A 144179-nucleotide genomic window follows, 5' to 3' on the forward strand; every position below is an offset into this window, starting at 1 on the left:
GCCTCTTGTAGTAATCAGTACTTATCCCTAACATAGGAATGGACTTTGGGATCCCATTTCACATAGAGGGATACTCCCTCAGCCTAGACACACGGGGGAGGATCTAGGCCCTATCCCAAAGAATATGACATACTCTGAAGATCCGCCATGGAAGACCTGGCTCTCCCTGGGGAGCAGAAAGGGTATTGGATAGGTAGGATGTTAGTGGGGTTAGGGGAGGAGGGGAAGGAGAGGGAAAGGGGATTGACATGTAAAACAATCTTGTTTCTAATTTAGATAAAACAAATTTTTAAATCCCATAATTGTATTAAAATATTTCAACATATTGGATGGGAAAATGAAAGTATTATGGTGGATGCTAATTAGTAGTTTTACTATAAAAAGGAAAATGAAATTAAAGTATATGTCTAACTAAGACATATAATAAGCTAAAATAGTGATGCAAAGCTCATTACATGGAAAGATAGTCTAAGTGTAACTCACTAATATGGTTTAAAAAGATATATCAAAGACCTGTACCTTAAGAATTTTGAGTCTTTAAAGAAAGAAATTAAAGAAGATACCCAAAAATGGAAAGATCTCCCATGCTCTTGGTTAGGCAGGATCAACGTAGTAAAAATGGCAATCTTGCCAAAAGCAATCTACAGATTCAATGCAATCCCATCAAAACCCCAACACATTTCTTCACTGACATTGAAAGAACAATTATCAACTTTATATGGAAAAACAAAAGACCCAGGATAGCCAAAACAACCCTGTACAATAGAGGAACTTCTGGAGGCATCACCATCCCTAACTTTAAGCTCTATTACAGAGCTGTAGTCCTGAAAACAGCTTGGTATTGGCACAAAAATAAACAGGTAGACCAATGGAATAGAGTTGAAAACCCTGAAATTAACCCACACACCTACGAACACCTAATTTTTGACAAATAACCCAAATATATACGCTGGAACAAAGAGAACATCTTCAACAAATGGTGCTGGCATAACTGGATGCAAACACATAGAAGTCTACAGATAGACCCAAGCCTTTTGCCCTACACAAAAATTAAGTCAAAATGGATCAAAGACCTCAACATAAACCCAGCCACACTGAACCTACTAGAAGATAAAGTGGGAAATACCCTTGAATTAATTGGTACAGGAGACCACTTCCTGAACATAACACTAGTAGCACAGACACTGAGATCCACTATTAATAAATGGGACCTCCTGAAACTGAGAAGCTTCTGTAAGGCAAAGGACATAGTCAGCAAGACAAAATGACAGCCCACGACTGGGAAAAGATATTCACCAACCCTACATCTGACAGAGGGCTGATCTCCAAAATATACAAAGAACTCAAGAAGCCATTCTCGAAAACACCAAACAATCCAATTAAAAATTGGAGTACAGAACTAAGTAGACAATTCTCAATAGAGGAATCTAAAATGGCCAAAAGACACATAAGTGTTCAACATCCTTAGCCATGGGGGAAATGCAAATCAAAACAACTCTGAGATACCATCTTACTCCTGTCAGAATGGCCAAAATCAAAAATACCAATGACAGTTTATGCTGGAGAGGATGCAGAGAAAGAGGAACACTCCTCCACTGCTGGTGGGAGTGCCAACTTTTACAGCCACTTTGGAAATCAGTATAGTGACTCCTCGAGAAAATGGGAATGAGTCTACCACAAGATCCAGCAATTCCACTCCTAGGCATATACCCAAAAGAAGCACATTCATATAACAAGGACATCTGTTCAAGCATGTTCATAGCAGCATTATTTGTAATAGCCAGAAACTGGAAGCAGCCTAGATGCCCCTCAGCTGAATAATGGATACAGAAAATGTGGTACATTTACACAATGGAGTACTACTCAGCAGAAAAAAACAATGGAATCTTGAAATTTGCAGGAAATTGGTTGGAACTCGAAAAACCATTCTGAGCAGGTAACCCAATCATAAAAAGACAAACATGATATGTACTCACTCATATGTGGACCTGCTTTATGATACATAGTAGTGACTGTGCTTTATCAGACCTGTTTTTAATGATGTTGCTCAGAATGGTTTCCTTCCAGATGATTGAGAAGCTAATTTAAAAAAATAATGGTGCCAGGTACCACAAAAAAAAAGATATATCAAAATGCTAGGAGTAACTTGTAGCCATCCAATATGTATATTTCATATATCCTGTTTAAATTTTAATTAATTTTTCTGTTAATAACATGTATGCTTTACATATTTCCTCATGTTTTGTTTTCCTATTAATATTTGAAAAATGATTTTATAGTAAAAATTTTCCTTTTGAAAATTATTTACATGGTCAATGGACAGTAGATATTAGATATTGGCATTATTACTTCTGTCCATAAATTTACTTCCACTTACTGTGCCAATATCAGCTTCAGATAGCAGAGTCACATGTCTAGACCAAAACTGGCATGTTCCATCACCCAATTCTTCCATGCTTGTCTGAAAGCCAGGTGGGTTCAGTGTGTGAGGCCATGTGCTATGCACTTGATAAATGACAAACTGCATCATTTCCCAAAATGTAGGGGGTGTGGCCCACTGGAGCCACTCCATTTCATCCAGATGTGCTTTGATTTCAGGTCCTGTGCAGCCTGAACTGTATAAAGTGGTAATGTGGTTGAAAGACTAGGAATATAATAACACGGGGAATTCTACGTTCACCTGCCCAACAGAAAGTGAGACTTACTGGGAGAACAAAGCTGAGAAATGTATGCTAAGTAGTGGGACATAGAAAGTCAAGTAAATGGGCAGTAACTGGGATATATTTTTAAATAATCAATTATCCTTCTTTCCATGTGTTCTGATCTGTTTAAGAAATGCAGACAGGAGCAAGTTCGGGAGGTGGATGACTCCATGGAAACAGCTGTCTTCCAAATATAACAATATCAATGCACATATGAACTCACACAACACAGAGAGAGAGAGAGAGAGAGAGAGAGAGAGAGAGAGAGAGAGAGAGAGAGAGAGAGAGGAGAGGAGAATGGTGGCATGCACAAGACCTGCACAGGTTCAAACCAGACAAAATGCCTAGACTGAAAAGGGAAGTGAGCACAATGCCCACCCCTAAACAAGAATCTATTTGCAAATTAATACCTACTGGGAGGGAAAAATCACTTTTCTCCAATGGAGTACATTTTTACATTATACATACTGTTTGACATTCTATGTACACATTTGGGAAAACATGAAATTCAAGTCAGTCAGTTACAAATCTGCAGAATTATCTTCAAACAAACTTGAGCAAGGGTCATTTGCTGTTATCACCACTGACTCACAGGATATTGCTGAGTACATTCAAGTGGTTTGTATGGTTCAAGGGTTAATATCTCAAGGGAATGGTCTGCAGTACAGGGAAATTCCTTTAGGATTGCATGGAACACTTTAACTATGCTGTGGCGTGGACATAAGTAGCACTGATCTTAGATCACCTCTGATTTTCACTCTCTGAACACAATGCTGAGACTTCCACTGCAAAGCCAATGCTTTACTATGAAAAACTCCTTGGTAAACTAAAGGTAAAGGAGTTATTCTAACACTTATTACTGAGTGGATAGTTTGGGGGTTTTGTCATAAAACAGATTTACTTCTTTGAAATCTTACTACTTTTATATTATAGATTTAAGCTTCTTCATTGTATTCTTAGCTCTTCTCATACCTGAATGGCATCTGAAAGAAGAATAAGGCATAGAACAGTAATTAATGTGACTTTCCAGTAGGATAAATTCAGCCTATATAGGAAAGATCATAAATATTCATTCATACATACATTGAAACTTATTTCTGCTTCACTTAACTATATGAATTGCATTTAGTTATTACAGCAATGAAATTTCTACTTAATACCTCTTAATGATTTGTTTATGGAAAATCAAACCCATTTTGACCATCAAGTTAGCTTGATTAGTCAGTATATTCTAGTGAAATATTAAACACCTGAACAGACTTTTAAAGCAAAACAAAATTTATTTTCCTAAATTCTCTTAGAATTTATTTTTTCTAGCTAAGTATTAAAAACTGAAGTTTAATGATAAGTTTGTATTACTAGCTTATTTTCTAGAAAAAATGCATAATTTTATGAGGAACAAGGAAGAAATATAAAGGAAGATACCTCTATCTTATGAAGGCAGTTTTGCAATTTTCCTTATAGACTCTTCTTAAGGCAATGATCATATTTACAAAGCAGAATTCACTCCAGATCATGATGAGGATACAGAAGCAAGGTCTGATCCTAGGCTATGGATCCAGGATTGGAATTAGTTCTCCTTGTTCCCACTGCCAATTATATTTCCTTTCACAGAAACATGTAACAAATAACCCCCAGAATGTTTGAAGTGGAGTCAGAAAAAAAAAACATATTTACAAAAATAAAGCAGTGAAAATTATGCACCAGATTTGGAGAAATTTGTTGCACTATGGTGATATGTAGCATAATACAGAAAATAAGATCACTTAGGTCTTTTAAACTAAATCAAACTTTTATTGAGCAGTGTTCCTTGTAAAATGTCCCTTACAAGAAGGAAGAAGAGGAGAAAGAGGAAGAGGAAACACATATCTTGGAATAATACCATAGGCAGGTTTATTGTTTGAAAGAAAATCAGACTGATAATTTAGGAACAGATATTTCTTCATTCTGAGCTGATTTTATTCCCACAAAGCCCTCTGTCTCTTGTGATATTACTAATTGATAGATATTTTATTATTTACTTATTCTGACACATGATCTCATGTATTCCAGACCATCATTCACTCACTGTGTGGCTAAGGATGACCTCGAACTTCTGATTCCCTGCCTCCATCTCATGAGTGCTGCAATGAGAAGCACACAACAACATTCCTTGCTTGTGAGGCACTGAAGGTGGTATCCACAGCTTCATGCATGGTAAGCACTCAATTCTATTAAGTGAACTTTATCTCATGCTTCTACAACCCTTTTTTAAACTTCCCTCTTCTAAAACAACATACAATAACAAATTTCTCATATTGCATGAAAATTGATTTAAATGTGTTTTAAGGAACTCAAAAAATGAACAATGGAATTATTTGAGGGCAATGAAACAAATCTGGGTATACTGACTTTCCATGATATCTTTATACACAAGGAGAAATGGAATACTATTCCACTTTAAGTATCATCAAAGATTATTAAAAACATTCCTATAAATTTCAAAGACATTGACTCCTTTTTTATCTTTAGTTTTTGGTATTAGTTACTATTACTGGAGTCCTGTGGCTAATCAATGACTTCATTTGCATTTTGCTGTGATTAATGTTCAACATCTTTGGCATTAATTTGACAAATATCTATTTTCTATTTCTTTTTTTTGCTGAACTCAAATTTATTTATCTGGAAGAATCTAATTTTTATTTTTACAATTGTAACTAGACCAATTTTAAATTAGAAACAAGCTTCTTTTACATGTCAATCCTAGTTCCCTCTCCCTTCCCTATTCCCCTGCCCTCCACTGACCCCTAACACAACCCCTTTCTGCTCCCCAGGGAGGGGGTGAGGCCTTCCATGGGGGATCTTTAAAGTCTGTCATATCATTTGGTGATGTTGACTCTAAGAATAAAAGAAACACCAAAGTACAGGAGCTATATTCAAGGTACAGCAGATGATGGTTGTATAAGAAATTACTCTGCTGTAAAATTAATAATGATAATGTGGAAAATGATTGGCTCACAGTTGCACTCTTCCATCTTTCTCACTTGTCAACAGAGAAGCTGAAGATGACTGAGGACAACTACTCCTTGACAACAGAGTTCATCCTGGTGGGATTCTCAGATCACCCAGACCTGAAGACCCTCCTGTTCGTGGTGTTCTTTGTTATCTATCTGGTCACCATGGTGGGGAATCTCGGGCTGGTGGCCTTGATCTACATGGAGCGCCGTCTCCACACACCCATGTACATCTTTCTGGGCAACCTGGCTCTCATGGATTCCTGCTGCTCCTGCGCCATCACTCCCAAGATGCTACAGAACTTCTTTTCTGTGGACAGAAGGATTTCTCTCTATGAATGCATGGCACAGTTCTATTTTCTCTGTCTTGCTGAAACTGCAGACTGCTTCCTCCTGGCAGCAATGGCCTATGACCGCTATGTGGCCATATGCAACCCACTGCAGTACCACACCATGATGTCCAAGAAGCTCTGCCTTCAGATGACCGCAGGAGCCTACACAGGAGGAAACCTGCATTCCATGATTCACATAGGGTTCTTGTTCAGGTTAACTTTCTGCAGGTCTAATGTAATCAAGCACTTTTTTTGTGATGTCCTTCCATTATATAGACTCTCCTGTGTTGACCCTTATCTCAATGAATTGATGATACTCATCTTTTCAGGATCAGTTCAAATCTTTTCCATTACTATAGTCCTGATATCTTATTTCTATATCCTTTTCACTATATTCACAATGAAATCTAACGAGGGAAGAATCAAAGCCTTATCTACTTGTGCTTCCCACTTTCTGTCTGTGTCAATATTCTATGGGTCTCTTCTCTACATGTATATTCGACCAAGTTCATTCAACAAAGGGGATGAAGACATACCTGTTGCTATTTTTTATACTCTAGTAATTCCTTTATTAAACCCTTTTATTTATAGTTTGAGAAATAAGGAAGTAATAAATGTGATTAAAAGAACCATGAAGAAGAGATGATTCTGTAATGTTGTGAGACAATCTTCTCCCCTGGACAATTTATTTCCACTGGATATTACAATTCTCCAAAACTAAGGGTACAGAGAAAGTAGAAAAATGACAGAAATAAACAATGTTACTGAATTAGGCCATTTGAATCAAATTATTTTGAAAAGAAATATTCTGATAAAATTTACTTCTACTATCTAATGAACTGGGACCAATTTGAACTTTTAAGATTGTTCATGAATGTGACAGTTTTTGAAATATCCAGTAAATTTAAAGGATAAAATTTAGTATATATAAGGTCATCTTCACTTTACTGTTGTCAAATTTCTTGATCCCAAGGCACAATCAGCATGAATCTCAGGAAGTTCCCAGATATGAATCCTGTTTTCAATAACACTGTTATTGGGTAGTTTAACTTTACATTGGTAGGTGGTGTTTTTTATCTGACTTTAGATATTTAAGATAGTATTCATGAACAGTCATTCACACAGAGTGGATGGTCTAATTGTATTTCATATTTGGTATGTACAGTTTTACTCTCATTCTATGAAGTAGACTATTTGTATTCTGGGGGCTTGCTAGCATCTAGTTTAAAATGATGTTCTTTGTGGTGAAATTCCTATGGTCTTTATTTTTTGGTAATTCCTTATTTGTTCACCAATATTGTATTCCAATTATTAAATATAATCATTAACAAAAGTTTTCTGCTATGATCACTGTTTTTTGTGTGATTAAAACAACAAAAGCTGGCACTACATATTGATACGTTCATAGCATATGTAAAAGATAGTGATGCTGTGTTCAAGTAATTCATGAGGTAGGAAATCAATGGACTGATTTAAACCACAATATTTAGTCACCAAACATGTTTGCAAAATAAAACAAATATAATTAAACATTGTATCTGCCAGGCAGTATTTGAGGCTTTTCATATATACTACAAACAAAGTAATTGGTTATATTTTAGTGCTTTTCTTGAATAAAAAAAACACCTCATGCTTTAAAATATTGAATAGCATTTGTCCAAGCTCATCCCATCAAGCACAATACATCTGGAATTAGAGTCAATGCTGCCCTTTCCCCATGTGTTTGTGCATATGGGGAGCACTCACACAATGATAGTAAATAATCGCTGTGGTCTTCTGCCCTTGGAGGTGCAGGGTCTTCAATCCAGGACACTGAGACCACAACCTGTTGCGATAAATCTTTCTGCCAAAAGCCCCCTGAGCCCTACCGCCATGTGGGCACACTTTCCACCAGCCTCCCAAGTTCTGCCTGCCGAATTAGGACCCCAAATAACACATAGAGACTTCTACAGGTACAAAGAAAGATAACTTATCCTTTATAATAACTGAAGAAAACTATAACCATAACTATCTGTCTTCAACTCTATCAAAGACCACAGAAGGATAATATAAACTCTAGAATTGACGGAGACATCTCGCTACCTGGACAGTCACCCAAAGTTCCTCTGTAACATTGGGGCATCCATCTTCAGCCCATAGGCCATAGTGTGTCTGGCACACTTCTCCATTTCAACAGGAACCCTTCAGTACTGTCTTGTTTTGCAAGCTCAGCAGTCACTTTCTTGTGGGTCCTGCATGTCCAGTTTATATGGCAACAAACAGTCCAGGCAAGAGCAGTTTCTTGCCCAAATGGCTAATCTTGCCAAGTTGAATGCAAACTCCATAATGAGTTTCTTTGATGCCCATCCTCCTTTTTGGCCTAATTGGTGTGCCAGGAGCAGTTGTGTCTCACTGCCAAGAAAAACCCTAAACCATTTAAATGCCATATATTCTGTAGGCCTTTGAAAAGTTTGAAGAATACCTATCCATCTCAAATACAACTCTGTATATCTAGAAAACCTAACTAACCTAATTATAAGTTCTGACTATTATAGGTGACTAAATAACCTGTGTTTAATTATATATATCATTTTAAAAGATCTGTATAAACACAATACCTAAACAAGAGGAGACATGTACATATAACAAAATTGACCTTAAAGTTGTATCAATAAATGAAAATCCATATCGATGCAAAGTATTCATTCCTATATCCTATTCCCCGTTTTTTCCTTTAAAAAGAGATTGACTATGCTTATTATTATTTATAACTAACCCCATTTAAATGAAAGCAAACATTTATAAACAATAGTTGGGAATTTGGGTGTCGTTCATTCCAAACTTCTTCCTGCTGATTGGGGGCGAAGTCCATACCATGGGGATCATGATAAAACACAGAAATCTGACCAAGTTCTTGTTTTTGTTGTCTGTAAGGTTGTATCATCTCAGCTGTTTTGGCTGTAGGAGATCAGTTGGGTCACTGCTTCAGGGAGTCTTGCTTGATCAAACCATATTAGTCTGGAAGGAATCCACAGCTTTTTGTTTTCTGTGGAAAAACCAGCAAAAACTTTTTCCCAAGTAGCCTGTCCTTAGACTTAAATTTTGAAGTCAAAGCATTTTTAAAATATATAAATTGGATTAATTTAGCAGCACTTATAATCAAATGTATTTTAGCAGCAGTAACTCATTCCTTAGCATCAAACAATTTAAAGATAACAATATTACATATAGTATCCAGACTGTCTGTATTTTTCATTTTTAGGTTGTTTTTCTATTATTCTACTTTTACTTCCTTTTTTCTGAAACTGTTTCTCTGTGGAAAGCCGACTGCCTCTGCTTTTGGAGTGCTGGGATTAAAGGTGTGTGCCACCACACCCAGCTACTCTATTTCCTCCTGTTACTTTTTCTCTCACAAGCCTACATATATTTTTAAACACAGTGTAAATCTTTAGAGGTTTTACTTCATCTGGATCTGTCTTTATTGTAAATCTTTACCTTTTTCTGGCCACCAGTCTTTTAACTGTTAAACAACACCGCCAAAATCAAAGTGGCGGCTTTCTTTTTTTTCAAGGAGCATGGCATCAGCTTGGAGATGTGGTCATTGTCATTGCCAGCCGCATCAGGCATGAACCCACATCAAAAGTCTCATGCTCTGTTGACTGAGCTAGCAGGGCCTCTTAAAAAGAGTCTTTCGGTTTTTTCCAATTTTGCTGAGTCAGGAAATCTCTCTTAAAGGAACCACTCAGGTCTTTGCTTGTCTCCAGCAAAACAGAGACCACCCAAGAAAATGCTGCTAACAAGAAGTCGTGCTTGTCTCCGATCTTTTGCTGCTAAAATCCCTTTTTAAGCTTTTGTGAAGTTCAGATGGAAGTTCGGAACACTACCTCCAGTTGCCCAGGTTCTGCCACTGTTTGACTAGTCGCAGGAAGGTAGCTTGTGGCAGAGAGAGCTCAGAATCCTAACCCTAGAACCCACAAGGGCTGCAGGCCATCTCGGGAGTGCTGAGTCCAAAAGGAGTAAATGGAACCTGCTCGATGTCTTTCAGTAGCCCAACAGGGCTAGCTGCAGTGGCAGGTTTCCCTCTGCCTCTGGGAACCTTGGGGCATAGGGTCATCCAAGAGAGAGACTCAGTGAGCCTCTCCTCTACCTTATAAGGGGCTATGTCTACACACCAAAACCACACCCTAAGGACATGTCTATTGGCGGAACAAGATGGCATTAGATTAGTGTTTCAACAAATGAAGGTTATATTACCTCTAATGCTTAGTTGTTAAATAGCATCAGAATTAAACTGTACCTTAAAGAGGAAAAGGATCATATTTGCAATGAAACAGAAGCTAGTAGAGTCTATATTTATGGAAAGTGTACAAGTAGGAGGAAGATTGAAACAGTGGGATAATGCTAACAAAGTGTCACACATTGGAGAGATTTGGGACTCGGTGGAAGTGGATCAGGTTATGGAGAACCTTAAGTGGCATCCTCTGGATTTAAACTTGATTAGAAGCATCAGTTATTGAGAAGGGTAGGATGATTGTGTCTCTCAGGAAGTTGTTCAAACAATGGATTTAACTGGAAAGAAATTGGAATGAGACAAACTTCAAGAACATATTGGGTGATGAGAGCAGAACCTGACAGTCTAAGAAAGGAGATGAGTACCTACAGATAAAGTGAATCAAATGTTGCCATTGTAGAATAATAAACTGAAGTCTCCTGACTATTCCTGCATAAGCCTGCCAAAACTGTCTACCCAGAAAACTGCTGTGCATATTTGAGCATTCAGTAATCCAAAGTGCTTTCAATATAGGTAGCTACATTAATATACAATAGATTTATTATTTTTGCTTTTCAATTATTTTTGTTTTTTAGTTTTAAACTCTTACATGGGGAATAGTGATAGGAACAAGTACATGCACAAAAGCTTGTGTTTAGGGGAGGGCCTAGTCCCTGCTCCAAATGATGTGACAGACTTTTCAGATCCCCTGTGGAAGGCCTCACCCTGGGGAGCAGAAAGGGGATGAGATAGGGGGTTAGTAGGGAGCAAGGGAGGGTGGGAGGGAGAGTGAACTAGAATTGACATATAAAACAAGATATTTTCTAATTTAAATTTTAAAAAATAAAAAAAAAGCTTGTGTTTAAAGGCATCACCAAGAAGAGGAAGATTAGATCATCTTTGGATTAGATCTGTAGTTCACTCTTTTTTTTTCTTTTATTTTCAAGACTATAATGTAATCACTTCATTCCCCCTTCTCTTTCCTCCCTCCAAATCTTCCCATATATTCCTCCCTGAACTCTTTTGAATTCATGTTATCTTTTTAAATTATTATATGCACACACACATGTATATATATATATATATATATATATATATATATACATGTGTGTGTGTGTGTGTGTGTGTGTGTGTGCATGCATGCATGCATTCCTGTATATAACCAGCTTGATCTGTATAATATTACTTGTGTTTTCAGGACTGTCCACTGATATTGGATAACTTTAGTGTGCTCTTCTTAGTCAGAATTATATCCACTGATTTTCCTTCCATTTCTCAGTATTTCCAGGATGTTTGTTATGCGTTTCTGCATCACACAGATGTTGTAATGCAAATCACAAACACCTGTTGATTTAAAAAAAAAAAGTATTGTGATGAAGAAAGGGAATGGCAACCAATGAAAGAATTTACCCTTCTGACCATGAAACAGTAAGCATAGTTTAATCAGTATACCAACCACATGGGTCAACTGGCTGGGAGGTAGCAGAAGAATCCTAACAGCATAAAACAATGGTCTGTGAGAAGATGGTTGACTCCAACTGAAAAAAAAACACTTGCATGGTTAGGGTTAGGCCACTTTGCATGGAGTTTATGTTATGCTACTCTCTCATGTAAATAAATGAAGTTCAAAGTGATCAGAGTCCAGTCCTTGGAGGATGACATGATCTGCTGTGCATGCAATTTCTGTTTCTGCCATCTCTCCCATCCAAGTAAGGACAGCCCTAACTGACCTGTGTTTGGTTCGGAGAAGAGGCTCCAATCACCTTTTGTGTCAGAGGTGGGGCATTTCTGTTTGGAGATTTGAGGAGCAAGGTTTTTGGAAATTTACTAATGAGAGTGAATTCACTTTCTCATCTCTTAGTAGTTTTTGCCTCCCAAGTATGTCACTTACTCAGGGCCAGTGATCCATGAGGTGATTTCAGAAGTTTCTCTGAAATGGGCTTATTCCATTTTAAATGAGATCCATGGGAAATAAATCTTAAGGGCTAAGGTCATGACTCCATAGCTAAGAACACTTACTGCTCTATCAGTTCAGATTCCAGAACCCATACAAGCAGCAGACATCTTATGGCCCCTTCTGTGTGTATCTGCACACACATAGACACAGACATGCACAATTATTATTTTTTTTAATTTTAAAGACGAAATCTCACTTTTTTGGGCATTGTCAAAGGTTAGGAGTGAGAATCTACCACAGTTTATTTCCACTTTGTCATCAAAATTGACAAGGACATAGGCCCAGTTATGGTCTTGAAAATCACGTTCTTGTTTAGTTAGCATAAAATGTAATAGACTTTCTTATGGCATTTCACATCATACTTTACTTTGGTAGATCCCTGCCATCCACGCTCTTCGTTGACTGTCTCCCTGGTCCTCATTCCCATTTATGTCCTTCAGTTTCCAGAATTCCTCTTTCCACTTCCATAACACCTGTATTATATTACCTTCCCTACACACTTTTCTTATAAGATGCTTTTCCCTTTCGTGGTCTCTAGTTTCATAACCTATGCTTACATTTACTTCCACAGAAATACATGCATACATGTACATATATGAGTATATAAATTAGGATCTAGGATCCATATAAGAGAGAGAATGTGGACTGGGGGATGCCTCCATGAGTAAGAATGCTTGCTGTCTGCATAAATCCAAGGGCTGAGTTGAAATCTCCACACTCACATAAAGAGCTGAGCATGGGTACATGTGCCTATAACACAGTGCTTTTAGGCAACTGGCAGGAACAAGTGGGACTCCAAGGCTTGTTGGCTGCCAGCCTAGTTCCAGTTGCAGTGAAAGACCCCCTCTTAAGGGAATATGGGTGAAGAGTGATGATCAGGACACCTGATGTTCTCCAATGGCTTCTGCACACATGTACATATTCCATATACACACAAGCCCATATATGCCCAGAGTCACACAGAGAGAGAGACAGAGAGAGGGACAGATGGACAGACAGACAGACATAGAGATAGCAATAGAAACAGAAAGAGAAAGAAAGGAGCAGAAAGACAGAGGGAAGGTCAGAACATTTGGTATTTGTCTTCTGAGACTAAGTTACAGCTTAAGATATTTTCCAGAGTCATTACTTTTCTGAAAGTTTCTTAATTTTGGTTTTCTTTAGCTCACCAAAAGTCTACTGGGTGTATGTAAGACAGTGCTGTGGTACTCTCCTCTGCTGATGATCATCTAGGCTGATTCAATTTCCTTGACACTACGAGTACAGCAGCAAATGAACATGCGTGTGCAAGTATCTGTGTGGCAACATATGCAGTCACCTAGGCAAATGCCCAGGAGTGTTGTAGCAGGGTCACGTGGTAGTTCTATGACCAGTACTGGCAAAAAGCTTCAAAACTTCAGATTAGTTTTCATGGTGGCTGCACCAGTTTATTCTACCGCAGTGAAAACAGCTTCTCTTACTACTTAATAAGACTTGTCACTTGAATTCTTTGTTGTTGTTGTTTTGTTTTGTTTTGTCTTGTGTTGGGGAGTTTGGGGGGGTTGGGGTTTTTTTTCTTTTAGTTTTTCAAGACACTCACAAAGATCTGCCTTCCTCTGCCTGCCAAGTGAAGTGCTGGAATTAAAGAAGTGTGCTACTATTGCCCGTCTGTACATCTTCTTTTGATGACTATCTGTTCAGTTCATTAGCTAACTTATTGCTTGGCCATTTTGTTTTCTTGGTTTTTTAATGTTTGCAGCTATGATCCAGCTATTAACCTCCTCCATGTGAAGACTTTCTCCCATTGTGGATAATTATCACCATACCAATGTTTCCTATGGCTGTGAAGAAAATGTTTAATTTCACAAGGCCCAATTTGCAAATGCTTGGGAATATTTCTTATAGTATGGGGCTCCAATCAGAAAGATCATTATTCCCTTTTAATAACATTTGAATTGGCATACATTTATTGTATATAATGTAGGGTTGCATATGGACATTTTCATACAAGTGTAAAAGATACAGTGGAATTATTCTACTCCATTTCTCCTATCCCTTTTTCTGCCTGTGTCCCTGTGATTAGTTCTCTGTTTCCTAGACAGTTTAACTTCTACCTTTATGCCATGTACACATACATGGTAGTGTTAACTAAGTCCTTCAGGTGCATACTACGAATAGGATAGAGGAGCCAGATGATAAATCTATTTTTAAGTTTTTTAAGGAAGCTTGTAACTGATTTCCACTGTGCCTGGACTAGTTTTCATTCCCATCTTTAGTATGTAAGTGTTTCCCCCCTTTGTCCATATTCTCACCAGGATTTGTTATGTATTTCTTAGTGAGGGCCATTCTGGCTCAGGAGAAATGAAATCCCAATTTGCATTTTTCTGATGACTAGTAAGGTTGAGTTTTGTTTTTTGTTTTTTTTTTTGCTTATTTTTTTACGATTGATGTAGGATGGGTGGGCATGTGTCTGCCACATTGTGAGATCAGAGAACAACTTTCCAGAGCAGGTTCTCCCCTTCCACAGTGTGATCTGGAGATTAAACTGAAGCATGCATCTGAAGAAATTTTACCCACTGAGCCAATCCAAACATCATTTCTTATACTCAATGGACATCTCTGTAAGCATTGCCGCTCTGATGGAAAAGGGATCCTGACAGCCGGGAGCCAAGGAATACCACAAGGGCACACCGCACAGCAAACCTCACACACCAGATTTATTGGGAGGGAAAAAAACCAGAAGGTGGCTGCCTCTGGTTGGGTGAGAAACAGTGCAAACTGAACAGGATACAGGGCTTATATAGAGTTTCTTGGGAAGGGGTTGAACTTTTCAGGTTGGAGCTTTCCAGGGAGGGGATTGGTGAGATTTCATGTCCAGAGATTGGACTTTTTACTCTGTAGAATGGGGACAGGGTATGGCAGTTAGGGCAGTTAGAGGTCCTTGGGGGAGGGGCCTGGGCACTTATATGTTCGAGGGACTTACAACTCATATTTAATTTTTAAGACTTATTTCATTACCGAATTTGTTGGATGGCCCAGTGTTTAGGTTTTATTTTTTGCATATTCTGTCCCATGCACAGCTAACAAAGTGTTTTTTTCCCATACTATGAGCTGTCCATTCACTCAATTGTTTCTTTTGCTGTGCAGAAGGGTTTTTTGTTTTGTTTTAATTTCATGAAGTCCCACTTGTCATATGTGGCATTATTTCTTAGTGGCTAGAGTCCAAGGCAAAAGTCCTTATCCAGGCCTATATCTTAAAGTGTTTCCCCTAATTTTCTTCTAACAGTTTCAGAATTTCATGTCTTATATTAAGGCCTTTGGCCATTTGGAGTTGATTTTTCTACAATGTAAGATATGAGCATCAAGTTTCATCATTCTATTCATGGTTATTCAATTTTCTCATCATCATTTGTTGAAGAGGCCATCTTCAATGCATAACTCTTAATATCATTGTCAAAACTCATATGGCTGCAACTATCTGTTTATATCTAGGTTCACTATTCTATTCCTCTGATTCATATATAGATTTTTATGTTAATACCACCATGTTTTGATGGTCCTACTAAAACTATAAATTAGATATGGTAATACTGATAGCCCGACTGCCTGCTCAGGACTATTTGGGCATCCAGGATATTTTGTACTTCCATATGAATTTTTGAGAATCTTTTTTTTTATTTCTGGGAAGAATGATATTAGAAATTTGATGGGGAATGTTGTATTGAATCTGTAAATTGATTTTGACAATATAGCCATTTTCACAATATCAATTCTTTAACGCAGAAGCACAAGGTCTTTCCATATTCTAGTGTCTTCATTCTCTTTCTTTAGTATTTTAGAATTTTCACTCTGGAAATCTGTCATCTTTTTTTTCTAGTTAAATTTATTCCTAGAAATTGTATTTTTGAGGCACTCACGAATGAGTTGTTTCACTGTTCTCTTTGTCAAGTTTTCCAACAGTTTATAAGAAAGCTATTGTCTTTGGTCCATTAGTTTTGCATCCTGCCATTTTGCTAAAAATGCTCATCAGTTCTAAGAGTTTATTGGTTAAGTCTTTAGAGTCTTTTCTGCCTATAATCATATCATGTGCAAAACAAAAATAGAGGATATTCTGCCTTCTTCCTTACTATTTGTGTCCTTTGTTTTATTCTGTCTCATTGTAGAAATTCCAAGAATTATACTCAAAATAGTAAGGATTTTAGACTCTTGTTGCTAATTTTTTTCCATTTTTTATTTAAATTCTTTAATTGCTACTCATATTTACATATCCATACCCCCATTCCCTCACCCTCCCATCCTCCCATGTTCCCCACCAAGCCCCACCAACCCATCCTCCAACTCCTTCCCAGGGACAATGAGGCCCTCCAGCAGAGACCTTCAAAGTCTGTCATGTCATTTGGGGGAGGGCCTAGGCCCTCCTTGCTGTATCTGGGCTGCAACAGTATCCCTCCATAGGGAATGGGCTCCCAAAGTCCATTTGTGCTCTAGGGTTAAAGACTGGCTCCACTGTTAGATATCCCATAGACTGTCTTGGCCTCCTAGCTGACACCCACATTTAGATGGCTTGGTTTGGTCCAATGCTGTTTCCCCAGCTTTAAGACTAGGGTCTCCATGTTCTCACTAGGTCATCTGTTTCTGCGGGTTTCTGAATAACATTCTTGGCTCCTTTGCTCATCCCTCCTCCCTCTCTACAATTGGTTTCCAGGAATATGATTCAGTGCTTAGCTGTGGGTGCCTGTTTCTGCTTCAAACAGCTACTGGATGAAGGCTCTAGGAACAGTAACCAGACATCAATCTCTCTACCACTACTTGGATTCTTATTTGGGGTCATCCCTGTGGATCTCCTAACATTTACCCTGTGCCAGACCTCTCTCCATCCTTGTGCTGTCTCCCTCTATCAAGGTATCTCCTATCTTGCCCTGGTGTTGGCATAACTGGATTCGGAAATGTAGAAGATGTCCGAATAGATAGATCCATGTCTATCATCATGCACAAAACTTAAGTCCAAATGGTTCAAAGACCTCAACATAAATTCAGCCACACTGAACCTCCTAGAAGAGAAGATAGGGGGTACCTCAAACAAATTGGTACAGGAGACTGCTTTCTGAACATAACACCAGTAACACAAACATTGAAATTGACAATAAATAGGACCTCCTGAAACTGAGAAGCTTCTGTAAAGCAAAGGACATAGTCAGCAAGACAAAATACCAGCCCATAAAATGTAAAAAGATATTCACCAACACCACATCTGACAGAGGGCTGATCACCAAAATATACAATGAACTTAAGAAACTAGCCACCAAAACACAAAACAATGCAATTAAAAAGTGGAGTGCTGAACTAAATAGAGAATTTGCAACAGAGGAATCTAAAATGGCTGAAAGACACTTGAGAAAGTGTTCAACATCCTTAGCCATCAGGGAATGAAGCTCAAAACAACTCTGAGACACCATCTCACTCCTATCAGAATGGCTAAAATCAAAAACACCAATGACAGTCTATGCTGGAGAGGATGTGGAGAAAGAGGAACACTCCTCCACTGCTGGTGGGAGTGCCAACTTCTACAGCCATTTTGGAAATCAGGATGGTGGTTCCTTAGGAAAATAGAAATCAGTCTACCACCAGATCCAGCAATTCCACTCTTAGGCATATAACCAAAGAATGCACATTCGTACAACAGGAACATATGTTCAACTATGTTCATTGCAGTGTTGTTTATAACAGCCAAAATCTGAAAGCAATCTAGATTCCCCTCAACCAAAGAATGGATGGAGAAAATGTGGTACATATACACCATGGAATATTATTCAGCAGGAAAAAACAATGGAATCTTGAAATTCAAAGGCAAATGGATAGAACAGGAAGAAACCATCCTGAGGGAGGTAACTCAGTCACAGAAAGACAAACATGGTATGTGTTCAGAAATATATGGATATCAGACATAGAGCAAAGGATTACCAGACTACAATCCACACCTCAAGAAAAGCAAGGAAACAATGAAGACTATAAGAGAAACATACAAGGTCCCCTAGTGAAGCAGAAAAGACAAGAGCCCCTGAATAAATTGGTAGCATGGGGGTTAGGGGATGGAGATAGGAGAAAGAGAAGGGGAGAAGAGGAGCGGGGAGGAGAACATGAGGGATCAGGAAGATTGAGTGGGGAAAGTAATAGAGGAGAACAAGCAAAGCAACACATCAATAGAGGGAGCCACTATAGGTTTAATGAGAAATCTGGCACTAGGGAATTGTACAGAGATTCACAAGGATGACCCCAACTTGGAGCCTAAGCAATAGTGGAGAGGTTACCTTAAATGCCCTTCCCCTGTAATGAGAATGATGACTACTTTAAGTGCCATCCTAGAGCCTTCATCCAGTAGCTGATGGAAGCAGAAGCAGAGATCCACAGCTAAGCACTGAGCCAAATTCCTTCTTTAATTTTCATTTGTTTTTATTTTCTCAAAGTAGAAAATTGGTTACTTCTTTCAACTTGGTTTTATTCTGCATAATTTAAATGTTTACAGTAAAAGATTCCAATAAGCACAGCTTTACCTGAATCTCAGATGTCTGGCTATGATATACCTTCACCTATACTTATGTAGTGTAGTTGTCCCGACCTGCAGGACAGCAACCTAGAGCAAGTCCAATGAGGGGAATGGGGACAAGAGAAGCTAGAGAATGGCCACAAGACAAGATTCTGATCAAGCGGCAATTTTTTTTTCCAGGCTAGCTTATATAGTCAGTAGTATGGGGTAAAGGGGAGGGGGAGAAGAGGCCAAGAGCCAGGTTCAAGCAGGATGTTAGAAAACTATAGAAGGAGGATGTTGGCAGGGTAAAAAGTTCATGGGTGGTGGGGAGAGGAAGGGTTACCTAGGTAAGTGGTGGGATGAGGGACGGTTGCTTAGGTAAGTGGGCCCATGTTTGGAACAAAGGATTGACGTCTGGGTCATATTGTTCCTTCTGGGTGCTCATCTTCCATTCTCCCCAGATCCATTCCCCTCCATTTCCCTTCAGAATGGAGTAGCTCTCCAAGACACAACAACAACAAAAACAGGTACAATCAGACAAGACAAAAGCCCTCATATCAAGGCTGAACAAGGCAACCCAATAGGAGGCAAAGACTTCCAAGAGCAGGCAAAAGAGTCAGAGACACACCCATAATTAGAGCCACTGATTAAGAAGCATACACTTTGAATCCCATGCATTTGTAAGTTTTCCAACTTACTTCCCTTTATTTCTAATTTCAGTATAGCATAAAGTGTAAATAATATTTTTATGCTTTCAGCCTTACTGTGATTTTTTTCAGTGCTAAGTGTATGGACTACAGTAGAGAATGTTCCATAAGAATGTCAGAACAATATACGTTCTGTTGTTGTTAGAAGTTTTTCATGGATATCTGGTTTGTCTAGTTTGGTTGTGTTACTTTGCAAGTCATATGTCTTGCTTATCTAGTTCTGTTATGGAATGAAGGGTGTTGAAATTTCAAGTTCCACTTACCAGTTTCTGTTTCTATCAGCTTGTCATAACCTTTTGCTTCTGTGTGACTGAATGAGTATGTATTTATATGCTAATATTTTCCTGATGGACTGAGCTTATATTATTGGGAGATGTTCCATTTGATCTCTAATAACATTTTTGTTTCAGAGTCTAAATTGTCTGGTATCAGTATTGGCATTCCAATTATGGTTGCTATTTGCTTATTTTTTCCCTATGATTTTCCTCTAATCTACTTGCATAGGTGTGTTTCCTACACCTGGGATATATCTGAATCATTTGTTGCCCAATATAACAATCTTTAACTTTTGATTAAACTTGTTCAGTATGTACACATTTATACAATTAATAGACATAGATTTATCTGCCCTTTCGACTTTTTGTTTTCTATGTTACACATATTTTTATTTTTCATTTCTTCCTTTTATGTTACCATTTGTGTTAGGTAATTATTTTCTAGTATTATCTTAATAACTCTTTATATTCTTATGATTACAGCTTATCGTTGACATATCAATAAAATCAGCTTCAGATTTATGCTAATGTAATTGGTATGATAGCAATTTTCTGCCTTTTGTGTTATATTTACTTTTCCTCCTGTGACATTGTATTATAATCAATATTACATTACACATATTGCAAACACATACATGGGGATCATCAAAGTCTGTCACATCATTTGGGGCAGGGACTAGGTTGACAGAGTATCCCTTCATAGGGAATGGGCTCCCAAAGTCCATTTGTGCACTAGGGATAAATTCTGGTTCCACTGCCAGAGGTCCCATAGACTGCCAAGGCCCCACAACTGACACCCATGTTCAGGGGGCCTAGTTCAGTCCTGTGCTGGTTCCCCAACTGTTAGACTTGGGTCCATGCACTCCCCACTTGTTCAGGTCAGCTGCTTCTTTGGGTTTCCCGAGCATGGTCTTGGCTCCTTTGCTTATCACTTCTCCCTCTCTACAACTGGATTCCAGGAGTTCAGCTCAGTGTTTAGTTGTGGATCTCTGCTTCTGCTTCCATCAGCTACTGAGTGAAGCCTCTAGGATGGCATTTAAGGTAATCATCAAAATCATTATAGAGGAAGGGCAATTAAAGTAGCCTCTCCACTGTTGCTTAGATTCTTTTTTTTTTTTATGCAAACAGCATCTTTATAGATACATCAAAATAAGTATAAGTAAATATTCCATTATAGTACACAAGACCACTAAAAATATAATTTTTTATCTTTTCTTTTTAAAAAACATCATACTAGATCCACTTAGAACAGAAGGCATTTATAATTTTTAAAACTTTTTTAGAGAAGGTAAAAATTAGCTTTCTGCTTAATTGGCAAGTAGAGTCTTCCAGTGGGAGTCTATTTGTGTTGATATGGGTTACATTGTATGCACATGTCTATGTACCCTCAACTTTACTGAGTTTATACATGCTTCAGAAAAAAAAGTTGGTAAAATCTTGATTATTTCTTTTTGTTAATTTGTCTCAATAAATTTTTAAATTTAAAAAAAAAACTTCATAGTGGATAATATTGAAAAGTTCCTTGTGTACTGTTATTGAAAAATATATTATACATACATTAATTCTTACAGTTAAGCCATCATATCTGTGCATGACTTGATTATTTCAAACTAGCTAGCTAGCTCAGAAAATTTGCCAAAATTAATAATACCCAATGAAATTTCAGTAGAACTGAATGTCCTCACTGGAGACTTTATTAGAAATGTGGCTATTGGAGACTGGGAATTGGGTAAGTTCTGAAACAGCAAATGACTTTCCTTTCTGTGCAAATGAAGCACAAATGGCCCCGTAAAAAAAGTAGGTAAGTACTTATGGAAGCTGCTCAGGACAGATGACAGGAGCGTTGGTACCAGGTAACTGACTTGGAACAGATACACTGTTGTAGGAAGGAGCAGAATGTAACCCTCACGAAGCTTGTCCACTTATAACTCTCCATATACACTAATATCACCATAATCCAGAACTTTTCTAAGATCTTAGAAGCTGGATTCCCCATTTCCACTTAACCATTTTTTGTGTTGAGGGGATGTAGAATGTTTGATCATAATATGTAAACCTGACAGGGAAAAAAATGAGAGATTTAAAAAAAACTAATCCATGGAGGATGTAGATATATTATATCATGTGAGATGAATAAATGAAAGTTGTAGATGCTTTTAAGGTGGTTTATCAACTGACGTTAAGATGGGGAAATTACCTACATGCATTCAGTGTACTACATTAAATTTTAAACACGGACAATTTTAAACCCTGATAGAGCAATATGGTATCTAAATGATGTTTGCTGACAAACTTTGAAGACAGAGAGGAACCATGAGCCATGGAAAATCAGATTCTGAAACTGAAAAGGTCAAGGAAATTAATTTTCCCCTCCAGCTTCCACCAGAAATGATCCTGTCACTGCCTTTATTTTTGCCTATTGGGACCCATTTTAGATTCTAAATTCTAGGAATGCAGTATAATAGATTTCTGTTGTTTCAAGCACCCAGGTTTTTGGTGATTTGTTTCAGGAAACTAATACATCCTCCAAATACTTCTCTTTGGTTGAAAATAAAATGTTCATATTTTATGTTGCAAACCCTTTGATGCCAAGTCTTCAGGAACTTTCCCTACTCTTGATAGGTTTCTCAAACATTGGTAGCTTATTCTATATTAAGGGAATTTTGTAACCTTCTATGACTGATTTCTTGCAAGTCATACTTCAGCTTGGCTATTCAACTTTTTCACGGACTTTTTTCCATTTATCTCTTCTAAAATAAAACAAATCCTAGTTATTCTTATCATATGATCTTCGGTATAGCACTTACTTATATTATTCTTTTTCTCAATTTTATACTTATCTCTATCTACTTCCTATCTCCCATAACAGAAGATGAATTCCATAAGAATAATGTATAATTTTGATAGTATATGGTAATCACTAAAAGAAATTATTGGGGCTGGAGAGATGGCTCAGAGGTTAAGAGCACTGACTGCTCTTCCAGAGGTCCTGAGTTCAATTCCCAGTAACCACAGGGTGGCTCACAATCATCTAAAAGAAATTATTGTGTAATTGCATACATAAACAGTAAAATATGTGTGAGCTGATTTGTAGTTCTAAATATGAAGACTATTCAAGTTTTTTTAGGTCAGCAAAAACAAATTCTCAGATTTGTAAGAAAATTAGGAACATGTTTCCTGAGTTTCCTTTTTTGATTGGCTCTCATTTTCTATAGATAAGAGGAGAATAAGGAGCAAACAACAGTCTGCTTCTGTGATCTACCCTGCAAAGGAGAATTCATTTCAATCAATTCTGACAAGTTGTCACCTGGGGTTAGAGTTAGATGAAACCACATATAACATCATTGTAAATGTAAAATACCCAAAGCATTTCCATTAATATCAAAAATGATAATCATCCATTATTGCCATTACTTTAAATGTGGTGATTGAAGCACTAGTTACAGCAATAAGTCAAGAGAAAGAAATTAGTAGTACCAAATGGGAAAAGAAGTCAAACTATCCCTATTTGTGGATAATATTGTATTGTACATTAGATCAGTATCTTAGGGTTTCTATTGCTATGAAGAGACACCATGACCATGACAACTCTTATAAGGAAAACATTGAAATCATTTAATTGGGGTGGCTTGGTAACAGTTTCATAGGTTCAGTCTATTACCATCATGATGGGATCATGGTGGCATTCAGGTAGACATCTGGATCAGAAGACAAAAAGTAGACCTACTGTCACACTGAGGGGAGTTTGAGCAGAAAAGACCTCAAAGCCCACCCCCACAGTGACACACTACCTCCAAGAAGGTCACACTTACTTCAACAATGCCATACCTACTCCAACAAAGCAATACCTCCTAATAGTGTCACTCTCTATGAGCTTACGAGGGACAATTACATTCAAACTAACCACATTCCATTCCCTGACCCCATATGCTTATATCATAATGCAAAATGAATTTAATCCAACTTCAAAAGTCCCCATGGTCTATCACAGTCTCAACGATGTTCTAAAGTCCAATTCAAAGTCTCTTCTGAGATTCATGTGATCTCTTGACTGTAATCACCTGTAAAAATCAAATGCAAGAAGCAGATCACATACTTCCAACATACAATAGCACAGGACATACATTACCATTCCAAAGCACAGAGAACAGAGCATAGCAAGGAAATACTAGACCAAAGCAAGACCAAAAACCAGCTGGGCAAACTGCAAACCGTGCATCTCTGATGTTAAAACTCTCTTCAAATCTTCAACTCCTTTCAGTTTTATTGACTACATACTTCTTTTTCTTGGGCTGGTTCTACTCCCTGTTAGCAACTCTCTTGGAAAGTTATCCCGTGACTCTGGCATCTCTAACTTCTTGGGTTCTCTAAAGTATCCAGGCTTCAACTTCACAGCTTCACACAATGTGAAGGCCTTCATTAAGGGACAGTCTTGACACATACCTGATCTCAGCAACTATCCTTAGTCTAGGCGGCAAATTACATAGCCCATTTCTTCTATCATCAGAGGTCACAATCCTAACTCAGTTACAACTTTCACTGTAAAACTTTTTCTGACCAAGTAGGAATTTTTCCGTTTCACTTGCCAGTTATATATAACACAAATTGGTAAATATTATAAACTTAATTTCCTTTCTGAAATTTGTAAATTTGCATTAAAAACAAGTATGCGTCCCCAGGTAGTGGTAGCACACATATTTAGTCCCTGCACTTGGGAGGCAGAGACAGGCAGATCTCTGTGAGTTTGAGGCCACCCTGGTCTACAGAGCTAGTTCCAGCACAACCAGGGTTACACAGAGAAAACCTGTTTTGAAAAAAAAAAGTTATATGTCTTGCTGATTCTCAAAGGATATATGTAATTATTTCAATTTAGTTTGGATACAGAGTTCAGAAGATTGGGTCTCTCAGGCCATGCTCTGATGTCAATGCCAAGTAAATCTCCTTAGAATTATTTTGAATAGTTGAATAATTCTCTACCAACAGCATGCAGACATAAATAACTGCTGGACCGTCTTTAAAGGCACAGAAGGCAAATAACAGGATACATTTCTCGTCAAAAACCCAGGTGAGAAAGAATTTTCAATGTAGTTTTCTTGCGAATTGAATTTCTCAATTTTAAAATATTGAAATTCCATTTCCCAAAAATCTTTTGTCCAAATACTACATAATCATTCATTTGTATCAGTTCAGAATCCAAGAGAAGCCCAAATTTACCAAAATGAATGTTATTTTCATGGTAATATGGAAATACATTAGTAATGTTTTGAGATTATTTTAAAATAATAATATCATTGTACTTCCAGCTTCCTGAAAGCATTTAATTTTTTGTTCAGGACATTCTGTTTGTGTACTAAGCAAGTTGTATGAGAAAGGACTAATTTTACAACAGACTTTTTTAATTCTTAGTGAAATTTGAGAGGGATTTCTACTTTATCTTATGATTCTTAGACAGACAAGTGCCAATATAAATTTTATTTTATCAATATAATCAATTTGGAACTTGGAGAAAATCGTATTTTGTGAATTCTAGTTGGCACAAAAATATGATTAGTGGAAAATATTGAAATTATAAATATAAATGTCTACATTTCCTTTCAATATACCCATACATTCTTTCCAATAATGTTCCTGAGGGCTTCAACTTCAAGAAAACTAAAATTTAAAGATCAGAAATAATTTCAATAAACCAGAAACCAAGTGACTTTCCTCTGCCACTCAGAAATCTTCCTCTGTCCCTGAACTTAAGAGTAGTGCTACGGTCAGTAATTGTCCAAATCACTGCTCCTATGGAAATGCCTCACAGGGCCAACTACCCATCTAAAGGAAATACACAGCCCAGAGTAAATGCCCAGCACATCAAACCAGTGTAATGTTCAAGGAAGCTACACAATGCTGTGAATTTGTAATAAGTATAAGAAATACACAACCAAGAAATACTGTATGTGGTAACATTAACCACTGGAAAGACTAACAGTCGACCTCAAAGAGATAGTTTCCACAGAGGAAAGTGTTCTGGAAAATGAATGACTAGCTTGTGTGAGTGCATTCCTCAATGCTTAAGAAGCATTCCATGGTGTCTGTAGTTATTTCTTCTGCCAATGCCACTGTCACAGAAGACACTTGCTCACTGACTCTGCTGTGAGCTCATCCCCCATAAAACTGGTATGCAGGAAAATTAGTGGTCCGCAAAGATGACTGTAGACTTATCAAAGTTACAGAACACTGCAGAACTTTACTTGTTAACAAAAGCTTTGTTTCCTGAATTTTAGAGCAATGGTTACTGTAGAGAATTTGAAAAGGGGGAGAAATGTAAAAAAGAAAATAATGAATTCTAATTCTCATTGCATAAGAAAACTAGTATTAACAGTTTGATATTTTCCATGCTTTCTATCATAGTTATATATTTATTTGGAGATTATGATAAAATATAAATATTGTTTGTACATAAAACACTGTTTTGATCTTCCCCTATTGTATCTATTATGTCACTGAAATAAATATTTTAGCAGTGATTTACAATATGCCATCATAGGAGTGAACGACGTTTCCTAATCATGCATACCACTTAGTTGAAATGCTGTTCTCACTAATAAAATCACAGTGGAAGTCATTACATGTAATTCTTTGCTTGTGTTTTTTGCTTTCTTTCAGATAGCATCTTCACTAATAGTCAAAGGGTGTAAACATTTAAGTGTTTCATCCTAAATAATTTTCCAGGGATTTCACCACTTTGCAGAAATGCCACATTGTACAGATCAAACGTTATCATGTTTTTAAAATCTTGCTGTTTCAATGGGGAAAATAAATAACTCATGTCACTATTTCAAGTAATATGTTTCTGGTAAGGAAGTCAATCATTTTTTATTCATTAAAACTCTATTAGTGTTTATGCCGTTTATCTATTTTCCAACAATCCTGATAATTTGTATGTTTTACATAGAAAAGAACTCCAAAAGAACATTCATTTCTTTTAACATTTGACTTGTTTATGACATTTTACATCTACATGGGAATTTATCAATTGTAACCCTTAAAATTTCTCAAAATTCTTCTAGTAACATTTACACTCATTTATATACATAAAACTTCAATATTAATGATATTACAAGCATAAGTTATATTACAAATAAGCTGGAAGTCCTAAAACAGTCCTTATCCTTCGCTCCTCCCTCACAGCTTCTCTCTTCCTGTGAGTCTGTCTTCTCTCACTGTCTCTTGCTATCTCTTTTCTTTGGGTCTCACTGCTCATTCTTCGTCTCTTGATCTCCTCCCTGCATCAGCCATCTGCTTGTGCATCCCAATCCTCAGAAGAAAATCATTTGTAAATACCCCTGTCCCCTGAAGCATTTTACCTTTAGTGTATACTCCAAGAACATTATAAACAGGGACAGAGTTATGAAAGATAAAATTACTGAGAACATACATGTTAATATGTTTTGTGGTAGATTACATATAACATTTGATTTACCATTTTAGGCTGCATCACTGTGTAGTTCCACAGTGTAAAGTGCACTTGCTTTATGCAGCTGTCACCACCACCCATCTGCAGAATTATTCCATCTTTCCAAACAGAAAATGGATGTTCATGAAACCAGATCTCCCTGTTCCTAGTTCCCTCAACAATCACCAGTTATATTTGTCTACTATAGGTACCTCACTTAAGTACAATTACACAATGCAGCCTTCCTTCATTTAGCATTAAATGTTGTAACATGTCAATATTCTATCCCTGTATATGAATAGCTAATATTCCACTTTATGTATACACATATCATATCCATTCATCTGCCCATGCACGTCTGAATTCTTGCCACCTTTTGGATACAGCTGCTATCGGGACTGTAGCAATGATAGTCCTCTGCACATTATCCTTATTTACTACAAATACAGTCACTGAATTTGTTTGGGAATGACGATATTAGTTTCATTATAAAATTATAATGCAATTTTTCCAAGAAGTGTTTTGTCCTACTTATAAATAAGTAAAATATAACCTATATAATTCAATATGAAGGTCTTTTGAAAATGTGATGGAATAATGTTTAATAAATGTGTTTGAAAGGAATAACTTAGGCAGAGAGTATAGCTTAGTGAAACCACTTGCATAGCATATACAATGTACTGGGTTCAAACTCCAGTCCTGAAAACAAAGAATAGGGATGCTAATAGTTATACAGGCAGCTCAAGTCCACCTGACTGGCAAAGGCACTATCCAAGATGCATCTCCTCCTTTGAAACAAAAGGAGCATGATGATGTTTTGGGTACATGGGAAACTAGCACTTTATTTTCCAACTTTTTCTTTTCAGAGAATCAGGAATGGTCGAAGCAAATCACACGATGACACGTGAGTTTATCCTCACAGGATTTACAGACTCTCTAGAAATGAAGGCCCTTCTGTTTGTGGTATTCTTTGTCATCTATCTGATCACCATGGTAGGGAATATAGGCCTGATAATTCTGATTTCCAAAGAACATTCTCTTCACACGCCAATGTACATCTTTCTGGGCCACCTGGCTTTCGTGGATTCTTGCTGTGCCTGTGCTATTACTCCCAAAATGTTGGGGAACTTTTTTTCAGAGGACAGAATAATCTCTCTGTATGAATGCATGGCACAGTTTTATTTTCTTTGCGCTGTTGAAACTGCAGACTGCTTCCTTCTGGCAGCAATGGCCTATGACCGCTATGTGGCCATATGCAACCCACTGCAGTACCACACCATGATGTCCAAGAAGCTCTGCCTTCAGATGACTGCAGGAGCCTTCGTAGCTGGAAACCTGCACTCCATGATTCACACGGGGCTGCTATTTAGACTGGCATTCTGTGGTTCTAATCACATCAACCACTTTTATTGTGACATTCTTCCTTTGTACAGACTCTCCTGTGTTGACCCCTATGTCAATGAGCTTGTGCTGTTTGTCTTTTCAGGCTCAATTCAAGTCTTCACAATAGGCTGTGTCCTTATATCTTACCTGTACATTGTTTGTACAATTTTCCAAATGAAATCCAAAGAAGGGAGGATCAAAGCCTTCTCCACCTGTGCGTCCCACTTTCTGTCTGTGTCACTATACTATGGTTCTATTTTCTTCATGTACATTAGGCCAAATTTGCTAGAAGAAGGAGATAAGGATATACCAGCTGCTATTTTGTTTACAATAGTGGTTCCCTTGCTGAACCCTTTCATCTATAGCTTGAGAAATAAAGAAGTAAAGAATGTCTTGCAAAAAATCCTAGTGAGAAAAAAAATAATTGCAAGAAATTTTAAACAGGCATCTGCTGTAGCTTAAAGGCCTGATTCAGCAGAAACTTCACCTGGAATTACACAGGGTCATGCTTGTAAACTGTATGAACAATGTTAAAGTATCATAATGCTTCCAAGTTAAGCAGCAGTGTGCCAGGTGGAAAGAGAGTTAAAGGAGCAAAATAGGATGGATCAGAACAGGAAATGGGGGCGGGGAGAATGAAAAGTAAACTTTGAAATTCAAATACCCAAATAGTCTGCTGTCAGACTCGTGGCTTTTATCAATGTTGGGGATGGTTCCCATCCAAAAGACAACAAGAAGATTTATGACTAAAATATAAACTGCCATCATATAAGCATTTTAATAATTTGCTTTAATAATAAGCTTTAATAATAGCCTGAGCACAAAGATAGGTAAGCTTAGGTGAAATATCACCAAATACAGGCATTTAAAAGCAAGAGCAACAAAATTGTGGTGGGTCAACACTGAGGAACTGTTCTGACAGCATTTGGAGAACACTATTCTGATGGAGATGGAATCAGTGAAGAAATGCATGCACTCTATAAAAGTAAAGACTAAATGTGTGTATCAGACTTGTTATCAGAATACATGACTCATCCAGATTGTTCGGTTTTTAAGAGAGGCTGCCTTTAAAATGTTGTTTTTTTTTTAATTCCCAAGTATATATACATAGATTCAATAAAACAAAATTCTAGACAATTAAACCTCATGTAGAATTTGAGAAGTTCTGTGGTCAAGTAATTAGGCTAAAATTTTCTAACAATAGAATGGTACTTGGTGTATATTATATGAACACAAAAGGAAGTATTGGAGTGATGAAATGTGGACACGAATTATCTATTTTTTTATTTAAATTAGAAACATGATTGTTTTACATGTCAATCCCAGTTCCCTCTCCCTTCCCTCCTCTTCTGGCTCCCCCAACTAACACCCTACCTATCCCATAACCTTTCTGCTCCCCAGGGAGGATGAGGCCTTCCATGGGGGGTCTTCAGTGTCTGTCATCGCCTTTGGGATAGGGCCTAGGCCAACCCCCTTGTGTCTAGGCTGATAGAGTATCCATCTATGTGGAATGGGCTCCCAAAGTCCATTCCTATGCTAGGGATAAGTACTGCTCTACTACAAGGGGCCCCATAGATTTCTGAGTTGTCCTCACTGACACCCACGCTCATGAAATCTGGATCAGTCCCATGCTGGGTTCCCAGCTATCAGTCTGGGAAACAAGAGCTCTCCCTTGTTCAGGTCAGCTGTTTCTGTGGGTTTCACCAACCTGGTCTGGACCCCTTTGTTCATCACTCCTCCTTCTCTGCTACTGGATTCCAATTCAGTTCAGTGTTTAGCTGTGGGTGTCTGCTTCTACTTCCACCAGCTGCTGTATGAAGGCTATAGGATGGCATATAAGTTAGTCATCAGTCTCAGGGATTATCTTTTAAAAATCTTTCTTTTGTTAAAAATAGAAAATTGTAGAGTAGAAATGGAATCTAATTATCTTAATGCGCCATCACAAAATAATCACTTTCCTACTTCTCACAACACACATTTGTTGAGATCTTCCCATGTGGATACATCAGTGATTAAACCCATAAGTCAATCTTGTTAACAGAACAATTGTGACTAATTTTGTTACTAATACTCTATCAAAGATGATACATATCAAGTAACACAAAAATTCTTTCTTCTGCCTGCTCTCTTGATGCTCTGAGGTCACAGATAATTTCCAAGAAGCAAGTGTCAGAGTCTAGCAGTCACTGCCTCGGACTACCCAGCCACCAGAAGCTGACTTCACAGTAAAAGATAAACATGTTGATTCTATTGAGAAAATGTAGTCAGAAAATGATAAAAACATTTATAATACTCTAATCTCATGAATAAAAACTATCATCCTGTCTCTCTTTTCAAGTTCTAGAAAACCTAATAATGTAGTTCATCACAATTATACTCCGATATCTCAGGATTTCCTGGTCATTTAAAATTAAACACATCAGTTTAAGATGTATCCAACTCTACTTGCAGCAATGTGTACTACTGATTTTCATAATTTATAACAAAGCTACAGCGATCAAAGTAGAATGATGCTAGAATAAAAATAGACACATACCAAAAGCAAAAAGTGTTCATAAATAAACCCAGGCACTAGTGAGCAATTTATTTTAAATAAAGATTCAACAACATGCAATAAGGATGCAGTAGTCTTTCAGGAAATGCTTTAGGAATGGCTGGGTATCCATATAAATTCAATTTCAATTGGATCATCATCTTATACCATGTACAAAAATGCTAAATACAAATGAGTAAGATGTAAGACCAAAAACCTGGCAAAGACACAGAGAGAAAGCACCATGGCATTACTTCAGGCAATGATTTTCATATGACACCAAAAGCAAAGATGTTAAAGGAATGGATAAAGATTGGAATAGCATTAAATGAAAAGGCTTATGAAAGTAAAATTCTAGTTAGCAGAGTGAAGAGGAACATGAGCAATTAAACAGTGAGAGAATGAATGCCTGGTGAGAAGTCTGGCAATGGACTTGAATAAATACAGCTTGAAAGGAGGCATGCAAGTGTCCAGTAGACAGATTAAAGATGCTTTGCATTGACAGACATCAATTGAGATGCTAAAAAGATGACAGGCAGGACTTAAGATGTAGCACCTGTGGGAATGGCTATCATCAAAAGAAAAGAGAAAGCAAACAGGCAAGAATGTAGGGGGGAAGCATTTCGTGTTGACAAGAAAATAAATTAATATAGGCATTTAAGAAATTATTTTTGGAGTACTCCAAAAATGCAATGTAGAGGAACAGGTTCCCTGGGAACCCAAAGGCCACTCCAGCCAGGGAAGCAGGTGAACTCCCTGCAGATCTCACCTTTCTCTCCTCTCTTCCAAATCAAATCCCTAATCTCATCCCCAGCTCTGGAGCAGAGTAGCTGCTGCAGCCTCCTTACTCCCTCATCTCCATTGGATCACACAGAGCTTCCTCCCCTAACATCCCCTAGAGCTTTATCCCAGCCCCCAACTCCAGCAGGGACTTCCTGGGAACACACAGACCACTCTGACTAGGGAAGTGGGTAGGCTAACTACATAGTTCCACCTCTCCCTCATCTCCTCCAAGTCCAATCCCTCAGTCTCCTCAGCATCTCTGCAGCAGACCTCCAGCTGTGGCAATCTTCCCACCCTGTCCCCATCTCCAGTGGATCACAAGATCTCTCCCTCCTCACTTCCCTCCTCCCACACATTGCTTTAGCCCAGCCTCCAACTCCAGCAGACATTCCATAGCAACCCAAAGGCCACTTGGGCAGGAAAAGAGGTAGTCTATCTGCAGCTCTTTGCTGGTCCCACTCTTCCTCCAAATCCCATCCCTCAGTCTCCCCCTCATATCGATAGCAGACCACCTGCTGTGGCCTCCCCTCCTTTCTTACCCATCTCCAGCAGATCACATGGATCTTCTCCTCCAACTTTCCTCCCTAGTCATCCTGTTATCCAGCCCCCAACTCCAGTCCCCCACCCCAGAAACCACCAGCAAAGTCTGCTAGAGAAGCAAGTAGGCCAGCAAAGCAGGTAGATGAGCTTCTTATCGATCTTCACTGTCCCTCCTCTCCTCCATATACAATCCACCATAGTCATCCCCAGCTCTCCAGAAGACCACCTGTTGTGGCTTCTCACTCTCTGCCCCCATTCCCAGGGGGCTAAACAGACCCTGATAGAACACCCTGCTTTCCTTCCTCCTGCTGACCCTGTCAGTCCTGCCCCCACTCTTAACACATCCTCACTCCTAAGTGTTCATTCCCAATACCTAAAAACACATTTACAGTGGCCACACCTAGCAAGATCCCAGAAGAAAACCCAAAATGAGGAAGATCTGAATGAAAAATTTAGGAGCTTGAACAGGAACTTCAGGGGCATGCCAGACCATCTAGAGCCTGCTCTCATCTCAAGCATTGAAGAACAATAAAAGAAATGGATACCTCAGTCAAAGAAAATGTTATATCTTAAAAAAAAAAATGGCATGAAACATTCAGGTAGCAACACACAGCCACCATACTCTCCTAAGAACCAGAGAAAACAAATGAAACCGTGGATCAAACCACTGCCCATGAAGACAAGGCCATATCATCACTAGAATTAAAATATTCCCAAACACAAATGCCTATATCAATCATGGCCAAGACAAAGTATCTCCCTTAGAACCCAGCAGCCCAAGGTATTGCAACAGAGCTGAAGCATAATAACTTAAAATAGCCTTTATGAATATGATAGAGGTTCTTAAAGAGGAAATGAATGTCTTTAAAAATCTATGAAAACACAAAGAGTAGAAGGAAATAAATTATTCAAGGCCTGAAAGTAGAAATAGAATCAATACAGAAAACCAAAACTAAGGGAAATGTGGAAATAAAATATTTCAGATCTTGAAAAGGATCCTCAGAGGCAATACCAACAGATTATAAGACAAGGAAGAGATAAAATCAGGCATTGAAGACAAGATACAAGAAATGGATACATCTGTGGTGATATTTTTGTTTGCACTCTAACAAATAAAGCTTGCCTGGAGATCAGAGTGCGGAGCAAGCCACACTAATTAGCCATAGAGGTCAGGCTGTGGTGGCACATACCTTTAAACCCAGCACTTGGGATCAAAGGCCCCCCTATGCCTCTGCTTGAGAACTCCAAGACAGCTCAGAACATCCAGAGTTGCTGACATCGAAGTCTTGGCCCACCTACACCCAGCCGGAGACAAGAGGAGAGACAGAGACTGCACCTACACCCACTGGAAAAAGGAATGGAAGACAGCAGTATAAATGCTTTTGGTCCCAGTACTTGGGAGGAGGAAACAAGAAGTAATATGGCTGGGGCAAGAGAGAACTACAAAGCCAGCAGAAAGAGGAGCTCTGCACCTTTCAGGCTGAGGAGCTAGCTGGTCAGGTAAGAAGTGGCAGTGACTTGCTCCTTTGTTTCTCTGATCTTTCAGCATTTACTCTGATATCTGACTCTAGGTTTTTATTATTAAGACCAATTAGAATTCATGCTACAAAATAAGCATTCATGCTACATACCTCAGTCAAAGAAAATGTTATTCTAAAAACATAACCTAAAAAAGGAGATGCCTATCAAGGTACAAGAAGCATACAGAGACCCGCTCCAGCATGCATGCCATCCAGAGCCTACCCTCATTGCATTCTTGCCTCCCAATGCCCTCTGCTTGAGGTGAGTGTGGGACCTGCTCTGGCCCAACTAAACCCATCCTCTCCTTAGAACTTCCTGGAATGATTCCCTGTAGAGAGGACCCACCCTAGCACTCTGAACCACGTGGAGCCTGCCCTCATCACCATCTTGGCAATCCTACTCTCTCTCTGAGTCTTGGCCCCCCTACACCTTTGATTGAGGATTCCAAGAGAGCTCAGACCATCCAGAGTTGCTGACATGAAGTCTTGACCCACCTACACCCATCAGGAGACAAGAGGAGATGCAGAGACCTCACCTGCACCCACTGGAAGAAGTGATGGGAAGACAATAGTATAAGAATGCATTCAACAATAGAAAGACCAATATGACACCACCAGAATCTAGGGACTCTATACCAGAAAGATCTGAACATCCCAACACAGATAAAACAGAAGAGAAGGACCTTAAAAACAACTTTACAAAGATGATAGAGACCCTAAAAGAGGAAATGAGAAAATCCCTTAAAGACATGGAAGAAAAAAATATATAGGAAGTGGAGAAAAAGACAAACCAAAAAATCCAAGAGATAAAACAATAAACTCTTAAAGAAAGCAAGGAAAGCCAAGGAAAAAACAACCAAATGAGTGAAGGAAACAATTCAAACAGTACCAGGCTTGAAAGCTGAAATAGAAACAATAAAGAAAATGAAGAATGAGGGGACGCTGGAAATAGAAAAGCAGGGTAAATGATCAGGAAATACAGATGTAAGTATAACCAATATAATACAAGAGATGGAAGAGAGAATCTCAGGTGTATAAGATGCACTAGAGGAAACAGAGTCATTGATCAAAGAAAATCTCAAGTCCAACAAAATATCCAGGAAATATGGGACACTGTGAAAAGGCCAAACCTAAGAATAATAGGTATAGAAGATGAAAAAACACAGCTCAAGGGTACAGAAAACATATTCAACAAAATCATAGAAGAAAACTTTCCTAGCCTAAACAAGGACATGCCTATGAAAGTACAAGACACTTACAGAACACCAAATAGACAGAACCACAAAAAAAAAAAAAAATCCCTCGCTGCATAATAATCTAAACACCAAACTTAGAGAATAAAGAAAAAATATTAAGAGCATCAAAGGAAAAAGGACAATTAAAATATAAAGGCAGACCTATCAGAATTACACCCAACTTCTCAATAAAAAACCTAAAAACCAGACGGTCCTGAATAGATGTTCTACAACCAATAAGAGACCATGGATATCAACCCAGACTACTATACCCAGCAAAGTTTTCATTCACTATAGGTAAAAACAAAATATTCCATGACAAGAACAGATTTAAACAATACATAGCCACAAATCCAGTCCTGCAGAAAGTTCTAGAAGGAAAATTCCAACCTATCAAAGTTAACTACACTCACATAAACAGGCAATAGATAATCTCACTATGCCAAAAGCCAAAAAATAAAAAACGTGGGGGGAATCCACACACAATATCACCACCAAAAACAAACAAAAACTAACAACCAATGGTCATTAATATCCTTCAATATCAATGGTCTTAACTTGCCTATAAAAAGACACAGGCTGCTCTTCCTTCCCTTTCGGCCGACTGATCTGTAACTAGGTGAGTGAGCCCCTGCTCTTACCCAACTCCAGTCCAAAGCGTCATTCACCCAGACCTCCCCAGGCTTGTGTCTGCTTGGAGTAGACACACCCAGGCAGGGTGGAGCTCCCTGAATCTGGGAACAGGCCACCCTACCTTCCCTTTCTGCAGACTGATCCGCAACGAGGTGAGTGATACACTACTCTTACCCAACTCGCTTCCAAAGCCACATCCACCCCAATCTCCCCTGGCCTGCTCCTGCTTGGGGTAGACCTGCCCAGGCAGTGAGGAACTCCCTGAGCCTGGAAATACCTCACTCTTACTTCCTGTCCCACACACACACACACACACACACACACACACACACACACACACACCTGAACTGTATGGAGGCCTAACTCAATCAGAGTGAGGAGACTACCAGGAGAGGCAAGACCATCCAGAGCTGCGCACATTGAATTCCTGGCCCACACACACCACTATGTAACAAGAGGAGATAGAGAGACCCCTCCTGCATTCACTGGAAAAAGATATGGGAAGAAGACAGAATAAGAACTCGCTCAACAACAGAAAGACCAATATGACACCACCAGAATCTAGGGACTCCACTCCAGCAAGATCTGAAAAGCCCAACACGGTGTATGAAGACGAGATGGACCTCAAAAATTATCTCAGCAAGATGATAGAGACCTTTAAAGAGGAAACAAGAAAATCCCTTAAAGAAATAGAAGAAAAAGCAAGCAAAAAATTACACGAGATGGAGGAAAAGACAAACCAAAAAACTCAAGAAATAAACAAATTTCTTAAAGAATCTAAAGAAACACAAGAAAAAACAACCAAACAAGTGAAGGAAGCTATTGAAACAGTTCAAAGCATGAAAGCTGAAATAGACACGATAAAGAAACAACAGAATGAGGTGATGCTGGAAATGGAAAGACTGGATAAGCTATCAGGACCTAAAGACGTGAGTATAACTAGTAGAATTCAAGAGACGGAAGAGAGAATCTCAGCTATTGAAGACTCGCTAGAGGATATACATTCATCAACCAAAGAAAACCTCAAGCCCAACAAATCCCTAACACAAAATATCCAGGAAATATGGGACACCGTGAAAAGACCAAACCTAAGAATAATAGGTATAGAAGAAGGTGAAGAAACACTGCTCAAAGGTACAGAAAACATATTCAACAAAATCATAGAAGAAAACTTCCCCAACCTACAGAAGGATATGCCTATGAAAGTACAAGAAGCTTACAGGACACCAAACAGACTGGACCACAAAAAGAAGTCCCCCCACACATAATAATCAAAACACCAAATCTACAGAATAAAGAAAAAATATTAAGAGCAGCAAAGGAAAAAGGCCAAGTAACATATAAAGGCAAACCAATTAGAATCACACCCGACTTCTCAATGGAAACTCTGAAAGCCAGAAGGTCTTGAATAGATACCATACAAGCACTAAGGGAGCATGGGTGTCAACCCAGACTACTGTACCCAGCAAAACTTTCAATCACTATAGATGGAGAAAACAAGATATTCCATGACAAAAACAGATTTAAATAATACATATCCACAAATCCAGCATTACAGAAGGTTCTGGAAGGAAAACTCCAACCCAACGAGCACAACTACACTCACAAAAACACAGGCAATAGATAATCTAATTTTACCAAACATAAAAAGAAGCAGGAGGGTGAAATCCACACACAATGACACCACCAACAATAAATCCAAAACAAACAAGAACCAACGAACAATGGACATTAACATCCCTAAATGTCAATGGTCTTAACTTACCCATAAAAAGTTATAGGCTAACAGAATGAATACGAAGACAGAATCCATCCTTCTGCTGTTTACAAGAAACACAACTCAACTTCAAAGACAGGCGATACCTCAGAGTAAAAGGATGGGAAAAGATTTTCCAATCAAATGGGCTCAAGAAACAAGCTGGGTGTAGCAATCCTAATATCTAACAAATTAGACTTTAAACTAAAATCAATCAAAAGAGATGAAGAAGGGCATTTCATACTCATCACAGGAAAAGTCCATCAAGATGAAGTCTCAATCCTGAACATCTATGCCCCAAATACGAAGGCACCCACATTTGTAAAGAAACATTACTAAAGCTCAAACCACACATAAAACCACACACACTTATAGTAGGAGACTTCAACACCCCCCTTATGCCACTAGACAGGACCACCAGACAGAAACTTAAAAAAAGAAACAAAGGATCTGAAAGAAGTTCTGACCCATCTGGGGTTAACGGATATCTATAGAGCATTCCATCCAAACTCAAAAGAATATACCTTCTTCTCAGCGCCACATGGCACCTTCTCTAAAATTGACCACATAGTAGGCAGCAAAGCAAACCTCCATAGTTAAAAAAGAATTGAAATAACGACCTGTATCATATCAGATCACCATGCATTAAAGCTAGAATTCAACAGCAATACGAATGGAAGAAAACCTACATATTCTTGGAAAATGAAAAACACCCAATTGCACCATTCCTGGGTTGAGGAAGAAATAAAAAAAGAAATTAAAGACTTCCTAGAATTTAATGAGAATGCAGATACAACATACCCAAATTTATGGAACACTCTGAAAGCAGTGATAAGAGGGAAGTTCATAGAACTAAGTGCCCACATGAAGAAACTGGAGAAAAGTCACATTAGAGAATTGACAGAACAACTGAAAGCATTAGAGCAAAAAGAAGCAACCTCACCAAGGAGGAGTAGAGGCCAGGAAATAATCAACCTGAGAACTGAAATTAATAAAGCAGAAACTAGGAAAACATTACATAGAATCACGAAACAAACAGTTGGTTCTTTGAGAAGATCAACAAGATAGACAAACCTCTAGCCAAACTAACCAAAAGGCAGAGAGAGAGCATGCTAATTAACAAAATCAGAAATGATATGGGGGATATAACAATGGACACTGAGGAAATCCAGAGAATCTTCAGGTCATACTTTGAAAACCTGTACTCTACAAAATTCGAAAATCTAAAGGAAATGGACACTTTTCTGGATAAATATCACTTACCAAAATTAAACCAAGATCAGATAAACAGTTTAAATCGACACATAACCCCTAATGAAATAGAAGCAGTCATCAAAAGCCTCCCAACCAAAAAAAAAAAGGCCCAGGGCCGGATGGTTTCTTGCAGAATTCTACCAGAAATGCAAACAAGAGCTGATACCAGTACTCCTCAAACTGTTCCGCACAATAGAAGCAGATGGGATATTGCCAAACTCTTTCTACGAGGCTACAATCACTTTGATACACAAGCCACACAAAGACATGACTAAGAAAGAGAACTACAGACTGATATCCCTCATTAACATCGATGTTACAATACTCAATAAAATATTGGTGAATCGAATCCAAGAACACATCAGAAAAATCATCCACCATGATCAAGTAGGCTTCATTCCAGGGATGCAAGGATGGTTCAACATACGAAAATCCATCAATGTAATTCACCATATAAACAAACTGAAAAAGAAAAACCACATGATCATCTAACTAGATGCTGAAAAAGCCTTTGACAAAATCCAGCATCCCTTCATGATAAAGATCTTGGAGAGAACAGGAATAAAGGAACATATCTAAACATGACAAACGCAATATACAACAAACCAATAGCCAACATCAAACTTAATAGAGAGAAACTCAAAGCGTTTCCTCTAAAATCAGGAACAAGACAAGGCTGTCCACTCTCTCCATACCTCTTCAATATTGTACTTGAAGTTCTAGCTAGAGCAATAAGACAAGAAAAGGGGCTCAAAGGGATACAAATTGAAAAGGAAGAAGTCAAACTTTCACTATTTGCAGATGACAAATTCTATCAGGAAACTCCTACAGCTGATAAACACCTTCAGCAAGGTAGCAGCATACAAAATTAACTCAAAAAAATCTGTAGCCCTACTGTATACAGATGATAAGCCCAATGAGAAAGAAATCATGGAAACATCACCTTTCACAATATCCACAAGCAACATAAAATATCTGGGGGTAACACTAACCAAAAAAGTGAAAGACCTGTACAATAAGAACTTTGAGACTTTAAAGAAAGAAATTAAAGAAGATACCAGAAAATGGAAAGATCTCCCATGCTCTTGGATAGGTAGAATTAACATAGTAAAAATGGCAATCCTACCAAAAGCAATCTACAGATTCAACACAATCCCCATCAAAATCCCAACACAGTTTTTCACAGACATTGAAAGAACAATACTCAACTTTATATGGAAAAATAAAAAACCCAGGATAGCCAAAACAACTCTTTACAATAAAGGATCTTATGGAGGCATCACCATCCCTGAATTCAAGCTCTACTATAGAGCCATAGTTCTGAAAACAGCTTGATATTGGCACAAGAATAGACAGATAGACCAATGGAATTGAATTGAAAATCCTGATATTAGCACACACACCTACGAACACCTTATTTTTGACAAAGGTGCTAAATCTATACAATGGAAAAAAGATAACATCTTCAACAAATGGTGCTGGAACAATTGGATTCAGACATGCAGAAGATTGCAGATAGATCCATACCTGTCACCATGCACGAAACTTAAGTGCAAATGGATCAAAGATCTCTCCATAAATCCAGCCACACTGAATGTTCTAGAAGAGAAAGTGGGAATTATCCTTGAACAAATTGGCGCAGGAGTCCGATTCCTGAACATCACACCAGTAGCACAGACACTGAGGTCTGCAATTAATAAATGGGACCTCCTGAAACTGAGAAGCTTCTGTAAGGCAAAGGACACACTCAGTAGGACAAAACGACCACCCACAGAATGGGAAAAGATCTTCACCGACCCCACATCTGACAGAGGGCTGATTTCCAAAATATACAAGGAGCTCAAGAAGCTAGCCACCAAAACACCAAACAATGAAATTAAAAAGTGGGGTGCAGAACTAAACAGAGAATTTTCAACAGAAGAATCTGAAATGGCTGAAAGACACTTAAGAAAGTGCTCAAAATCCTTGGCCATCAGAGAAATGCAACTCAAAACAACTCTGAGATACCACCTCACACCTGTCAGAATGGCTAAAATCAAAAATACCAATGACAACCTATGCTGGAGAAGATGTGGAGAAGAAGGAACACTCCTCCATTGCTGGTGGGAGTGTGAACTTGGAAGACCACTCTGGAAATCAGTATGGCGGTTGCTCAGAAAAATGGGAATCAATCTACCTCAAGATCCAACCATTCCTCTCTTGGATATATACCCAAATAGTGCACATTCATACAAAAAGGACATATGTTGAACCATGTTCATAGCAGCATTGTTTGTAATAGCCAGAACATGAAAGCAACCTAGATGCCCCTCAACTGAAGAATGGATAGAGAAAATGTGGTTGGTACATTTATACAATGGAGTACTACTCAGCAGAAAAAAAGCAATGGAATCTTGAAATTAGCAGGCAAATGGATGGAAATAGAAGAATCCATCCTGAGTGAGGTAACCCAGTCACAAAAAGACAAACTCCCTTATATATGAATTTTAGACATAGAGCAAAGGTTTACCAGCCTATAATCCTCTTCACCAAAGAAACTAGGAAATAAAAAGGACTCTAAGGGATAAATAGACCCCAGGAATGGGAAGTGGCATGAACTCCTGAGCTAATTGGGAGCATGAGGGTAGGGGAGAGGGTGCTGCCACAATAAGAGCACAAGAAGAGGAGTAGAAGAGGGGAAATGGAGGAGCAGAGATATTGAGTAGGGGGAATATTAGAGGAGAGAGAGCAGGATGAGAGATACAATATTAGAGGGAGCCACTATAGGTCCAAGAAGAGATCATATCTGTGCATGACTTGATTAATTCTAACTAGCTAGCTAGCTCAGAAAATTTGCCAAAATTAATAATACCCAATGAAATTTCAGTAGAACTGAATGTCCTCACTGGAGACTTTATTAGAAATGTGGCCCTTGGAGACTGGGAATCGGGTAAGTTCTGTAACAGCAAATGACTTTCCTTTCTGTGCAAATGAAGCACAAATGGCCCCGTAAAAAAAGTAGGTAAGTACTTATGGAAACTCCTCAGGACAGATGACAGGAGCATTAGTACCAGGTAACTGACTTGGGACAGATACACTGTTGTAGGAAGGAGTAGAATATAACCCTCAGGAAGCTTGTCCACTTATAACTCTCCATATACACTAATATCACCATAATCCAGAACTTTTCTAAGATCTTAGTAGCTGGACTCCCCATTTCCACTTAACCATTTTTTGTGTTGGGGGGAGGTAGAATGTTTGATCATGATGTGCAAATCTGACAGGGAAAAAATGAGAGATTTAAAAAAAATAACTAATCCATGGAGGATGTGGATATATTATATCATGTGAGATGAATAAATGAAAGTTGTAGGTGCTTTTAAGGTGGTTTATCAAATGACCTTAAGATGGGGAAATTACCTACATGCATTCAATGTACTACATTAAATATTAAACACGGACAATTTTAAACCCTGATAGAGCAATATGGTATCTAAATGATGTTTGCTGACAAGCTTTGAAGACAGAGAGGAACCATGAGCCATAGAAAATCAGATTCTGAAACTGAAAAGGTCAAGGAAATTAATTTTCCCCTCCAGCTTCCACCAGAAATGATCCTGTCACTGCCTTTATTTTTGCCTATTGGGACCCATTTTAGATTCTAAATTCTAGGAACGCGGTATAATAGATTTCTGTTGTTTCAAGCACCCAGGTTTGTGGTGATTTGTTTCAGGAAACTAATACATCCTCCAAATACTTCTCTTTGGTTGAAAATAAAATGTTCATATTTTATGTTGCAAACCCTTTGATGCCAAGTCTTCAGGAACTTTCCCTACTCTTGATAGGTTTCTCAAACATTGGTAGCTTATTCTATATTAAGGGAATTTTGTAAACTTCTATGACTGATTTCCTGTAAGTCATACATCAGCTTGGCTATTCAACTTTTTCACGGACTTTTTTCCATTTATTTCTTCTAAAATAAAACAAATCCTAGTTATTCTTATCATATGATCTTCAGTATAGCACTTACTTATGTTATTCTTTTTCTCAATTTTATATTTATCTCTATCTACTTCCTATCTCCCCTAACAGAAGATGAATTCCATAAGAATAATGTATAATTTTGATAGTATATGGTAATCACAAAAAGAAAATATTGGGGCTGGAGAGATGGCTCAGAGGTTAAGAGCACTGACTGCTCTTCCAGAGGTCCTGAGTTCAATTCCCAGCAACCACAGGGTGGCTCACAATCATCTAAAAGAAATTATTGTGTAATTGCATACATAAACAGTAAAATATGTGGGAGCTGATTTGTAGTTCTAAATGTGAAGACTATTCAAGTTTTTTTTTTAGGTCAGCAAAAACAAATTCTCAAATTTGTAAGAAAATTAGGAACATGTTTCCTGAGTTGCCTTTTTTGATTGGCTCACATTTTCTATAGATAAGAGGAGAATAAGGAGCAAACAACAGTCTGCTTCTGTGATCTACCCTACAAAGGAGACTTCATTTCAGTCAATTCTGACAAGTTGTCACCTAGGGTTAGAGTTAGATGAAACCACATATGACATCATTGTAAATGTAAAATACCCAAAGCATTTCCTTTAATATCAGAAATGATACAGAGTCGTCCGTTATTGCCATTACTTTAAATGTGGTGCTTGAAGCACTAGCTACAGCAATAAGTCAAGAGAAAGAAATTAGTAGTACCAAATGGGAAAAGAAGTCAAACTATCTCTATTTGTGGATAATATTGTATTGTACATTAGATCAGTATCTTAGGGTTTCTATTGCTATGAAGAGACACCATGACCATGACAACTCTTATAAGGAAAACACTGAAATCATTTAATTGGGGTGGCTTGGTAACACTTTCATAGGTTCAGTCTATTACCATCATGATGGGATCATGGTGGCATTCAGGTAGACATCTGGATCAGAAGACAAAAAGTAGACCTACTGTCACACTGAGGGGAGTTTGAGCAGAAAAGACCTCAAAGCCCACCCCCACAGTGACACACTACCTCCAAGAAGGTCACACTTACTTCAACAATGCCATACCTACTCCAACAAAGCAATACCTCCTAATAGTGTCACTCTCTATGAGCTTATGAGGGTCAATTACATTCAAACTAACCACATTCCATTCCCTGGCCCCCATATGCTTATAACAATTTCATAATGCAAAATGAATTTAATCCAACTTCAAAAGTCCCCATGGTCTATCACAGTCTCAACGATGTTCTAAAGTCCAATTCAAAGTCTCTTCTGAGATTCATGTGATCTCTTGACTGTAATCACCTGTAAAAATCAAAATCAAGAAGCAGATCACATACTTCCAACATACAATAGCACAGGACATACATTACCATTCCAAAACACAGAGAACAGAGCATAGCAAGGAAATACTAGACCAAAGCAAGTCCAAAAACCAGCTGGGCAAACTGCAAACCGTGCATCTCTGATGTTAAAACTATCTTCAAATCTTCAACTCCTTTCAGTTTTATTGACTACACACTTCTTTTTCTTGGGCTGGTTCTACTCCCTGTTAGCAACTCTCTTGGAAAGGTATCCCGTGACTCTGGCATCTCTAACTTCTTGGGTTCTCTAAAGTAATCCAGGCTTCAACTTCACAGCTTCACACAATGTGAAGGCCTCCATAAAGGGACAGTCTTGACACACACCTGATCTCAGCAACTATCCTTAGTCTCAGCCGCAATATGACCAATCAAGTAGGAATTTTTCCGTCTCGCTTGCCAGTTATATATAACACAAATTCGTAATTATTATAAACTTAATTTCCTTTCTGAATCTTGTAAATTTGCATTAAAAACAAGTATGTGTCGCCAGGTAGTGGTAGCACACAAATTTAGTCCCTGCACTTGGGAGGCAGAGACAGGCAGATCTCTGTGAGTTTGAGGCCAGCCTGGTCTACAGAGCTAGTTCCAGCACAACCAGGGTTACACAGAGAAAACCTGTTTTGAAAAAAAAAAAAAAGTTATATGTCTTGCTGATTCTCAAAGGATCTATGTAATTACTTCAATTAAGTTTGTATACAGAGTTCAGAAGATTGGGTCTCTCAGGCCATGCTCTGATATCAATGCCAAGTAAATCTCCTTAGAATTATTTTGAATAGTTGAATAATTCTCTACCAACAGCATGCAGACATAAATAACTGCTGGACCGTCTTTAAAGGCACAGAAGGCAAATAACAAGATACATTTCTCGTCAAAAACCCAGGTGAGAAAGAATTTTCAATGTAGTTTTCTTGTGAATTGAATTTCTCAATTTTAAAATATTGAAATTTCCTTTCCCAAAAATCTTTTGTCCAAATACTACATAATCATTCATTTGTATCAGTTCAGAATCCAAGAGAAGCCCAAATTTACCAAAATGAATGTTATTTTCATGGTAATATGGAAATACATTAGTAATGTTTTGAGATTATTTTAAAATAATAATATCATTGTACTTCCAGCTTCCTGAAAGCATTTAATTTTTTGTTCAGGACATTCTGTTTGTGTACTAAGCAAGTTGTATGAGAAAGGATTAATTTTACAACAGACTTTTTTAATTCTTAGTGAAATTTGAGAGGGATTTCTACTTTATCTTATGATTCTTAGACAGACAAGTGCCAATATAAATTTTATTTTATCAATTTAATCAATTTGGAACTTGGGGAAATCGTATTTTGTGAATTCTAGTTGGCACAAAAATATAATTAGTGGAAAATATTGAAATTATAAATATAAATGTCTACATTCCCTTTCAGTATACCCTTACATTCCTTCCAATAATGTTCCTGGGGGCTTCAACTTCAAGAAAACTAAAATTTAAAGATGAGAAATAATTTCAGTAAACCAGAAACCAAGTGACTTTCCTCTGCTGCTCAGAAATTTTCCTCTGTCCCTGAGCTTAAGAGTAGTGCTATGGTCAGTAATTGTCCAAATCACTGCTCCTATGGAAATGCCTCACAGGGCCAACTACCCATCTAAAGGAAATACACAGCCCAGAGTAAATGCCCAGCACATCAAACCAGTGTAATGTTCAAGGAAGCTACACAATGCTGTGAATTTGTAATAAGTATAAGAAATACACAACCAAGAAATACTGTATGTGGTAACATTAATCACTGGAAAGACTGACAGTCGACCTCAAAGAGATAGTTTCCACAGAGGAAAGTGTTCTGGAAAATGAATGACTAGCTTGTGTGAGTGCATTCCTCAATGCTTAAGAAGCATTCCAGGGTGTCTGTAGTTATTTCTTCTAACTGCCAATGCCACTATCACAGAAGACACTTGCTCACTGACTCTGCTGTGAGCTCATCCCCCATAAAACTGTGGTATGCAGGAAGCATTAGTGGTCCGCAAAGATGACTGTAGACTTATCAAAGTTACAGAACACTGCAGAACTTTACTTGATAACAAAAGCTTTGTTTCCTGATTTTTAGAGCAATGGTTACTGTAGAGAATTTGAAAAGGGGGAGAAATGCAAAAAAGAAAATAATGAATTCTAATTCTCATTGCATAAAAAACTAGTATTAACAGTTTGATATTTTCCATGCTATCTTTCTATCATAGTTATATATTTATTTGAGATTATGATAAAATATAAATATTGTTTGTACATAAAACACTGTTTTGATCTTCCCCTATTGTATCTATTATATCACTAAAAACATTTTAGCAGTGATTGTACAATATGCCATCATAGGAGTGAATGACGTTTCCTAATCATGCATACCACTTAGTTGAAATGCTGTTCTCACTAATAAAATCACAGTGGAAGTCATTACACGTAATTCTTTGCTTGTGTTTTTTGCTTTCTTCCAGATAGCTTCTTCACTAATAGTCAAAGGGTATAAACATTTAAGTGTTTCATCCTTTAATACTAAAGAATTTCCCAGGGATTCCACCAATTTGCAACTCAGTTTCCATTCCACATTATACAGATCAAACATTATCATGTTTTTAAAATCTTGCTGTTTCAATGGGCAAAATAAATAACTCATGTCACTATTTCAAGTAATATGTTTCTGGTAAAGAAGTCAATCATTTTTGATTCATTAAACCTCTATTAGTGTTTATGCAGTTTATCTATTTTCCAACAATCCTGATATTTTGTATGTTTTACATAGAAAAGAACTCCAAAAGAACATTCATTTTTTTTGACATTTGACTTTGTTTATGACTTTTTACATCTACATGGGAATTTATCAAGTGTAACCCTTAAAATTTCTCAAAATTCTTCTAGTAACATTTACACTCATTTATATACATAAAACTTCAATATTAATGATATTACAAGCATAAGTTATATTACAAATAAGCTGGAAGTCCTAAAACGGTCCTTATCCTTCGCTCCTCCCTCACAGCTTCTCTCTTCCTGTGTGTCTGTCTTTCTCTCACTGTCTCTTGCTATCTCTTTTCTTTGTGTCTCACTGCTCATTCTTCGTCTCTTGATCTCCTCCCTGCATCAGCCATCTGCTTGTGCATCCCAATCCTCAGAAGAAAATCATTTGTAAATACCCCTGTTCCCTGAAGCATTTTACCTTTAGTGTATACTCCAATAACATTATAAACAGGGAAAGAGTTATGAAAGATAAAATTACTGAGAACATACATGTTAATATGTTTTGTGGTAGATTACATATACCATTTGATTTACCATTTTAGGCTGCATCACTGTGTAGTTCCACAGTGTAAAGTGCACTTGCTTTATGCAGCTGTCACCACCACATTCCATCTTCCCAAACAGAAAATGGATGTTCATTAAACCAGATCTCCCTGTTCCTAGTTCCCTCAACAATCACCAGTTACATTTGTCTACTATAGGTACCTCACTTAAGTACAATTACATAATGCAGCCTTCCTTCATTTAGCATTAAATGTTATTACATGTCAATATTCTATCCCTGTATACGAATAGCTAATATTCCACTTTATGAACACACAAAACATATCTATTCATCTGCCCATGCACGTCTGCATTCTTGCCACCTTTTGGATACCACTGCAATCAGTACTGTAGCAATGATAGTCCTCTGAACATTATCCATATCTACTACAAATACAGTCACTGAATTTGTTTGGGAATGACGATATTAGTTTCATTATAAAATTATAATGCAATTTTTTCAAGAAGTGTTTTGTCCTACTTATAAATAAGTAAAACACAACCTATGTAATCAAATATGAAGGTTTTTGAAAATGTGATGGAATAATGTATAATAAATGTGTTTGAAAGGAATAACTTAGGCAGAGAGTATAGCTTAGTGAAGCCACTTGAATAGCACATACAATGCACTGGGTTCAATCTCCAGTCCTGAAAACAAAGAATGGGGATGCTAATAGTTATACAGGCAGCTCAAGTCCACCTGACTGGCAAAGGCACTATCCAAGATGCATCTCCTTCTTTGAAACAAAAAGAGCTTAATGATGTTTGGGTACATGGGAAACTAGCACTTTATTTCCCAACTTTTTCTTTTCAGAGAATCAGGAATGGTTGAAGAAAATCACACGATGACACGTGAGTTTATCCTCACAGGATTTACAGACTCTCTAGAAATGAAGGCCCTTCTGTTTGTGGTATTCTTTGTCATCTATCTGATCACCATGGTAGGGAATATGGGCCTGATGATTCTGATTTCCAAAGAACATTCTCTTCACACGCCAATGTACATCTTTCTGGGAAACCTGGCTTTCGTGGATTCTTGCTGTGCCTGTGCTATTACTCCCAAAATGTTGGGGAACTTTTTTTCAGAGGACAGAATAATCTCTCTGTATGAATGCATGGCACAGTTTTATTTTCTTTGCACTGTTGAAACTGCAGACTGCTTCCTTCTGGCAGCAATGGCCTATGACCGCTATGTGGCCATATGCAACCCACTGCACTACCACACCATGATGTCCAAGAAGCTCTGCCTTCAGATGACTGCAGGAGCCTTCGTAGCTGGAAACCTGCACTCCATGATTCACGTGGGGCTGCTATTTAGACTGGCATTCTGTGGGTCTAATCACATCAACCACTTTTATTGTGACATTCTTCCTTTGTACAGACTCTCCTGTGTTGACCCCTATGTCAATGAGCTTGTGCTGTTTGTCTTTTCAGGCTCAATTCAAGTCTTCACAATAGGCAGTGTCCTTATATCTTACCTGTACATTGTTTTTACAATTTTCCAAATGAAATCCAAAGAGGGGAGGATCAAAGCCTTCTCCACCTGTGCGTCCCACTTTCTGTCTGTGTCACTATTCTATGGTTCTCTTTTCTTCATGTACATAAGGCCAAATTTGCTAGAAGAAGGAGATAAGGATATACCAGCTGCTATTTTGTTTACAATAGTGGTTCCCTTGCTGAACCCTTTCATCTATAGCTTGAGAAATAAAGAAGTAAAGAATGTCTTGCAAAAAATCCTAGTGAGAAAAAAAATAATTGCAAGAAATTTTAAACAGGCATCTGCTGTAGCTTAAAGGCCTGATTCAGCAGAAACTTCACCTGGAATTACACAGGGTCATGCTTGTAAACTGTATGAACAATGTTAAAGTATCATAATGCTTCCAAGTTAAGCAGCAGTGCCAGGTGGAAAGAGAGTTAAAGGAGTAAAATAGGATGGATCAGAACAGGAAATGGGGGCGGGGAGAATGAAAAGTAAACTTTGAAATTCAAATACCCAAATAGTCTGCTGTCAGACTCGTGGCTTTTATCAATGTTGGGGATGGTTCCCATCCAAAAGACAACAAGAAGATTTATGACTAAAATATAAACTGCCATCATATAAGCATTTTAATAATTTGCTTTAATAATAAGCTTTAATAATAGCCTGAGCACAAAGATAGGTAAGCTTAGGTGAAATATCACCAAATACAGGCATTTAAAAGCAAGAGCAACAAAATTGTGGTGGGTCAACACTGAGGAACTGTTCTGACAGCATTTGGAGAACACTATTCTGATGGAGATGGAATCAGTGAAGAAATGCATGCACTCTATAAAAGTAAAGACTAAATGTGTGTATCAGACTTGTTATCAGAATACATGACTCATCCAGATTGTTCGTTTTTAAGAGAGGCTGCCTTTAAAATGTTGTTTTTTTTTTAATTCCCAAGTATATATACATAGATTCAATAAAACAAAATTCTAGACAATTAAACCTCATGTAGAATTTGAGAAGTTCTGTGGTCAAGTAATTAGGCTAAAATTTTCTAACAATAGAATGGTACTTGGTGTATATTATATGAACACAAAAGGAAGTATTGGAGTGATGAAATGTGGACACGAATTATCTATTTTTTATTTAAATTAGAAACATGATTGTTTTACATGTCAATCCCAGTTCCCTCTCCCTTCCCTCCTCTTCTGGCTCCCCCAACTAACACCCTACCTATCCCATAACCTTTCTGCTCCCCAGGGAGGATGAGGCCTTCCATGGGGGGTCTTCAGTGTCTGTCATCGCCTTTGGGATAGGGCCTAGGCCAACCCCCTTGTGTCTAGGCTGATAGAGTATCCATCTATGTGGAATGGGCTCCCAAAGTCCATTCCTATGCTAGGGATAAGTACTGCTCTACTACAAGGGGCCCCATAGATTTCTGAGATCTCCTCACTGACACCCATGTTCATGAAGTCTGGATCAGTCCCATGCTGGGTTCCCAGCTATCAGTCTGGGAACCAAGAGCTCTCCCTTGTTCAGGTCAGCTGTTTCTGTGTGTTTCACCAACCTGGTCTGGACCCCTTTGTTCATCACTCCTCCTTCTCTGCTACTGGATTCCAATTCAGTTCAGTGTTTAGCTGTGGGTGTCTGCTTCTACTTCCATCAGCTGCTGTATGAAGGCTATAGGATGGCATATAAATTAGTCATCAATTTCAGGGATTATCTTTTAAAAATCTTTCTTTTGCTAAAAATAGAAAATTGTAGAGTAGAAATGGAATCTAATTATCTTAATGCGCCATCACAAAATAATCATTTTCCTACTTCTCACAACACACATTTGTTGAGATCTTCCCATGTGGAATACATCAGTGATTAAACCCATAAGTCAATCTTGTTAACAGAACAATTGTGACTAATTTTGTTACTAATACTCTATCAAAGATGATACATATCAAGTAACACAAAAATTCTTTCTTCTGCCTGCTCTCTTGATGCTCTGAGTTCACAGATAATTTCCAAGAAGCAAGTGTCAGAGTCTAGCAGTCACTGCCTCAGACTACCCAGCCACCAGAAGCTGACTTCACAGTAAAAGATAAACATGTTGATTCTATTGAGAAAATGTAGTCAGAAAACAGATAAAAACGTTTATAATACTCTAATCTCATGAATAAAAACTATCATCCTGTCTCTCTTTTCAAGTTCTAGAAAAACTAATAATGTAGTTCATCACAATTATACTCCGATATCTCAGGATTTCCTGGTCATTTAAAATTAAGCACATCAGTTTAAGATGTATCCAACTCTACTTGCAGCAATGTGTAATGCTGATTTTCATATTTTATAACAAAGCTACAGCGATCAAAGTAGAATGATGCTAGAATATAATAGACACATACCAAAAGCAAAAAGTGTTCATAAATAAACCCAGGCACTAGTGAGCAATTTATTTTAAATAAAGATTCAACAACATGCAATAAGGATGCAGTAGTCTTTCAGGAAATGCTTTAGGAATGGCTGGGTATCCATATAAATTCAATTTCAATTGGATCATCATCTTATACCATGTACAAAAAAAAATCCTAAATACAAATGAATTAGATATAAGACCTAAAACCTGGCAAAGACACTGAGAGAATGCACCATGGGATTCCTTCAGGCAATAATTTTCATATGTCACCAAAAGCACAGATGTTAAAGGAATGGATAAAGATTGGAATAGCATTAAATGAAAAGGCTTAAGAAAGTAAAATTCTAGTTAGCAGAGTGAAGAGGAACATGAGCAATTAAACAGTGAGAGAATGAATGCCTGGTGAGAAGTCTGGCAATGGACTTGAATAAATACAGCTTGAAAGGAGGCATGCAAGTGACCAGTAGACGGATTAAAGATGCTTTGCACTGACAGACATCAATTGAGATGCTGAAAAGATGACAGGCAGGACTTAAGATGTAACACCTGTGGGAATGGCTATCATCAAAAGAAAAGAGAAAGCAAACAGGCAAGAATGTAGGGGGGGAAGCATTTCGTGTTGACAAGAATATAAATTAATATAGGCATTTAAGAAATTATTTTTGGAGTACTCCAAAAATGCAATGTAGAGGAACAGGTTCCCTGGGAACCCAAAGGCCACTCCAGCCAGGGAAGCAGGTGAACTCCCTGCAGATCTCACCTTTCTCTCCTCTCTTCCAAATCAAATCCCTAATCTCATCCCCAGCTCTGGAGCAGATTAGCTGCTGCAGCCTCCTTACTCCCTAATCTCCATTGATCATACAGAGCTTCCTCCCCTAACATCCCCTAGAGCTTTATCCCAGCCCCCAACTCCAGCAGGGACTTCCTGGGAACACACAGACCACTCTGACTAGGGAAGTGGGTAGGCTGACTACATGGTTCCACCTCTCCCTCATCTCCTCCAAGTCCAATCCCTCAGTCTCCTCAGCATCTCTGCAGCAGACCTCCAGCTGTGGCAATCTTCCCACCCTGTCCCCATCTCCAGTGGATCACAAGATCTCTCCCTCCTCACTTCCCTCCTCCCACACATTGCTTTAGCCCAGCCTCCAACTCCAGCAGACATTCCATAGCAACCCAAAGGCCACTTGGGCCAGGAAAAGAGGTAGTCTATCTGCAGCTCTTTGCTGGTCCCACTCTTCCTCCAAATCCCATCCCTCAGTCTCCCCCTCATATCGATAGCAGACCACCTGCTGTGGCCTCCCCTCCTTTCTTACCCATCTCCAGCAGATCACATGGATCTTCTCCTCCAACTTTCCTCCCTAGTCATCCTGTTATCCAGCCCCCAACTCCAGTCCCCCACCCCAGAAACCACCAGCAAAGTCTGCCAGAGAAGCAAGTAGGCCAGGAAAGCAGGTAGGTGAGCTTTTTATCAATCTTCACTGTCCCTCCTCTCCTCCATATACAATCCACCATAGTCATCCCCAGCTCTCCAGAAGACCACCTGTTGTGGCTTCTCACTCTCTGCCCCCATTCCCAGGGGGCTAAACAGACCCTGGTAGAACACCCTGCTTTCCTTCCTCCTGCTGACCCTGTCAGTCCTGCCCCGACTCTTAACACATCCTCACTCCTAAGTTTCATTCCCAATACCTAAAAACACATTTACCCAAAGCTCCCAGTGGCCACACCTAGCAAGATCCCAGAAGAAAACCCAAACTGAGGGAGATCTGAATGAAAAATTTAGGAGCTTGAACAGGAACTTCAGGGGCATACCAGACCATCTAGAGCCTGTCCTCATCTCAGGCACTGTAGAACAATAAAAGAAATGGATACCTCCGTCAAAGAAAATGTTGTATCTTAAAAAAAAATAACCAGGCATGAAACATTCAGGTAGCAACACACAGCCACCATACTCTCCTAAGAAGCAGAGAAAGCAACTGAAACCATGGATCAAACCACTGCCCATGAAGACAAGGCCATATCATCACTAGAATTAAAATATTCCCTAATTCAGATGTCTATATCATTCATAGCCAAGACAAAGTGTCTCCCCTAGTGCCCAGCAGCCCAAGGTATTGCAATAGAGATGAAGCATAATAACTTAAAATAGCCTTTATGAATATAATAGAGGTTCTTAAAGAGGAAATGAATGTCTTTAAAAATCTATGAAAACACAAACAGTAGAAGGAAATAAATTGTTCAAGGCCTGAAAGTAGAAATAGAATCAATACAGAAAACCAAAACTAAGGGAAATCTGGAAATAAAATATTTCAGATCTTGAAAAGGATCCTCAGAGGAAATACCAGCAAATTATAAGACAAGGAAGAGATAAAATCAGGCATTGAAGACAAGATACAAGAAATGGATACATCTGTGGTGATATTTTTTTTGCACTCTAACAAACAAAGCTTGCCTGGAGATCAGAGTGCGGAGCAAGCCACACTAATTAGTCATAGAGGTCAGGCTGTGGTGGCACATACCTTTAAACCCAGCCCCCCTATGCCTCTGCTTAAGAACTCCAAGACAGCTCAGAACATCCAGAGTTGCTGACATCGAATTCTTGGCCCACCTACACCCAGCCAGAGACAAGAGGAGAGACAGAGACTGCACCTACACCCACTGGAAGAAGGAATGGGAAGACAGCAGTATAAATGCTTTTGATCCCAGTACTTGGGAGGAGGAAACAAGAAGTAATATGGCTGGGTCAAGAGAGAACTATAAAGCCAGCAGAAAGGGGAGCTCTGCACCTTTCAGACTGAGGAGCTAGCTGGTCAGGTAAGAAAGTGGCAGTGACTTGCTCCTTTGTCCCTCTGATCTTTCAGCATTTACTCTTATATCTGACTCCAGGTTTTTGTTATTAAGACCAATTAGAATTCATGCTACAAAATAAGCATTCATGCTACATACCTCAGTCAAAGAAAATGTTATTCTAAAAACATAACCTAAAAAAGGAGATGCCTATTAAGGTACAAGAAGCATACAGAGACCTGCCCCAGTATGGCATACCATCCAGAGCCTACCCTCATCGCATTCTTGCCCCCCATGCCCTCTGCTTGAGGTGAGTGTGGGACCTGCTCAGGCCCAACTAAACCCATCCTCTCCTTGGAACTTCCTGGGATGACTCCCTGTATAGTGGACTGATGGAAAATGTACTGTGTATGTTTATCTTATTGATTGTTAAATAAAATATTGTTTGGCCAAAGAGACAGGAAGTTAGACAGACTAGGAGTCAAAGAGGATTCTGGGAAATGTAGTAGAGAAGTGCTGATCCAGGCAGGAAGTGACATAGCAAGGAGACTCTTATTTAAGCGAAGGAGAAACAGGAAGGGCCCCCTTTTTCCCGTTTGCCTCCTCCAGCGGCAGGATAGAGGCACTGGCAAGAAGGGACGCCAATAAGGTGTCCAATAAGATAAGTCTTATAACATATATAGATTTATGATAATTAAGACTGAGATAACAGATGAGAAGCCCTAATCATTGGCCAAGCAGCTTTGAACCCAATACAGGTTTCTGTGTTTTCATTTGGGCCTAACATTTGGACCCTAACTCAGGTGGGTGGCTGGCATAAAGCTCACATGTGGCGGTGGGGCTCAGGTGGCTTTTGGTGAAAAGGTTTATCATAACAGTGGACCCGCCCCAGAACTCTGAACCACATGGAGCCTGCCCTCATCACCATCTTTTCAATCCTACTCTCTCTCCTTGAATCTTGGCCCCCCTACACCTTTGATTGAAAACTCCAAGAGAGCCCAGACCATCCAGAGTTGCTGACATGAAGTCTTGACCCACCTACACCCATCAGGAGACAAGAGGAGATGCAGAGACCTCACCTGCACCCACTGGAAGAAGTGATGGGAAGACAATAGTATAAGAATGCATTCAACAATAGAAAGACCAATATGACACCACCAGAATCTAGGGACTCTATACCAGCAAGATCTGAACATCCCAACACAGATAAAGCAGAAGAGAAGGACCTTAAAAACAACTTTACAAAGATGATAGAGACCCTAAAAGAGGAAATGAGAAAATCCCTTAAAGACATGGAAGAAAAAAATATATAGGAAGTGGAGAAAAAGACAAACCAAAAAATCCAAAAGATAAAAAAAATAAACTCTTAAAGAAAGCAAGGAAAGCCAAGGAAAAAACAACCAAATGAGTGAAGGAAACAATTCAAACAGTACCAGGCTTGAAAGCTGAAATAGAAACAATAAAGAAAATGCAGAATGAGGGGATGCTGGAAATATAAAAGCTGGGTAAATGATCAGGAACTACAGATGTAAGTATAACCAATATACAAGAGATGGAAGAGAGAATCTCGGGTGTATAAGATGCACTAGAGGAAACAGTCATTGATCAAAGAAAATCTCAAGTCCAACAAATCCCTAACACAAAATATCCAGGAAATATGGGACACTGTGAAAAGACCAAACCTAAGAATAATAGGTATAAAAGAAGACGAAGAAACACAGCTCAAGGGTACAGAAAACATATTCAACAAAATCATAGAAGAAAACTTTCCCAGCTTAAACAAGGACATGCCTATGAAAGTACAAGACACAGAACACCAAATAGACTGAAACACAAAAAACAAATCCCCTCGCTGCATAATAATCTAAACACCAAACTTAGAGAATAAAGAAAAAATATTAAGAGCATCAAAGGAAAAAGGACAAGTAAAATATAAAGGCAGACCTATCAGAATTACACCCAACTTCTCAATAGAAACCCTAAAAGCCAGACGGTCCAGGATAGATTTTCTACAAATAATAAGAGACCATGGATATCAACCCAGACTACTATACCCAGCAAAGTTTTCATTCACTATTGATGGTAAAAACAAAATATTCCATGACAAGAACAGATTTAAACAATACATAGCCACAAATCCAGCCCTACAGAAAGTTCTGGAAGGAAAATTCCAACCTAGTGAAGTTAACTACACTCACAAAAACAAGCAATAGATAATCTCAGTATGCCAAAAGCCAAAAGCCAAAAAATAAAAAAACGTGGGGGGGAATCCACACACAATACCACCACCAAAAACAAACAAGAATTAACAACCGATGGTCATTAATATTGTTCAATATCAATGGTCTTAACTTGCCTATAAAAAGACACAGGCTAACAGAGTGGATAAGAAGACAGAATCCATCCTTCTGCTGCATACAAAAAAACATACCTAAACTTCAAAGACAGACACTACCTTACTGAGTAAAGGGTTGGAAAAAGATTTTCCATTCAAATGGACCCAAGAAACAAGCTGGTGTAGCAATCCTACTATCTAACAAGTTAGACTTCAATCAATCAAAAAAAAATGAAGAAGGTCATTTCATATTCATCACAGGAAAAGCACACCAAGATGAAGTCTCAATTCTGAACATCTATGCCCCAAATACAAAGGCATCCACATTCATAATAAAACATTACTAAAGCTCAAATCACGCATAAAACCTCATACACTTATAGTAGGATACTTCAACCCGCTCTCACCACCCCACTCTCACCACTAGACAGGACCAACAGACAGAAACTTAACAAAGAAACAAAAGAATTAACAAGTTACGACCCAATTGAGATTAACAGACATCTATAGAACATTCCATGCAAACACAAAAGAATAGATCTTCTTTTAAGCACCATATGGAACCTTCTCTAAAATCGACCACATACTCAGCAACATAGCAAACCTCCACAGATACGAAAAAATTTGGAATAACCCCCTGTATCTTATCAGACCACCATGCTTTAAAGTTAGAATTCAACAACAACACAAACTGCAGAAACCCTACAAACTCATGGAAATTGAATAATGCACAATCACACCATTCCTGGGTCCAGGAAGAAATAAAGAAAGAAATTAAAGACTTCCTAGAATTCAATGAAAATGAAGACACAACATACCCAAACTTATGGAACACCTGGAAAGCAGTGCTAAGAGGAAAGTTCACAGCACTAAGGGCCCACATGAAGAAACTGGAGAATATTCACACTAGAGAATTAACAGCACAACTGAAAGCACATGAACAAAAAGAAGCAAACTCACCCCAGGGGAGTAGATGCCAGGAAATAATCAGATTGAGGGCTGAAATCAATAAAGTAGAACCAAAGGAAACAATACAAAGAATTAATGAAAGAAAGAGTTGGTTGTTCAAGAAAATCAACAAGTTAAACAAACCTTTAGCCAAACTACCCAAAAGACAGAGAGAGATTGCATGCAGATTAACAAAATCAGAAATGAAAAGGGGGATATAACAACTGGCACTGAGGAAATCCAGAGAGTCATCAGGTCATACTTTTAAACTTGCACTCCCCGAAATTCAAAATTTAAAGGAAACGACCAATTTTCTGGATAGATATAAGTTACTACAATTAAATCAAGAACAGATAAGCAATTTAAATAGACCTATAACCCCTAATGGAATAGAAATAGTCATCAAAAATCTCCCAACCAAAAAAAAAATCCCAGGGCCAGACAGTTTCACTGCAGAATTCTACCAGAAATTCAAAGAAGAGCTAATACCACTACTCAAAGTGTTCCACACAATAGAAGCAGAAGGTTCATTGCCAAACTCTTTTTACAAGGCTACAATTACCTTGGTACCCAAGCCACACAAAGACATAACTAAAATACAGAACTACAGACCCATCTCCCTCATGAACATTGATGCAAAAATACTCAATAAAATACTAGCAGATCAAATCCAAGAACACATCAGAAAAATCATCCACCATGATCAAGTAGGCTTCATCGCAGGGATGGTACAACATATGAAAATCCATCAATGTGATCCACCATATAAACAGACTAAGAAAGAAAAATCACATGATCATCTCACTAGATGCAGAAAAAGCTTTTGACAAAATCCAGTATCCCTTCATGATGAAGGTCTTAGAGAGATTAGGAATAACAGGAACATACCTAAGTATAATAAAAGCAATATACAGCAAACCAACAGCCAACATCAAACTAAATCAGGAACAAGACAAGGCTGTCCACTCTCTCCATATCTCTTCAATATTGCCCTTGAAGTTCTAGCTGGAGCAGTAAGACAACAAAAGGAAATCAAGGGGATAAAAATTGGAAAGGAAGAAGTCAAACTTTCATTATTTTCAGGTGATGTGATAGTTTACATAAGTAACCCGAAAAACTCTACCAGGGAACTCATACAGCTGATAAATGCTTTCAGCAAAGTGGCAGGATGCAAGATTAGCTCAAAAAAATTGTAACCTGACTATAAGGAGACAATAAATGGGCTGAGAAAGAAATCAGAGAAACATCACCCTTTACAGTAGCTGCAAACAACATAAAATATCTTGGGGTAATGCTAACTAAACAGATGAAAGACCTGTACAACAAGACCTTTGAGTCTTTAAAGAAATAATAAAGAAGATACCAGAAAATGGAAAGATCTCCCATAATCTTGGATAGGTAAGATCAACATAGTAAAAATGGCAATCTTGCCAAAAGCAATCTACAGATTCAATGCAATCCCTATCAAAATACTGGCACAATTCTTCACAGACCTTGAAAAACAATACTCAACTTTACATGGAAAAACAAAACACCCAGGATAGCCAAAACAACCCTGTGTAATAAAGTAACTTCTGGAGGCATCACTCTCCCTGACTTCAAGCTCTATTATAGAGCTGTAGTTCTGAAAATAGCTTGGTATTGGCACAAAAATAGGCAGGTAGACCAATGAAATTGAATTGAAGATCCAGATATGAACCCATACACCTATGAACACCTGATTTTTTACAAAGAAGCTAAAGTTATCCAATGAAAAAAAAAGAAAACATCTTCAACAAATGGTGCTGGCATAACTGGATTCGGACATGTAGAAGACTGCAGATAGATCCTTATCTATCACCATGCACAAAACTTAAGTCCTACTGGATCAAAGACTACAACATAAATCCAGCCACATGGAGCCTTTTTTAATTTACATTTTTCATAAAGTTTATTTATTGATTTTTTTCCATTTTTATTTGAATTAGAAACAAGATTGTTTTACATGTCAATCCCCATTCCCTCTCCCTCCCCTCCCCCCTTATTACCCCTCCCAACTAAAACCCTACCTATCACATATCCTTTCTGCTCCCCAGGGAGGGTGAGGCCTTCCATAGGGGGTCTTCAGGGTCTGTCATATTCTTTGGGATATGGCCTAGGCCCACCCCCCGTGTGTCTTGGCCCAGGGAGTATCTATCCCTCTATGTGAAATGGGCTCCCAAAGTCCACACCTATGCTAGGGATACGTACTGATACTACAGGAGGCCCCATGGATTTCCGAGGTCACACTGAGCCTCTTATAAGAGAAAGTGGGTATTACCCTTGAACAAATTGGTACAGAAGATCACTTCATGAACTCCGGGAGCACAGACACTGAGATCGACTATTAATAAATGGGACCTCCTGAAGCAGAGAAGCTTCTTTAAGCCAAAGGACACGGTCAACAAGATAAAACAGCAGCCCACAGAATGAGAAAAGATCTTCACCAATCCCACATCTGACAGAGGACTGATTTCCAAAATATACAAAGAACTCAAGAAGCTACTCACCAAAACACCAAACAATCCAATTTAAAAGTGGGGGTCATAGATAAATAGAGAATTCTCAATAGAGGAATCTATAATGGCTGAAAGACATTTGAGAAAGTGCTCACCATCCTTACCATTAGGGAAATGCAAATCAAAACAACTCTGAGATACCATCTTGCTCCTGTCAGAATGGCTAAAATCAAAAACACCAATGACAGTCTATGCTGGAGAGGATGTGGAGAAAGGGGAAGACTTCTCCATTGGTGATGGGAGTGCAAACTTGTGTGGTCACTTTAGAAATCAGTATGGCAGTTTCTCAGGAAAATGGGAATCAGTCTACCTCAAGATCCAGTGATTCCATTCTTGGGCATATACCCAAAGGATGCACATTCATACAAGAAGGGCATATGTTCAACTATGTTCGTAGCAGCATTGTTTGTAATACCCAAAACCTGGAAGCAACCTAGATGCCCCTCAACAGAAGAATGGATGGAGAAAATGTGGTAGATTTACACAGAGGGAAAAAAACAATGGAATCTTGAAATTCGCAGCCAAATGGTTGGAACTGGAAGAAAACATCCTGAGTGAGGTAACCCAGTCACAGAAAGACAAGCATGGTATGTACTCACTCATATATGGATATTAGACATAGAGCAAAGGAGTACCAGCCTACAGGAAACAAGGAGAACCCTAAGAGAGACATATATGGTCCCCCAGAGTAGGGAAAAGGGACAAGATCTCCTGAGATAATTGGGACCATAGGGAGAGGGGAGAGGGAGCTAAAAGAATTAGAAGGGGAGAAGAGGAGTGGAAAAGGGGACATGAGAGAGCAGGAAGATTTAGTCACTGGAAAGAATAGAGGAAATCATGAAAAGAGATACTATAATAGAGGGAGCCATTATAGGTTTAAAGAGAATTCTGGCACTAGGGAAATGTCCAGAGATCTACGAGTTTGAAACCAACTAACAACCTAAGCAATAGTGGAGAGGTTACCTTAAATGCCCTTCTCCGATAATGGGATTGATGACTACCTTATATGACATCCTAGAGCCTTCATCCAGGAGCTAATGGAAGCAGAAGCAAACACCCATAGCTAAACACTGAGCTGAACTCTGGATTCCAGTTACAGAGAGGGAGGAGTTATGAGCAAAGGGGTCAAGACCAGTCTGGAGAAATGCACAGAAACTGCTGACCTGAACAAGGAGTTGCTCATGGATCCTAGACAGATAGCTGGGAAACCAGCATAGGATTGTTTAGAACCCCTGAATGTGGAAGTCAGTGAGGAGGCCTAGGCAATCTATGGGGCCTCTGGTAGTAGATCAGTATTTATCCCTAGCAAAAGAATAGACTTTGGGAGCCCATTCAACGTAGAGGGTTACTCTCTCAGCCTAGACACACAGGGGAGGGTCTAGGCCCTGCTCCAAATGATATTACAGACTTTGAAGATCTCCCATGGTAGTCCTCATCCTCCCTGGGGGGCAGAAAGGGATTGAGATAGGAGGTGGGGAAAGGGGGGAGGGAGAGGGAACTAGGATTGACATGTAAAAGAGGCTTATTTCTAATTTTAAATTGGTCTAATTACAATTATAAAAATAAAAAACTCTAAAAAAAAGAAATCTTAATATCAAATAAAATAGACTTCAAGTCAAAACTCATCAGAAGAGAAAGGGAAGGACACACACTTACTCATCAAAGGAAAATTCCACCAAGAGGGAATTGCAACTCTTAACATCTATGCAACAAATACAAGGGCACTCAAGATCATAAAAGAAACACTACTATAATTTAAATTAGACACTGATAATGGGAGACTTCAATACCCTATTCTCAGCGATATACAGGTCATCTACACAAAAACTAAATAGAATTGCTGGAGCTAACAGATGTTACAAACCAAATGAACCTAGCAAATACTTACAGAACATTTCACCCAAACACAAAAGAATATACCTTCTCAACACCTCCAAAATTCACCAAAGCAATCTACAGATTCAAAGCAATCCTCATCAAAATTCCAGCACAGTTCTTCACAGATCTTAAAAGGAAAACTTTCATCTTCATATGGAAACTAAAATCTCAGGATAACTAAGACAATCCTGAATAATAAAGACCTGCTGGCAGTATCACCAGCCCCAATTTCAAGTTGAACTACAGAGCTACAGTAATAAAAGCAGCACAAAAATAGACACATTGATCAGTGGGATCTAATTGAAGACCCAGACATAAATTTGCATACCTATGGATGCCTGAATTTTGATAAAGAGGCCAGAAATATACAGTGAAAAAAGAAAGCATCTTCAACAAATGGTGCTGGTCAACCTGGATGTCAGCATGTAGAAGAATGCAAATAAATCCGTATCTGTCATCCTGCACAAAACTCAACTCCAAAGAGATCAAAGACCTCAACATAAAACCAGATACACTAAGCCTGATAGAAGACAAAGTGGGGAATAGCCTTGGACTCATTGGCACAGGAAAAGACATTTTAAACAGAATATTGTTAGCACAGGCATTAAAACCAACAATTAATAATGGGACCTCATGAAACTGAAAAGCTCTGTATGGCAAAGGACACTGTTGTTCCAACACAGCAGCAACCTATAGAATGGGGAAATATTTTTACCAACTACACATCTCATAGAAAGATAATATCCAATATAAACAAAGAACTCAAAAAGTAGATATCAAGAAAATAACCCAATTTAAAAATGGGGTATAGATCTACACAGAGAATTCTCAAAAAAATAAAAATAAATAAATGCTGAGAAACACTTAAAGACATGTTAAACATCATAGTCATCAGGGAAATAGAAATCAAAACTCTTTGAAATTGTATCTTACACCCACCAAAATGCCTAAGATCAATAAAACAAATAACAGTTTATGGTGGCAAGGATATGGTATAAGGGGAACACTCACACATTGCTGGTGGCAATTCCTCAGGAAAATGGTAATTGATCTACCTCAAGATCCAGCTATATCACTCCTGTGTATATAACCAAACAATGATTCATCCTACCACAAGGACACCTGCCCATCCATGGTCATTGCTGCTCTATTCCTAATAGTCAGAAACTGGAAACAACCTAGATGTCCCTCAACAGAAGAATGGATAAAGAAAAATATGGTGCATTTAAACAATGGAGTAACAGAAAAAAAATTACCTTGCGTAACCTCTAGCAACCCAACCTGTTACCAAGACAATAGGTTCCTTTCCACAAACCGATGGAAAGGCCCCATTGCTGAAAACAATGCCTACCCAACTCACTGAACATGGAGAAGTCAAGCTGGTGTCTTTTCCTTCTCTTTGTTTTGTCCTATTCTGATGTGTATGTTTTTGTTTTTATCTTGTTTTCTTGCTGTCCCTTAGATGTCTGGGGTTTTGGTTTTGTTGTTATTGTTGCTTTGAGACAGGGTCTCTCTGCTGTCTTGGGATTCACTATGTAGACCACACTGTTCTCAAACACACAGAGATATGTCGGACTCTGCTAGGAACAAAGGCTTGCACCACATGACAGCACCAGTTTTCTAATGAGAGACAGATAGAGTGTGGACCCAGATCAGAGAGGAAGGGGAGTAATTGGATGGAGTGGTAGAACTGGAAAGTATAATCAAGAAATATTATTTGAGTAAAACATCTATTTCAACAGAAAGGAAAACTTTTAAATTAAAAAAAGAAAACCAGAAAACAGACGATTTAGCAATTCCACTATGAAAGTGGAATATACAAGTCTGTACATGAAATGAGATGGGCAATTTACAAGATAAGTGCACACCCATTACATTATGTGCAACTGCCAAGATATGGACTCAGCCTATCCACAAATGTTTGAACCAGCAAAGAAAGCATGGTATGTAAAACCAAAGCAGTATTATTCGGTCTTTAAAAGAATACAGTCATTTGCCACATTCTCTATGAAGTATACTATGTTGTGGACAGTGAGCAAAGTGAAGAAAAACCACTATTATGTGATTTATATGCAGAATTCAAAAGAATCCAACTCAATGGCTAGAAAGACTAGTAATTACCAGGAACTGAAATCTAGAAGAAGTAGGGGAGGAATTGGCCTAATGACAAATTCTCGGGTCCACAGAAATCATATTGTTTATTTCATTGTGCATCATGGTGAACATATAACAATGTAACATATATTTGGGAGTTACTAAGAGTTGCACATTACTCTTTTTTTACTCTTCCCCATAAAAAAATCATTGTAAATGCATGAGGCAATAAGTATAATCATAAACTTGATTGAGTCATTCCAAATGACACATATATGATGACATTATAGAGCATACATATATTCAATTCTGTCAATTAAAAGGCAAATAGATAAAATTATGATAATCCAGATAGTAATAATTATCCACATCCAATATAATACACATTGAAAATAAAGCATTGGTGATATGAACAATAATGAGAAAGGTGATCTCCTCCAACCTCTGACCCCGCTGCTTCTCCCCTCTCTTGGGCTGTAGCTCTCAGCTCCTCCCTGAGCTTTTACTAGCCAGTAGTGTACCATTGTTTCTCATCACTCCGTACCTATGTGCAGACTAGTGATAAGGCTAACAGTACACGTGAGTTTACGATTGCTTCTCATCACTTCATACCTATTTAGATAAGGGTAAATGAGATAAAAATCAGATACATGGAAACCAACACAGAGATCCTCAAATTTTTAAGTATTGAGCATTTGCTTTAATCTCCTGGTCTAAAAGAATACATTATTCCAATTCACTGTCAGGACTGTTGAGAACACTGGGTTCCCAGACAGCAATCTGGTTATCAGTAACAAGTAAATCCCCTTAGAAATAGTTGAAATATTTAAACCATTTTCTACCTGTGGGATGGGGATTGCCACTGATCTCTTTATAGAAATGTTCTCCTAAATGAATAAGAGGAACAGAATTTATTTCTGGGTCTCATTTCAAAGCCGAACTTCATCAGGCAAACCACTGGTCTCTCCAGGAAAATCCAAGTAAGAAATAAGTTAACACTTTCTGCTCAGATATTAACGTTTTAAAGCATGCCTTCTCTGCATTCTTTGTAAGTTTTGCTCTTATTCTAATTTGGTGGTGGGTAGGACCTTTGAAGTCCTCCCTTTCCACAGCTTGAGTCAAATGAGCAGCCCTCTGAATATGAAAAGGCTGGATGTACCAAAGACTAGATGAGCACACTTGTAGTAATAATGGAATACATTAGTAAGGCTTTTGAATTTTTTAATTATGTCATTTGTCTTACTACAAATTAAATAAAGTGGCTTAGTATCCTCTCCAATGATAATGGATTAAAAATTATGTGCTAAACATTCCCTATGAGTTAAATAAATTATATTAACAAGGGATATAATTTCAAAAAAACATGGTCTTATAGACTTCTAATACCATGTTAGGGAGATTTCTCTTATCAAATGAGAATCAAAAATAAAATAAAACATCAGTATAAAACTTGGGAGTAATCGTCACATGGGAAGACTAATAAGGGATTAATACCATAAGACTGGAAGGTGGCAGGAGGAAGTTGCTGAAACAAACACAAGTTCAATTATAAATCTCACGTGTTCATTCAGTCTTAATATTGTTCCTGGAGATAGCAACTTGCAATAAGATTATAAAGGCAGCAGTATTTTCAGGAAAATGAAAAAGAGGTTTGCCTGTATCTTTCCCAAGTACTTGTAGCCTAGTCTCTGAAATTTGGAATTCTAAGCAAGCAATGCTCATGTAAATTTTCTGAAAGTTCCTTGGCAGCAAGAGAGGCTGAACTTGTCTGTGCAGCTTCCTGAGAGGTGAGACATGGGATGCTATTTAAAGGACATGATGAAACTGGTGCATGTTGAACTGTGGGTAGGACTTATCTAAAATAATGTTGTTTTTTCCCTTCCCATCACTATAAAGCCTGAAGTTGTGTAATGTGAGTAGAACTCGGTGATTGTAATGCGACATCACAAATGGAGGCAAATACTTAGCTAAACCAGGGACCAAGATGTTATGGTGGTTCCAGCGGCAGTAGTAGCTATGGCCATGGCAAAGGCTCTAATTACTGCAAGCCAACAAAACTTAGCAGGAGAGGCGAACCAGAGAAGTAACAGAAAAGCTACATGTTACAACAGGTTTGTGAGCTCAGGCAAGCATAGTGCCAGCAGGGCCTAACTGCAACAAAGAAGGCCTGTTTTAGGTAAGGCTCATGTATGTGGGTTTAAAAAAACAACAACAACAACAACTTGAGAGTATTGGTCTCTGCTTGTTTGTTTTGATTTTTGCTTTTCTGTTTTTATGGGTTTCTTTCCTGTTTCTTGTTTTTGTTTTTGCTTCCTGTTTGCTTTTTGAAAGTGAGGGAAGGAGAAGAAGAGTTGGGTGAGGAAGATCTGGGAGGATTTGGGTAAGGGGAAACATGCTCAAAATATGGGAAATATTTCTTCAATAAAAAATTTTAAGATATTTTTCAATTTTTAAATATGTTTTTTATGTACATGTCAGTGCTTGTCACACATGTGCATGTGCTTACAGAAGCCAGAAAGAAGGCACTGTATCCCCTGGAGCTTGAGTCACAGGTAGTCTTGAATTGCCTGACATGACTGCTGGAAATTAACTCCTGCTGTTTGGAAAAGTTGCAAATACTCTTGCAAGCCACATCTCCAGTCCCCCAACAAGAAGGTTTTTATATGCTTTTTTTTAACCTATGATTGCTAAGTATAGATCATCATGCTGAATAAATTGTGTCTTAAAAAAAAAAAAAACAGTTGAGAGTGAATGAGGAATTGGGAAGACAGAACCGTTTTTGCTAAGAGTGTAGTTTGTTATTTTTCACTGAATCCACGTAAAATTATCTAACTTCTAAAACTGTTTATATGTTTTATTTTGGCAAAAATAAAACGCTTTTGAAAACATTGCTAATATCATACTCTATTGTCTATAATCTATTATATATATAATCAATTAAATTTAAACATTTTGTTCATTTGTGTCCCCAATATTATGCAAGAAAAGTAAGTAGCATGTCTTAGAAAGGGAATGTGAGTTTCAAATATTTGAAATTTCAAGCTTCTTTTCAACAATACTGAAACTCCTTGAGGAAAATGTACTATTTTAAGTAGAGAGAGAAAAAAATCAGCACATACGTATGGAGGCAGGCTTAAAGGAAAGATATATTAATTAGAGGACAGGCCCATCAAAGATGGCATGTAAGCAAGGAGAGATACTGGTAAGAGTTGGGAAAAAGAAAGCTTCCATCAAGGCAAGGACTTCATGGCCAACCTGGGAAATGTTGGAACACAGGAAGACAAGGGCAGTGGCAGAGTGCTCGAGTAGCTTGGCATCCTATGTTCAATCACAAGCATCAGCAAAAGCAAACAAGCAAACACACAAACAAACAAAAAGGTGGAATGTAGGGAGAAATCCTGATTAGAAGTACCACTGACCACACCCTCTTGGGCATGGTCAGCGTTATATAACGAGGGTTTAAGGAGGGAGGCACGAATGTGGCTCTCTTTTGCCTGGCTGAGCTGACTAGGAAGCATTTCGGGGTCTATCCTGCTCCAGTGCAAACCTGGTCACTGGCTCCCTTGTGTGAGTACTTTTCCCTAATAAACTACTTGTTTTCAATCTGTTTCTGACTCCACTTTGTAATCGTGTATAGTGGAATAGACTGTAGTGAGAGTCACGGGATCAGACTACAGAGTGAACTGAGCCTATGGGGAAGATTTTCTTACCAATATCACATGCTTTCGTTACTTATTACTGTATCTCAAAACTTAACTTAAGCAACAGCAATCATCTCATTATTGTTGCTTGTGCCTCTTATTGTTGGCTGTGCTCATCTAGGAGAGCCTTGGTACTATGTACTTCAGTAGTTGCAGTCAGATGAAGACTCTAATGACAATCCTCCCAAAAGGTTTCTCCTTTTCCATAGGTGGCAGTGGAGGCTGTCTGTCAGATGTAATCTTACTCAATAGAGGCCCAAGTCTCTCATTGTAGCTTGGCATGATTGGCTGATTTGCCTCCCCACCCCAAAATACATGATATATTTATGTCCCCTTCCCTAGTAGTAGCTTGGAATATGACCTCATTTGGAGAAAGGTCTTTACAGAAGTAGTCAAATTAAAATTGCTTCATTAATGAGGTTCTTAATCCAGTATGATTGATCTCCTTTATTTAGAAAGAGGGAGGGGGCTGCAGAGATGGCTCACCGATTAAGAACACTGACTGCTCTTCCAGAGGTCCTGAGTTCAATTCGCAGCAACCACATGGTGTTTCACAACCATGTATAGTGAGAGCTGGTGTCCTCTTCTGGCCAGTAAGCCCTCTTACACATTAGATAGACAGACAGACAGACAGACAGACAGACAGACAGACAGACAGACACTGAATGGAGACATATTCAAAAGTAAAAATGACACAGAGTCATAGGTAGACTATGATATAAAGATGGAGGGCCGGAAAAAAAAAAAAGATGGAGGATTAGGATTAGAAGGATTAGAAACTAGGAGAAAACAGAGGATTTATCTCAGCATGAAAGGGAGCATGACCCCACCTATACCTTCAGTTCAGACTTTAGCTTCCAGAATTATAAAATAATATTCTTCCAGTATAAAGCATCTCTTGCCATGTTGGTCCTAGGAAATGAATAAACCTGGATTTCCTTACACCGTGGCTACTTAGCTCCAAGAAAGAATGGACTAAGGAGATCAAAGTGAGGTCCGAGGTATTTGGAAGACCTTGTGGAAGCTTCTGTCTCACTTGTTGTGTTGAGGCACTCACGTACCTGCCTACAACCAAGGAGAGGAGCAGAAGGCTGATTACTGAGGGAAAAGGGAAAGTCCACATTATCACACTGTAAGAATAGCACGTGGGACTGGGAAGGTGGCCTAGGGGTTAATAGTGCTTGCTGCTCTACCGGGGGACTGTGCTTTAGTTTCTCAGGACCCAAGCCAAGCAGCTGACAACTACCTGTAACTCCACCGCCATTGGGTCGTTCATCCTCTTCTAGCCATTGTGAGCATCTGCACATGAATGGCATATCCCACAAAGACATGGCGACAGAGAGACGGGCATACATGCATACACACACACACACACACACACACACACACACACAGAGAGAGAGAGAGAGAGAGAGAGAGAGAGAGAGAGAGAGAGACTTTCAAAGAAGAAACAAACAACAAAAAAGCCAGCATGTGGATGACACTATGGTGACCAGCTTTGGCTAAAATCAACTGCTACAGAACACAAGGAGTTAAGAAAGATAACAGGGCATGGCAAGGGGATGATAAAGGATATTTTGGAAAGGAATTATGGTACTGCTCAACTCATTTTTGTATTTGTAAAGTTTTGCTTTTCTCCGAATAAATGAAAATTAAGCAATGAATTCCAAGTGTGTCTCTCAAACATCCAAATTCCTCATATGTTCTCTGACTCAATTCTAATAAACCCATGAGTCAACTTAGTTGGCACGTTAAGTCCATAAAGTCCCCCAAAACTTCACCTTCCTCATCAACATCACCAGACTTACGCAGAAGCTATGTCACTTATACTAACTGTACATGAGGATTATTTCATTTTTCGCTCACTAAAACCTGAGACAGCTAAGAAAACAATGATCAGTATGTTTGAGTCACTTGCTCATATTTTCCTGTAACTTCAGGCTGCTGACTGTAATACCCATATCCTCAGCTGTCAGAAACCAGCATAGGACTGTTCCAGACCCCCTGAACGTGGGTGTCAGTTAGGAGGCCTAGGCAAGCTATGGGGCTTCTGGTAGTGGAACGGTATTTATCCCTGGTATATGAATGGACTTTGGGAGCCCATTCCACATGGAGGGATATTCTTTCAGCCTAGACACATGGGAGAGAGCCTAGGCCCTGCTCCAAATGACTTGACAGACTTTGAAGATCTCCCATGGAAGGACTCACCCTCCCTGGAAAGCAGAAAAAGGATGAGATGGGGAGTTGGTGGGGGACAGGGGAGGAGGGGAGTGACAGGGAACTGGGATTCAGATGTAAAACAAGCTTGTTTCTAATTTCAATTTAAAAAGAAAAAGAAAAAAACTTGCAGAAGTCCCAAGGTTGTTCTGCAATGCAGAACAACACATTGTTTTTTAAAAATCAATTTCGGACCCTGGAGAGATGGCTCAGCTGTTAACAGCATTGACTGCTCTCCCACAGGTCCTGAGTTCAATTTCCAGTAACCACATGATGATTCACAACCACCTCTAGTGGGATCTGATGCCCTCTTCTGGCATAAAGATGTACATATAGACAGAGCACTCATACATAAAACAAACACATAAATCTTTTTAAAAATCAACTTCAAACATTCAAAAATCAGGGGAATTTTTTAATAGACAATGCAATGATGGTTTAATCTCATTTCACATAAAGACAATTAATGAGTATTATGAAATGGAGGCATTGCTGTGTAGCCACATCTTTCAACCACACACTCAGAAAAAGAAAAAATCAGACATTGCAATACTTTTTCAACATACTGAATGAAAATGTCCTGTCAATTAAAATGTTCAAGCTACACTAATCACAGTTTCCTTTCTCCATCAGATGTGGATCAGTGTGTGAAGTCCAGAGGACCAGCATACCAATGTGGAGCAGACCCAGTGCATTGACAAAGCTGTGATCTTTCTGACCTATGAAGACCCCTTGGGGATAGCTCTGACCTTAATGGCCTTGTGCTTCTCTGCATTCACACCTGTGGTTCTTGGGGTCTTTGTGAAGCACCATGACACTCCACTTGTGAAAGCCAATAACCGGAATCTCAGCTACACCTTGCTTCTCTTACTCATCTTATGTTTCCTTTGTGCCTTGCCATCCCAACACAGCTGCATGCATTCTGCAGCAAATCACATTTGGAGTAGTATTCATTGTGGCTCTTTCCACTGTGTTGGCCAAAACAGTGACTGTGCTTCCGGCTTTCAAAGTCACAGACCCTGGAAAAAGGATGAGGTACTAAATCAGGGGAATTTTTATAAAGAAAAATTTAACTTCTGAAAAGTAGAGGAAGCTGACAACATTTAGTTCTTATTCCTCCTGCACAGCACAGCCTCACTAAATATTTGAATGTATAACTTTGCATTATAAACTACTTTCTGACCCACTAAAACAGCAGACCTAAGCAAGTGGGAGTTCACAGACCCCAGTCTGACAGTTGGGGAACCAGCATAGGAATGAACCAGACCCCCTGAACTCGGGTATCACTTAGGAGGCCTAGGAAGTCTATGGGGCCTCTGGCAGTGGAACCAGTATTTATCCCTAGTGCACAAATGGACTTTGGGAGCCCATTCCCCAGGGAGGGATACTCTCTCCACCTAGATACACCGGGTGGGCCTAGGCCCTGCCCTAATTGATATGACAGATTTTTGATGATCCCCATGGAAGGCCTCACCCTCCCTGGGGAGTGGATGGAGGCTGGAATGGGGGGTCTGTGAGGGGCAGGGGGGATTGGAGAGGAAACTAGGACTGATATGTAAAACAAGATTATTTCTAATTTAAATAAAAATGTATATAAAAATAAAAACTACTTTCTGTCATCATGCTTCAAATTTTAGCACCTATTTTCAGTTAAAATAGCAAGTTCAAATTTGCCAGTTACAAATTACAAAGTATACTCATTTGAACAAATCCTCACTGTGTCAGTCCACCTTTTACAATAAAAATGACCAAAAGAGCTTACTTAGAAGGGATACTTTCATTAATTTATGACATGGGTAAATACATGGCTATAATATAATTAAGACAATAACAAGTAAACTGAATATATCAATTCGCTTTAAAGAGAAAATAATATAAATTACAGAGATAACTATTGAGTTGTATTCTATTTCTATAAAGACATGATAGAGATATTCGACAGAATTCACTTCAATTTTATTGACCATTTAGTTTAATTTACCTTCCTCTTTGTGTTAGAATTTTATGCTGTGTTCTGGCTGCTGAATTGATTTCAGGAATCAAAAACTAGTTGATCCTGTTTAAGGAATTCCGAGAAAGGCGGCTCTAAGTAAGGAAATACAAGTGTGGGAAAGCACGTATTTTCAAAGTAGCATGATGTGTTGGGAGCAATGAGTCATATGCTGTGATTGCTTACAGGTACATTCTGTTTCATGTGCTATCAGATGAGGAAGGAAAACAATTCCATGTGAAATAAAGGAAAATAGACTGAGATTAAAAAAAAAAACCCACAATATTCCACAGGCTAAAAAAACTATTGAGCATTGTAAAAACATGCTTTTATATAGAGAGGTGGGTCTATGTGGAGCTAGTTGTTTGTAAATTTATGGAATTAACATGAAGAAAATAAAAATAGCCTTTTGCATCACTAGGATGTAGCATATACAGTAAGTTTTTGTGCTGCTCTGACCTGACAAAAAATTTACTGAATATTCTTTTTTAATTTGGCTCACACTTTGGGTGTTCAGTATATGGTGACTTGGATCCATGTTTGGTAGGGCATTTCGTCACACGTTCCATAGGATAAAGATGACTTTTTACTTCATTATAGACAAGCAGAATGAACTTACATCTAATCCATATGTCACAGCACAGAGAAGAGAGAGAGAGAGAGAGAGAGAGAGAGAGAGAGAGAGAGAGAGAGAGAGAGAGAGAGAGAACTGTAATGGTATGGGCTTCTGAAACCTCAAAGCTCAATCCCAATGATTCGACACCTCCAAAAAGGCCACACTCCCTAATCCTTACCAAACAGTGCCACCAATTGGGTACCAAACATTCAAACATATGAGCCTTTGAGGAGGGCATGTCATTCAATACACCATACAACATTATGAGTAAAATCAGTTAAAATGTATGATTTCATAGAGTTTATAACAATTCTAGAAGGGACAGAGTATTAGACAAAAATTACTACAATTTAGTAAATGGTGACTGCATTTAAGCACACTTTCTAATTGTGTTACCATACTTTAATTAGAAGCTCTATGTTCTAATGGAGGTATTAGAAGCCATGCCAGATTTGAAGAAAGTGGTCCAAAAGTTTAAAACATGACTGTTAGCTCACCACCATCCTAGAAGATCTGTGTGGTGAATAACCAGCTTGGATAATTGGGACACAGACATTCTCTGAAGATGTCTGGGGACTTACAGTCCCATCCTCTGGGGCGAGGGGGACAGAATTGACCTCTCTTCACTCTATTAATCCCATTAAGAGAGGGATTACTCAGATATATGGCACATGCCCATTGGAATTGGGGAGCCCGTAAAAGAAAACACACAACTCAGTCTAGGGGAGGCCAAAGATGAAAATTTGGGGGAGATGGGCCTGAAGCTATAAACTTTGTACTTCTATCAGAGAAGAAACCTCTGCGTGTACAGTAAGATGTCTGCAATTTATAGCAGGTATTTTGGAAAGCATCCGCTTGTTTGCATTGCCTTTGTTAGCAATGGAAAGTATGCATTGGTGTTTAAAACCAAAGACACAATGAAATATAAGATGCAGCAAACAATACCTGGGGTCCATTACACATTCAAAATGTTTTTGACTGTTGACCATTCAAAAACCTTTCACTGTTGCAAAGCTTTTCTCAATAGCCACATGGAATTATGCAGCCCTCAGATGGAATTGTATTATTTCAGAAGCTGGGCTCTAGGGGACCACCCACTGGAGTGCCATCTTGTGACCAGAGGACAGGCCCTTAGCAAACACTGAATTTGCTGGGGTTTTGGTCTTAAACACCTAACCTCCAAACCTGAAAGAATAAATAAATTATTTACTCACTGCATGAGTTCTGTTCTGACAGACTTTTTTAGCTGCTAGGCTTTAATTACAAACCGGTGAGTACAAGCATTGAAAGGCCACAAGTCTCACCCTAAGGCAGTCTTGTTTGAGCATAAGGATGAAAACGTAAGCTAGAAAGCAAAAATTCTTCTACTGTGAGTCATGTGAATGGCTAAAATGCCTGTGTACTGTAGCCCTGCTCGTTTTGAAGTAAACCTTTATTAGAAACTGAAGACTCTTCTCAACCTCTGTGCTGGTGCACAGCCATAGTGTACACAGAAACTTGGAAATTGCATGCATTGTGGTCTGAGTTGAAAGGCTGCTTCGTGTGTGTGTGTGTGTGTGTGTGTGTGTGTGTGTGTGTGTGTGTGTGTGTGTGTGTGTGTGTGTGTGTGCGTGTGTGTGCGCGCGCGCGCGCCTCCAATTAGCAGTTAGCCTTTATCGGCTCTTATACTTCAGGATCTGTCCTAAGCCCTCTGCAAGTCATAACATCTAACATGCACAATTGTGCGACAGAAGTGAACTATTTTCTTTTACAGCTAATCCATCCTCAGTCTCTGGCTTGTGGAGAGACTGATGTCAGTCACTCATGCTCGTTTCTTGCTAGTTCTAGGGAAGAGAAATTTTGGTAAAACCAAACATTCATCTTGACAGAGGTCTAATCACCCCCACCTACAGCTGCCATGAAAGCACTAGAGAAATTGATGTCCCTTGTTTTCAATGGTTTCTTTCTTTCCTGTTATCAGTAAAAAGAGGGGGGGCAGGAACACTCTCATTTCTTATAAATAGGTACAATTTAATATCTCACTTTGCCTAGTTTTTAAAGCAAACTTTACCACAGGTGTGTATTAGGGCACAATATAGTATATGTAGCATTGGTGCACACATTTCAGGAATCAACACTGGAGGGGGCTTGGAGCGCCCCTCCTGGGGAGGCTTTACTTTGGAACTGAAGTCAAAACAAGCAGGACTTCCTTCTACATCGCGGTACATCTCAGTCTTGAGACCTACCACTGAAAACCACTGGGTTACAGACATCCCCCACCCTTGTCCCCAAGCGAAGTGGTGTTGCTGTGGTTCTTCAAGAGCAACAAAGGCATTTCTCAGCCCAGAGCTACTCAACACTGACTGGTAAATGTAGGTCAACCTGAGCCAATGGTCCTTGAGTTCACTGTCCCATCAGTAATCAAGGACACACAGACATGGGAGTAAGCAAAGAAAAAGCAAGCATTATCAAGGAGAATCAAAGAAGGGAGAGAAACTCCTAGAGTTGTGAAGGGCCCCTGAGTGGGAAAACTGCAGTGCTCCTCCAAGAGGGCACTGAACTGGCACTGGCCAGGCTATCCATCCAGGGTCTTTTTTTTTATGTCTATGCAAGAAATGAGACAGCAACGGAGGCCATTTCTATAAATTGGTTAGTTCTCTGTGCTTTTCTTAGGCCAAGAAAATTAGGTCACGAACTCCATGCTTTTTTTTTTTTTTTTTTTTTCCTGACAAGAGGGAGATGATTATGGGCTCTTAGCACATTGCTCACCCAGCGGGGTGTAGCTGAAGGCCCTCTCCTGTCTCTCTGACTTCTGCTTTACCATCCGATGACCAGGATGGACTGGTATGCACCAGCTCGGACTGGTGTCACTGCCAGTATTGCTGGTGTCTTGCTGTTTAGCAAATGATGTTCTTTGTTCTCAGACTCAGACTCACGTGGCCAGTTTAGTTTCCCCACTACAGGGAACGAAGCCCTGTCACAGCTACTCAGAATGAGCTGCAGTTTCCTGAATTGCCTCTCACTTGGCTCCTTCATGGGGTACTCTGGGATGCTGGACTAGGAAGACTTTTTAGAAACTCCTTATAATTTAGCCCATTACAAATTACACAATTTAGTTGGCTGCATTAGAATCAAGGACACCACAAGAAAACTCAATACCTGGGCTCATAGGGGCTCAAGGACTGAATCCACACCCAACGAGCCTGCATGGAGCTGACCTAGGCACTCTGCCTCTATGTGACAGTTGTGTAGCTGGGTCTATTTGTGAGACTCCTAACAGTGGGAGCAGGGGCTGTCTCTGACTCTTTCACAGGCTATGGGGACCCTACTCCTCATACTGAGTCACCTTGCCCAGCCTTAATACATTGGGAGGGGCTTAATCTTACTGCAACTTGTTTTCTTGATGCTCATGGAAGACCTGTCCTTTCCTAAACAGAAATGGAGGAGGAATGGATTGGGGGGTGGGAACAGAGGAGGGCAGGCTGGGAGTCGGGCCGAGGGGGGAATTGTGTTCAGGATGTAAAATAGATGTACACATATTTTCAAAAAAGAATCTGTGAAAAGACAACAGAGCTTTGCCTATGTTCCTCAGGTGGGCTGGGGGCAGCGAAGGCAGCTGGAACTGCTTCTCCAGAGCACTTCCCTTATCATTTGCTCAACTTGGTGTTCTCACACCCAAGGGCAAGCCCTTTTATTTCTAAGGGATACTGTTCCTGGCCAGACCTCACAGTTTTAATACTAACATCCATTTAACTCTAATGCTTGACCTCATCACTTTGGTGTGGTGGATTGAAGCTGCCTCAAAGGGTCAAGCCAGCAACTTAAGACAATTCTGGAAACAGAGGGGTAGCATCCAGGAAAGCAGGGACTATGTATTTTGTTTTTGTTTACTTCACTGCCTCTAAGAACTTGTCACCAAAAAATAAATAAATAATTGTTTCTTACTTTTTAAATGCTATTTTAATTTTTGTAATTTTAATTATGTTTGTGCACGGTGGGTGCAGTACCTGCAAAAGCCAGAAGAGGGTGTTCTGAAAGAGTAGTACATGCTCTTAGCTATGGACCCTCCCCAGCACTCTATTTCTTACTTTTAAATACTTTCCTAACATAGTTGCCTACTGAATACACTTTTAAAAGTTTAAAAAGTCACAATAAACTAAACACTCCAAGATCAACTAAATGGGATTGTCTGGAGTAAAAGCATTTTTTGTAAAATTTTGTGCATGCATGTGTGTCTGTGTGGGAGTATATGCCTGTGAGTGCAGGTGCCTGTGGGGGCCAGAAGTGACTGTTGGATCCCCTGGAGGTAGAGTTAGAGTTGTTCCTGTAAAATGCATTCTTTCTTGTGAGCCTCACAGCAAATGTGTGCTGTGAACCAAGCTTAGGTCCTCTTAACTGCTGAGCCATCTATCTCTCCAGCCCACCACTCCACCCCCCCCCAAGTTGTCTAGGAAATTACAATGTGCAATCTAGGCAGAGAACAACTTTGTAAGCTCAGTTACCTCATAATGCAACCAGTCATAATTAGCATTTTGAGTGACTACTTTATGCTGGGCAATTTACATAATCACCACTAGCACCCTGCAGTAGATATGTTAGTCATAGAATATCATAGGTGTGAAAAGTAGGGCTTGGAGAGGCTGAGGCAGACCAAGGGCTTCAAATTTACCATGCTGTCTCCTGAGCTGGAAACTTCATATGCACCATGCTGCTCCAGGGGATGCCCTGACCCAGCAATTATTCCTGTAAAGTACATTCTTTCTTCCATGGGGTCAAAAAGGGCCATAGATACTCAGAGTTCAACCCAGCATTCCTAAAGAATCACATAAATTCCTTCCATGGAAGTTGAGAAGAATAAATTTTTAAGAACTTTTTTAAAGAGTTTGGGAAATGAGCATTACAGAGTAATAAGACAGTATTGTGAGATGACTATATTGTCAAGCCATTAAAGTCAGTCTAACTTCTTTGACTAAATAAGCTTTAAGTTTTGAGCAGGCATCTTGGGTATTTTGAGAAGGAATCAGAAAAGGCAGACTCAAGAAAACAATCAATGGATAGTAAAGGCCGACAGCATGGGGATCACTGGTGTTTACAAACAAGACAAGCTAAAATAAATGAGAACAGACGGCTGTTCGGTTGGGAAGAATCCAAAAGCTGCAAGACAGGTGGGGTGAAGTCCACACCCTGAGCCACTAACCCTGAGTCAGTAGATAAAAGGTGACAGATTATTCAGTAATGCAAACAACTTAAAAGGGAACACAAAGCAAATAGTCTCTATTTCCTATTTCTAAACCTCTTCAACGATAAAGTAATGTAAATGGGATCTTGCTTTCTAAAAGTTGGCTGGAAGTATGTAAATGTTTACATGTCAGAAAAACCTATTAATTCCCTGAAGAGCAAAAAATCTGATTACTGGGGTTAATGACTATGGAAACCTCTCCTCTAAGGTAAATAAGCATTGTTATTATTTTTGGAATGTAAGATTTTCATCATTCATCATTACATAATGAACATACAGGACACTGGCACTTAACTGTAATTTGACCTAAGAGAAAATCATCTCATTAGAACATGTGAACAAAGGAAAAAGAATTTCTCCACATAAATATAACCCCCCCCCCAATGCTTCACTCATTTTCTGAGTCATTATTCCCTTAGGAGAGCGGAAAGGAGGACAAAAGGCACCGCCCATTTGTCAGGACAGAGCTGTACCCTGCCTATCAAATACCAGTTTGCACCTTCAGGGCTAAGTAGCTAGGAGGCTCCAAAGAGAAGTTTTGCAACCTGAAAACTTAAAGAAGTTCACACCTGAATTGTAAGTTTACATGACGATTTAGCATTGAAACGCCCTCATGTTATCTTTTAGTCCGTTGCATGTGTAAGTTTTAAGATTGAATTTATATGTATGCGGTACATGTGTGATAGATTGAGTGTGTGAGTTCATGTGCCATGACACTCTGGGGGAGACAGAGGACAATTTTGGGGAGTGGGATCTTTTCTTACATCATGGGTTCCGGGGATTGAACCCAGGTCATGAGACTTGTGCAAGCAGCAAGAGCTTTAACCCATTGAGTGTTTTGGCTGGCCCCAGACAGATACAAATTGTAACAGTAATAGTATGAAATTTGGTGTTGGTAAGATGAAAACACTGCAACTTGGTGTACAGTCAGGTCACTCTTCTGTCACGTGACTTAAATGAGTTCACGTGTGACTAGTTCCTAACCACACATATACCATTATTGAGACTAATGTGCTGTCATATGAACAGAGAGCACACAGGATTAACCTGAACAAGTAAATTCTAGAATTATTCTCCTATTACAGGAAGTTTTAGTGTTTTCATGGCTATCCTTAAATTTGGCTTAAAAAATACAGAAGACATTTACCCGTATCATTTAATTATTAGAGATGTAAAATTAGTTTTAAAATGCACTTCCAAGTTGCCATAGAACATGTTCTAGAAAACTGGAAATGAATATTACCTTGAAGGTTGCTTTGAAAAGACCACATGGAAAGATTATTAGGATTTATTGTAGACTGCTATCAGCAATTCCATATGGTTCATTGGGAAAAGAAAAACTGCTATCATAGCCTATGACCTGGCAGGGCCCTTTTGCAGACAAAAAGCTGCTGCAGAAGAGGATGTCCTCCTCTCTGCTATGTGAGTCACATAGTCAACATACAGACTAATGGCACTGGCTTTCCATGTTCAAAGGTACTGCTGGTGAAGCAGGAAATGAGTGCAGTTCTGACTACAGCTCCACGATGCATGCAACTGATTGAGGTTAGCAGGTACAGAGAACCGGGGAGGGAGGGGGGAAGAAGCAGGAAGAGTTTGAAATTTCATCTTCATATAAAAAAGTCATGCGGCCAATGATTTACAAATTGTACTTCCAAACGGTCTTTGTACACTTAACTGTTATCATATCCGCCTCAGAAGTTGTTGAAAAGTTAATATCAAGACTAGTTTGGTACCAGGGACAGCAAAACTGGAACCCCAGCTACCCAGGTGGCTGAAGCGAAAAGGACTGCAAGTTCAGGGCCAGAATGGACAACTTAATGACACTATTTTAAAAACAAAAATAGGAATGGATGATGTTGAACACATGTTTATAATACAAGGCAGAGGCAGCAGGAACAGGAGTTCAAAGTCAGGTTTGGCTAAATAATGGATTCAAGGCCAGGCTGGCCTACATAAGACTCCCCCCTCCCCCCCCACTCTCCCCCTTCCCCTCCCCCGCAAAAAAAATCAGAAAAATAAACAGGGCTATGGGTGTAGTTCAATGCTGGCTCACCTAGGATACACAAGGCCTTAATGCCCAGCACCAAAATTTTTTTTAAAAGTGGGTAGAAACTCCAGTAACCAGCTACACCAGAAGCAACTATCCAAAATAATAAATGCTGGCTTTAAGACAGAAGTTGACATTTCATTAATGCAGAACACAAATATGAGGGGAGCAATGGTAGTTCAGTAGCTAAATTCTGTCCTCCTGGAACACAAATATCCAGTCATTAAATGACTTCTTAGGAAAAGCCAGCCAAATTAAGCATAATATGAAGAGATTATAGGCCTAGTTCACAACATGTTTCATTGAAGACACTTTGTTTTCTAATGAGGAAAGGGCTTTCTAGTTTCCTTGACAGACTGCAGCGCCTGAAGGTGCAGCATCCCCTATAGGCTCACTATCTGGCCACTTGGTCCTCACTGTTATTTGGGGAGGTAATGGAACCTTTGGGAGCTGGTGCCTGCTGGAGGAGGTGCTATGACTGGGATGGGCTTTGAGAGTATAGCTTTGCCTCACTTGGATTTTATTCTCCCTCTGTGGTTGCTGTTTGCAGCTGAAGATGTGATTTCTCAGCCTCCTGCTCCGGTTGCCTTCTACCATTATGGACTCTGCCTCTAACTGTAAGTCAAAATAAACTTTCTTCCCTAAGATGCTTTATCACCATGACAAAGAATAGCTAATATACAGATCCAAACACATGAATAACTCATTTCCCACAGGGGTCCACAAAGATCCCGTTTTTTAGGTCAACATGTTGAGACCTAAAACAATTTACACACTCTACATGATTCTCTTTTTTTATTTTTTAAAAAAAGACAGATTTAGGATTTGGTAAGAAATTACTGAGTTACATTTTTTTTTTTAAATCTGTGAAGTTCTACAGTAATGGAGTAAATAAATAAGATTTTTAAAGTTCAATGTTTACAGACATATTATAAAAAATGATTGCATTAGAAGACATTAAATAATGTTGATACACACCAGGAAGGGATTTGGGCACGGAAAGGCACATCATTTCACCACAAGAAATAAAGACCACAGTTGGAAGTTAGTGGGTAGCCACAGCTTTATATCTTGTGGTGGTGGAACCCCCAGGTCTGGGGGTCACTGTTGGTAGGACCTCCCACTTAGTACTTAGCTGGAACAAAGCAGTTGGGAAATGGACTGTGATTCTTCTAATGCTCTGTTAAAAAGAAAGCACTTTTTTAATAAGCCTGGTGTGTGGAGGGGGAAATTCACAGCAGAAATTCACAATGGTTTGGTGGCACTGAAAATCCTAATGAGTTTCAGTTTTTTTTTTTTTTAAAAAAAAAAAAAAACTTAATATAATGTAGTATGATTAATCAGCTTTTCTCATTGAATTGAAACTTTGCAGTTAAAAGCTACAATTTCAAGTAAACATCATTTTTCACTTTTTTTTTCTTGTAGACAATCACAGTATAAACAGCTGCCATATTTTATGTCAGATGAATGAAGCAATGTACCAAAGTTTAGGGACAAGGATGCTAAAAATAATTTCCCAATTTTATGTGCACACATCTTTAGGAACACTGGTACTGCTAGCTGACTGGTATCAACAACAGGAAATTAAACATGAAGTTTTGACAGTGATAACAGATCTCATATGGAATTAGTTTCTAGTTCAGCACATGTTACTACACTACTGCGTTTAGCAGACATCAGCAGGCCCTGTTCTGGGTCAATTTTCCACTGCCAATGTTCTATCACAAAGTAGGTTCACATCTCTACAGTTCTTCTTGTCTGAATTCTGAACCTAGATCAATCTGGTAAAAGACTGAGCCACTCAAAGTGAGCCACATCCATTTTAAGTGGTATTTAGTGGCACTGTATATAAATTAAAGGGACTTTTAGGATAAAATGGCATATCCACAAAAATATGAAAGACAACTGGGCGATAGACAAGGGAAAACTTCAATAGAAAAAAAAATTAAAAACGGCCATTGTCAAGCAGGCAGCTGCCCATTCACGCCACTCGATAGGCCTTCATTAAGGTGTACTCTTTCCGGTTGGTGTGGGCAGCCCAGATGAAGAGAGCAGACGCCATGAACTGTAAGGGAGCCGAGACGCAGGCCAGGCAGAAGGACCATCCAAATTCTCCGGACACATTCTCAGGCAGCCCTAGTTTCTGGTGTAGTAGTTCAATGCCGGCAACATAGCAACTTACAGAGCCCAGTGTGCACAGACCTTCGGAAGAAAGTTAGAAATCAAAGTGTGACTGCGCGAGAGCACAGAGAAAGCTTCTCTAACAGTGTGACAGTATAATGGTATGTGAAGTCACATTGTGGTCCACAGGAGGACAGAGGAATCAAAAGAACTGAGTGACCCACCTGCCAGGAGATGGAGGATGCCCGTGGCAATGGTGGGATACAGGCTTCGGCAGATACAGGCACAGAGTCCAATCAAAGCCCCAAAACACACCAAACCCAAGCTAACGAAAGGTAAAAGGAACTGGCAACGCCAAAGATCTAGTTTTTAAAAGAAGAAAAAAATTATTTCAGACCATTTTCTACAATAGCAATTTCTTTCACATTCTAAAGGATTAACTAGAGCTTTCCTCAGAAAGTGAGAAACAAGTATTTTATTTCCAAAGCCTTGTTTTTCAAAAGGATGGCAACTTTACCCTGAAACAAATAAAAGGCTAACAGTTAAGTTACCAAAGGCTTAGCTTGTGCCATGCAATGTTTGCTACGAGTGTGCTTGCATTACCCCTCCCAGCATCTTACACTATTGAGTGCTACTACTAGTTGTCTTTCGGTAACTGGAGGAACTGAGACAAGAGACATTAGTAACTTATACAAATTAAGAAACGTGAATAACCAAGACTTGAAGTAAAACACAGTTTCCTTCTATAGAGACACAAAGTGAAAATCTCTGCATGATCGAAGGCAGGAGACAGAGTAAGCAAGGGATGATTACAAATGAGGACATAGTGGACGTGGAGTGTACTGGACACTCGGTGGCAGCTATAAATCTCTTAAATTCCCCTTTGTACTTATTTTGTTTTCTAGAACAGCACACAAAGTCTTTATTTCCAAATATTATGCCTTCCCTAATATTCTGCTCCCAATACACTTCTTCCTCTCATTCTCACTGCAAAGGTGAGTAACGGCAACTACTTCACTGATTCCTTTAATACTAGTATCCTAAAAACTGTAACTCAAATCTGAAGATGGTATTTCATTGGCAGTCTAACCATCGAGGAACAGAATACTCAGTACTGTTTGGTTTTGGCATTTACTCTTTGGCTACTACTACCTAGGATTGGAAGGGTACTCCAACAGGCCTGACATGGAGCCCTTGAGAGCTTGTAGAACTTCTACAGGTATGCTTATGTAAGCTCAGGCAATGGGAGTGGGCATCTCACCGTTAGCCTACTAAGTTTTCCCTTATTGGGGCCCACTAATAACATCTTTTGGAGATGTGGACTCCACCCTCCACTGTTTTAGCTACCTCAACTGCAAATTATCTGAGGTTTGGTAAGCATGTTTCTGACCTCCAAATAATATTAGCCATGGAACAGAGCTTACTGGAATGCTGCTGGGGAAGTTACTTAATGTTGACACCGTGCACTAACATTCCAAAAGCAGAGTTCAACCAAACAGATTCTTCTCCCAACTGTCCTGCTGACAGCCAAGTACTCACAGGTCCGAAGCAGATCAATTCCACTATTGTGGTTTCCTGGATCAACATATTTCTCCATGAACTGTTCATTTAGTGAGAAACTCATGCATTTTGTAACCACATCAAAGGACTCTGGAACAAGAACAATCACTGCCTGTTATTTTCATGAAAAACATGCCATAATAATTTCTTTCAGGAACTGTCTTTTGAAATAAAAGGTAATGCAGAAAGACATTCCCCAAGACATACATAATCTGTGTTCCCCAGGGACACACAGGTCACACTGTTGCCACCTCTGAGTCTCATTGACAGTCTCAGGATTTAGACACAAGGAAGAAAACAAGAGGAACAGTAACCTGAGAGGTATGTTAGAAGATTTGTTAGTAACAAAGTAGATATATTAGAGACTAGGAAATATGGACAGGAACACAAAATCTGAAGAATTCTAATCTTCTACCCTAAACTTAATATACCAGCCTCAGTCCTCAAGAGGTGACATACATCATCCTTTCTAGGTTCTTGAACAAGAAATTTCAGTCTTTTTTTTCCCTAAATCTCAATCATTCTTGTCCATATAAATTACAGCAAAAAATCCTAACAGCTTCCTTCAAGAGATTTGCAAGCTCTAGCTATGACCCAGTGCTGCTGTGCTGGTCTGATTCACAATGACCTCGCCCCTGAATTACAACAGCCTCCTAACTGCCGATCCCGAGCTGACACCCCTGCATCCTACCCATGTAAACAGACATCAACCAGAGTGACCGGGTCAGGTCTTTCCTCTTCCGCTCGATAGCTCTCTACAGTCTGTAAGGTGTCCAGGAAACCCAGTGTCCTACACGAACTGTCCCATTCTCGCCTGGTATTCCGATAGTATCTTTTAGTTTATTAACTCTTTATAGTTGTGCAAGTCTCAAATACATTCAGATTTAAAGGCAGAGTTGGTCAAATTATGTCCTCTAAAATATAAGGCAAATATAGGATCCTATTATATAACATAGCTAATTGTTTGTTTTTGGTTTTGTGAGACAGGGTTTCTCTGCATAGCCCTGGCTGTCTCTGATCTCGTTTTATAGATTAAGATGGTCTCAAACTCAGAGATCTGCCTGCCTCTGCCTCCAGAGTGCTGGGATTAAAGGTGTGCACCATCACCACCTGGCTAACATAGCTAACTGTAAGAGGACAATCAACTCACATTTGTTGGCTTGATTTTGAATACCACTTCTTTCACAAATTATCAAATATTTAAAATCTTCAAACTAATTCCTCATGACAGGTGAAATGAATAAAAAATATTCTAATTAGTAAATAAGTATGAGGAGCCAAATGGCTTTCCCAAGATTAGGAAATTACTGAGCCAACTGATGTCAGTGAGGACAACATAACTGCACAGTCGTTGAAGGAAAATTGTAGGAAAAACCAAACAAACACAGAAAATTTCTTATGGCGTGCACAAACCTGCCTATGCATCACTGAGTAGTCATTATTAAGTGGTAAAGGAAAGATAATCGGAAATAAAGACTACCTGTCCTTTCTGGTGGAGTATACCAGTATGTGTTTTTGGGGATGGTGATACACCGTCTCCACAATCCCATTGTGCCATTGTATCGGAACAGTGCATCATTGTAAGTCTTTTCATCTGCCTCATCACCGAGGAAGTCATCCCAGGCCACTTTATTCGAATCACTTGAATTCTCTTGAACAGGACTTCGATATTCATACCAGAAGTCTGTGCCTATTGAGGCAGCCATGTAGATGGTGGAAATGAGGCTAAGTACACAAGCAATCACAAATGCTGTAGCAAAACGGTTATCCATTCTGGCATTCAGACTGCTCTGTTTAAGTCGAAGAGAGAAGAAAAGTTAGATCTCAAGAAAATATATATATTTTTTATCTCAAAACAACCATTTTTCCTATTACCCATCCCATCTTTTTGTAATGCATTTATTATTTTAAAAAATTTACAAACAAAAAAAAAGGCAAACAATAAGTTTAAAACAAAACTCATTCTCATCAAAGTACTTATTGAATGCTCACATACCCAGGACGCTACGGAGACAGAAGTCTTGGTCTCTAGTCTATCACCTGCATACTAAAACAGACAACACTGAAATGGACATACACATTTCCGATACAAACAACAGACATGCCCATGATCAGCAGTGTAGCATGCACACATTAACTGAAGGTTGTATTTTTACAGATGCTACAAAATGTTAAGTGTTTAGGGTTTGAGTGAGAAAAAGACTTAAGAAAGGGAAGCTAGGAACCATCTGCTCTTGGTGGGAAGGCTTCCAAAATGAGGGCAGGAGTGAGGAGTTATTTGAAAATCAGAGCTGAAGGTGTTAACCCAAAGGGAAAGTTTGTTTTAAGCGTATGTCATAGCAAAGAGACCAATAACATCACTAGGTATCAATCTCCCCCAATCCAATTAAAGCTAAGCCAAGCTTCCTCACACAGCCAGCTTCTTCACTCTCTCCATCCCTTACATTTCTCAACCTCCCGAACTGCAACCCTGCTCCCTAACCCTCAAGTATAGCATGCAACCATAAAAACTAAATGCTCGCTACTCGCAAACAGAAACGTGAGTTAGGCAAAATCTGAACACACCCTAGGCGTGGACAGGGCTCTACGGCAGTAGTAAATGGCCGCGGCAAAATGACTCAAGGCGGATCACGCTGAGTCAAACCCTGCCAAGTGTATGGACACCGTGACCGCCTCGAACCCCTCACTATACAGGCACCCGACAACAGGCTCACAAACTGGGGAGCAGAGTTTGGAAAAAGGAAGTGGCTCCGGAAAGACCGGGGCGATTGCAACAATGAACAATAACTCAGTAACTGCGGTTTGTGTTTTGATTTTCAAAAATCTCGCCCATCCTGGTGCTCTCGGGTGACCTTAAAGGCCGGGCTCTGGAAGCTGCGCCTACGCGGTCACCCTGGGCCTGTGGCACAGCGGGGCCTGGCATGGGCAGGCTGGGCTGGGCGGGTGCCCCGGGTACCCGAACCCAGCCAGCCCCAGCCCCCTTGGCCCAGAGCCCCGCCCCTCCCTCCCCGCCCCGCCCGTCACTCCAGCTTCCCCGCCGGGCCGCGCCCCCGAGGGACCCTCTCCCCGCGCCGCGCCGCGCCCCGTGCCGGCCCGCGACCCCGCGCACTCACCGCCCATCCTCTCACTCCACCGGCTTCGCCCTCCAGCTCCGACCACAGCACCCTACTCTCCCCGCGCCTCCTCTGACGCACTTCCCTGCAGAGCCCGCCCCCTCCATAACTCCCGCGCCTCCGCCTCCGCCTCCACCCTAAGCTGGGCCAAGGCGAGCCTGAGCCGAGGGGTCTTGTGGGAGTTGTAGGAACACCGGAGGAAAAGCTGCTAGAGGCTGCGGAGAGCATGCCTGATGCGGCGCGGGGCATTGTGGGGAATGTAGTTCTCTCCGAAGGCGGAGCGGTGCGCATAGCAGAGGTCTTGGGTGAGGGATTATTACACCTCAGAAAAGGAGGGACCAAGCTACAGCAAGGGATGGGGGAGGGTCTTCGGTTACCCACAGCCAAAGGCTGTGATTTGTGTAAGTCACGTCTAACTCTCAGTCTTGTGCTTTCCCTACCATAACACCCTACCTCTAAGTATTAGTTCTACTGAGTAGATGAACGTTAAGGGGACCCTACTGTTCAAATATGGACACCACTCCTTCCCCATTTCCTATATCCTCCCTCCCATTTGAGCAAAGAATTCTGTTTTGTTTAAATCTAACTAAGGATATATACCCCCGCATACGGTAACTAAACTAAACTAACGATATAACCTATTGGAATGTTATTCTCATTTGAAGAAATCCGTCATTTGCGCCCTATCACAGGAAATTTTTCTTTTTAAATAAGTTTCAACTGGTTTATTTGAAACTTGTAAATCCTAAGGATACTAGATGTCAAAAATGCGGCTTTAAAGTGTGACTGTAATATGAAATCGAGTTTAGAGAACTTCATTTCGGACAGAAAAGGCCATGAGCAGCCTCGGAAACAGTAGACTGCACGACATGAAAGTAATGGAATGACTCTAAGCCCTCAAATATTTCTCAGGAATTTCTGAACAGGTAACAGGAACTTTTTTTAGTTATAAAGAAAAGCATTTGGCTTTGGCTCGTGGTTCTGCTTCGTCGTGGGCTGTGTCTGGAAATGGACTTCTGGTGAAGCATGACATCACATGGCCAGCAACAAGGAGGTGACAGTATGATACCTGCTTCTATGTTTGTAGAGTAGATAAACTGATGCTTTTACCCAGAACCTACCTAAAAGAGGCACGATGCTAGCCAAATACCCCATAACATCCAAATAATAGCAGGACTAGATTTTCATGTATAACATTAAATCAATTTACCAGGTGGTAGTGATGCACACGTTTAAGACCAGCACTTGGGTGGCAAAGACGGGCAGACCTCTGTGAGTTTGAGGCCAGCCTGGTCTATAGAGTGAGTTCCAGGACAGTCATGGCTGTTACACCAAGAAACCCTCTTTTGAAAATAAAAAAAAAAAAATTTAAAGCAAATTTGCCACAGGCATCAGTTTGAGAGCTCGATGGGTGTGTGTGAATAGTGAATGATGTATAGTCAGATTTGCCAATGCATTTATGTGCCAGACATCTTCATCCACTGGCCTTCATTAGAAGTCTACTTACTGGAGTAATTTGCTCAACCAGTGCAGGTAAAAGGGACATTTCAAGAAGAACAGAAGAAACAGCCTATGTTTATAGATGGAGAAACTGAAGCCCACTAGGCAAACGTGAGCACTTAAGTGAGTAAACTAATTTTATGACTTTAGACAATTAATAATCTTTAAGATAGAATTGTGTTTTTTTTCCAGTATATGTATATTTGAAAATGGCATCTATCCTATGTGATCATTGGAAGGAACAGATGAGAAAATGTATAAAACATCAGGCAGGGACCTGGTGATTATTAAAGAGCTGTTAAAGCATTATTTACAAATGAATGTCTACAGTGTTTGAATATGATTAGCATAAACAGCTTTTTTAAAACTCCTGATTCTCCCAGCGAAGAAGAAAAGCCTGTCTTGAATAGAGGTACAGGTGTCCTTACTCACTTCAGATGACTTCTGGACCTGTCTACTAACTAACTACCAAGTGACTAGGAACAACTAGCCAGGAAAATATTTCTGAAGTGCTTGGTTAGTCCTCTGCTCCTGGGGTCACAGTACACTAATAATGACACAGGGATAAATGTTTAAGGTAAGGGCTCTATGAAGGAGAATGTTGCTTTCATCCTCCAAACTCTGCAGAATGCCTGGACTCACTTGACACCTTTTAATCACAAACTTAGTGTCAACATGGAAGTGTGTGTTTGAGGTTTTGGCCACTCAGAATGGCTTGACACAGAAGACCTGAACTTCCTTCTGACACACAGTCCCACCAACCACACATTCACATTTCTGTTTTATCTCTGAATCTTTGGTGTTTTCCAATTTTTATTTATACTATGTTTTGTGGGTTGGCAAAACAGACCTATCATCAATTATTAGAGATAAATTTTTGCTCCTATTTCTTGCTGAGCTATTTGGGAACACCAGCTGCTCATATGCATTATTGACCAAGTACAGCCTAGCAACCATTCAGGATAATGGGTTATAGGCTTCAAACTAGGCATCTAGTGAAATTTGCTGAATTTGATGTTTCTAGTTTTCAGGAGGAAGGTGTTATAGATAAGTGCACTATAAATGAGCCCAGTAACAGAAGATCTATGTATTTAGATAATATCCTTTGTACAACTCTCTTCCATCCTGGGTTCTCTAATATTCTTAAATACAACTCTTCTTTTTTATTGTTTGCTGTTAGAAACCAAAACTTATGTTAATCAAAACGTAGCTATGTTGTATTAATCTCAAATACTTGTCCTGTTTTTTTCTTATAAACTTTGGAGCTCAGAAAGGAAACTAGAAATAGTTTCTGAGTCCTAGCCAAACCCCAAAGTCTTGATCAGAATTGCTTTGTATCTGTTCACTCTAGATCAATGACAAGACTTGATTCAGAAAAATAAAAAGCAAATAAAAATGTATCTTAAAATTCTTGTGTCTATTCACCAGAGAACACAACTTAGACATGGGTGTAAGCCAATAAAAAATCTTAATTAGCTGGTCAGCGACTACACTGGGTGTTCAGGATCCCAGTGCAGCCCTGAGCCTTTCTGAGAGTGAGCCACTTCTAAGCACAAAAATTATGTTCTGGTTGAGTTCATTAGCAAGAGCAGTTAGCAAGAAGCAGAACTGCAGAAGCTAAAAAGCAAAGTTAGTACATTTAGAGACTTTTACAGAACTATGGACTTTGATGGATTGAGTCTTTGTTTTACTCTTGGCCAGTGTATATGTATGTGCTCAGTTTTGTGGCCTGAATGGTACTTCCATTTTGTGCTACTATCTGGGGGCTTACTAAGGTCTGGGGTCCTATTGCAAAATATTAAACTCCATTCTTTTCATTTAGCAAATCCTATTAAGTGCCTCAAGGTGCAACAAATTATAGTTGTTTGATTCCTATTGCTTGTGCTAGACAATAGTAAATAAGCATTTGGAAATGAGAAAGTTAGTTAAAATTGTACTTTATTTTAAAAGACCATGGGTCCTTCTGCACCCCAGTCCCCATTAGTTAAACCACTACTTAAGCCTTAAATTTTATGACTCATTAGTCAACTGAAAGGATAGGAATGTAACTTCAAAAAACAGTTATCATAGATTTGTCAGCAGAGGCAGAGATTGAGTATACATAATATATTCAGATCTATTTGTTTGTGGGTTGCTTCTGATTTAACATGATGCACTGAATTAAAACATTTGTATAAAGCAAACAAAAGTGTGCTATGTTAACTACAAACATCTCTCCGTGTTAGTTTAATATGTGATGAAATGGTAAGGCTAGTGTAGAATGGAAGCTATTCCGGGGGATTTTGAAATGTTCTCGTTCTTTGGAAATGGCTCTCCAAATCCAAGCATAATTTAATCCTGGCTTATAAGCCTTTATGGGCCACATACTGCAGCCAGGAGTGTCTGACTCGTCTACTGTGTTGTATTGGCAAGGATATTAACATAAATAATTTGTTATGTAGAACATAAATCCGGTTTTATTTGCGTGCATATGGTGTATATGCATATGGGAATGCATCTGCTATCAGTACACAGATGGAAGTCAGAGGACACTTTGTGATAGTGGAATGTCTCCTCCCATCATGTGGTTTCAGGAAATCAAAACCTGGTCAGCAGGCTTGGCAGCAGGCGTTTTTTTACCCAGTGAGCCATCTTGCCATCTGAAAATCTACTATGACAAAGAGGCCTAAAGCATATTCTTCTGGAATAATAGCATAATTGTTATCCATGTAAACATGAGTCAACAAGGGAAATAATAAGCTAAATGGGATTCACTGATTACAGCAAATATATCACTCCTTGTTTGCTATGCTATTTTACTAAATTCTAATATCCCCAAGTAACTTTAGAAATAAAAAAAAAACCTCTTAGAGTGTGAACTGTTTCCTTAAAGTTCACTATTTAAATGATTGCATACTTTATTGCATTCATATAAGAAGTGAAGAAGAGCTTTTTCCTGCTGTTCCCCTGGGGCAGACAGGACTTTTCCTGTCTCCCTCTTCTCTCTGTCTCTCTGTCTCTCTGTCTCTTTACCTCTTTTCTGTTTCCTTCCCCCATCTTATCCTTTCCAATAAAACTTCTCACTTAAAAAAAAAGAAGTGAAGAAGAGAGTATTTTTAAATATAGATAATTGCATGTCTGTAAGAAAAGAAATAGTTTGCTTCAAGCTCCTTGCCATTTATCCTGGGACCTGTAAGCAGAACACACGTGAACATAAGACTTACATCTGAAATGACTTTGTGCCTCACTTTTTGTATTTAATCTGATGACATATCAACCAGCTTTTGGGGGGGGTCAGATCTGATAGGTGGAACGAAGCCAAAGTAATTTAATCACAATGGCAGAGGTTACAAATTAATTGGATTGCCTCTATTCTTATATAATGTTTAACCAATTCTTGTAAGTTGGAGCCTGCAAACTGCAGTTACAGCCATATAATGGGATAGTAGACTCACCTGAGCAAATGTCTCAATGGAGTAAACCTACCTCTTCTTGTTCAACTTCTTATCCAGTTCTGAACATATCTTAGGGATTGAACCAAAGTAGAGACTAGAAATTAAAAATAAAAATCCTAAAATGTTGCAAACTCCAGGTTAAAATCCTTATACAGGTTTCAGCTTTTGACATATCTTTAAGCTTTGGGGGAAAAATGGCCAAAGTAATTACAAAGCACAGCATATTGTGGTGTTTATTTTATGCTTCTAAACTTTCATGTGTTAAATACAGCATCCTAGGCTGCATCCCCAGTGACTGAGTTTATAAACCTAAATAGGTTTTAAGAATCCATAATTAGAGCCAGGCAGTAGTGACACATGCCTTTAATGCCAGCACTCAGGAGGCAGAGGCAGGCAGATCTCTGGGACATTGAGGTCAGGTTGGTGTACATAGTAAGAGCCTGTCTCAAAAAGAATAACATAAATAACACAAACAAGAATCCAATGGAACCATTTCTGGCAGGGATGGGGAAGAAAATTTGAGTGTTTTGCTGTTGTTGTTCAGTGAAAATCTGTCCTCAAGAGGTGCATGCAAACTTCAATTAAATTACTAATACTTTCGTCCTGGTTTTCTTCTTGAAGGAAGTTTGTCTATATTACCTTTTCACATGCTTATAGGCTCACTGATGCTTTTGACTTTTTAACTGGCTACTTTATCATTAGTATCTGCATGTGTATTTTAAAGGATGTTCAAAGTGCTAAAAATGACCCTTGCACTCAGGTTTCTTGGAACTTCCCTTATTTTACAGCCAGCCTTTATTGTGGGTTTTCTTCTATGCCAGCATGTTATTCTATGTTACTAAAAGCCAAGAATCATGCTACTTTCTCCCCACCTTTAGCATGAAACAGCCCATGTGTTTCCTAATGTAGGTCTGGAGGAGATAATATGGATCCATGGTGGATATTCTCATTATGAAGAATGCTCATTCTCATGTTTCACCACATGTCATATTCAGAGTTGCCACCTATGATAAAGCTAATCACCTTATCTATATCTGCTTCAAGGCTTTGATAAATGTCAGATTCATTAGATATGGTTTACACCCCCTAGCTCAGCAACTTCAGAAGCCTGAAAGAAAATTTAGGCCTACAGAGATTAAATAAAATTGTAAATGTTTAGCGAGTTTCTTTTTCTCTTTTGTTTGTTTGTTTGTTTGAGACTGGATCTCTCTATATAGTCCTGGCTGTCCTGAAACTCACTATGTAGACCAGTCTGGCCCTGAACTCACAGAGATCCACCTGCCTCTGCCTCCTGAGTGCTGAATTAAAGGCGTGTGCTACCTCACCCAACTAGCAGGTCTATTTTCGTCTACAGGTGTACATACCATTAAACTAATATTTTTCTCCAAAATAGAAACATAAATCCTTTTCCATTTTTATATTTTAATTCCTTTAAAATTTTTATTATAGTGTGTGTGTGTGTGTGTGTGTTGTATGTGTGTGTATGTAGGTAAGCAGGTACGTGAAGGAATGCTTGTAGGGTCAGTCCTCTCCTATCAAATAGCTTCCCGAGATCAAATTCAAGTTATCAAGCTTGGAAGCAAATGTTTACAAATAGCCAAGCCCATCTCACTAGTGCCAAGATATGTTCTTGACACATATCTAAGGGTTAAAAAGTCCCAGTCCCTTGCCAGGCAGCCATGCCGTATGCCATCAATCCCAGCACTCGGGTGGCAGAGGCAGGTGGATCTCTGAGTTGGAGGATAGCCTGGTCTACAGAGTGAGTTCCAGGACAGCCAGGGCTACACAAAGAAACCCTATCTCAAAACAAAACAAAAAACCAAGAAACGCTTATACCCAAATCAGCCTTATGTTATCAAATGCACAATAACTTCTGACTGCACAACTACAGAACATTTCTGTGACTGACCCTTCAACACAAGCTCATATAGATGCAGTGCTTAAGTATTCTGTTTTAAATGACTCTTTTTTTCCATGTAAATATTGTCCTACTTCAAACAATTTGAAAAAAATGAATTATTCTCTTAAATAATTAAAGTTTACCCAGTGGGAAGGATTTCTGTCCCAGAAATGTCAAACTGTTAATTAGTTTCTCTGAACTACAGTCTATATTTAGCAAATAATATATCCCCCCATGACAAGAATGAACGGCACAGAACAGTTGGGGACAAAGGAGAAGACAAGTCACCCCTTAGGTCAACTCCCGAGTGACTTCTTGACTGGCTGCATGGGAGAGAAGTCCTCTTCCTTCCATAATCGTAGGCCCCTTGCCTGGTCTCAGAGTTCAGAAGTGACCTGAGACCACAAGGAGGGAAAGCCAATGGGTCTTTTCAGCATACCATATATTTAAAAAAAAAAAATGCTCCTTCGGTAGAAAGGACTTCAAATATGTAGCATCCCTTCTTCTGGACAATAGTGACCATGAAACCGAACTTTTGAGCATTAAGTCAGATGGAAGGAGGTGAGGATAAGATACTCAACATAGGTCAGAAGGTGAAGAATTGAAATCAGTGGAGTCAATTTAAAAGGTTGTTATATTTTGCTATGATCTCTATATATGAGAAAAAGGAATACACATGAAAACGTGCCTTCTGTTTTAGTTTGTTCCTCAAATATTTTATTGTACTGAAATTCTGAAGCAAGCAACTCTCCTATGGAGGCATTTTATACAGTATTTGCATCTGTTGCCAATTCACTGATGTGTGGAGACACTCACTGAAAGGTGGTGGTTTGAAAGAAAAAAAAAAAAAAAAAACAGTAGCAAACACCTTTATTCCCAGTATTTGGGAAGATGAAGTAGAAAGGTGTTAAGTTCAAGGCCTCCCTGGGTGCACAGTAAGATCCTATCTCAAAAAAAGAAAAATCACTGCTGCAAAGATGTAGCACAGCACCGAGAAGAGGCAGAAATGAAGGTAGCTATGATTTGCAAAAGGAAAGTCTCTTGTATTTGGAGATGTAACCCTGAAATAAAAGAGAACTTTGTGATTGAGTTACAATAGCAAATGAGAAAGTAAAAATCTAAGTTAGTGCTTTTAAAACATGTTTGTAGTCTCCATAAATCACAGTAGCACCTATAGCTAGATTTGGCATTGATCCACAGAGAAAAAGAAAGACAGAAAGGAGGAGGGAAAGGAGAGGAAGAAAGGGAGAGAAAAGGAAAGAAATGGAGAGAGACAAGGCAGGAGAGGGAAAGGGGAAGAGAAAACAAGAAAGGAAAGGGGAGAGAGAAATGAATGGATGATAGAAATAAATCCTAAAATCATAAATAAAAGTACAAAATGCAATCCAAAGGATTTTCAAAATGAGTTTATCAAGATACGACTGATTATGAAACAAAAGAGCTAGATAAATGGGAATAATTCCATGCCTTAATTGCAATCATAATGTTTGCTGTGTGTGTGAACCTCATAGTTTAGGAAGGTTACAATTCCCTCTGTATGCAGTGAAAACCTAAGTGTGTGTGTGTGTGTGTGTGTGTGTGTGTGTGTGTGTGTACCAACACCGTGAGAAAATAGGGCGTCTTCATCAGCAGTATACAATTCTGTAACAGTATTTTAAAGGTGACATAGAAGGCTGCAATCAAATAATTTGGTGTCAAAAAGCCACATTCTTTTAAAGAAGTGAAAATAAAAATGTTGATTCATTTCTTAATTTCTGGATTTAAGAAAACCAATCAAACACCTTAAATAAAGAAGAAAAAAAAAAAACACCTAAGTTTCACAGGCGAGCACAAAGAAAGAAAACCACAACCACAGCCAACACCAATCACAGGGGTGCTACTTGTGGGCCTTCAGAAGACTGGCAGAAACTACATTTTTTTACCTGTTTTCATGTTTGTCCAAGATCTTGAAAGAGAGGGAGAGATAGAGACGGAGAGAGCAGAGAGAGGCAGAGAGAGAGAGAGAGAGAGAGAGAGAGAGAGAGAGAGAGAGAGAGACTGCATCTAGACGATCCCTTGAGTTCTCAAGTTCATAAGACACATGGCAGGTAAGAACGCTTACCAGATTCCGCATCCGACTTCAGTGATGGACCCAACAGCAACCCTTCTTTACCTGGATTACTATGAAGCTACAGGCACAGACCATCCTATCGTGGAGACTCTTCCCCACATCTCCTACACATCTGTCTTTCTCCCTATCTTTTACTCAGCCGTGTTCCTGACTGGAGTATTAGGGAATTTCATCCTCATGGTTGCACTGCATTTCAAACGTGGCAGCCGAAGATTGATCGACATCTTCATCCTCAACCTGGCTGCCTCTGACTTCATTTTCCTTGTCACGCTGCCCCTTTGGGTGGATAAGGAAGCCTCTCTGGGACTGTGGAGGACTGGATCTTTCCTGTGCAAAGGCAGCTCCTACGTGATCTCAGTGAACATGCACTGCAGTGTCTTCTTACTCACTTGCATGAGCATGGACCGCTACCTGGCCATCATGTGCCCAGCCTTATCCAGAAGACTGAGAAGGAGAAACTGTGCGTACACAGTCTGCGCCAGTGTCTGGATTATCTCCTGCCTCCTGGGACTGCCCACTCTTCTGGCCAGGGAGCTCACTCACATGGATGGCAAGCCGTACTGTGCAGAGGAGGAACCCACTCCACTAAAACTGATGTGGCATCTGGTAGCCTTAATTGTCACCTTCTTTGTCCCCCTACTGAGCATTTTGACCTGTTACTGTTGCATCACAAGGAGGCTGTGTGCTCATTACCAGCAGTCAGGAAAGCATAACAAAAAGCTGAAGAAGTCCATAAAGACCATCATTATTGTCGTGGCAGCCTTCATCTTCTCCTGGTTGCCTTTTAATACATTCAAGCTCCTGGCCATTGTTTCAAGGTTGCAGCCAGAACACCAGTTCTCTTTGGAGTCTTTTCAGCTGGCCATGGAGGTGAGTGGCCCCTTGGCATTTGCCAACAGCTGCGTCAACCCTTTCATTTACTATGTCTTTGACAGCTATATCCGTCGGGCTATTGTACACCGTCTGTGCCCTTGTCTGAAGAACTATGACTTTGGGAGCAGCACTGAGACATCAGACAGTCACCTCATTAAGGCTCTTTCCAACCTCATCCATGCAGAGGATTTTATCAGGCGGAGGAAGAGGTCTGTATCGCTCTGAAGGGAGCAATATTTCAGTGACATTTCAAGCTCTGTTGGCACTCCTAGGAAGTTGGGTATTGTCAGCAATGGAGAAAGAAAAAAGCATTAAAGATGAAATTGATATTGCTTCATAAACCCAAGGAAGTGTTGAATTTATTAAAGTCCTCCTGAAGAGCTCCTGTGTTGTGCTGCCTTTTCAGCTACGTGCTCTTACGTGGCAATCAAGTCAGCAAGGGAAAATACAAACTCCATTGTCCTTGAACTCATAGGCTGATTCTTCGTGTGTGTCAGTGCACCTTCAGGCCTTTCAAGACCATCCACCCCACTGTTCACACTGGGCTGTCTTTTGAAGAGACACTTTCATCCGAAGGTAGTGGGATACAGGACAACAAAGAAGCTCACTTGTACTCTGTAGCTCACAGTTCCTGAGTTACTGGGATGGATTCTGGTCCTGTTTACTAGTCTGTCTGGTGAGTCTTCGTCTCCCTCCAGCATTGGCTTTTATCCCAGGCCATTCCTGACAGCTTTGGTGTGGCAGGAAAAGTTCATGAAGATAAAGCCACTTTGCACTGAGTTTATGAACTGGAACTCACCTCATCACCTGATCTAAAATATGTTAACAAGGAAGCATGGTGCAAGGTTTGACCTTTGCCTTGTTAAAAAAAAAAAAAAAAAAAAAAAAAAAAAAAAAAAAAAAAAAAGTAGTAACAATACAGCTTATTATAATGCGATGGTAGCTGCTTTTTAAGGTTTTAATATGCTGTTTGTTTTCATTGCCTTTATAAATTAGAATTGGAATTTGTTGTAATTACATGTTTCTAATTACCTGTCATCTAGTTATCAAATGAAAATGTTACTACTAATGTAATTGGAGCTTGGAGGCTAGGGCCCACCCCCATGCAGATTATCACTTGGGGTTCTAATTAAAATGTTAGCGCTGCACATTGCTTTAACAATTCTTTTGCTTGGTATATATAATTTCAAGATGACATGGGATGTTCTGTATCCAGCCAAAGAAAAAGAACTGTAACAGAAGTGGTACTAGTGTCTTACACTCTCCCAAAGGCCTTGCTGGGTCTCCTTACCTAATACAATACTTACTGAGTCAGCTTACACCCATATTTAAAACAAAAAATCAAAATGCAGTTAATGGCAACAACAAAAGACCACACCTGCAAGTGGGCTATTGTAAGCTTGGGCTTTGGCTCCAGAAAACGTGGGGGTTTGGACCCATTGTTGGCCTAAATGAATTACTTTTTTTATTGCTAAATGTTGGACTTAGAAATAATAAAATACAGATTATTTTCAGAGACCAGCTTATCTAATGTCCCCAAGTATCTCTCACAGTAAGAACAATCTCTACTGGACATGTTCTTATACTGAACCTATTTTAAAGCTGAAAGTACAGATTTTGGTTAGACAAAGTATTCAATTTGTTTATTGTTATTCACTGTCACAAAATAAAATATTATGCCCTTTTATAAGTATTTTTCATATTAAAATATTAACTATAATAACATTAATACCAGTAGTTAACATACAGCTATTTAATAGATTGTTGCGTTTATAGAAAAAAAAGACTGTGTAAACCATAGCAAATAAAATTTTCCGAGAAACTTCAAAATTTGATTCCAAATAGTTGAACAGTTCTTCAAAACTTAAGCAAAAGCTGAACACAGAACACCAAGGGTACATTTTTATCATACAGAACAACGAAACACCTTAATAATCATCTAGAGTCACTGAGAAAGTCATTGGGAGAAAACCTGAGCTATCACTATAGGCACTGTCATTCATGTCTGGTCTTAACTGTTCTAACAACCAGTATCAGAATCAAATAAACAACACACACTGCCAAGAATTTTTAGGAGATAAATCTGGCATCCTAACATACTGTATCTTGCAGGTTACACCCAAGATTGGTAAAAACAAAATAACAGTAATAATCTGAAGCAATATGGTAAGGTTGCTTGTTTTCATTTACTTAAGCTATTCTATGTCTCTTAACGACAAAACCAAAAGTATACCAATGTTCAAAGCATTCCTGAAGTAGTTTTTTTGAATTTATCCCCAAAGAAGTGCTCCATTAAACCCTTGATAAAGTGTTACCTGATCATCAATGATCAGTTTTCACATAAATGTAATGAAAGCAGTCCCAGACACGCATCTGAAGATTCAGACTAACCTGATGCTTCTTGACATTCGAGTCATGTGTCCACTCTGACATGTCAAATCACTTCTGTGCTGACCGTCACAGTGATGAGGGAAGCTATGCGAATGACTAAGAATCGTCTACCAGTGGAGTCACAAACTAATTCTTTTTTTTTTTATAATGCAGAAAGCATGGTATGTGATAGTGGGTGGAAGAAATCTTACCCTGTGATTCATTTCAACCCCTCAAATCACTCTCCTTCCTTGCTGGCAATCTCAGAATTGAGAAATGACTTGTCGGCTGTGTCTGGCCTTATAAAAAGCAAGCCTCGGTTTTTCTACAGAGCTCATTCACAAAAGCCAGGCAATACTAAAATAACTGTAAATTTATTTTTAAAAGTCATGCCACTGGTGAGGCCTGCTAACAGGACGATGGCCGCAGCCTTGTCAGACTGGAAAAGGCAGAGGGTCATTCAAACTGCTACACTATTTGCATTTTCTAGATAATCCAATTTCTTTGGCTTCCTTAAATTGGCTTGAATTTTCTTCTGCAAATTCCTGTGATCAGTTGCTTTAAGTCATTTATTATTTTTTATTGAAGACAATGTAATTATGGCTGGAATTTATATAGTGTTGTCCAGAGGGAAGATCCTTCCAATATTCTGATTTTATTTTGCAGATTTAAAAAAAAAAAAATCTACCTTACAATGAGTTGCCCTTGTTGTTTCTGGTTATTTTAATCATTTCCACAATAAAACTGTATTTCATAACTGAATTGATAAGTTATAATTGTGTTATAAAATATGACTAGAGAGCCCCCCAAAACCCTTCTTTAAATGCCTACTACACCAATCTATTAAAATGGGTTCTTAGGACACAGTGAATTTTCAATTCCAACAGTCTACTTCCTATATATGTTAAGCTAGTATGCACAAGATTTTTAAAGCCCTAATGTAAAATTATCATGGGACCTTTCTTACTTGGCTATATATGATTAAGTTGAACTACAGTCCAGTTAGACAACTGTCAATTCAGAAGACATGGAACACAATGTTAACCTAACTTTATGATTTGTTGTATGTCTTTAGCTGATGTTACCAGTTTAACTTTTCTTGGTTATTTTTGTGTCTGAGTAAGAAAGTTTAGTAATTAACTAGTCTCCTATCACTCCCTTCTAAAAATTTGTCTTTAGCAATAGTACTCCATACCTGTCAACATTGATAGTAAATTTAACACTTTATTAGTGCTTATCAATTCTTTTTAGAAAATACTTAACTTTTGTCTCATTGCTCACTCAAAGGAAGTATAAAATATTCTCCATCCTAGCATGTTTTTGATGTGTGTTCCAAAATGCATCTTTTTGTTTGCTCTTGATTATGTATAAGGCATGAACTGTAAGTTGTTTGTACATCAAATAAATTTTATGCATAAAAATGATATAACACTAAACACTACCTTTAAAATTTTTTTTCCTGCTAGTCCTCAGCAAACTCAACTTTGCTCTGTTCCTTATAAAGCACGGACCTCTGCAATTAATGGAAATCATTTGTGAAATTGTCACATATTCTTGAATTTGTCGATTCCAGAATAACTTAATCAACTCCATAGCAATTTAGTGAAGTGTAAAATTCAGAAAAACTGCCTGAATTACAGAAAATGAGCCTAAATGAGATGTCAATCCTAAGTATATGGCCTCACTCTAGCTAAATGATTCATTACTCTTCTCAATATGCTTGTGGTTTGAACATGTGATTTTTATGCTATAGATCAGTGGGGTTCCTTAAAAACAATCATATCACACACACTAAACTAAACATATAGTGTTCATCATAAACAATGTATTGTGATAATTTGTTAAATCTCCCTATTGTATGTATGCTTGTTAGAGAAGATAATGCAATTACTCACAAAAAAACACTTTCTCAGATATGCATACTTAAGTATACAAATCTATCATGGCTGATAAGCATCTATTAAATATTGTTACTATGATTAAGTATCTTATTGTGGTTTCTCAGGACAATTAAATCTTTCACCTTTTTACTAGTATTCTAGATAAATTACTTGAGCTGAATGTAACTGTTCTCTATTTCATAAAATATGGAATACAGTGTTGCTGTTAAACAAAGAAAAGAACATGCAAAACAAGAATGAAGTACTGATTGATACTCAAGTAGAGCCTGTTATATTTAAGAAGATTACAAGTCAAATAAATGTCTTTGGTCTTTTCCAGTGCTGATGAAACATGCACGCTTGCTTATTCTGTACAGCTCCCAATTGCTTATTACTTCAGCTAATAGAGAGCCAGCTGTATTCACCTCCTGAGTTGTGATCAGTCCCTCAAGGAAGTGTTTACGTGGCATGCCCAGTGAAAACACTGTCTCTCTTCATAAAAGTTGTTTTAGACTCTTATAGATCATTTTAAACACAAGAGGAATTCTGGCCAGTTTTTCAATTATTTTCAAAGGACAAACTGAAGAGATGTGCAGTCAACCTCGGTGAGGCACGTCTTTAATCCTAGCACCCGGGAGGCAGAGGCAGAGGCCAGCTTGGTCTATAGAGCTAGTTCCAGGACAGGACAGCCAGGGCAGTTACACAGAGAAACCCTAACTGGAGAAAACAAAACTAAGGAGAGAGAGAGAGAGAGAGAGAGAGAGAGAGAGAGAGAGAGAGAGAGAGAGAGAGAGGAGGAGGAGGAGGAGGAGGAGGAGGAGGAGGAGGAGGTGAGCAAAGCAAACATCTCTGAAGAATGTTCCAGATACCATGACTGACTGGGTAAGATGCCCTCTCACTTGCCCTCAGTCTCCAGCAAAAACAAAACTAACAGCTCAGGTAGAGAAGTGGTAAATGAGAAACGGAACTCCGCCTGCGGTTTCACTTTTGAAGCAAAAATACAAATTCACAGGGCTTGAAGACAGATGGAAAGGGCTACTCTGTTTGTAATGAAAAGGTTCACTGAGTGAAAAGCTGACTCCTATATTATCAAAACTAGTTTAAAATCAGGAAAACTTAGCCAAGAATTGGAAGAGTCAATGCAAAACTGCACAATACATGAAGCTTCAAGAGTTTAAAGTCAAAGCCATTTCATCTCCATAATTAAAAACTGGCAATAGTCCTGTGAAAAATATTCACACAAATAATCAAAGTAACCATAGTAGCATAATAGAGCACTGGTTTACCTATAAAACTGGCAATCATTTATCCATTAAATACTGTTTGGCCGAGGCTACAACTGTGCTTTGCAAGGGAGGATTTACTAGGTGTCATCTGACTAAGCTTTCTAAATGCAATTTAGAAATCTCTATCAGGGACAAGTCCACTTACAGGATTTCAGCCTGGCAAACAAACATGGGCACATCCATGGAAGGACTTGCACAAGGAAGTTTCTCCATCTATTTTTATTGCAGCCCTGTTTGTAGAATTACATGTCCAGAATTGACTAGATAGCATTCATGTACACGCTTTACTATCACATACTATGCAGCCATAAGAAAATATCCTGAGACCTTTAACTGACTCCTTCAAAGCAACCATTTAAGAACTGCCGTGTAATGGGGAAGGGCCTAGGCCTGGCCCAGGATGATGTGGTAGACGTTGGGGAGCCCCTTTTGAGGGCCTTACCTTGCCTGGGGAGTGGAGGGGGGATGGCTAGGGGCAGGTGGGATGTTGCAGGGGAGGGGAGGGAGAGGGAGAAGGGATTGACATCTGAAGCAAGCTTGTTCCTAATTTGAACTAATAAAATAAAATAAAAATTAAAAAAAGAACTGCTGTGTATTTAAAAATTTAATCCAAAGTTAACCCAAAGTTCAGGCACACCTTCATTTTATATTAGCACACTTAATATCAACTCTAATGTGTTTTTGTCTATCTCCCAGAAAGAGAGAGTTCTTTTCTAATTCTGCAGCATGAGTGGGGTCTGGAGAACTGTTTTCATATTTGAAAATCTCAGCCAGGTGGGTGTGGTGTGCACTTTTAGTCCCAGCACTCGGGAGGCAGAGGCAGGCAGATCTCTGTGAGTTCGAGGCCAGACTGGTCTACAAAGCAGATGTGAGGATGGTCAGAACTTTACACTGAGAAACCCTATCTTGAAAAAAATCACATACACACGCGCGCGCGCGCACACACACACACACACACACACACACACACACACACACACACACACCAAGAAAAAAAAATAAAGTCCCATCTCTTTGTCCCTCATGAAATACTCAACTGGAACTAAACCAGAATATCATTACTGAAATTAAAATAAAAAATTCTTACAACTGTTTCAAATATTAAAAGCTTATGTTTTGCTTTTTTATTGATTTCTTTTGTTTCTGATACATTATGAGTATGAAAGGTAATGTGTACACTTCATTATACATCATTTAAAAATTATCTGAACGCTGGCATTTCTTGGTCATTCTAGCTGTTATATGATTAAAGAAATGGATGATGCAGTAACCTTCCCTTGACTTCCTTTGAATCTGTATAACAGATGTGTTATTCAATGAATGTAAGTTCTTTATGATTGTAACCAAAAATAGTGATACTCAGTCACTATGTAAGAGAGCTGTGCTTCCAGATATGGCTGGGCTGTCACACATCTGTCCACAGGCCCCAGGTATAGATTCCATATTTGATGTTGCATGACTTAATAGGCTATGAACTTTGGGGGGGAAGGGTATTATAGAGATAAATAAGACATATTCCAAAAAGGAAATGTGAAAACACTATGCTGGAAAATAATTTCTTGCTTACTGTTCCTAAAAAAAGAGCAGAACAAATTCTACAAGCCATATTTTAAAATTTCTACTGAAAGCCACCTGTATATCTAGCATTTAAATAATCAGGCCAGCAGGTATTTGAAAAGCACTTAGACCTGTGAATCTACTTAGAACATCTCTCAGAAGTTCGTATAAGGTTTCAGCTGGTTGGTTAATACAGATATATGTATATATACTCATAGTTAAGTCATAATCATATATATGGAAATACAGAAATATTTCCTGAGATCTCCTGAGCCGTGGCTGTGCTCTGAAGACAGGGAATTTGAGGTGGAATCAAGAGTTTCTTTCTTCAAAGGTCAACAGACTTTTTTGGCTTTGATGACAAAGTGCAGAATAGTCTACAAACATAAACCTGCCAACGTTTGGAAATGGTTCACCAGATTAAAAAAATATTGCAAATGCTACAAACATTTATGTCAATAGGTAGAAAATATATAATAACCTTTCCCCTCTTGCCTGAATTGGGGGACCTACCAACCCTGCTCTCTGGAACAATGGACTCTAGTTTGCATTAGGTATGGAGGAGAGACCAAAGAAATGCCTAGAGGTGGAATCAGTACCATCTCTGTTGCAGATTTTTTATTCCAATCCCTGTTCCATGTGTTTTGTATGCTAGACACATCATGGAATTAAAATAAAGAATTTCCATAAATGTTAACTATAAAAAAAAGTTACTTCTAGTTTTTTTGATGTTTGGTGAAGCAAAACCTAAAAGGCTTGGTAGGGATGGTAATATGTGTTACTGTAAGCAGGAGATATCGTGGGGGAGGGGGGATCCATGTCTCTAGAGGACCTTTGACCTGGCAGGGAAGAGTCAGAATGTCTCCAGCCCCCTTTCTCTCCCTCCACTTTGAATATCCCCATCAAGTATAGCCAGTGTGAGTAGATCAGTTCAGCCACTGGCCCATCTTCAGACAAAGAAATCCCTCCATTTAACTCCTTTTTTTTCTGTAATTATTTCTGTTTTTGTGCTTGTCTTCTCTCTGTTCAGGTCAAAACAACACCAGTGGTTTTTAAGATGTCAAATGGATATTTTTTTTCTCTCCCTCATTCTATATGCAAAACACAGAAAATGAGAAACAAGAAACCGCTCATGTTTTTAGGAAGAACAGAGTTTAAAAATCTGTGTCAAGATCCAGTTTAATTCCGTTACAGTTAATGTGCCAAATTTCAAATGGAAATTCAGTCCTGTGCATTTTTAAATTGTGTAACAACTATTGATTCTAAAATAGGCATATCACAATGTGCCTGATAGATAGAATTAAAGCTCATTTACATACATTGTTACAGATTGCAGTGCAAACACTGTTCTCAGAGGAATTGTTAAGATCATCTAAGTCAACCCACTCATTTTTCAAATGTGAAAACTAAAAGAAAGGAAGAATCTACTCAAAATTTTGTTTGTTTTTCTTTTAAGATAGAACCATAGATATGGTAACAAAGGCTGTTCTAATGCGACATAGAGTTAGTCTGGTTGGTAATAGCCACAGATCTGAGTGCTCTATGTGCCCCACCCAACCACGGCCCTGCAAACTTCCCCGGTTCTTGCATCTTTCAGCATACAGTAGCTAGGGAGATAATGCCTGGTGTAAAAGAGACCTTAAAGATCCAGGCTCCTGCCCTGAGAAATGTGTCCTCTGGGCCTCGGTGTTGTCTACTAGAATGAAAACTCTTAGTCTAGTGGTATAGACACTGTTACCATCAGTGCTGAAAGTTCAAATTTCGAACTCTAAAGGGCATTGTTGCCTGTCCAGCATCCATCCTCACACTTTTTTTTTAATAGCAATAGTTAAGGATCTTGGGACTCAACCTCAAGCAGTTTACTGCTTAAATTAATTCTCACTCACACAATAAAGCTTTGGTAGACTTCAAGCCCTCCATGCCTCTACACCATAGCCACAGGGCAAGCCTGTAAAAGACCATCGGGCTGTTTGAGAGGCCAGTCTCTGTTGTTCCTTTCCCTCTGCACCATACTGAAACTGTTAGCCCCCATGATGACCACAAAGGGGCCCGTCTTAAAGTTTACAATGGTCAGTGAAAACAAAACAAAAAAAAAAAAACAAAACAAAACTGAGCCCACTCCACTCAGTCTTTGCTGGCATGGCTGAACCTGCAGATGAGTCCATCCCAAAGTCCTTCCTACAACTACGCATTCCAAATAGCTGGACTAAAACACACTTGCTAAAGCATATTTGTTTTAACTTTTACTTGAAACCCCAAGGGATCTAATTCACACTAGTTCTTTGGGAGTTCCAACGGTACTGCCTTTAGTTAGTTGTACCTCAGTGTACAAGTTTTCAAAATATGTGCCTAACAGGACAAATTCAAAGAAAAGGGAATAACTGTGGCTCTGGGGAAGAACTATTCATAAACAAAGTTCAACAGAGAGATTAGGAGCATTTAACATTTAAAAGTATAGCATTTAAAAGTATAACTTTTGGGTTTGTTTGTTTGTTTGTTTTTATTGCTATCCGGTCCTTTAAGGATGTGTTCAGTAGGGCAATGTTCCTATGCAGATCCATTGACTTGTGCTTATTATCTGGAAAGAGCTTTGACCCAGAAAACAGTGTCAGTTTAGAAATTATAGAGCAACTCATGGTGTACCAGATGCTCAAAAAAAGATGGAATATGATTCCACTGCCATATTTTGTAAATAGAATATATATATACATATATATGTATATATATATTGTATATACATATATATGTATATATATTGTATGTGTATGTATAATATATTACATATATATTAATTTAAGATGAATATAAGATGATGTGTTAGTGTAAATATTTCCCAAAGATTGCTTGGGAAGTACTTAATAACAAAGTGAATTTATTGTTATCTGAGGTTCAAATTCATTTGAGTGCCATATTTTATCTGACAATCCCGTATGAGGACACGGAGGGAAGAAATGGGAGGTTATAGTCCTTACAATGCTGAGTGGCTTCGCATTCTTTACACATAGTGAACAGCTAAGTTGGGCTCATGGAATAACTTCAGGCTTTTGAACATTGCATCAAATAGACCTCTCCAGTGTTAACTCTCAAGCCTCTGGTGGCACTCCTCATTGTCCAAGGATAAGGATGCTTACACTTCTTTTTATGTAATTCTTTTTGTTGATTATTCAGGAATCTCACATCACGCACCCGGCGGTGCTCACCTCCCAGTCTTCCCCTGTCTACCCCCTCCCCTACAACCTCCCTCCTCCATTGGAAATGGGAAAAAAAAAACAAGTCCATTTTCTGTTGTCTATATATTCACAGAAGCATGGTCAAATTCCTAGTGCCCAGCCCCACAAGGGAGGATGAGTCTTTCTGCACCTTTATCTGCACTAGAAGCCATCAGCTGAGGAAAATCTCATGGTGGCCAGAGCAGGGAGGAACTAGCTATTCCACATTGCCACCACCAGAGCCCCAGTGTGTGTTCACACTTCTTTAGCTGCCAGCTTTCCAGTCAAGAAGCTCTATCCATTCACCACCCCCTACACCTTTTGCCTCTGAGAATAAAGCATGCCTTCTTCACTGCCACACAGCCTCAAAGACCAGCCTTGCTCTAAAGTGTACGTGGGATCATTTTCTCATTGAAATTTCTTAAGAGGAGTCATTGGTGCCCAGTATACCTGGCTCATGGGGAGGAGGGCACACTGAAGCCTTGCTTGCTGAGGAGCTTGGCATAGAAAGTAGTGGCTTTCTCCAGTAGGAAAGTCTAGGCCGCCATAGACAGCTACATCCCTTCCCTAGGAATTCTCAAGAAGCCCCTCTGTGTGCTCTGTAGGACTCCAAGCATTATGAAAGATACCCTCAGACGTTATACTTTATTATCTGCTTACTGTGATCTTGCAACCAACCCACTTGGTTATCTTGCATTCATTTTATCTGGATGTCTACTTGAAATTTCAGATTCACATTCTGCTATATAGGTTTCTTTTCTGGGAAGAAATCTCACAACTTTTAATATAGCATGACTAAAGTAAAACCTGGAGGAGGAAGTGAACCATTTTCCCAGGAGGACTGTCTCAACCCTTGAATATTTATTAACAACACTTTCCCTATTTAAAAAATGCAACGAGTTTTAGGTGCTTGGATTGTTAGAGGATTCTTGGTGAACCTCAATTCTCAATTAATACCTTAAAAATTATTGGATGGATTATCAGCTTTTTCTGTATTCTATTTTCAAAGCTCATTTGTTTTATCAACAAGTTTGCTTCTGTGGCTTATGGGCTTTGGTGAGGTCTATGTAAGAGACCTCAGTGTTTTCCTGAATGGCTGGAAGAAACGGGACATAACTGATCAATTCATAAGAAGGAATGTGTAGGTGCTACAATGACTTTTTAATCGAGTCTAATTTTAAGAATTAAAAGAACTCTTGAGAAGAGTATAGTGACAAAAGGAAGGTAAAGATGTGTATGGTATAGCAGCACTATCTGTAATAGCCAGAAACTGGAAGCAGCCTAGATGCCCCTCAACCAAGAATGGATAGAGAAAATGTGGTATATTTACACAATGGAGTACTACTCAGCAGAAAAAACAATGGAATCTTGAAATTTGCAGGAAAATGGATGGAACTCGAAGAAACCATTCTGAGCGAGGTAACCCAATCACAAAAAGACAAACATATGGACTCACTCATATGTGGATTTTAGACATATAGTAAGGATTACCATCCTACAATCCACACTGCCAGAGAAACTAGTAAACAAGGAAGACTCTAAAAGAGACAAACTTTGTCCCCTGGAGAAGGGGAAAGGGTCACCATCCCCTGAGCAAATTGAGAACATGGGAAGAGAGGGGAGGAAGCTATGAGAGTGAGAAGGGAAGAAAAGGAAGGATCCAGAGGTCATGAGGAAGCAGAAATTTTGAGTCAGGTGTAGATTAGAAGAAAGGACATATGATAGGTAGGACTTTAGTTGGGGGGGGTGGTAGAGGAGGAAGGGAGGGAGAAGAGAACTGGGATCTTCATGTAATTCAATCTTGTTTGTAATTCAAATATATAAAAAAAAATTAAAAAACTAAAAAAAAAAGAAAACAGAAAGACATGTGTAAGGTTAGGAGAAGTGTTCACCTCGCTGTGCTGAAAGACCATCGTGGCTCACAGAGAAAAAAAAAGATGTGTATGATAGATTAATAAGGGAAATACTATGAAATTAAATGATCCTGCTTGGAGATGAAAGAGTAAGACTCCCAAAACTAGTACAAAGCCATACAGGGGCAGTAGATCTGCTAGATTGATAGAGAAGTTGGTGGCTCTCACACAGCTGACCCGCGTTTGACAGTCTTTACCCCATGAGTTTGTAGAACGCAGTGTCTGGAGAGGACTGCTGTGGAAGCAGCCCTACAGCATGGCATCAGGAGAGAAAGCCCCCTGGACGCCAGCTCCAGGAGTAAAACTACCTCAGCCCTTGCTAGCCAAAACACCTCCCGAAGCAGTTCTTTGCTCTCTTCTATCTGTTCAAAGTGCATCTTTCATGAGCAGAAAGCAGAAGCAAAACGTTCTCTGACCAATCCTCATTGCTTTCTGGTAAGGAAGACTCGTGTGTGCAACACTGATCTAGGGTGATTCCTTAACTGTGCACCTGGACAGATGTAAATACTAGGGAAAACAGCTCTGGGAGTTTGTTTCTCATTATTCTAATAATGAACTGCATGCAAGTCAGGTTTTTCTTTGTATATGCTCTGTGTGGGTATACTTACACACCCTAGCTAAACCCCTAGATTTACAACAGGGAGCAATTCAGCTCTCAAGCAAGCCCTCTCTTCAGTGCCCAGCACTGTCACAGAAGGCCACCGGAGTCAAACTGCCGGGAGCTTGCCATACAGCAAGAGTCTGAAAGCCTTAATGGAAGTTCTCCTCTAGTCTGCATTTTCCTTCATTTCAGTGGATTCTGTTCTACCCAAAAAGACTATGCTGACTTTTCAAGTTCTGAGCTGGATTGGCAGATTGCACAGCACAGTGCTTCCACTCTCCATGCCTCTACTCCACAGATGTGACTAACCAACTGTGCTGGTTCCTGCAACTTGTAAAATACAATAGAGAGTTCCTCTGCAAACAGATTCTCTATTGGCCAAAGGAAATTGGCTTCTGCTTCCTTCCTTATTTAACACAGGCCTTTAAACCCCTGAGTAATACAGACTACAAAGGCTTTGTCAGGTTCTCTTGCAATAAACCATTCCCACACAGTAATAACTACCCCAATAATTAGCCTTCTCTCAGCATGCTAATAAACCAGCCTTCTCTATCTGTTCCTGTTCATCTTGTGACGTCCCTGAATTCAGTAGTCACAAATAATTAACATCCATCCTTCAAGAAGGTCATGCTGCTTGCTATAAATACTCTGCAAAACAATGCGTCTTCTTACAGGCTTAGAGTTTACAATCCAAGCCAGTGTTTGTCAGCTTGCCTAATGAGATTGGAGTTCAACTGAAGTAGGAAGTGTATAAAATATGAGGGTGCTATTGCTCGCTTGCCTTATGCTTTAATACTAATCAAATAAAATTCTTTGTATCAAAGCGGTGAATTTTAAAACTGCCTAAGTAAAAATTTTGTCAGGCACAATGTGTAATGGGTTAGTTGGGAGAAGAACACAGATAATGACATAACAGTAAATTCATCCTTCCTTCCTTCTGTTCACAAACATAATCCATCACTAAACCAAATATTAGCAGGACATTCTGTATAGGTGTTTTATTAAGTTGTTCCTAAATATTAAAAATTGTTTAAAGGAAAGCCAACAGGTTACCATGCAAGTTAACCCTGGGTCTAAAACTGGTAGGATTAAGGTGGATGGAGATACATCTGGTCCCACCTTAAACTAAGTAAACTTGCAACATTCTTATTGCATACCTTAATTTACTCAAGCTTATAATCATAATGCTACCCAGTCTAACACTTTGACCTGGGTAATCTTAAGGAATTTTCATAAATAGAAAAAAAAGTAAGCAATTGGATTAGAGTCCAACCTGTTCACTTGATCAATACTGCTTTGGCCAAATAGTTGGTGTTCTCTGTCCTGTGTACTGAGCTATGGAAGTTTCTTCAGTTTCAAAGGTTCCCTTTTTACTGCTTTCAGTCACCTTCCCAGTTTCCAAAGCTCCTGCATTCAGAGTCTCAGTCTATCCAGGCTTACAAGGTGAAATTAGCGGATAGGAAAGAACTTTCTGAGATAGGCCTTATGGCTAAGGGAATCCAAAACGCCATTGGTTTCCCTTGCTTCACAAGGGAACATGTGAACCTTGACAGTAGTAAAAGGTCTAGGCCAAAATCCTTGTCTCCTCTCTTGGTATATGAACAAGCATCTCCTTTCTAAGCAGGTGATATCACAGGTCTGGTTTGATAAGGTGGTTTAGATCTGAGTCCCAGGTAGAGTTACACAGGACTGTAGTTTGTTTTTCTCCTGGGGCTTAAGAGAGTTATCTAATTGCAAACTGTTCCAAACCTTTAAACAAAGAATGGCTGTAGTTTAAAAAAATGGAAAAAAACAACAACAACAAAAAAGTGTCTACACCACATGGCAAGGGTTATGAAAACACCTAATTAAAGCTTATCTCAGGAGGAAGAGGAAGAGTGCAGCCTAAGCAGAAAGAGTTTTCTAAAATTGGACCTGTTACTAGGATAGTAAACACAGCTGCCCTCCTCTATTGGAGATGCCATGTTTGTCTGTGTGATTGTATAGAAGCTTCCCTTAAAGGTCAAAGATCACAGATCACTGCTTTTTATATTTCCAATAAAATTCATACTTTGGCATTTCAAAAGGTTCAGTGGAATCCAGAAAGCCAAATAAGAGGCAAGGAGAGAGAAAGAAAGGAAGTCAGAAGCATGCCTGTGTTTTCTGGAGGAGCGTCTCAGGAGAAGCATGCCTGTGTTTTCTGGAGGATCGTCTCAGAAGGCTTTTTCTGAAACCTCTTCAGCCACAGAGAAGGTGGGGCCAGCCTGAGCATAGCGTGCCAGCTTTGAAAGGGGTCCTTGGTGGTGACTCATTCCTTTTATCATTTCTCGTGAAATCGAGAGGTGGTGGCCATCACTGGAGAGCAGAGTGTAACTTGGTGACTGATCTCATTACTTCACAGAGGAAAGCAGTCACACGCAAGGATCAGAAACTCCCCCACTCCTCTAAAAGCGCAACAGGTTTGTACAAAAGTCATTTCCACCCAAGAAGACAGGTGTCAAATGAAAACATAGCCAGGAAGAAAAGAATAAACATCTTTTTATAAAAAATGTAACACTAGTCATGACCAATCAGGATTTTTCCCCTCCCTGCAGAATTTGTCATTCTTCTGTATTTTTAAAGTTCCCTCCTTTTCTAAATGTATCACTCCACTTTTAGCTGTCCAAAGATCCCCTTGTGGTTCACTTCATCTCACACAGGTATAGTTTTTTGTTGCTTTTTTTTTTTTTTTTTTTTTTGGTTTTTCCAGACAAGGTTTCACTGTGGCTTTAGAGCCTATCCTGGCCCTCCCTCTGTAGACCAGCCTGGCCTCGAACTCGCAGAGATCTGCCTGCCTCTGCCTCCTGAGTGCTGGGATTAAAGGCGTGCGCCACCAACGCCCGGCCATAGTTTTAATAGAGTGAGAAGACAAAAATGTCACATGTAGTCCATCCCAGAGATTTCTGGGGTTTAGGAAATAATACCTCCAGTATGTCACTATGGTATACTGAAGACTTTGGGGTAAGGGACATGGGGAGCCATCAGATCCAAGGTCCATAACCTCCTGCCGTATTGTCCTCAACCTTCTTCCTCCCCACCACCTGCTGCCCTCCAGGGTGTGGAAAACAGCTTTGTCTGAGATATTCTCATCTGCTGAAAGATCCACAAGTCCCTGCCATTATTGTGAGTCTCGTCTACAGGAATTTCGTGGAAGAAGAGAATTGCATTACAGAAGAGATGCAAGCTACATCATGCCCAGGCAGGCTCTGTCACAGAGTGTCACCTAGTCTTCTGAGGGATGCTCAGACACAAGTTGTCTGTGTAACAGAACAACCTGTCTCCACTGACATTTCCTGACGAAGTGCAAGCTTCGCCTCAGCCTTCTGGAGAAGTCCCACACTCCTGTTTCTTTCCATAGTTTGGATGCTTAGCGGCAACCATGAGCTATTCTTCATATATCCTGTTCTCTGGGACTTCCATGCATGTGTGGAATTCAGATCATTTTTTAACGTCAGCCTGTCTATTGCCAGTTTATTTAGACTCCTCTATTAAAATATTGGTGGGGGTGGAGAGGAGGCATCCCTCTTCATCAGACAACAATGAGCTAAAAAAGTATCTCTCCTGGGGCAGAATTTAGGCTGAGCTGACCTTCAAAGATAAGCACTAATGCTGTGCCTTGTGCACTCGGAAAAGAAAGATCGCAGCTTTTGTGGCTCATTTATTGGAGCAAGATGGATAAAGATACTGCACTAAATATGTTCCAGGTGTATCTAATGTGTTCTTAAAACAATAAGTTAAATTGATTCTTACTCAGTTTTAGAAATAAGAAGGTAGACATATCAAGTTCAGGGGCAAGCAGAGACAAATGGGCAGACTCCAAGCAGACAGACCCCAACGCACGTGGGCTGCTTGCATGGTTCTGAGCCACCGTCCTCTTTGTGAGTAATAATCAAAATCTTGGCATCACTTCAGAGCATAAAGCGGGAGATGGACTGTCTTGGCTCACCCTCATTCTCTATGCTGGGAAGAGGCTGTTTGCCCCTCAGCTTATTACTCAGGTGAGGAAAATGAGTCTCGGGGAGTTCTTAAAATCACTCAGGCAGGAAGTAATCCAGCCATGAGCAGAACTCGAAGCCAGTGATTTCGAGGCCTCTGCAAGTTCAGTTTTCTCCTCTTGACTCTGGGAGCTGCTCCCCTCCCCTCCGTACAATCTGTGAGAAAACCATAGATCCCGTCAACTCTCACACCCAGCCAGAGCCAGAGCTCTTAGCCTAGCAGCCCTATGGCTTTCTTCACCCTAAAAATAGAGTTCATCCTTTAGCACTTCAGCATTTGACTCTTTCACCAGCCCTTTACACTTTCAGGTCACAAAAGATCTAAGGTGGTGTTTTGGCGTGGTTTTAAAGACATTATTTTTTGCAGGAATTTTAGGCTCCCACGAACCCTGAAGAGGACAGAGAGGTGCGTGTGTAGCCTTGCTGTTATCTACACCCTCACCAGATCACTAAATACACCACAGCTGTTGAACGTACGTGGTCATGGTCATGTCCGTGACGTTCAGCTGCAGAAAGCATCTTGGGGTTCCCCTTTGGCATTATATATTGTATGCTTTGGTTATCAGCATTATAGCCACAGAATAGTTTGTGCAAAACAAAAATCAGACCAGAAAGCTAGATGCCCAATGTAGTGTCTCTGCAGCTTGGTAGAGTCATGAGGATCACTTGAGACCTACTTGGAGGACAGTTCGAGCCATGTAGCAGATTCCATCTCACAATAATTTAACTACTTAGTTAATTTAAAAATACAAGATGGAGAGAGTCAGAGGAGAGAGGGCATTTCGTGCAGAAGTATGAAGGGTGATATGGATGAGGAAGCAGAAGACCTAAAGAGAAACTCTACTAGCTTTATACGTGAGCTGAAAACACAACTCTCTCTCTGTCCCATCCATTCTCCCATCTGGCTGAAGGGATAACGTGGTGACTTCAAACTGTGTTTTAAGAGTAACAACCCATATTAAAAGAAAAGCTCCCGTTAACTCACAGTGGACTAAATAAAATGCAAACATGGCTGAAGTAAATTTTGTTAGCCTGAATGAAGGCTTAGTTATTCTAATGAATTTCTGAGCTGGTTGGAAATAAGAAGGAAAGAAGAAACTGGGTTTTCCTATCCCCTGTGCTAAAATGCTTGTCTCTCGTTCATTGACTTGTGAGAGCTGGAAGAGACCAGCTGGCCCCGGGGTATATGTGCAGAGTTCTTTGTGTTTTAAAATTTTTCTAACTGCCTCTGTGTTCTGTGACATCATGTTATTGACTTGAATTTGGACATGAGGGAAGCACTTAGACACTGGAAACTGGCAGATACCGTAAATCAGGGCTTTTGTTTGTTTTCGTTGAGAGCCAATTTCTCAACTACCATTGCTGATAGGGAAAGCACACACTAGAAGATAATGTGGTATTTTTTGCCTTTTAAAAATTAGAGATTGAGCCGGGCGTTGGTGGCACACACCTTTAATCCCAGCACTGGGGAGGCAGAGGCAGGAGGATCTCTGTGAGTTCAAGACCAGCCTGGTCTCCAGAGCAAGTGCCAGGATAGGCTCCAAAGCTACACAGAGAAACCCTGTCTAGAAAAACCAAAAATAAATAAATAAATAAAATTAGAGATTGTTCCCTGGTGTAAGAAGGGACTTTAAGAGCCCATCCCATGTGAAGGGATGCACTCTTGGCCTGTACACATGGGGGAGGGCCTAGGCCCGGCCCAGGATAATGTGGTGGACTTTGGAGAGCCACCGTCAAGGGCCCTACCCTGCCTGGGGAGTGGAGAGTGGATGGGGGGGGGGTGTGTTGGGGGAGGGGAGGGGAGGGAGAGGGAGAAGGGATTGACATGTGAAGCAAGCTTGTTCCTTATGTGGACTAATAAAAAAAATTAAAAAATTAGAGATTGGTTGGATTTCTTTTCAAACTAGGTCTGATGTAGCTATTACTAGCCTAAAACTTTCTATGTGACTGAGAACTATCTAGAATGCCTTGCTCTCCTGCCTTCACCTCCCTAGAGCAGGGATTACAGGCATACTCCACTGTGTCTGGTTTTTAGATCATTTTTAAAAAGATAAATTATACCAAAAAGTTTTAATTACTCTTTTTAGACAGGGTCTTACTATGTAGCCTTGGTTGTCCTAGAATGCTCTATGTAGACCAGGCTGGCCTCAAACTCACAAAGATCCACCTGCCTCTGCCTCTCAAGGTGTTGGATTAAAGGAGTGTGCCACCATATGCAGCTTTTTTAAGCTTATTTAATTTTGAGACAGAGTGTGACTATACTCTCCTAGCTGGGCTTGAAGTTACCATATAGACCAGGCTAGGCCAGGCTGGCCTCAAACTCACAGAGGTTCACCTGCCTCTGCCTGGCATTTTAAAAAGGGAAAAACAAACAAGCAAACAAAAACAGCGAAATAAAAACCTTTTATATTCTGAAAACAATTAATGAATTATAATTCAATTAAAAATGCACGGTATGGAAAATGTGTATACATTCAAAAGCTGCATAAGCTCAAGCCAAAACAAAATCCAAGCATGGACTGGGGAGGTGCACACAGCGTCTGTCTCACCATAGATAAGGGGCCGTTGGCACTCGATTGGTACTGGGAAAGGAAGAGTCGGTTTAAGAGTATGGCCCCTAGTTAGTTTGCCCCTTCCATTCTCCTGTGCCCCAAGGGTAGGCCTTACATCTGAAATTAGTAGGACTTCATAGGCCAAAACAACAACAAAAAGCCATGAAATTTCGTATCGAAGGCAAGGAGAGTAGGATGTCGTATTTGAGATGAATGGGGGAAAGTGACTATATGATCAAAACACACTGCACGAAATTTTCAAAGAACTAACAAAAATGAGGAAGAAAGAAAAAAGATGGACCATCTAATATATGTATAAAAGACAATAATTGTCAGGTAACATGATGATAAATGTAAATACCCACATTATATTTCTTAAAAGTCATCTCATGCATAAGTAATGAAGTGCAAACTTTACAGAAGAAAAAATGTAAAGCTACAAAGTAATGAAATTCCTTCTTATTATATATATTTTCTTATTTTTGAGATTATAATTCTTACATTTTCTCCCTTCCCTTTTCTCCCTTCAAGCCACTCCCATGGCCCATTTTTCTTTCATTGTTGCCCTGTGTGTGTGTGTGTGTGTGTGTGTGTGTGTGTGTGTGTGTGTGTATGTGTGTGCGCGCGCGCGTGCGCGAGCTCGTGCATGCACATGCAAGAATATTCATATATACATATATATATATATATGAATATGTTGGTTTTCTGTGTCAACTTGACACAAGCTACAGTCATCAGAGCAAGGAGCCTCAGTTGAGGAAATGCCTCGATGAGATCCAGATGTAAGGCATCCCCTTAATTAGTGACCAGTGTGGGAGGGTGCAGCCCATGGTCCTGAGTCCTATAAGAAGGTGGGCTGATCAGGCAGCAGAGACAGCTCAGTGATTAAGAGCACCTACTGCTCTTCCTGAGGACTTGAGTTCTATTCCCAGTGCCCACATCAGGTGGCTCACAACCGCCTGTATCTGAAGTTCCAGGGTGATCTCACACCTCCGACCTCTGTGGGCACCTGCATGCATGTGCACATACCCCACCACACACACATAGACCTAATTAAAAAAAAAATAAAAGAAGGTGGGCCGAGCAAGCCATGGAAAGCAAGCCAGTAAGCAGCTCCACTCCATCGCCTCTGCCTCAGCTCCTGCCTCCAGGATCCTGGTCTGAGTTCCTGTCCTGATTATCCTTGCTTTTTGGTCATAGTGTTTCATCGCAGCAATAGAAACTGTAACGAAGATAATACACAACTTGCTAAGTCAGTATAATGTTACTTGTATGTATGTATGTATTTTCTGGGCTGGCCATTTGGTATTGGATAGAAAATGGTGTGCTCTCCCCCAAGGAAGACTATTTCTCAGGCTCTCAGCATTCCTATTGCCTGTAGTTCTTTTTCTAAGGTTGAGGTATCCGGGTCCTCCTCCCTTCCATGTTAGCAGCTCTACTGGAGTCATCCTAGTTCAGGTCTTCTTTAGGCAGCCATGTTGTTGAGACTTCCTGGGAATAGCTTCTCTGACATTTCTAGGAGAAACAATATCACCACAAACTCCCTAATTGTCTGGCTCTTCTGATCTTTCCACTGTTTCTTCCACAACGATCCCTTAGCCTTAAGTTCAGGAGTTGGGTTGTGTATGTATCAGCTGGGATTGGGTTCCAAAATTCTGCACTTTGATTATGGTTTTCTGTAATGGTCTCCATCTGTTGCAAAAAGAAATTTCGTTGATGAGGGTAAGAACTATACTTATCTGTCAGAGTGAGGATAACTATTCAGAATGTAGTTAGGAATTATGCTTGTTTAGTAAAGAACTAAGATCCACAACTTCACTAGCCCTAGGTAGTAGGCAAAGTTTGCAGTACCGGGCATGATGTGCTTCTTGATAAGAACATTGGTTACTGCCAAGGTATATGGACCACTACTGCACCCTTGGGGTTATCGTGCTATGCTGGTCCCTCTTCTGTATTTGACTCCCTCCTCCTCTCAGTGATCAGGTTTGAGACCTTTCCCATTCTTCCAATTTCCCCATTCGGGTCACTACTATCTTGCTATTCCCCTCTCAAAATGGCAAAATTTTAATGTGAGCTACAGTGTTTGAGATTGCCATGAAGCTTCTCATCCACCGTGAGACACTGTTCAATTAAAGAGAACAATACTTAAAATCTGAAATCAATGTTTTTAATTCTTTTCTGTTCTACTTCTAGGAATTTGTCTTAGAGACTGGCATGTCTTCATAGAAATAAGCAGAGGTGCCCGGCCATTGTGATACGCTTGTCTGCTAGCTATGCATGAAGCAAAGCAGAAAGTCATAATGGCACTACTGACTCAGAGAATTCCTCAGCCAAGAAGAGCAGGCTGTAGCTGGCATGTGGCAGAGGCTGGTGCAAGAAGGTCCAATTCCAGTCTGACTCACTCACAAGCTACCAGGTTGCAGATGTGAAGTCTCACCCCTCATCAGACCTTTCAATATGACTGTTGGAGAATCCCCATAACTCTCTAACTGTTGTCTGCCCAAGCGAAGGATCCCAGAAAGAGTAAGGCAGAGGCCACCAGGCTTCCACTACCCAGTTCTCAAGTCAGACGTTAACATTTCCACAGCAGCTACCCATATAGGTCAGCCAAACAGCACAAAGGAAAGGGATAGAACAGAGAGCAGTTACTAGGAGATAAGGCTCATTAGCAGTTATCTTTTGTACCAGCCTATCACAGTTTGGAAAGAGGAGAGGGAGGAGGAGAGGGAGGAGGACGGGAGTGAAAGAAAGTATGCCCCAATGCCCATTGTTATCAGTTAAATAAATGTTTACTTTTTGTGAAATGTTGTAGAACCTTTAAAACTGTATGTGTTATTACAGAAAATGCCCAAAATACAGTGTACATGAGATGCATATTTATAAGATTCCTTCCGTTTTTTTTTTTTATTAAACGAGTATTAGGAATAGTTGTATGCAAAAGCATAAGAACTTTCTAGAACACATTTATGGACATTCATCAGTGTGAGGTGGAGCCAGGGGAGGTAGTTATTGGGAGCATGTAAACATTTTATTTCATTCTATACATTTATACCAGTAACTTTTTAAAAATATGTCAATTCAAATACAGTTGGGAATGTGTGCCCTAAATTTCATGTTACTAACTCAGTTCCTAAAGTTAATGTCATTTAACACATAAACTTGGGGAGCTTACTGTGTAAAGAGCATCCCCCACTTCTGAATGGATGAGTGGGTAACCAGGGAACATCATCTTTGTAATAAAGTGGGCTAACTAGCATGTTTGCACTGTCTTGAACTGGGATGCCCTTGCACTGTTTCAAAACTGCGGACTGTCAGCACCAGCAACAAGGTCCCTTGCTTGGTTTTGCTTGACTTTGTATTCTGTGAGGAATACATTTCTTTTCTTTATGATGGATCCAGTACATGTGTTCTATTTTAGCAACCAAACTGGACCAAGACAATTAACCCTTTCAAAACTAACATCTGATGACTCTAATCCAGTGCTTCTGAAACTTCCTAATGCTTTAGCCCTTTAACACAGTTCCTCGTGTTGTGATGACCCCAACCATAATTTTTTTTTTTCGTTGCTACTTCATAACTGTAATTTTGCTACTGTCATGAATCCTGATGTAAATATCTGACATGGAGGATATCTGATATATAACTCCTGTGAAAGGGTCACTCGGCCTCCAAAGGGGTAACAACCCACAGGTTGAGAACTGCTGCTCTAAATGAATGGGGTAAGGATGGGCTCAGCCTTCAGGTCTGACTCAATCAAAGTTTCTGATTACACAAGACCAAGCAAAGACTATTACCTGAAACTGTGGGGTTTGAATGATAACAGTGACACTTATTATGGGTCTGGCCTATGTCAGACTTTACATATGTTAACATAACAATGCTTTCTTCCACTCTATCAAGGTACTTGACATTGACATGGGAGTCTAACCTGAAAATCTGGCCTCTCGGTCCACACTTTCCTGTTCTCTGTGATTTTTACAATCCATGTAGTATCTTAGTTATAAACACAAGCCCCTACCAGTGGTGAAGGGTTTGGCTCAAATAGCAGGTTAATAAGTAAACAGATGCAGGAAGTGGTTTGCTGCATAATAGTGACTGTCTATCCATAGTTCTAATAGCTGTATGAAGTCACATATCGATACTTTCCAAAAACCCAGTGCCAGCAAGACCTTGATGTTACAACATTCCTTACTCTGAAGCTCCTCAAATCACATTAACCTTTTTTTTTTTATTTAATATGAAAAATACAAAGAAAACAATGGTGGAGGATTCATAGACTACAATTACTCTAGCCCTTCTCGATGGTTTCCATAACTATAGGATTCATTTCCCAGAACACCAACCACGAGACGTTTACATATCCTTTACAGAGTGCAAGCCATGGTTGGGACCTGGGAACAAGTGAGGTGTGAGGGGAGGTCTTGATTCCCACTGAGCTGTCTTTCCGCAGCGACTCAGTGTGCACCTCAGATATAGCCTCTTTTGGCCAGCGTTTGGCTGAGGGGTTGTTGAGCACACAGTCCACTCCTCCACTTCAGTGGGGATAACTCTCCACTAGGATAACTTCAGATCATGAAGACGGCAACCCTGTGGTTTTAGAGTAACAGCTGGTACAGTCACCCCTCAGTGTGTGTTAGCTTCAGGATTAGCGGCAAAAGGCAAAGTAGAAGCTGGCTGTAGTGGCATACGCCTTTAATCCCAGCACTTAGGAAGCAGGTGAATCTCCAAGTTGGAGGTCAGCCTGATCTACAGAGAGAGATCTACAGTTCTGCTATAGCCAGGGCTAGACAAAGAAACCCTGTCTTTTAAAATCCTCTTCTCCCCAAAAGAGGCAAAGCAGACCATTTAAATATACATTTAAATTTACAAAGAGATAAATCATGTTACCAAATGTCATGGGAAAGTCAGATGAGAGAGAGAGATATCAAACATCCTAGGGGTGAGTCGTTCTAGGTAGGAGAGCCTGGGGCCACAGGGGTAGGGTTTCAGGGTAAGAAGCCTCCAGTAGAGGCAGAAAACCGCCTGTTTTGTGCCCCTTTGATGTGGGCCAGATTCACTTGCTGCCCCTGGTATAAAGCTCTCAGCTCCGGACTTCAGTTTGTACTTGACCACAAAGAGAGAACAAAGAGAATGGAAAACCAAACAACAGATGTGAAGCCAACATGAAATAAAATAACTAGTGCTCCGTGTAGAAGAGAACATGCTATTTTCCTCCCAAGTAAAATGTATATATCCATATACATGCATCTAATATTTGGATTATGTATAAATACTCATCACTAAGTCGTTCTGTACTTTTCCAGCCAAGTTCAGTGGGATACTCAAATTTTTAACTTGAAAATCTTTATGACTTGATGCTTGATGATCAGAGAAAATAAAAAGTACGTCCTTGTGCTTCTGTGAATATTTAGTATCTCTCTGCATCTGTGTTTCACCCGGGAGTGGGGAACGGTTAGGATGGAAAAAACTAACCTCTCCTTTCCGCTTACTGCCACTTCTGTGTCAGCTTCCTAGCTTTAAAGTGCCAGCCAATCACATGGTCTCCTCCAAGTCAAATATCTGGTTACTGGTGTTAATGTCTGGAGCATGCCTGCCTGATCAGCATCCTAGCGTCCACAGTGTATGTGGCCACTCACAGCCCCTTATTAACTTTAGCATGGGTACTGAGTGTAAAAAACAACAGGAGACAGAGAGACTCACACCATGCCACAGGGCTCACATGAGAGTTTACTGGGGAAAGGGTTTGGGAAGGGGAATGCAGAATCTGGAGACAGGTGCAGAAAAAGAAAGGGATAGGAGGCAGGCTGGTCTGCCTTTCATGACGGGACTTAACGCCTGTGCAGTTGTGACCTAGCTGATGACGTTGTCAGGACCCTGATCAGGTCAGAGTACTGCCTGAGTACTGACAAGCGCATCCTGCCAGGTCCCCAAAAGGGCAGGCCAGCATAATGCCTGAAAGCTAACACTGAGGATTCCATCTTAACCGGTTTACAGATCTTTTCCCCCACATGATACTCCATTAGCTTCTCACGGGAATTTTTGGAAGTACACATTTTTCACACAAGTTAACTTGAGAGTAGAGTCTCCTTAGGTCACAGCTATGTGTGGCCTGCGTTCTAGTCTCAGATGGTATGGGAATACAATAAAGGTGTTCAGAAATTATCATTAAGGTGTCAGCTTAAGTGGGGGAAGGCGACAACATAAGACTTACATTGGGATCTCCGCCTATGAAGTTTCTCATTTTGCCACTGTATCATTTTATTTCATCCGTGTTTTGGCTTTTCCTTTTGAAAAGTGACCTAAGAAGTTTCCCTCTGATCTTCCCATCAGAGATGCATATCTCATGGTGATATAGACCTCATTTAGCAAGGCTATGAGGAATACTGTCACCAGAGATGATGGAGGTACCTTGTTTAGCAAGGAGATAGGAAAGAAAAAAAAAAGGAAGTTTCCCTCTGCAGGGAAGCAAGACATGAACCGATAGGTCAAGCATGTTCTTCCTCTCATAGCAGACATCCTGAAGCACTGCAGAAAGGGTCCTCACTGCTCTACTCCTATGTAGAGCTCTTTAGAGCCACACCCCTTGTACAGGCTTGTTTGGAAGTAGCAAGCCTAAATCCCACTGCAAAGCGCTTCAGCAAACATAATTCATTAGTCTGTAATCAGATAAGGAATGTATCATGAGCTCAGGTTGGGAAGGACAGGTGGGCCGCTGGAGGAGAGCTACCTGGACTAACATGGCCCAAGGTCTGTTCAGAGACCTCCATTGCCCACCAGGAGGTTAAAGCTTCACTTAGCCTGGGAAGCATGAGTTTATGGCTTGGTGTTCTAGAATCCTGGGTCTCTGTGGTGTTAAGTGTGAGGGGGGGAAAGAAATAAGGTGGAAAATGTGACACTTCCTGAACTACAGAAAAGATACGGGGCACACAGCAAGGTAAGGAAAGAAAAGACAGAAATCAGAGGCAAGCAGCAAAGTCTAGCTATATAATAGATTTTTATGAGTGGGGCAAAGTGCCTAGATTTGTTATCAAATGCCGGTTGTTGTAGGTGCAGAAGACAAGAGAGTGTTGCTGTGTTTTGCTCCTTTCTTGTTTGCTTGCTTGTTTTCCTGTTTTGTTTTGTTTGAGACTGGGTCTCATGTAGCCCAGGCTGGCCTTGAACTTGCTATGTATTTGAGGCTGACTGTTGAACATCTGATTCTCCTTTCCGAGTGCTGAAGTTGAAGGCATGTACCTCCATTCCTGGTTTTATTCTGTGCTGGAGATCAAACCCAGGGCTTCGTGGGTGCTGTATGACTACTCTGCCAAGAGCTACATCCACAGCATCTGCAAGACTCTTGTGTGTTTTTTAAAGTGTGTGTGGGGGGGGAGCAGGGTAGGCATGTGTGGGGGTATACACGCAGCGGCTAGAGGAGGATGCTGGGTGGACTGTTCTGTTCATCCCTGCCTTACTTCTTTGAGACAAGACCTTTCACTGAACTTGGAAAGAGGTAAAGTCACTCTTCTGTCTGCCCCATAGCATTTTTTACTGTAGGTTCTAGAGATTCAAGCCCTGGTCCTGTACTTATGCCACAAACAGGTTCCTCTACTAAGCTGTCTTCCCAGGCTTGCAAAGGGCGGTGGTAAAGGAGATTGGCATCCTAATCTGTGAACCCTAAGGAAAACAGTTTGCCTTCAGAAATCCTCTAATTAGTAGGAGCTCTAAATTAAACGAGACTGCCCTTCCCACACACAGGAGGGAATCTGCCAGCAAACCCAACCGTGGAGCTTGAACCTGCCATCCCCATACTCACATGAGCCAATTCCTTCATTTGGGTCTTGTTCTTGGCACTCACACTGCACGTCTTGTGAGTGCTGTTTCTCTAGAGAATCCTAACAGGAGTAGGTTGTGACCATGGATGGTTAAAGAGATAAACTGAAGCTGCTCAACAGAACAGCAAGGACCTAGCACCAGTCAAACCTGTGGCCCTGGGCATCTGGATACTGACCTCACTTATAGACGGAAGTTTCTGTCCCAAGCTACACTCACCCTTCATCTCTTCAATACCCTTTATAACTCCCTTTGCTAGCTCTTATGGTCTAGTTGAATTCATTCCATTGTATTTTTTGCTCCATTATATACCATCATAATTCTTTTAAGGGGACAACTTAAGAATCTCAACAAATGGATTCTTATCAAATAAGGAAGTTACATAAGCTATATTTTGATTTTCAACATTCAAGGAAGGGGCACAGAGATTCCACAAATCACAACCCAGAAAAGATGTTGAGATGTAGAAGTCCCAATATGTATTCAAGGAAAAGCATTTTTGTATCAAAACAGAGAGTCTTGAGATTAAACCAGAGGACTAAACATCAAACCACAAATGGGTAATTTAGAAACATTAGAGAAAAAGATAATGCATTGGTCATGTGTATTATCCCAGAAACTTGGGAGGATGAGGCAGAAAGAGTATAAGTGCAAGGCAAGCCTATGAAGACTAGGTTAGTGTAGGCTACAGAGTGAGACTTCATCTTAAAATAGTAATAGTAGTAGTAAATAGCAATAATAATAATAATAACAAATACTTTAAATTATAAGTTGAATTGCAGGAACTGGAAAGTGAGTTTAGTTTGTGCATCCCTACCTGAAGTTTGTAAGTACTAGGAAACTAAAATATTTCTGATGGAAGCAAATTAAAGTGTTCAAAGGTGAAGACGTTACGAGTAATTGGGACATGATTCTATGCTGTCTCTGTATATGCCTCTTACTCTAAATTACTTTTCTGTGCTAATAAAAATTCCAGTATTGCTTTCTGTTTGTCAATACAAGAAGCAAAGGACATTTCTAGCTGTATAAAGGATTTCAGAAAAGCACACACACACAAAATTGAGGAACAAATACTGCTGAACTCAGAATGTCACCACAAGGCTAGAGTCAGACTGGGAGGGCTCCACCCTACCTGCCCACATAAGACCCTGGCCAAAGCAAAAAACAAACCATAAAGCAACATGCAGAGTAGGCTCAAAGATTTCAGAAGGAAACAGTTATCTTGTGACCCATTTGCCCTCAACAGCAAGCGTTGAGGGCAACCTCCTGTGCTCATCTGTGTTGCATCTCACACAAACAAGACCATGAAGTAACGGAGTGGAGTGAGTGACAGCACACATTGTGACTTTTCAGTAAATGGGACACATGATTCTTCTGCACCAGAGTGGCTCATTCCGTTGGACTTCCTCTAATTTGGGAAGGATGGAGGAGGAGCAGGGAAGGGTTTCCTTTCATTTCCCTATTCTGCTGATGGCCCAGAAAACAGCATTGGGATTTTTTAACTATTTAGATAGCATCTCTTTCAATTTGTCATGGAACTCTGAAAAAAGCATGCGGTGGACTTGCAAAGCCAGACTGTGCCTTTTCCAATTTCCTTCTAAGGAAATACAACTGTGCTGAGTGCTGCAGAATGGGCAAGAGGTCTCCATGTTTGAGCCAGAGGGCTTCGGTGCTGAGGAAACACAACCCCAGGAAGAGTGGTCAGGTTGTTCCACAGTTGTTGCTTTCAGTGTAACCCTAAACTCAGTGGTGAAACATTTCAGGAGGTCACGCATCTCTTATCATTGAGTACCCACCCTCGGAGGTACGCTTCCCACGCCCTTTGCGGTATCCACAAGCTGTGATTTAGCAGGTCAAATGTTATGAACAGAAGTGGTGTTCAATAGCAAAGGTAGAAAATGTGGAGCCCTAATGGGTCCCTAAGACGTGTGAAATAATTCTTGCCTCTGAACTCATCTGATGTCTTACAACTACTTGGACGACAGTTCACATTAGTTAATCGTAGCCGTAACGAACAACAGGAAGAGGGCTTTTAGAACCCTGATAAACCCATGGCAGCTCATGATAAAAATGTTACTGTAACAGGAAGGAAGCCATTTCCAATAAGAAGCATGAGCTGATAGAAATCTACATGTGATTTTATAAATGGTGTTTTGAGGGCTCAAAAAAAAAAAAATCCAAGGCCCTCAGCATGTCTATTAATCTAAGAAAGCTTAGCAATTGTAAAACATTAAAGTAGTAACTGCTTGTAAGGAAAACACCCGTCAGGATTTCACCATTCACTTTTATCCAAAGACATCCACTCTTAAACCTTTTCAGCCTTTTATTTCCCTCCACCTTTAAAACATTATTTTATGTGTATGGTCATGTTGCTTGCATGGATGCAAATGCACCAGGTGCACACCTGTTGCAGTGGAGGCCTGAAGAGAGTACGGGATCACCTGTTATTGAAGTTAAAGAAGTTACCTTCTGCGTGGGTGCTGGGGACAGATCCTGGCGGTCCTAGAAGAGCAGTAAGCAAGTACTGTTAACCACTCAGACATCTCTCTTGTCCCTAGCTCCACATTGTATATTAAGTTTAAACTCATATTTGTCTGAAGATGTAATTACGAATTCTTTGTGTTCCTTGGCTTAATTGTCTTTGTCTCGTTTGTATCTGAAGATTCTCCACAACGCCTAGTGACCCCTGGCTGTCCATTTGCATACAAAGGCACTAAACACTGGCTGACAAGACACTAAGGAGGAAGCTAGGGGGACAAAAGAGAGCTTGCCACTTTTTGGTGGGGACACCAAAGCTTCTGGAGTAAAGCAGTTGTCTTCAGAAAGATGTGTAGCTGAGAAGAACTCATGAGTCCCCTCCCCAGTGGAAGCCTAGTTTCCCTTGAGAGAGGGATGGGAGCTGGGTTAGAACCCACAGTCCCTGCCAACTTTCAGAAAAATCCCTGTTTTCTGATCAGAGGAAGAGGCCTCTGAAGTGGTTTTTTTTCTTTTCTTTTTTTTTTTTTTTTTTTTTTTTGGAAATGTTATTATCCTGTATTCATTGTATGTGGTGATGGGCTTCGTGAGATGTTGACAAGCCAAGTATTGTGGCTACATTGGCTCTCCACCCTCTGCTTTCTCCCTCACACTCTTCCCTTTCCTTCCCCCAGGCTTCTCTCCTTTCATGTCATGATCTCATGTAATGATATAAAACCCAAGCCCCACAAACGAGAGAAAATGTGAAACACTGTAACACTGTTTCTGTGGCCAACTTGTTTCATAAACATGATGCTGTCCAGTTGCAGCCATTTTCCGCCTGCATACAACCTAACTGCAAACTCCATTGTGTACATACATCTTCCTAATCTGTTCATATATTCACAGACACCTAGGCGGCTGGCTGGATAACTTGGCTACTTTAAATCCTGCAACACAGAAGTGCAAGTCACTCTCTGGTGCTTATTCCACCACATTAGTAAAATACATTCATTACCTGCTACAAGTGTGTTTAGTTTAGTTTCATCTTACATCTATTTTGTTGTGTGTACACTTGTTCCCATGTGAGGGAGGTTACATCATGTAGGTCTTTGGCTTTCGTAGTTCTATGTAGTCACATTTAAGTACTCTTCATTTTTCTTCCTTGATGTTCTTGGATGTGCCTATTTTACTTAACTCATCTTTAAACTTTTGTACCTGCTTGGGATAGCTACATTCCAAAGCACTGTGTCTTACATGTGTCTCTGCTATGTATTACCTCTTGGTTTTATTGAATTGTCCCATTTGAATTATTTCAACAGATGATATGACACTTTTATTGACATGCTATAACAGACATGTTAGCTATAGCTCTAATTTTATATTATGTGTTATAAATTTAGTTTAAAGTTCCCCAACTGAGCTTGATTTACATGTCTATCTTTTATTTTTATTTACTACCTGAGTTCTCTGTGCTTTATGACTTCCCTCTAAACTGAGAGTAATTAGCATTGTGATGGTTTATGGTAGAAACAATTAAATTGGATACAAAAATGGAGACTTTCTCTTCTTACTGAAGTTTCAAACACATTCTGTAGGTGTACAGAAGCTATACACTGGACACCCCCCTTTTGAATGAATGTCTTTCAACATTTCTGCCAGATTGCTTCTTATATGAAAGTCAAACTATCCTCGTCCATTCTCAGAAAAGGGCACACATTTTCCCATGAAGTCAGCTCCAGGGTGGATTCTATGGGAATCCTGACAAGAACCCTGGTACGAACTTGCAACAATTCTTGCAACTGTAGTCCATGGCAGGTGCAGCGGTTCCTGGCAATTGTGAGAAACATGGAACGTGTTGGAGCCTCACACGAACAGCAGTAAAGCCGTGTCGAGTTGCTAACAGCTCCTCCAGAAAGCCTCTCCAGAGAAGGGAGTTTAAGGAGCACAGGTTTCAAAGGTTCTCACATCTTGTCTTATTCTGCTTCCTCCTACTGAATATTCATCTCTCTGTCCCCCCTTCCTCTCCCTCTTCCTCCTTTTATCACTCACTCTCCCTCCTTCTTCCTCAATTTTCTTCATTTTTTCCCTCCCCTCTACCTGCCTCTCCAAAACCTAGAATTGCATTTCTTGAGCAAAGCTGCTCCACCTATTGGTTCTGTCAAGAATGTCCTGTTTGTGCACAGTAAGAGCCTGCAGATACTTCACGTCAATGCAATCACTGTTACCTAGCTTTTAGTGCCGAGAATATCTCGTTTTTTAATGGACTACAACCATTTGTTAAATATTAATTTAATTCCACACTGATCAAGCATGTAGGCACAGAGCATACACTACACTACTACCTTCTCTTTCCTTCACAGACGGCAGCTATAAAGTTTTCACCATACGGCAGTCACACTACGGCCTTGCAATTTCTCTCTTCCCTATTCCAGTTAGATGAGCTGTTTCTTGGCTTCCTCTGCTGGGACTTCCTCCCCTGGTCATTCCTCTGCCCTGGTTCAGTCTGTGCCTTCCTTTCTTATACTGCTGTCACTTCCTTGGGCCGTCCTCCTTTTCAATTTTCCACTTTTTCAATTACCACCTTTATGTACCTAATAGGTATATTTATGCTTCTGGATAGAATTTTCCTCATGAGATGCAGGCATTTTAAGCTCATCAAAAAGCTCCCCTCGATTTTGTAAATGGCATCTACCATGTTCCAGCGATCGATTGCTCTTTGACAAACCTCACATTGAATGACACACGACCACAACCACTTTGTCGTTCACCAAGATTCTGTGAATCACTGATTCCAAGATCTCAGGGATAACTTGTCTCTATTTACATGCCAGTGTCAGCTGAGAAGACTGCCTTTGGCTGTTAACAAGGGAGGTGACCTATGTCCCATTCCTTACTAAAATGAGGAAAAGCAGGTCCTTGTTCAGTGCTTCCTATATTTTAATTATTTATTGTATGAGCGTTGGTGTTTTGCCTCTATGTATGTCTGGGTGAGGCTGTCAGATCCTCTGGAATTGGAATTACAGACAGTTGTGAACTACCAAATGGATGCTGGGAATTAAATCTGTGTCCTCTGGAAGAACAGAGGGCTCTTAACTGCTGAACCATCTCCCCAGCACTGATCTATGTTATTTTTAAGTACACCTTCAGGTTGAGTAGGGTAAAAGAGGAATTGCACTTTATAAAATAAAAACTACCTTCAGCACAAGCTGCTAAGTTATACTGTGGTAGATACTACAATTAAAATATTTTAAAGGATATTTATTGAACCTATTGTTTTTAAAAGTTAAACTTCAAGAATTTGCTAAGTTGGGTTGCATTCACACATTATACTTGTGATTATAATGGAACAGATCATAAAAAGGGCTCCTGCCTTACCCAATTGAAAAATGAACATGGGAAAGAAAATAACCATGAAGACTAATTTATAAATGTGTTAGCTATAACTAAAGTGAACTTTAGTTGGAGGCCTCATCAACCATTTTATAAGCAAATTAGCATTACCAAAAACAGCAGTGTGGCAATTGTCATTCCATGGCCAGCTTTGTGGTAACCTTGTTGAGGATATGGCAGGTTAAATCATGCCAAGTTTCATGTTAAAGCATGTTTCTGGAACATAAAAGAGACAAGAGACTGCAGGTGAAAGACATTTTGAAATGCCAGTTGAATGATTTGTCTTCTAGACTTGAACCAGGAACTGTGCAGGGAAGATGGAATGCAGTTTGATTACCTTGCTCTGCCGGCACACCTCAGTGTGGGCTTGATTTAAAACCACTGGTAGAAACCAGTCTGTGAGGTTCTCTTTGTGACTGGGATTCAGGGAACACAGGGGATTAGTCAAGCATTTGCAAGCACCTAAGTCTCACTAATATAAGGGTTCTGATTAAGGTTTATGATGAAATAAGACATAAGAAAGGTATATTTCTTTGGGAGGAACTCAACTTTAGAATGTGGGCTTTCAAATACATTGCTGATATTTGCGGCAGGAACACAGTTTCTAAATGGGCTTTTCTAGATGGACCCTTGGAATTCTGCTTTCACAGATTAGGATTTATCACACGTTGTTAAGTTTGATATCATAATGTTCTGCAAAAACACAGGAAACAAAGGATTAACAAGGCACTCCTAAGTAAATAAACCGCCATCTTACATACGTTATTTTTAATGAAATTTACACTGGATGACTACTGTGACGACAGTGATAAAATAAGAAATGTGTTGAACAAGTAGGTGTGTCTATTACCAGAACAGGGTTCTTAGAAATTTGAACTAGGCATAGGCATGACGGACAAGCGCATGAGAGAGTCCAAGCAAAGAGAGCAATTTCCAGAAGGTCCGAGGTGGCATATCTGAAAGGAGGCTCAGCAAATAGTCTGAAGGCAAAGTGAATGAAAGAAACACAGAAGAGGTGAAGAGCAGCAGGAGCCAAACAATAGGCCAGTTTCGGTGTCAGGCTAATTTCAGATTTTCTATAGGACTTGCTTTGAAGATTCAGTATGGAAGTGCCAATGGGATCTAGATAAACAACTCTGAAGGACCCAGAGTGACTAGAGGCAAGCAGGCTATTGGGAACTAATTCCCTACCTCTTGGATGTAGACTCTCTTGTAACCAGTGGAATCTGGAGCAAGTGACAATTCAGAGGTTAGATCAGAAAACCAATCTGCTGCTTCCATTCTACCCATGGAGCGCATGTTCTGAGCCACCAGGGGGCATCGTGACCTGCTGTCTAACATGGAGGAAACTGAGTTGTCCTGGCCAAACTCACACATTGCCTTTCAAACTTTCAGGTGGGTTATGTCTGTTAAATAACAAAAGACACATGAAAAGATGTGTCCTGTAAAAATATATTCTCTGGCTGATCTGGGCATGCCCAACAGCTGACCACTGTTGTTTGGCTTCTGGAGGGTCACATGTTGGAGACTTGGTCCTCTCTGCAAGGATTTCAAAGTGGTGGAAATTTGAAGTGATCTTGCCTAATATGAGGTAGTTAGGTCACTGGGCACACTGCCCTGAGAAGGGATAAAGACTGATTTCTCAGAAGTTAGTTCTCATGAGAGTGTGTTATTATAAAGATATCCATTGCACATGCTTAGCCTCTACGGTAGGTGACCACTTCCCTTCCCTCTTCTCTTCCATGTTGTGACCCAGCCAAAAAGACCCTCAAGAGAGGCCAAACTAATGGAGCTGCCTGAGCCTCGATTTTCAGCATTCAAAACAACAATCTAAACCTTTGTGAAATACCCAGCCTTTGGTATTTCATGACAGTAATAAAAATCATACTACTCTAAGCAAGCACAGCACAGTGGTGGGAGAGGAGTTAGATACTTGTCCCTGTGCATTTACATCTCTCCTGATACACCCTTAGGACCAACGGCATGCCTGTGTAAGACAACAGGAGTTATGTGACTATGCCACAAGGATGTGGACCCTCATCGGGTAAACTCGGAGTAACATCAATCAGATTGTGAAAGGGCAATTCACTTTGAAGGACAGAATTATCTTCAAGTTTGCAGTTGTTACTGGTCTCCCAGACATGGCTCCATAGTGGTTACTGAAGAATTCAAAACAGATGCACAGGATTTTAAATTTTCATCTTTGTCTTGTGTCTACCACATACAAACTTTAAATACCACCAAATCGGCCAGAGATCAGTGTGATCCCCTCCCCGTATTTCTGGGAATAAAACCCAAGGCTTTATACATGCTAGACATGCTCTACCATTGAACCATATGCTCAGCTTGACATTTTCAGTTCTTAAAAGGTAACCAGACAGGTGTATTTAAATATCTGTTATGTTTTTCTTCCAGATCACCAGTACTGAAATATTACCCACAAACACAAGAAAGTTTTATGATGTTGTAATGTTGAGTTCAGTGAATTTTGATAAAAGTACAGAGTCTAATTACAATCACCACCTCAGTCATAGCACAGAAAACGTCATTAGCTCCCCACCTGCAGCCTGTGGCAGCCAAGGACCTGCTTCCCTGCATAAAGTCTTCCTGGTCTAGTTTTCACAGGTGACATTTGACAGCACATTCTTTTTGTGTCTGGCTTCCTTCTATTGGCATGGTACCTTTGATGCCTCCTCGCACATGGTTGCTTTCAGTGGTAATACTTTTTTGTTGCTCAGTCACAAACTGTTTATCCATTTACCTGCTAATTTGCCATTTGAGGTGCTTTAATTTTGTCTGTTCTTACTAAAATTGCTAAGAAAATGAAATGTGAAATTTATATTTCTCTTGGATAAAACACCTTGTAATAAGGAACTATATGGTTTTAGCACTGAGAAGTATTTTATTCCTAAGTCATCCCAATAAAATAAAGACTAAAAATTCTTACTTGTCTTATTTCAAAATAAAATTTATTAGCTGGATCTGTATAAGACATGTGGCAGAATCTGTAGATTTTCTTACCCTAAAAGAGCCAAACACAATCACATACATTCAACATATCCCAGGATAATATTTAAATATGTATGAGATGCTGCTCCTTGCAAATTCAATATATTAGGACTCAAGTAAGACACATAATAATAATATTGCAGTCACAATATTATTAGAAGATAAACCATGCATTAAGAAATATGCTGTGACTTTTAAGAGAAAAGATAAAAGTTAAGGAATTGCTAATTTGAAAAGTAGGACAATTTCAATTGGTCTGTTTTTTTTTTTTTTTTTTAAGAAATATAAAATACCCACATGTTAGACTAGTTCCATTCATTTTAATTAAAGAAGGAAAATATTCTTCATTTGTTCTTAGTCTAAACTCCCATATCTAAATATCTAAAATATAAAACTCTAAGTATCAGAATCCAGGGATATAAGCTTTTGCTTTAAAAAATACATAGAATCCAAATGTCAGCAAATTATCATCCCACACACAAAAAAAAACACTACTTAGGTGTCCCTTATTTAAATAATGCCATTTACAGTTGTAAACTGTAGGTCACCATTGAATTGTAATGCAGAAACTGACTTAAGAAAATTTCAAGTGCTCCAAAATACCTATCTTTATTTAAAAAAAGAATATTTTTTATAATATTCTGATCAACAGAGAAAGACACATGAAACTTACATCAAAAAAAAAAAAAACAACTTCAAAAATGACAAAGGAAAACATATCCCTTCAAATTGCATTTTTTTCGCTTTTTAAGACAGGATTTCTCTGTGTAGCTCTGGCTGTCCTGGAACTCACTCTGTAGACCAGGCTGGCCTTGAACTCATGGAGATCCACCTGCCTTTACCTCCTGAGCACCAGGCTTCAAACTGCATTCTAAAGTTACCAAGAAGGCCAACATGAATGAACTAATGAAGATAAAACATATCCCCTGATAAATTCCTGTAGCAAAAACTAAAACTTGAAGCAACAAATAAAATGAAGAGTTTCCTGGTCCATATTATAATATTTACATTCCCTTTTCTTAAGACCTGGAAACCCAAAGTCAAATTAACTGGTCATAGAACATGATTCTAAAAGGACAAATGCTTTTTACATCCAACAGAGCTGGCACCTTTACATCACCATCCATCACTGCTATGTCACCCCACAGCAGTGGAAAAGATCCAAAGCCACCTGCCACAGAGGCGATGCCCAGAGTGGAGAAGGCTGGGACAGAGTAAGGCACAGAGGATTGCCTGCCATACAGTGGCAACAGCGCAGGAAGTTCACGCCTGTGTCCGCCAGGCCCTGGAACAACACTCTGCTGCATCAGTGTACCCAGTCCTTCGGATGGCGCAGTACTTCCAGAATTTCAGCTTCCTTGGAATTCTCTGGTGGCAAATGCATGTACTCCCATCTACACACATCCAAAACAAAGCAAGAAAATGCAAACAAAGTAACAATAAATGACATACATGGCTAGTGAAGAACAAGATCCCAAGGGTAAAAAGAAAGCATTGTACCTCCACGTCCCCGTGCCTACCCTGCCTTGCACTCTCATGTTTAAAAAATAAAAAACAAAACCCGAAACAAAACAACAAAAAAAACCCTGCTACTTAAGAGGTTGATTTTCTTAATAATTCTTAGGTACATCTGGGTTAATATTAAGATCCTAAAGTCAAAATACACGTTGATTATAAAGTAGGGTTTCATAAAGCATAGAACTTTGGATGATACATAAATATTAGCTTAATTTTTACACATGTATCTTTCCAGAACAAGGCTGTGAGCAACATCAACCGCAAACTCTCAAGCACCATTCCCACCCCCTATGCTTTCTCCAGGTCCTCATACACAAAGCTGTGACATTCATCCTGTCACTTCTTCCAAAATCCAATTTGATGTGTCTTATAAAATCAGCAAAATGAAAACAGGTAAAGCTGCAGGTAACACACTGTGAGGGTTAACGTGCAGATTCTGTAGGGCACAGGGACTGAAGGGGTCAATGACTATGATGAGCTTTCTGCTTACCGAGCCGTTAGAGGTAAGGACATTAGGATGCTTTCAATCCTGGATCCCGGAGTAAAGAGACCAAACTTGGTGCCTCGGTCATATAAGAGATTAAACTCTACGTACCTGTCAAAAAGACAAATAACAATAAGGGGATGGTACTTTGGTTGGTTTGTTGGTTTGTTTGTTTCTTTGTTTTCTCTTTGAATGTCCTGAGCTGGCCCGCAGGACTCTCCTTTGCAGTAGTGGCCCCAAGTGCAGAGTTAGAGCTGCAGCAGCGTAAGTCATGGCCAAACAAGCTTTCAGAAAGTTTCTTCCACTCTTGGACAAGTACTGGTTAGAAGGAGTGCCACCAAAACTGTAGCCAAGGGTGGCATTCTCCTTCTGGAAAAGTCTCAAGGAAAAGTATTACGAGCAACAGTAGTAGCTGTGGGATCAGGCGTGAAAGGAGAAGGCGGAGAGATTCAACCGCTCAGTGTGAAAGTTGGACACAAAGTTCTTCTCCCAGAATATGGAGGCACCAAAGTAGTTCTAGACGACAAGGCTTACTTCTTATTTGAGATGGTGACATTTGTAAAGGATGTGGACTGAAATCACTGTTGAAACAGTGTCACATGAAGCTGCCCGTTCCACTGACATTCTCAACTATTCATCCCGTAAATAATTCCCTTTTATAATACTGATAATGCCTAAACTAATGACAGCCATTGTCTCTGAAGTTTTGTTTCACTGTACTGTTATAAATATTTCCAAATAAAATAATGTAGATGGAAAAAAAAAAAAAGGTCCCAAACAAAAACCAGTAAGGGTATGCTGAGTGAAACCTTCCAGAAATCCTAAGGAACACTGATAAGGAGCTTCTCTCCAGACCCGTCACCTGGGAGCCACCACACAGAAGCAGCTCACAGCCCACGGAGCTGTCTCCTCTGGGAAGCATAAATAAAAGGGTATTCTACTCAATGAACAATGGGATACAGATGGCGCCCAACACCGAGCAATTACAAATCAAGACGGTTATGTTCTCCACATGAACAAACAGTTCAAACACCAATTAGGACCGGGCATGCACAACAATTAAGAAAGAAACAGCATTCTTTCATGGGTAACACAGCTCCGGTCCTCACTATAGCACAAGGCATTTCAGAAAGAGGGCTTCATCTCATTCTACCTCATAGCACTCCACTAGGAGTGCTGAACATCTACAGGTAAGGACCAAGCACTACTAAGCAAGGAGCCATCAGTTAACAACTCACAACACCCAGATCCTGCTCCCTCTCTTCAGAAGTTCACAGCATCCAGAGATGGACCGCTCATTCCTGCTCTGTTTACAGACATTACTATAAGAGCTACTGCTCTGCGATTCAGTACATAGTTTTACCCTCTTTTTTTCTTTATGAAAATATCTTTGGTACTAACTAAAGTTGGCTTCAGTGTATTGTCCAAATTTTCTACTCACTGTTAGGAAAACAGATTGGAACTCCACCTAGCCTAAACATCTGTTTTTGCTTTAAACATCATAGTATTCAAAAGTCTCTTCAGATTTAAAGCTGTAATTGCTACTGTCCTAAAGAATTCAGAATGAGGCTAGAGAGATGGCTCAGTGGTTAAGAGCGCTGACTGCAGTTCCAGAGGACTCGGGTTCACACATGGCAGTTAACAAATGTCTCTAACTCCAAGATCTGACTCCTAACACAGACATACATGCAGGCAAAATACCTGCAAATGAAATAAAAGTAAATAAATTATTTAAAAGAATTCAGAATGACTCATAAACCTGATTTTCTACAAAGCCCCTTCCAGTCATTTCCCGACTCATTCAGGAAGCTCAATCCGAACTCCCCTCAGACATTCTTAGGTAGTGTACAAGTGGCTGTCTTTAAGCCCATCAACAGCATAAAACAAAACACAACAAAGTACAAACAGAAAACACCTCTAGAATCCTATAGTACTTCACTTTTGGCTAAGACAAGCTTTGTGGGGAATTTTGTCAGAGAACCTTAACAATTTAAGCCACTGGATCTACAATTCCTTTCTGTCTCCATCTTTTTTGTTACTGACTGACTTTCATGCACTAATGACTATTTTATTCCTTCTTCTGCCTATCTCAAAAGATTAAATTAAAAACAAAGATTAAATTAAAAACAAAAAAATTAATTAAAAACAAACAAACAAACAATAACAAAAAACTCATTCCTGAATCTGTGGGAAAGGATTTCCCCTCTTAGAAACCTTCTTCACTTAACATTGTCTTTCTACAAAATGTTCTGTAACATCTTTGAAGACCTATCTCAAAGACTGCTATACAGGAATTCTCAAGACGCACTGTGTATCTTCTTTATTTTTTTTATTTTTTTATTTTTTTGAGTCATGATGCTTCCTTGCTCAAAATATGCCTTGACTCTTGAAGCTTTCACTTGGACCTGACCTTTCTAGTGCTTTTTAACATCAGCATCCAACCACTGATGTTCTTATAATCCACAGGCTGTAAAGAATTGCTTCAATTTCACAAATATCTCTATTCTAGCCTGCTGTCCTCCCTTTTCCAGAAATAAGAAAAGAAAAATTAGTTGAACTTTTAGTTCCTATTTTCTTATGGAAAGATGACTAGGAGACTAAAGTTCAAGGTCTAAGAAGAGGACAGTAGTAACAGACACGAAACTAGATGGGTTGCACAAGTAAGAGAATGTAAATAAAGTCAAAAGGGAACCAGCGAGTCCTGAAAGGGACAGTCTTTTTAAGGGTGGGGGAGGGGAAAGGTCTGTAAAGGACACAGATAACAAGTTCTGAATACAGGGTAAGAACTGAAGCCAGTGCTGACCCCTAGATGTCTTTACAATGATTCTGGGGTTATCTTAAGCCCCAGAGGCCACTGCTATCTTCCAACCCAGAGAGAAAGGTGACAGAGAGCTTTTATTTGAACATTAGAGACATACTAAGCCATGAGGAATTTATCACTTCACACATTTCCTAAGGCAAAAGACAGCGGACAGGCAATGAGACACACAAGAGTAGAACTCACAGAATGGCCTGCCTTCAAATGATAGAAAAAGAGAAAATATTGTCGTTTTGTCTAAGAAGTGGTAAAAGCATCACCTAAGGAGGATTCATAAAACTTTCATGCTTTGTATAAACTGAGTATGTCCAGTACTGAAGCTGAGGGGGGTTTTTGGTGTTGTTTGTTTTTTTGTTTTTCAAGACAGGGTTTCTCTGTGGAGCTTTGGAGCCTGTCCTGGCACTCTCTCCGTAGACACGGCTGACCTCAGTACTCACAGAGATCCGCCTGCCTCTATCTCTGAGTGCTAGGATTAAAGGTGTACACCACCACCACCACCACCCACCACCACCACCACCACCACCACCACCACCACCACCACCGCCTGGCCTGAAGCAGTTTTAATCAGCAATACCTTCCCTCCCCACCTCTTCTATGCTATGCCTGCCTACTCGGTAACTACCTTTCAGGGAGGGGGGCAAGATAAATCTAGAGAAAGGAGGCTAGAATGGGAAGTATAGAGTTGACAATTGTGTATGTGTATGTGTATGTGTGTGTTGGGGGGGGGGGTGTGCCAAACAAGCATTGCTTGAACCTTTTCTAAAAGAAAATTGAATCACTTCTCACTTCATCAGGTTGTTCCATGGGGACCAACCAGGGCACACAATTATTTAAGTGAAACATACAAACCCAGAAAGTTAACCACGAACATTTCTCCTTCAACTTGAAATATTTAAGTAGAATTTTTCAAGGCCTCTTCAAGGCACAGCTTTGCCTCTTGAGGGCCTCAAAGTTTCAGGTGACTGAGGGAATTAACATGAATTAGAAGAATCCATGGTGACTGTGACTCATGGTGCATATGCAATTAAGATGGCCAAAGAAACGGGGCTGGCAGAGTGGATCTGTGGACGTGTTCACAATATTGTGACTGAACTGTGGTGATATATTGCTTAAGATTTAGTAAAGCTTGCCTGAAGACCAGAAAAGCAAAGCAGCTGGCCACTAGCTCTTACTCTACCTCAGACTGAAAGGTGATCTCGGTTCCACCAAAACGCAGACTTCAGCCTCTCCTCAGCATGGCTGGGGAATTCCTGAGACTTCAATTTCTTCCTACCTTCAATGTGGCTGGAGAATGAATGCCAGCACTGAGATCCTGTTCCTGTCTTAAATACCTCTCATGGGTTCTGGAATTAAAGGCATGTGATCCCAAGTGCTGAGATCACCTTTGTGTGAGCTGCTTTTTAGGACTGGATCAATTTCTCGTAGCTCAGTGTGGCCTTGAACTAACAGAGATTGGTCTACCTCTTAATCCTGATTCCTGGGATCAATGTGCTTGGCTTTTAAGGCTTGTGGCTGACTTTGCTTTTTGAATCCTCAGGCAAGCTTTAATAAATCATAAGCAATATATCACCACACTGAGCACAACCTCTTTATCCAGCTATGAACTCACTAAGTTCAATACAGAGTCAGGGGCTGGGGCTAAGTAAAGGTGAAAAGAACAGACAGGACAATTCAGTTACACATCTGGAATGTTATCTGACCTGCTGTGTTATCTCAGGCAAAGGAATTAACTTGATAAGGACACCTTATGATCAGTAAAATGATGGTGCCATGTATGCCACAGGTTTCCTAGGAAAACCGGATACAATATACCTCGTACAAGGGCTATGCATAGTAAGAGGTCCAAAATAAGTAAAAATTATCATTAAGAATGAATCATTTATATTATAATCAGTTTCATAACATATTTAAGATGAATTTTTTTAAAGGTGTGACTATAAATTTATAAGCAGAAAAAAGAAACTTAAATGATGTCCTCATCTTAGCAGAAGGATAGAAATTGTCAATAGGAAAGGAAGAGAATTAAGTTCTACAAGTACTTAGCTTATATGGCATTTGAATCTACCTGAATATGTGTGTGTGTGTGTGTGTGTGTGTGTGTGTGTGTGTGTGTGTGTGTGAATTGAGTAAACCTTGTGATATTGATTATTATACAATGCTACTAAATTCATTTTTAATATTCATCTACTTAAGAAAAAAATTAACAGTGTGGATTCATATGAATATTATAAAGTATTTGTCCAAAATAATTCAATAGCCACTATTATAATAGAGCCCCCACCACCCCCACCACTTCTGTAATTTGGGCAAAGAGACAGTTCGGGTTCGTTCTTCCTTCACTCACCGTCCTCTTCTCAGCTGTTGCCACAGCTTATCCTCGGGGGTGAATGAGTCATCACAGTGCTTTTTCACAATGGGAACATAAGAAGGAACCACAGCTTCAGCACACGTCTTAACAAAGCGAAACGCTTCCTCCTTGGATGGAGAGTTGAGATCATCGAAAAAGATGCCTCCGATGCCCCTCCGCTCCCCACGATGCGCTATATAGAAGTAGTCATCACACCTGGAACATGCAGTAGAATTAAATCATGGACCAAAACGTAAGATGAGAGAGACAGGGAAACAGATAAAGGCCTTTAGGTTCCAAGCACTCTCCTTGACTCATACCGTCAAGATCTTTATTTTCTATACAGCTTTGAAACTAGGACTTTGGCCAGATTTTCTGAGGCTATTACCTATACAGCATATACATGTCCTCTTAACTGCAGAGCAACCAGGCGGTTCAAAACAAGCCGATCTAAAGCATAAGGAACACTAAGAACTTCAGGGAATAAAACAGGAGTACAGCATGGCTATCGTACTTCCTAAAGCAAGTGACACCACACGCTGGGACACTGGCTTTTACAGGAGGCAGAGCATAAGGGTCTCCTAACACTGACACCAGCTGGGGAGCAAGCCTGAGCTCTTCTGTGTCGAGTCTTCATTTTGCCAAAAGCAGAATGCTGTAAACGACTGTAGGTCTCTTTCAGTATTAGACAGGGTGCCCCTAAAGCATGCACAGCTTGGGCAAAGGTTGGCAGAAGGAAATGTTTGCGGAGAGTCTTCATATGCGCTGAAGGTTATCCTTATGAGCCAGCACAGGAAGCCATCAGCCAATCTGGATGCTTTTGTGCTCTGCCTAATAAAACAAGGCTCCTAAGACACCGCTTACTAATGCTAAACGTGTAGAATTGTCCTTAACTTGGAAAGAGTTCTTTGCATAGTCTTTATAGAAATAAGGTCCATAAAAGATTACTGAAAATACAGTCTCAACAGCTTACCATTTTTTAAATTTGGGGTAGATGTCTGGCCCGTGCTGGTCACAGGCTTCCTTTAGAGTGCGATGAAAATGGACAGCATCCTCTTTGTTCAGGTATGTTGGTGTGAGGTCACATCCACCCCCAAACCACCAGTGTGTGTTACCTGCCAAAGCAAGAAGGCTGAATCAGTGTGGCCTTGAGCACACCAAAGGCTGTACTAGCAAACTTAATGCAGCAACTGAATTCACTGGTATGAAATAGGTTGTAGTCAAAGAACATTGAAAAGAATTTGGTTCTGACAGCCGGTAAAGCTGAGGCTGGCATGATGTAAAAACAGAAAGAAAAGGAGATAGGAAGTTAGTGAGAGAGAAGAGGCTGGCAGGAAAATGGAGAGAATAGGGAGTAATAACAGTCCGTACAGCTGGTCTCATCTATGAATCTCAATGCTGGCTTAACTTTAGGATCACATACCCCAAACAGCTCAGCTAGATGACTATTTGAAAAAGCGATTTCTACCTCAGACATGTGAAGCTAATAAAAAATAATGCAGGAGATTCTGGTGATCCCACTATTAGGAGTTACCCCAAAGCCACCGACGCATTCCATTTACCCTATAAAGGGAGAAAACACCCACTAAAGGAGCAATCTGCCATGTAAGAACAACTGTTTCATGCACTCGCTCTTATCTGTAAAGTTGTCAATACAAGTTACTAACTTTTACATGTGTACATGAGTATGTAATGTTTGTGTGTGTGCAGGTGCACATGGGAACATAGGCATCCATGGGCATTTGTATAGAGGCCAGAAGTTGACATTAGATGTCTTCCTTAATCACTTTACCCTCTTATTTGTTTTGAGACGTGGTCTCTCACTGAACCTGGAACTCACCAATTCGCTATACTGCCTAGCTCCAGATATCCTCCTGCCTATACTCCCCAGCTCCAGGCTTTTTAAATGAGTATGTGGGGAATACATACATACAACTTTGGTCCTCGGGCACATATATTTGTGTGTGTGTCCCAAAGGCAAGTTCTCAATTTCAGAAACAACAACTTTATATTTGCAAAAAAACTTTGTGTTGGGATTGGAGTTTTGGTTCACAAAATCATTCTGTGTGGAGGAAACATTGGAGGAGAGAATCAAGATCCTGATATTTCAGGTCTTGTACACCCTACCAAGACTAAGCCACGATAGCGCTGCTGAAAAATATAGTAATCCTGCCCTTTCTCACTTTTTGATCCAGTATCTTTTGATTTCTTTAAAATACCGACTTTGCACAGTGATATTCTGCACAACTCCTTGAGGGGCTTACCATCAGCTTCTTCTACCTCAAAGTATCTGTAGTTGAAATGCATTGTGGGTGCATAAGGATTCTTGGGGTGAATCACAGAGCTTACACCCATAGCGGTAAATGGCAATTTACCTGGAAAGGAAAGTAGCACAGTGAGATGAATTCAATCACCTGGTTTGACATGCATTCCTCCCCTGTGGTTTCTGAGTCCATTACCAGAAGCCATTTTGTAACGTGTCCCTTAAGATAATTTTCACAATGAAAGCATGTGAACGTGTTTACTGGGCGTATGTTCCAGAAGAAAGAGCTATGCTTATGTAAAACTGGTGGGGAAAGAGTTGGCTTGGAGAGTGACCCGACTCACCATCTTTCCTCTTCATGACTTTTCCTCTGCCTTGCATCTGGCTGGCTGCTTCCTCAGAGAGATTCCCATGAACGACAGAAATGCTCACTCCAGCCTTTTCAAACACACGCCCATCCTGAAGCACACAGGTGATACCACCACCCCCTGTTCACAGAAGCAGAAAACCAGAGAACGGAGGACATCATAATCCCATGAACACAGCAAGCAGCATGAGGCATTCACTTCCTCCTCTAGCTCCGAAACCATCTAGAATAGTATATATATATATAATATATATATATATATATATATATATATATATATATTATATATATGTTTTTCGAGACAGGGTTTCTCTGTGTAGCTTTGGAGCCTATCCTGGCACTCACTCTGGAGACCAGGCTGGCCTCGAACTCACAGAGATCTGCCTGCCTCTGTCTCCCGAGTGCTGGGATTAAAGGCGTGTGCCACCAACGCCCAGCTTATAATAGTATATTTTTTATGTGCAGTACATTGGATGATTAGCCTAGCTTTCTGTCATAAACTGTTCATACTAGGCAAACATTGAACCCAGACACAAGAATGACTGTTTCTTCTGTGTTCTCATGCCATTGCCTAACAAATCACCAAACAAATCACGCACTCTTTCTTCAAATATTGTTAAAAGGAATCCATTTGTCATTCACAAAATAGAAAGCTAACGTCACAGGCAGAAGTGTATACATTTGAACAGTGTTCTACTTTCACTGAATAAAGAACTCCGATTTGCTTCACAGGTTTTCCACCTCAACCTGCTATGACCTTTAATTTTTATATGCAATTTAAAAATGTCGCTATTCAAACTCTTAAGGGATTCAGAATCTTAAACTGAGTAAAACATATATTGCTATTTAGGTATATGAGTTTAATAGGATTTTTTTTTCTTTACGACAATAGGGTCCCCCAAAAGCCATTGCTTCCCAAATATTAATGTTTGGGTTGCTTTATTTCTAAGAGCTGGTAAGAGTGTGTATGTGTCACAGAGTGACCCAGTACAACCCTCGAGTGTTCCAAACGAGAAAAGCCCAAGGGAAGCAGGGCAACACACAGAGATCTCACATTTGGGATGAGTGAGTGAATTTTTTTTTTTCAAGTGCTGACCATGTTTCTGACATTCTAAGCACTCTACATATAGCCATAACTGTATAAAATTATGAAACATGGGCATAAAACAGTAACCTCCAAAGGTTACAAAGCTAGCTACATAGTATGTGAGACTGTGTCATGGGGTCAGTGGCCTTCACTTGGAAACATTACAAGATGGAAGACTGGACCAGACCAAATAATATTTATCATTGATATGGCAGCATCACAGCTTAAAATGTGTTGATGATATGTTGTTATATTTCCAGATGGGAAAAGGTCAGCAATCCTCACGATTAAGAACAATGGAAGCCGGGCATTGGTGGCGCACGCCTTTAATCCCAGCACTGGGGAGGCAGAGGCAGGCGGATCGCTGTGGGTTCGAGGCCAGCCTGGTATCCAGATAGGCTCCAAAGAAACCCTGTCTCGAAAAAACCAAAAAAGAAAAAAAAAAAAAAAAAAAAAAAAAAGATCAACGGAGACCCGAGGAGGGCACACAGAGATCAACATCTGCTGGACAGGGAGCATGATCACCGATGTATGACTCGACAAGAATGGCTAGGTATGTTGGGATTCTAGGAAAATGTTTTCCTTCAAGAAATCTGACATATCCCATTCGGTAAGAGCTACTGAAACACTAATCAAATATTTCTTCTACAAACCCCCAAAAGAGGTAGGGAGAGTCCTCACACAGGGTTTCTAGGAGACACTCAGGATGAAGGATCAGCGTTCTTCTGCCTCTATAGGACATGGGACAAATGCACCCTAACCCACAGATGAAATGAAGGAGGAAAAGAAATCTGTTCGGTAACAAACTTTGAAGTTTGGACATGCAAACTCCAGTTTGTTGCCTTAATAAACCTATAAAAAGTGCAATCATGAATTGGCAGTATTTTGAAATGACCTGTCCTAAGTTGTTGGCACATCTGGGTCCACGTCTATAAGCAGACAGCA

The 144179-nt window shown here is 39.7% G+C and overlaps 6 protein-coding genes across 14 annotated transcripts in view; 4 read left to right on the forward strand and 2 right to left on the reverse strand.

Moving 5' to 3' along the window:
- Window positions 1–5746: 5746 nt before the first annotated feature.
- LOC100769708 (olfactory receptor 5K3) lies at window positions 5747–7228 on the forward strand. Its single transcript, XM_027413349.2, has one exon. It carries the CDS (start codon window positions 5747–5749, stop codon window positions 6671–6673), a length of 927 nt encoding a protein of 308 aa, XP_027269150.1. The 3' UTR covers window positions 6674–7228.
- Window positions 7229–28037: 20809 nt separating this feature from the next.
- LOC100771617 (olfactory receptor 5K1) lies at window positions 28038–29006 on the forward strand. The gene has a single exon (XM_027413350.2). It carries the CDS (start codon window positions 28038–28040, stop codon window positions 29004–29006), a length of 969 nt encoding a protein of 322 aa, XP_027269151.1.
- Window positions 29007–48215: 19209 nt separating this feature from the next.
- On the forward strand, window positions 48216–49243 carry LOC100771909 (olfactory receptor 5K1). The gene has a single exon (XM_035444108.1). It carries the CDS (start codon window positions 48275–48277, stop codon window positions 49241–49243), a length of 969 nt encoding a protein of 322 aa, XP_035299999.1. The 5' UTR covers window positions 48216–48274.
- A 20970-nt stretch (window positions 49244–70213) lies between these two features.
- Cldnd1 (claudin domain containing 1) lies at window positions 70214–86614 on the reverse strand. Of its 4 annotated transcripts, none has more exons than XM_035444444.1 (6): window positions 86488–86541; window positions 85371–85414; window positions 84855–85164; window positions 83354–83464; window positions 82039–82176; window positions 70214–70838 (listed from the first exon to the last, which is right to left on the reverse strand). In XM_035444444.1, exons 1-6 carry the CDS (start codon window positions 86492–86494, stop codon window positions 70696–70698), a joined length of 753 nt encoding a protein of 250 aa, XP_035300335.1. In that variant the 5' UTR covers window positions 86495–86541; the 3' UTR covers window positions 70214–70695. The 4 variants fall into 4 exon arrangements, with proteins under 4 accessions (XP_035300335.1, XP_035300336.1, XP_035300334.1 ...); XM_035444445.1 differs by lacking the exon at window positions 70214–70838 and adding an exon at window positions 80472–81895 and having other exon boundaries at window positions 85371–85421; window positions 86488–86548; XM_035444443.1 differs by lacking the exons at window positions 70214–70838; window positions 86488–86541 and adding exons at window positions 80472–81895; window positions 85940–86272 and having other exon boundaries at window positions 85371–85421.
- Gpr15 (G protein-coupled receptor 15) lies at window positions 78096–118489 on the forward strand. Of its 6 annotated transcripts, none has more exons than XR_004769880.1 (5): window positions 78096–78219; window positions 79120–79188; window positions 80244–80310; window positions 88016–88110; window positions 117879–118489. XR_004769880.1 is itself a non-coding variant. In XM_035444442.1 (5 exons), exon 5 carries the CDS (start codon window positions 95609–95611, stop codon window positions 96527–96529), a length of 921 nt encoding a protein of 306 aa, XP_035300333.1. In that variant the 5' UTR covers window positions 78096–78219; window positions 79120–79188; window positions 80244–80310; window positions 88016–88110; window positions 95571–95608; the 3' UTR covers window positions 96530–97211. The 6 variants fall into 6 exon arrangements, 4 of the variants coding, with proteins under 4 accessions (XP_035300333.1, XP_035300331.1, XP_035300330.1 ...); XR_004769881.1 differs by lacking the exon at window positions 117879–118489 and adding an exon at window positions 111187–111792; XM_035444442.1 differs by lacking the exon at window positions 117879–118489 and adding an exon at window positions 95571–97211.
- A 13799-nt stretch (window positions 118490–132288) lies between these two features.
- Window positions 132289–144179, reverse strand: part of Cpox (coproporphyrinogen oxidase) — a 12697-nt gene continuing 806 nt past the window's right edge. The window contains exons 2-7 of the mRNA XM_027412454.2: window positions 142125–142268; window positions 141782–141892; window positions 140491–140632; window positions 139515–139733; window positions 134359–134463; window positions 132289–133744 (exon numbers count right to left, since the gene is read on the reverse strand). Of these exons, the coding sequence (XP_027268255.1) occupies window positions 133657–133744; window positions 134359–134463; window positions 139515–139733; window positions 140491–140632; window positions 141782–141892; window positions 142125–142268 (809 nt within the window). The 3' untranslated portion in view covers window positions 132289–133656. The remainder of the gene's footprint in view (window positions 133745–134358; window positions 134464–139514; window positions 139734–140490; window positions 140633–141781; window positions 141893–142124; window positions 142269–144179) is intronic.

The sequence above is a fragment of the Cricetulus griseus genome, chromosome 4 (assembly GCF_003668045.3).
Source record: "Cricetulus griseus strain 17A/GY chromosome 4, alternate assembly CriGri-PICRH-1.0, whole genome shotgun sequence".
Lineage (NCBI taxonomy): Eukaryota > Metazoa > Chordata > Mammalia > Rodentia > Cricetidae > Cricetulus > Cricetulus griseus.

Excerpts from the sequence above, each read along its gene's own strand:
- LOC100769708 (XM_027413349.2), top strand. The coding sequence starts at position 5,747 with ATGACTGAGGACAACTACTCCTTGACAACAGAGTTCATCCTGGTGGGA.
- LOC100771617 (XM_027413350.2), top strand. The coding sequence starts at position 28,038 with ATGGTCGAAGCAAATCACACGATGACACGTGAGTTTATCCTCACAGGA.
- LOC100771909 (XM_035444108.1), top strand. The coding sequence starts at position 48,275 with ATGGTTGAAGAAAATCACACGATGACACGTGAGTTTATCCTCACAGGA.
- Cldnd1 (XM_027412451.2), bottom strand. The coding sequence starts at position 85,146 with ATGGATAACCGTTTTGCTACAGCATTTGTGATTGCTTGTGTACTTAGC. Across the intron at positions 83,465-84,854 it reads TACTCCACCAGAAAGGACAG|AGTCCTTTGATGTGGTTACA; the intron begins GTAGTCTTTATT and ends TTCTTGTTCCAG. Across the intron at positions 81,896-82,038 it reads CATCCTCCATCTCCTGGCAG|GTCTGTGCACACTGGGCTCT; the intron begins GTGGGTCACTCA and ends TTTCTTCCGAAG.
- Gpr15 (XM_035444440.1), top strand. The coding sequence starts at position 95,402 with ATGGCAGGTAAGAACGCTTACCAGATTCCGCATCCGACTTCAGTGATG.